Raw genomic sequence first — 144,179 nt, 5'->3', positions numbered from 1 at the left:
CAACTTGCGGGCGACAAAGAGGCGTAAATCTCGTGAACTACCTGTTTGATAGGCAGCCAGAGGCATCCGCCGACCGCTGCCGAGCCAAAGGGAACCGTGGACTCGCCGTAGAGGGGATCGGACCTCAGTCTGGCCCGTAATGAGGTTCAAACGCTCCCCCTCCCCCTGGAAGTGGAGGGGAGGGGGGTGCATAGTTATTGATAAGCCCCAAATCCTTTTCAATTTTCAATGGCTTCAAAATGCAACCTGTTATGTGATATGATTCATAGAGTGTGTTGAGAAAGATCAGCGAGTGTGAAATTCCCCCCGCTTGGCGTTCCCTGCCTTCATATCCAACAAGATGAATGAGCTTGATGAGTTCTTCAGTTTCCATCTCCGCCTCCCTGCGCTTGGCCTTCACGCTTTCCCTCTCGCAGCGCCGCCGCTTTACGGGAGTCATGAGAAACGACGCGCCATCAAAAAATGACTTTGTTAGGATCTTATGAGCTGATGTGAAGTAAGAGGGGAAGGGGGGGGGGTGCGGGGGAGAGAAAGAAAAGAAAGAAAGAAAACATTGGTAATGGATCATAAATTACGCTTTTTACGGAACAATGCGATTTGATCTGGGTGTCAGCTCTTCAAAAGTGATTGGTGAGAGCAGAGCCAATACATTCTCTAAGGCCGTTTTGCTCCAGATGAGGTTAAGAGTTTCCTCAGCGAGAGGAAGGAGGACACTTAGGCAGAAACAATTAGTCTCCGCGGACCAATAGGCCGCACCGTGCCAAAGCCCTGTAGAAATGGGAAAGTCAGATGTTCTCTCAGACCAAACGTCAAATCAGATTGACTCATTTGTGGATCCGGTTCAAATGTGAGCGCGTCTCTATCTGGGCAGAGCTCCGGCTCAATAAAAGACGTCCCTGGTGTCTGCCCAAAACCAATGGGATCTAATGGGGAATTGATTAAAGTGATTCAAAATTGAGTAGAAAGAAGAGAAGAGGTCGAGCCAACCCATTGAGAAACAGTTAGATACAGTCTGGAGTCAGTACCAACATATCCTGCTCTAGTGGAAGTATTGAGATTTAACTTGAGTAAAATTACTGGTGAAAAAAATCTAGATTACGTAACAGTAAAAATCACACATTTAAAAAGTTATTGGGTTCATTTAAAAAAAAAAAAAACAGACATTGTTTCATTATAATCTTTCACATGCAATACAAACATGGATCCAATCTGGTCGCAGTTTGTCAGAAATTATGTGCTTGTTTCTCTAAAAAATAAATCACCAAAACTATTTTAAATGCCCCCTACACAATTTCAAACCCCTACAAATAAACTGACCAGCAGAGAATATATTCATAAAAAGAGCCTGATGTCTTAAGATGCAAATACGTACAAAAATATGTGCACGAAAAGTGAGAGAAATATGTTTTCCCACCATGAAAGGATTATGTGGGCGGAGTGGTGGATGAGCAGATATGTTCACCTTCAACTCCGACCACACAGGTTCAATTCCCAACTCATGCCAAGAAGATTGATGTCAATGAAGTTTTCATTTTTAGCCAAAGTGTTTCTTATTTAACCGTGACCAAAACCTTATCCAACCAAAGTGTTAGTTGCCTAACTTTAACACAAATCCTAACCAAAGTTGGTAACTTGCCTAAACTTAACTGTAAACTAACCTTTTCACGTGACGAACAGATGAAAATGTTGCGTCCAATTCATGTTATTGTCACATAAATCAAATCGTTATGGAGGAATGTAATGTTCACAGAATATGTGTTCGGAACGTAATCTGTGTTTCTGAGTTTGTGCTCATTTAATTTCATTTTCTGAGACTGTGATGTAGCAAAAACCTTAGTGAGGAGGGCAGTGTATCCCCACCACTTACACCACCTACCGTACACAGTTGCAGTGTTAACTTTGTTCATCAGAAGACCCTTGACACCAACACCCCCCCCCCCCCCCCCCCCCCCCCAACACCCCCCAACACCCCCCACCCCCCATCAACCCTCTGCCCCTGAAGCAAGGAACAAAACATCAGACGGCTCAAGAAGACTCTCAGCAAGTGCAGCCGCCACATACCACACTTTAACAAGTATCTTACCACACTCACGCTGTAACCAAGTCAAACCATATGGGCCGAAGAGAGCGGGGGGGGGGGGGGTGGGGGTGGGGGGGGGGGGGGGCACGGCCCAACAGAGGCGTCCCATCCCAGGATCGAGCCATAAGTCACGTTGAAATACCTTGGAGAAACAACATGTGGACAACTATCATCCTGGAGGTGAAAAACAAAAACCAGATAGTCAGCTAACAGAGAGATAACAGCGTTTTGCTTCATTGGAATAACTGGAGTCTTTGGAAACTGGGGCAAATTTTTATTATTGACAAATTGTAGTGTTCTTCAGCCAAGATGCACTTTAACACACTCACCATTTACAGCATCATTAAGTAAACACCAGTGTTAAATTAGTTGCATTTCATCAGTGATCCCAAGGCTATAATTACCAACCTAAATACCTTCCTTTTCACTTCCAAATGCACTAGCTGTAAAGTATAAAGCAGCCACTAAACACTAACAGTTTAAATAGGTTTTTCGCATCATTAGTGCCAACAGGAGTTAGATAGATGTTTCAGCAGGCACACATGGCTTTTTCCCCAAACTTTTGACTCTACTGCATACATTAAACATGGCAGAAAACACATCTACAAGAAAAAATACAGTCTTTATGCTAAGGCATTATTCATTCGATAAATGCTTTTCCATCGCTATTTATCACATGATGTATTTTATTGACGAAAAACATAGGCACAAAAAATAGTAAGTGGAAGAGAGAACATCACATCAAAATGCATGCCAGCATTTTGACATTTAACTATTCTGTGTTCACATACAAACATACAGGCCTACAAATATCATAAAACATGACTGGAGACCCCACATTGTTTGAGTCCACTCCTGATTTCAGCGTTAACCCACCAGGCATCGATCAGAACAAAATTTCAACTTTTATAACCGACTCATTCCTTTGTTAACTTATAATTTAACTGTTTCCAGCACACCAAAAGGCACTGTGTTTGCTATCGCTTTGGAAAAAAGAGAAAGAGCCTATTGAAGGTTTTCTCAAATATTTTGAATTCATTTATTTTAGCATGTTTGGTGAATTTAAGTAACAAAAAGAGAAAGTATCAATCAAGTACACATTCATTCTGCATATTACAGCAACCAGACAGTCTGGCAATATGGACCCAATAAAATCTAGTCAATTTCATTCAACTTCAAATTGCTCAAAAGTTCCATCAACTTAAGTGCTACTTTACTTTAAACCATTATGGAAAGGAGGCTCACATTCCTTTGGTCTTCTAGTGTGATAGCGAGCAAGGCCGGTGAAAAATGGCGGCGCTGTTGACAGGCCCAGTTAAAAGTATCTGTGGCGGAGGATAAAAAATGACCTGCTTTAAAATTGCCCAAACATTCCTCTTCCACAGACATGCAAAACTTTTTAGTTCTACACAGCATGCGCACATAATGGTCAGCCACCTGGCCCCGGACGCTTTTTTATGTGGGAATTTCAGACTAATTCAGCCTGGAATGTCAGATGTGTTCTCAAGATGATGCACCTGATACTAAAAAGCAGTTCACAAGAGCTCCAGTACAAGACAGATCGCTCCCTGGAGGATGTTCCTCTTCTTTCCATCCTATAAGCTACAATCTCGCTCCCCCCCCCCCCCCCCCCCCCTCTTTTTTTCCCCGCAGCGTTGCCTGCTGGCTCGCACTTGACAACCTCCCATCATGTCCTTTTAATTTCAAAGATATCTGCGGTAAAAGGAGACGTGGTCAGAAGAACTCTCACATCACACACACACACATGCATATACACACCTTCTTTGGGCCGTGAAGATGATAGGCTGAGACATCACCGGGCCTGGACTCAGTGGGGGGTGGAGGTGGGGGGGTGGGGGGGTAGGGGGGTGTGGGGGTTTTTTTTGGCAGAGACTTCAGAGAGGATGGGACACCTCGGGATCAGGGCGATTAGGGCTTGCGTGCCCGTGTCCAGGTTTACGGTGGCTTTTCATAGGAACATAACCTCTTTGCTGGACGGAGGAGTGAGGCAGGTGCTCTCTTCTCTCTCTCTTTCTCTCTCTCTCTCTCTCTCTCTCTCTCTTTCTCTCTCTCTCTCTCTCTCTCTCTCTCCTTGTAACTTGATGAGGCTCAGGGACAGATAGATAGACGCACAGACACTCGATCAAGGGTGGAAGTAACTAATTACATTTACTCACGTTACTGTCATTGAGCAGCTTTTTTTTTTTTGGAGTATTTTTTAAAGTCAGTAATTTTAAGTACATTTTTGCTGAAGTATTGTACTTAGCTACATTTTAAATCACATCCATTACAGAAAACAGATTTTGTGGCTCTCCGTCAGCATCAGAAACTGGACCAACGTAAATTTAGCAGCAAACGGTCAATCAGCAAAGAAGAGAAGAGTAATGTGGCTTTACTTTTGGCTTTTATGCTTGTGCACTTTATTTTGTCATTTCCAAATTTTCCAAAATTTTCCTCTCCTTTTAGAATCACATGGGAAAGATCACAGCTAACAACGTTCTCTTTTCTAAAAAAGGAACGCAGTAACTTTTACTCTGAGGACATTTTAAATGAGACACGTTTTACTTTAACTTCAGTAGATTTTCACACCGGTACTTTTACTTCTACTTGAGTAAAATATCAGCAGAGTAACAGTACTTCTACTTGAGTAGTACTCTTTCCACTGGGTCCAGAGGGGGTTCGCTCGTCTCCAATGGAAAGACTTCATAGATTCAGGTGTGAGAACCTCGTTCCTCTGCAGTTCAACCTTTCACACCAATGAAACGGAGCAGCTTAGAGACGGATCTTAACGCCCAACATTACCACTCTGTGATAGGAAGTCCTCTAACAATTATAAGGTTTATAGAAACTATATACACACTTTCTCTGGAGATCAGTAGGACTCCAGCTGATGCCTTTGTCAGCGTCCCTCTCATAAAAATACAGGGGCTGTAGTGTCATCATTCTTTCCTGCAACTTGGAAATATGAAGTTTACTGAGACTGAGAAGCTATTCCTAGTCGTAAAGTACAAGATGCTGTATTGGTTTTTTTTTTATTTCTGCTATTATTCTCCTAGAAAAGAACTGTTGATTTCTTAGAAAGTTTCCTGGAAAGCACCATGATGTTATGTGCTAATTATAGGGAGAATAGAGGAAGAGTTCAGTTGGTAAGTACCTGGTGATTTCTTTTACAGCTTCCAAGGAAGAAGCATGAAATGATGTAGTCTTTAAATAGAAAATGGAAGAGGTCAGTTTGGTGGAGCTGATAAGAAACTCCTTGAAAGAACTGCAAAACTATAAACAAAATAAGAGGCAGAGGTCAATCACGTCATTATTCATATAATTATACATAGGGAATTAGAGGAAGAAGTTATTTTTGGCATTTGTTATGACCCTAATGAACACTGACATCAAGAATAATAAATGTGCCATGTAGCTGTTATGAGGCTCATGTTCCAGTATTTTGAATGTTCATGTATCAAAGTTACAGAGAGAAAATGCTTTATTTTAATCAATTTCCTAATAGTAATTTTCCTAGAAACTAACTGTCAATTTCTTAGAAAGTTTCCGGGAAAGAACCATGACTAATTGTAGGGAAAATAGAGGAAGAGTTTTTTTTTTTTTTTTTTTGTGGTTTGTTTTTCACACATTGCATGCTCTTTGTTATATGCTTATGTAACCTTTTGCATTACCCACATTTCCATGTTCTTCTCTGAATTTATACTTGCAGGTGCTAGCTTGCTATCCACATAGCCTACTGGTTGTTTAGCTGTTAGCTAGCTAGAGCCTGCTACAGTCACTGAAAAAGACATTTGGCTAACGCTAGCTTACATTCATGTATGCTACCACAATAAGTTCATTTCAAGAGTAAAGAAACACAAACCTGACAACAATCTAGTTTACCAGTTACAGCTCTTTTGATAGGGTTTGTATTAGAAAACATAATGCATGAGCGAGCATTGTTAGCCAAACTGAAGCTAAGCTATAAGTGAGCTAATGCTAATACAATTAAACTGTAAATTAAACTGTAATAACCTAACCAAGTAGTTGCTAATAATTTGGCATCAATAGATATTGGTTAAACTTTAACTCTAAGCTCAAGTTAAGAAGATGAAGTAGTAGAGAGGTGAATAGAATAACTGGATGGTGCACACAAGTCATACAGTATCTGGCAAATAGCTTCATAAAACTCATTTTCACAGCTGTAACATCAACAAAAACATCATCAGTTGTTGTGTCCCATAGGATGGATTTGACAAGATACTTTTTAATGGCTAGAAAGTGAAAGGTAACAATACAGTGCACAACATCTTAACAGTTATTTTTACATTTTCCAATACAAGTATGCCTCAGATATCAACATTTCTAAGCAATGCTCCACAGGACAATCTGTAAACCAATAGTGACAAACAGGAGTCATGATCGTTCCTCTTCTATCATTCCCAGTGACAGGAGGGGAAAAACTGACGCAAGCACTTATGCAAAACAGCAGCAGTAGAAGTTAACAGCAGTGTTTATCTGCTGCTGAAGTGAGGCTTTATGCAAAAATAAAGTGTAGTAACGACCTCGGATTTGCTTCTAAGTGACCTTTACATTTGCTTGGCCTTTGCCCTTCTTCAGTTATCCTTCTAATGACCAGATGCACTCTTGGGACACCCACACGCACACACACACACACACACACACACACGCACACTCACACATTTACTACACATGCCACTGCTTGCAGTACCTGGATCATTAAGTACAAATAAGCCTTGATTTAAAAAGAAAAACATTGTTCACTTGAATAGCTGCTGAGTATGCTGTTCTATGTGTATGAAATAAATCAAGATCAACATTATGCTTGTTACAAAAACTCGATCATGCCTCCTGTTTTGTCAGTTTTGTTTTTGTTTTGTTATGGCCCGTCTCCCTCGACCGCTCCGTGCAGAATGAGTTTGGCATTTGACGACGAAAAAAAAAAGAAAAAATCTTTCTAAAAGCGTTTCTTATCCATTTGGGTGGCCATATGGTGAGCGAGGCACTAGCAAACTTACACATGGCACAGTATCCCACTGGCACAGGAGAGCAGAACAGGCCCAGCACATCAATAAAGTGTACATCTTTCACATGTAGAAATACCAAACCATCAGTCACACAGCGGGCAGCGGGGCGAGCGTACCGACTCTTCTACACTCCGTCTCACATCGTTTCTGAACATGTGTTTTCAAAATGTGTGCCGCCTTTTCTCTCATTCAGGCCTCTGATTGGAAAAGCTGCTTGAGGAAACTGTCTACAAAGCATATTTACATAACTGACTCCTTTCTATTCAACCCTCAAAACAAAATTATATGTTTTTCTTTGACATTTGGCAGACTGACCAAAGCCTGTGGACCCAATCCCATCTGATTCAAATTCAATTAATTATATTCCAGTCTCATAGAAGCTTTATAAACATGATGTGAGAAATGTTTGCCAAAAGTCCCTGTGGCAACCAATAATGTAATAACTGCCTGATAATGTAATAATGTCAAAATGTAATAAAATGTCCCTCTAAGTGAGTCAAAAATCAAATAAAAAATTTGAATATAATAAAGTGCAGGATGATGTAATAAAATCTCCTGACCGATATTGTAATAATAATTAATTCATAATAATAATGTAATAATTTATTACATTATCGACTCACTTAGAGGGACATTTTATTACATTTTGACAAGATATTACATTACCTGGCAGTTATTACATCATTGGTTGCTACAGTCCCTTTAAAATAATCTATGCTGATGTATGTCTGTCCTTTGGAACAACTTTGTAGTCCCGTTTATTTCTCTGGGAATCGTTTAAAGATGACATCTTTATTTTGGGTTTCACGCTAGAAGTGTTGCCTCCACAGATAATCTCACCACTTCTCCACGAACCTGATGAACTAACTAAAGGAGTCAGAACTTAAGTCATCTCTGTATACTGTATTCTCCACTACGGGCATGCAGGTATTTGGCTTACGTATGATGGACGATCGTCATAACCCACCACCAAGGCAGATATGATTGAGATGACAAGAAGAATGGCCGACTGTGAGCGGACCGATGTACAAAAGACCCGGCTCTGATAGCAGAGATAGCGGAGATAGTACCATTTTGGGAGATACGATGCTTTATTTTACACGCTTACGCGACTAGAACTATGTTAACATTTTGATGGACGACCGCGATCTTTATCTGACTTACAAACTATCCAAATGCCATCATCCTATCAATTTCAGCGTGAACGATAAACCGGCTCGTTGATTTGCAGATGGGAAAATTCCCCCGGTCAGGGTCTTTGTTTTGATCGAGACCTCAGCACGATCTCAGATGTACAGCAGCAACACCTGCGTCCATGTTGTTTGGCTACGCTCCATTGCTGACTTAAACACAAGTGCTGATAGACTGCCAAGGTCTGCCTTCAAAATAAATGACCAACAAACCGCTGGGAAGGAAGACAGAGGGGAGACACAGGCCGCGTTCAACATGTAAATATAACTTTAGTTTGAGAATAATGAGGAAACCTGGAAGAAATATGTCTGATTAACTGAGTGTATCAAGGCCGATATCTTACCGAAGTCTTTGAAACAGTGATTTTACAGATCTGTATTAAAAACCAAAGATCTGAGGCACTCAGACATGATAGAAAACATTACAAGCCTTAATTTTACATTTGCAGTCTGAAAAGTTCAACCTGTCTGAGGTGTTTCAGCTCCAGTGGGCGTTCATCTCCTCTGTGTCATCTCCAACATCTTTCAAATAAATTACAAAATGACTAAATAAATGATTTTAGACACAGAACTGAAGTTATCATGAACTTAAACAAAAATTGTGGGGTGCAAATAAAATTCTGGCTGCTGGTGTTTGGGACATTGATAAAAAATAAGATAAGATAAGATAAGATGAAATTGATTGATCCCCAAGGGGTAATTGGGTCATTGCAGCAACAAAGAAAAGGATATATATATAGGCTATATATATATATATATATATATATACTGTATAGCTGTATATAGCAAGACAACAAATTAAAAATATACTGAAGATTAGAGTCACAAGAAAACTGCATTTCTATGGTGTCTGATTTTGGTAATTTCATCTATTTCTGGTTGAAACAGGATGTGGTGGTGGGACATGATGCAGGGAGAGACCGTTCAAAAGTGTTCAAAAATTCAATAAAGATTTGTATATAATGTTGAGCTGTCATAAATGTCCGATTTTTGAATAAATTCCAGCCGCAGGGACACAACCGTAGGGAACCATTAGGAAAAGGAAACAGGTTTTTCACTTCGTGTCACTTTGAAATTTGTAGGTTTTTCCAAAGTGAAAGTAATGGGATTTTGATATAAAAATACAAATGTTTGCAAATGTTTCGTCATTTATCATTAAGAAGTTGCATGTCATGATATGGAGGATTAACTAACAAGTTGAAAACACCATTTTTCATCTCATCGTGTCTTTAAAAGAAGACATAATGAAGAAGTGTTCCTCAGAAAGCATCAGAGGAGCGTTTGTCAAGCGAGCGCTGCAGCTGCTGGAACACTTTAATACTTGGCAGTTTATGATCTCCCCCATTCACCAAAGTGGTTCGTCCCCCAGGGGGCCATTACCGGGCTCCTGACTTCATATTGGTACTTAACATTACCAATAAAGGGGGATCCAGTGTCATTAAACAGTCCTGCCGACTCTTAACTGTTGCTGAGCATAGGAGGCTGCTGACGGATCCAAATCAGAGAGGGTTAATCCCCGATATGAACACACACTTTCGCAGCTGAGTTCTTGACCGATACACAACCTTCATTTCCACTGCTGTACGAGCCAATATTTAAATTTCAGACGTGAGTTTGTGTCACGCCTCGGCAGATAATTAACACTTCAAAAAACATAAAGATATATAGACATGTGAAGACGAAACATTTGGAGAGACCCTTCCAGAGGTTCAGCTCTTCAACATGTATCTCTTTGGCTTCATTTGCATCGCTTTTAAAATAACACCTGATCATATTTGCCTTCTGGGTTCGTATGCGTGACTTATTGAAATTGTCACTGGATGTTTGTGCATGTCATGTCAGACAGTTGGGTTTTGCAACTGCCAAGATGTAATCTCCCTCTCTCTCTGCTTGAGTGACGTCTAGCAGGCATAAAGCATGAAGTAAAAGACAAAAACTCAACTAAACTAAACATAACTTTATTGGTTTCCAGTGAAAAATGTATCATACTCTCATGTATCGTACTTGTATCAAATCCCCAACTTGTGTCCAAGTATTTAAAGTATTTGGTTTGGTAATTCCTCTCCTGGCTGATTGTTGCCTCAATATTACCTGTGCTATTATTTTTTCTTTTTTTGTTGAAATAATATATAAGCTTGTTTACTCGTAAAATAAAATCCCCGGAGCGCAGGTTTCACTCGTATTTATACAACAGCTTTTCATAAAGGGTACCGTTTCTTTAATCAGAAATCCCTATTTGACATCAAACAAGTGGCAGTGGTGGCTGTTGTGGTCAAACGCTGCTGGTCTATTATGTAAATATGTATTCAAGCTTTTCAGGAATAATATCTGATGCAGTCACACACGGCTGCACGAAGGTTTACTGCAGGATCACAGCTCGGTGATCAGAGTGAAGACACTTGGTGCTGCTATTTGAGAAATTATAAGAAATCTATAAAAACACAAGTTATAGTAGTGCTGAATATTTGCCTTGGTAATATATTAATTTTAGAAAAACTACAGGGAATCTTGCTGTATAACATTTTATTCTGAGAGTGAAGGGATTCATATCATGTTGGAACACTTATTATGTTATCTTAGTATGTCATGTTATTGTTAATTAATCATATTTATGCACATACATACAGTATAGCAAATATGTTTAAACCTAGGCTACCTATTTATATATACTTGTATATTTGCTTAAATTTATTATATATACTGCACAGATTTAATGTGTATTTGCTGCACTGTTTTTCCTCTGGACATATTTCTGCACATTCTCCCACTACCTAAGTGTTAAAATTGTCAGCAGCATACATTTGCATAATACAGAATAGAACTGTTTATATTCTACTTCATTGCTTTTTTTGTTTTTATTGTTTTATTATTTTGACTTTACTATTCTTATTGTTTCTGCTGTTATTTCACTGCCTAGTTTAGATTCTATCGCATGCATATATTATATTCCCCCCCCCTGCTGAATCCTATTAATTTTGCTAATTTCCCCACAGGGACGAATAAAGTTTCATTTTATCTTAGTTCTGAGGGCATTTAATCACTTTTGAATAAGAGTTTAAAGTCAGTAATGATAAATGTAGCTGTAAAGTCTATGTTACATGACACTGCTTTCATCCTCTTCTTTAATTCTGCAAGTGAAATCACACAAACATCAACTTCAGTCCCTCAAAGTAAAGCTGAATTTCTCCTGAGTACAAGAAGTCCCAGACGGCCTGTGAAGTATGTGAGAGATTACTGTACGGAGCGATCTGTGCCAGTTCATCAGCACAAAAGTTGCCATTGTCAAATGAAAACATTTCACCTATCCAAAATATTGTTGATGCCCCACAGATCCGCAGAGTCCACATGCGGCGTGTGATTGACATGTTGTCTGTACAGTAAAACACACAAAGCCCTCGCACTGATGGATTTATGCTCAATCCCCCTGTAGCAAAATTCTGAGTATGCTGGCGCACGCTCAAAAATAAGATACAATATAGCAGTTTATTAAAGACGGAGATAAAAAAAGACTCCTCAAAGGCACCTCGCCCTGTAAAACAACAATTCCCATTCAGCATCGTTGTTGACATGACAGCTTATTCTGTTGGCAAGCGAGTGAAAAGGGCCTGTTACATGCTTCTCTGACACTTTTCATTATCACCTGCACAAAAGCAATAGTGAAAGACGAGGAGGAGGGGGGGGGGGGGGGGTGAAGGAGGAGGAGGAGGAGGAGAAGGGGGGGGGGGGGGGGGTGAACCTGACAGTATCCCCACGCTCATTCATCATAGGCGAAGGTATCTGCATCATGCATTAGAGTCAATAAAGCCTGGTGAAACTGGAGCTGATTTCTTGCTAAATTCCACCATTAGTCACAGGAACATATTTCAGGATTAGCCAATCCTAAAAGGGGTAATTGTTGCAGGAGGGGGGTGGAGGGGGGGGGGCCCTCTTAAGGCTGTCTGGGCTAGTGCGCTCTTTACTTTTTAAGAGCGTTTGTTTAGGCATAATTTAGAAAGTGGTGTCATGTCTTTGGGATCGGCCCGCTGTCAAATTCCTGGGTTTGTGTCCCTTTGAGGTTTCCATGGAAGCGCATGAGTGATCTTGCTGCCGAGCACAAAGGAGGGGAATTAGAAAAGCTGCCGCATTGGAAAGGTTACTGCGTGTTTTAAAATGTCTAATGGTTACCTCCTGAAAGTGTTCAACTGTCGCACGTATACGCTCGCCTTTTTTTTTTTTGTCTTTCAGCTGTGCTTCAGCGCGGCGCGATCACGTTTCTGCGGCCCGAGGTGAGGAGCGCCGAAGACAATGTGACGCCGCCGGGCCACTTAAGATCCCGGGCTGATATTCGATAGAAGCCTTAATCGCTATTTTGGGGCAAAGCGGGACAACGGCGCCTGCGAGAATATCGTCAAGATTGAGTTGCGTCTTTTTTTTTTTTTGCGCATAAACGTGAATATGTGTCACGCGTGTTAAATCGTTTTCGATTCAGGGGGAAATTTTCAGCACCGGACGTCAACCGCAAGAGAAACCGCTGAGAAATAAGCCGTCGTTTGCAACTCTACACCGTTTGATTTCTCTCTGCAGTGAAAGGAAATAGTTCCCATTGAGCGTTGTGAAACAAGTAAACCATAACATTTGGTCAGTCTCTCTGGTGTGGTTTCAGGGAAAAGCAAAATATCCCGTCCAGAACAGGCTTCCACAGGCTCACGCTGCACGCTGAACTCCCGCTGAACTGGTTGTTAATGATTATAACCCTGATATATGCGGGTATATATGGTAAATGAGGGCACACTTAGGAAACCCCAGGGGCCTTGTTATGCTTTTGCTATTTTCTTACAACTTAAGGAGGTCCACCTGTTCCCCGTTAAGTCACACCATGTTACTGTTCAGGAATACTGGAAAAGCAACATGAAGAAACATGAAATCAACGCTGTCAACAAATCTGTTCCGATCGTCTTTTGGTCAAAGGGTTCATTAAAATCAGATGAAAACATTTGACTTCTCCTTTATACATTATACCGTCTGTGTAAAAGTAGGCCTAGAATACAATGGAACTGAATTGAAGATGTGTTCATTGTGGTTTTCTGATTTCTGTATGTGAAGATCCTGTGATAAGTGACAAACAAATACATGGAAAGGTGGTGAAGAGGTACAGGATAAAAACATTTTCCCTGAGCTTTGACTGTTTTTCAGGGATGAAGGGGCGTTAAGTGCGTGTGTGTGTGTGTGTGTGTGTGTGTGTGTGTGTGTGTGTGTGATGGGGGGGCTGGGAACGTCACATGCACTGTTGCAGTGAAGTGAAAACCTTTCAACGCGTCTGAAAGGGAGAAAATATGGAAACTGAAAACATTGCATTCGGGGTCGCTGGAGCTGTGCTTCCGTGCACTGCGGCTTGTGACAGCTTGTTAGTGCACGTTCACACCAAAAATGCTCTGACCGGTTTATTCGAACTCTGGAGCGTTTACTCCTTCAGTTCGGTTCATTTGTCCAGGTGAGAACGATGACATTCGAACTCTCGGTGGCACCAAATAACATCAACGAGAGTCTCAGTCCTCTAACAAGAGAACTGCGGTGCGATTCGTTAGGAGTGAGAACATAATCCGAACCAACTACAGGAAAACGACCCCAAAACGCAAGGGATTATGGGTATAAGGAGACGGATGTTGACATCTATCTATCTATAACATTGTGCAGTGCAAATGAGGTTATTCTGCAAACAGTGACTAAACCAGAAGAACCAGTAAGAATGACAAGACGCGTCACAGTTGTGATTCACTACAAACAGTTTTTAGCCTCACTGCCTCAACGCCGACAAGGTCAGCCTGCTGTGACGGATGAGTGTGTGAGGAGACCGTCCCAACCACTCAACCTGATGTACAGGAAGCGCCTTACTGTTACCAAAAATAGACCGAGGAAAACTGAAGTCAGAATAGACTTCTTCAACGCCGTGTTTCCACCTCACACTGTACAACGCTCAAAGTGGTGCTCATTTGGGCTAAACATGCTTGGAAGTGATCACTACCAGTCAAACGTTTGGACACACCACATTTTTCTTTACTTTTACTATTTTTCACATTTTAGAATAATAGTTAAGACAATTGAAACTATGAAATAGCACAAATGGAATTATGCAGTGACCAAAAAAGTGTTAAACAAATCAAAACTATCTTATATTTTAGATTCTTTAAAGTAGCCGCCCTTTACCTTGATGGAAAGGCAAAGGCTTTGGAAAGAAATTCATACATAGGATCAACTTCACTATTTATATTTGTCTAAGAAACACATTTCAAGCATTTAAGCAGAAGCCTTTAGATCAAAATGGCTTTAAGAGAATGAAAAACATAGAACATTCAATCAGGTGTGTCCAAACTTTTGACTGGTAGTGTATGTGTGTGTGTGCATGTGTGAGCTTGTATACAAGCGTGTGTGTGTGTGTGTGTGTGTGTGTGTGTGTGAGTGTGTGTGTGTGTGTGGGGGGTATTGCATGCATGAATGTGTGAGTTTGTGTGTCTGAAGGTAGTAATACACAGTTAACTCTGATTCCTCATCACTGATACATTAACCACATAGAAACTTCTTGTTGCCAGGAAACATCAGAATAGATTTTTGTTCTTGTGGTTCACTTTGCTCCGTTCACTCTGAGGCTGAAAGTGTCTCAATCCTGATTTTTCCCTCACATGTAAAACTGATCTGATGTTTTATAATCAGTGTGAACAACAGAAAGCTGCACAGAATCATATTTTTTCAGTTCTAACCTAGGCTACATAGATATGTGGTACAATCCTGAGGCGTGCGACCTACATGCAGCTTGTATTTGAACATTCAGTTCAAAGTTGTTAGTGTTGCCATGACAGTAAAGAAACCTTATGTCATTGACCCAAGATAAATGTCATAATTTTGGCAGCTTGGCAGAGCGTTAGCACGGAGAACAAAGAGACAGAATGTAAATAAAGCCAAATATCGACTTGACTGGCGTTTGGAGAGACGCCTCAGTTCAGTCAAGACTCAGACACTCTGTAACATAACTGTTGGAAACAAGCAGAAGTGCAGGTACAAAATTAGGTGTGACGTCTTTTGTTATCGTTGCTTTGTGTCTTGTCAACATGGCTGTCAGCTCATATTGGTATCAGATAAGTGTTACATCCTATAATAGCTACAAACAGTCATCCTGCGGTGTGAATGTAGTCTTTGTTGCCTGTTGCCGGGAACGTTGCCCATCTACATTGCAGAACAAATTGCCTAGTGTGTCACCACCCTAAGGGCAAATTATGCAAGAACCCATCAACATGACATATCTTCTCCATTAATTAAATAACATTGTGGATTTGAAGTGTTTCTCTAAAGCGTTCAGGTGCAGGTTTCCTTTCTGTCACCAACAGGTTTCTGCTGGTCAGATCATTATTCGCTCTGCGCTGCTTCCACCGCCGAGCGAATTCCTCCTGCTGGCTGCAGCGGGCCGGGCCGGCTCTGCTCTGGCTCTCTGCCAGCTCTGTCTACATTTCACTGATGGACTTGCACAGCAATTTGCCTGAACAAACCCATCCCAGCTGTATTGCTACACCTCTGGAAAATGCATCACTGTGACAATTTCAGGCATGTTTGGCTTTTGAAATGGATTTTCAGAGATGTTCCTTCCTCGGAGATGTGTTATTTGAGCGCGAATAAAAATAGAATCAAATTGACTTATGTCAACAGACCGCTCAAAGACGCCATTCAGTTTGTCTATGAGCTTTTTGTTTTCAGATGAGTAACAGCCTGAAATCAGTGGAGAAGTGTTAGCAGACTAATAGATGAGCATTAAATATATCCCAAATAACACCAAGTTATCCTCCTAAGACAGAACAGAAAGAAGCTTTTGAAATGTTGATAGTTTTTACAACATAAAGAGAACTGAAAATGCATTTGGGAAGTGAAACTTCTTTTGAAGCTGTGACCCTAGTAATTCCGGATATAGAGTCATCCAGTGATACAACAAGTTTAAGTACAAACAGCTTTAATTTGAAGATATTTCCATCCATGTCTGATGAACAATAAAAGAAAATCTACAGCACTCTTTGCACATACTCCAGACATTGCAGGGCATCCACAAATAAAGGTTACATTATGAATATTATCATTTTGTGCTATGGGGCAGTACAAATCTTAGTTACTTCCACTTTAAGAAAATAATTATTAATACTGAGCAGGTATGTAAAGCAGGTAGGGGTTGGGAAATGTGAGCAAACGTAGTCCAACAACTTCAAAGTCACAATGAAATGTCATTTTTAGCATCTTTCTTCCTCAATGTGATGTATTTCCTGTTGAAACAGGATGTTGGGGCGGGACATAACACAGGGGGGGGTCATTCAAAAGTCTAAACCAATGGGATGTCAGTTAGGGAGAGAAAGGCAGTTTGATTTGATAGGGGGGGCAGAGGGGCGGGATTGCTAAAAAATCTGAGACGGTTTTATTGGATTTACGCCTACTGGTACACGATGATGTCACTATTACTGTAAAGATAAACTGTTTCAGGAGGTAAAAGTGATGGAATTTTGATGTAAAAATACAAGAAAACAAAAACTTTATCATTTATTTCATATTTATTGTTATAATAATAGGTGTATGTTATATTAGCAAACAAGGTGAAAGAGTCTTTTTTTTTTTTTTTCGTTTTCATTTCGTGACTTTAAATGTCAGAGACCGTCAGCTTAAACCAAGACCTGACCTGGCGTTGTGGTGTTACAGGGCGAGTGCAGCAGAGTTGTCGGCTGTTTACTTTCTACTTCCTGTAGCAGGGTTAGTTGCACTGAACCAGAAGCAGAGGCTGGGAGTCCAGAAGTCGGAGCGGCAGCCTCATCCACCATCACTTTACCCAGAGAGCTGAGGATTTGTGGTCCGGCTCCAGTCAGGTCGTAAAGGCAGCTGCGGCGGAGCAGCCACTGGATCTGACTGGAGGGAAAGTTCACCAGCTGCGGCCTGATGTACAGAAATCTATCTCATAAATAAAATAGGAACCTTAATTTATCATGATGACATAGCTTTGATAGTAGAATTGAGGAGTTATAGCGTACAAGGTCCAGACCAGATTTTAATGTTTTACATGCTGATACAGTGATACAGTGTCTCTTGACCCTGTGGATGTTGGCTCAGGTTAAAGTGGTGATCTGCCAGGTTCTTTTGCTTTTTTATTTTGTCTCCATCTTTGTTGCTAAGCGCTCACTGCTGCACTTCCCAGAGATCACCTGTCAATCAAGCAGTGTGGGCGGGACTGTGACGTCTTTTTCCTTGGATTTTCTGTTGATGCAGTTTGAGTTTCTGTAGGTGGCGCTCTTTTCGTTGCCTGTTCATCCATGGTGGCTATCGCTGCTCATGCTAACTACCCAGTTCTTCTTCTTTTGTTTGTGTGCCAGAGGATTTTTCCCAGGAAAGAGCTACCAGACACCGGCTGTTTGGAACAGACAATGGAAAAGCTTTCATGAACTGGATATAGGTTGGATCAATATTGTGTTCTATCAATCAGTGATAGAAAGCAGCAAAATTGACATTTATTTATTTATTTGAAAAAATAGATTATTACTGCTGAAAATGGTATTTTCAACTACAAAGGACAGGCATCACATTGCTCTCTCATTGCTGCAGTTTCTGAACTATTGACAGACTGTTTCAAGCCGTCAAGCCATGTAATCAGCTGTTGAGACTGATGTTGAATGTGTAAATTACTGGGTAAGCCGTTGCGGTCTAAGTGTAAACCTAAGTGTTGGTGCTTTGCCAGTGTGGTTTATGTGTGGTGTTGGTAAGAGTGAGTCTGATGGGTGCTGAGTGCATATATGGGGAGTGTTTCTGTTGAGACTCCTGGAGGTTTTATGAACCATTTGTGATTGGATGTGCCTATTTGGTAACTCCAAAAACTCACCCGTTCTCACTCACACCCTCCTTTCCTTCAACATCCAAGCCAGATTTCTTCGTAGGTACTTATACTAGTCAAATACCACAAAGTATAGAGTTAGCTGCTTCTGTATATAGGTAATTTGTTGTCCTGATGGTTTACCTGCGACATCATGAGCTTGAATCTGGCCTGGGACCTTTGTTGCATGTCATCCTCCTTTTTCTCTCTCACCTTTTCTGTGAGTACTGAGAACTGTCAAAATAAAGCAAAAACGGCAAAGAAGTGAAGTATTACACAATTTCAATCAGGAAGACTACTTATCATTCATTCATGCTTTCTCTTTACCCAATCAGAGTTGGGGAACACTTTCCCTCTTTTTCCAGAGAACCAATCAGAGTCAGCCGTCACTTCCCTCTCTTTTTCAAAGAGCCATTCGTCTAAGTGACGGGAGTATATACACGTCACCTACTATGCTATTGTGCTTCTCTCAGATCTATGCCGTATGCTGCTGTCATTCCAGTCGCTGTGCTTACCTTCGTCCCTCCACCACCCCATCACATCATGTCCAGGCTCCAGAGGAACTCCCCAGGGGGACGTCCTAATTCCTACGTCTATCCCGGATGTACTCCTAACTTCAAGAATGGGAGGAGTTCCTCCATGGAGCTTACGCCAAAGTTTCCATCTTGTTTTATGTCATGAATAAAGTTTTTCATTCGAGCATTCATCCTAGTCTCTCCTGATTGAAATAAGGATGAAAATGATTCTACCATCTGGATGTGAAGGCCCCCAAAAAGCACCCAGAAATGTTGCTTTTATCCAAACTATGTATAAATGTCTCATATTGTATGTATCTTTACGTGTGTCATCACTTATTCTAGTTTCAAAACCAACAATCCTACAGGAAATATTTATCCCACACTGCTATAAATGAAATGTAACAGAATGGACATTTAATAATCGTACAAATACTTAAAGACATGTGTCTTTCAACAGTGATACGACGATACGTGCATTTCACATCAGCTCATAGTTGGAAAGGTTACAAAACAAAAAAAAAATAGTTTGGATAGGAACCAACCGCTGAGCATCGATTCCTCTCAGCTTGTTCTGTGAATGTTCTAGCTGGTTAATGCCATAACAAAACACCAGTCTGACAAATATGACAGGCCGGCCTGTTTGTGAGCGACAACAAGTCATCACAGGATTCCAGTCCAGGGTGAAAAAGTTACATACACATCTGCTCAGAGAGGGGAAAAATGCCTGCTGGATCTGTGAATGCGGCCTGGAGAATGGCTGGGGATTTGTCCTGTGAAAGGGCTGAGAGCGGAGAGGTGGGGCACTTTGACATGCTCTTTGTGCACAGAGGAATCGTATATTAATTGCAGCGCAGGGCGGCTGCCGTCGCTGTCAATGGGCTTTCTTCTGCGATGCCAGGTGAAATACCATCGACCTGAATTCAAGAGCTAAATACTTATCTGGGGCATTGTTCTCCCAAAGTAAGTGCTGAGTCTGGAGTCAAAAGATGAGAGCTGGTTGTGCCTCGTCCCGTCTGTCAGAGACAGGTCTGTCAGTACCTGAGTAAATGGTTAAGCCCCGAAACCTGTCAAATCGCTCCAGGTTGACAAAACATACATCATCTTCTTCTTACACACTGCTGACACCGATATCAATGATTCTCGCTGCAGCCAAACCTGTATGATTACTTAATATATAGTACACAGCAACATCGTCAGTGTTAATTTAACTTCAGTTCACAATAAAAACACAATGACAATACAGATACAATACAAATACAGCTAAAAAAAAACAATCCAAATGCAATTAAAAAGGATAAATGGAGGCAGATACAATGGATGTGCAAGAAGACAGCAAAGACATATTTGTGCAAAATATGCAAAAGTGCAAAGTGCAGATTTTTACTTGGAGTGCAAGTTAAGGTGTTTCTATAAGTACACACCCATGAGAGTTAAGTTAACACTTCTAAATAGTTCTGAACAGCTGCCCCAAAGCCATATCAGCTCTATGAGTGGACAGACAACTCTCCAATCAATACTCAACTCCAAATAAGTGTCAGTAAAAAAAATCAACACTTATGAACACTGGACAATTTGCTGTGTAGCCTGGATTCGGTGAAAATCGGTCATGATGAGTCATGTAATCAGCCTAAAAGTTCTGTACACAGAAAATTTCCCTGTGTTCATCATCTAGGCCTCAAGGTAAAACGCCTTATATGTTAAATGAGGATGTTCAGCAGATAGATACTAAATGAGCTTGACTCACACAGTTAGGACAATGAGAGAAAAGGCGTGGATCTCAATCTGGCAGCTCCAGGCTTTCCAACACCTTTTGGTTTCAAGTTGTATACTGGACTAATATAACACCAGATACACAAAAAATAAATAGTAGTAAGTACATAAAAAGTACATATTTCAGAAAGTAATGTGTTTTTTACTGATGACTTTCTTTGGCTTAAATTTCTTTCTGTGGATTGGTGCCTCAAATGCACAGACACTACATGTAAAGTCCATTTTCTTAATTAAAGACCAGCTGTAGTCAAGACCAACTTAGTCGAGTCCAAGACCAGGTCCAGTCGAGTTGGAGTCAAGACCGGGCCCAAAGGGGGTCGAGACCAACTCAAGACCAAGACCAGAGCAAATCAAGTCCCATTCAAGAACAAAATAGGCAATAAACAGTATACATGCATGTCTTTCCAAATGTAAAAATAATACTTAAGGAGTTTCTTAAGGATCAACAGAGATGTAGGTCTATCTGCAGGAGCTCTGGATTAAACCTTTCAACATCCAGCTAATTAATGCATAAAGGTTTGAGGAGCATTATATACTGTGGAAGTTATTTGTAATGCTGGAGAGAAAATAAAGATGGACAAGGTAAAGAAAAATGTATCTTTGAAATATTTTTTAGTCTGAGATAAAACAGACACAAGACAGAGAAAAGTCCAAGACGTTCTGGAGGCAGAGAGTGGACTCGGGCTCTGCAGCTCTGCTACAGATCCACTGGACATGTTGAACTAATGGCTTTCGACATCACACCGCAAAACCACATGTACCACAGGTCAGAGACCAGCAGAAGATTCTGACCTCGCAAGTATCCGTTTTTTTAAAAAAAACAGTGACAGCTGCACCGTAACTTTATCTATTTGGATTGCAATACTATCCACTTGAAAACATCCCATTTTGATAATGAAGTCCCTGCATGAAGCCATTCTGGGTGATTTAGGGATACAAGCAGACTAAATAATAGACTAAAGATGTCAGTGGAACCAAGCTATTAGCCATAACATACCATACATACCATCACTTCTTAAAACCCATTTTTATAGACTTGCTTATATGTGATATGTCTTTTTATCATCTTTTAATCTTTTAATCTTAATTTTTATCTAATTTAATCTAATTTGTAATATTTTTTACTTCATTTATTGTTTATTTTGGTGTTTATCTTACAGTTATTCGTAGTATTTACTTGAATGTTGCTCTTTTTCCACCTCTGTCGTCCTCTCTTAATTTAATTCCTGTTTCACTCGGTTCCATTGCTTTTTAAATACTGCTTTTATTTTGCCTGTCAAAGCACTTTGTAAACTCTGTTTTTAAAGGTGCTATATAAATAAAGTTATTATTATTATATTATCATTATACATGCCATAGTATACCATACCGAAGTACCAAGTATTTTCCTTCTGGACCAATTAAAAAAAAAAAAACCCCACAATATTCACCTTTTCACCTTGAACTCTGGACAGACAAATTGGTATTGTACCTTTCCTCACGCTCCCCGGCACATTAACACCACACAGCCACGGAGCCACAGAGCCACAGAGCCACTCCCTGTGCAGTCTGTGGATGTGGTTTAAGATGAAGTGGCCTTAACCGCTCACAGATGCTCACCATGCGCTGATGGTGGGCAGGTATTCAGCGCTGACTTCATCCCCCCTGAGCCGCAGCGATTCACTGTGACAAGTTCAAAACACATGGTGGCTTAGCACTTCCAGCTTCGCCTCTGCTACAAGTTGAAAGGCTTGGAAACATATTTGGGTAGAAGGAGCCAAACTGCCCGTTCTCCTCCGTTTCATCTGTTTCATCCACTTCCAGAGAGCGGTGATAAGGAGGAACACATCTCAATTACTGACACGATTAACGCCCGTGTAGCAAAAGCGGTTTATATTTTAGTTTTGCGCTTTGTGAACATCAGTAAAAATTGGTGATTGGCGCTGCTGCTGATGTTTAGTGGTTAAAGTGGTAATCCATGAGTTCCTCATCTTTTTGGTTTTGTTGACATCTTTGTTGCTAAGCGCTCATTGCTGTGGTGTTTCTGCACTGCACTTCCCACAGATCACCTGTCAATCAAACAGTGTGGGCGGAGCTTGGATTTTCTGTTGATGCAGTTTGAGTTTCTCTTTTCTTTGTCTGTTCAGCCATGGTGGCTATCGCTGCTCATGCTAACTACCCAGTTCTTCTTCTTCTGTTTATTCCAAACAAACCGGAAATGTAAAAGTTTTCATGAACTGGATATAGGTTGAATCACTATTGCATTATATCAGTTGGCATTAGAGAGTAGCAAAATGGATTATTGCTCTAGTGCTTGGCATGTCAGAATATTAAACAGTAGGTTCTACATATACAAATCTGTTGATAATCTACATCTGTGCGTATGTATCTCCTGTCAGAAGACACGGTGAGATTCTCCCTGATCATCATTCTGCTGCTTTGGTCTGGCTCGGGCCACCAGATGTCAGGCAGGTTGTAATATTGAACAGCGCGCTTTAACAATGACTGGCAGAACACCTGCAACAAAGGCAACTACAAAGAGGTTTTCTCTGACAGCATTTCCTCCCCGCTCAGCCTCCTGCTTGACCCCGGCACCATCTTGGAAAAAGATTTCAGCGGCGTTGCTCTGCAGCAGACGCCGCTCCCTCGAGAGCGCTCAAAGGCGGCTCTTGCAAACGGAGCAGCGGCAGGCAGGAGCGGAGGGCGGAGTGATGGAGGGCACGCCGCACCTGCCCGTAAATCTTGCCGGAGTTTTCCTTTCATGAGAAGCACTTGAAGAGAGAAATAACAAACAGTGGTCAGAGGGCCGGGGGGGGGGGGGGGGGGGGGAAGCAGAGACCAGCCAGTTGGCCGACAGGGAAGTTTAGGAAATCCTTTATTGCGACGACACAGCAGCCAAACTGGACACCTTGGATCCAAAAGTCAGCTACACACACACACACACACACACACACACACACTAAACACACACACTAAACGGCTGGTTTCCCAACACACTGTGTGAACGTGGATTGTTCTTGCAATATAATACCCAATAACTTTTGAGGATGACTAACAGCTACAGTTAAAACATCAATAACATGATAATGAACAATAACAACAATTATACTGTTACTACGGCTACTACTAGTTCTGTTAATAATAATAATAATCGTGATAATAAAAATATTGATAGCAAGAAGAAGAGGCAGAAGAAAGAAGAGGAAGAAGCTGAAGAAGCAGAAAAAGAAGAGAGAAGAAAAAAAGAAGAACAGGAAGAGGAAGAAGTTGAAGAAGCAGAAAAAGAAGAGAAAAGAAAAAAGAACAGGAAGAGGAAGAAGTTGAAGAAGAAGAAAAAGAAGAGACAGAAGAAGAAAAGGAAGAGGAAGAAGCTGAAGAAGCAGAAGAAGAGAAGAGGCAGGAAGATGATGATGAAGAAGAGGGAGAAAGAAAAGAAGAAGCAGCAGAAGAAGAAGAGGAGGAGGAGGAAGATAATGAGGAGGAAGAGGGAGAAGAAGAAGAAGATGAAGAGGCAGGAAGATGATGAAAAGGGAGAAGGAGAAAAAGAGGCAGAAGAAGAATAATAATCCATAATAGTTTGTTTGCAACGTTCAATAAAAATGCTGAAAAACACAGACACACAAAAATGCTGTAAAATACAACACACTTTAAATTAGCCCATTGGGTTGTATTATATCTTTTCATATTAAATCAGCCTGCATTTAGTTTCAGTGCCGTCTGTCTTCTCTGCTCAGAGAAACACTCCATCATCTGACTCACAAAAACATAAATGCACCACAATGTAAGCATTGGTTATTCAAATGGGACTCTCAGATAACACACACCGAGGAAAAGCAAACAGCTCGCTGCCAAATGTGACCCATGGAAAACTAATTATAACACACCTTTTGTTTGCACACACCTGTGGACAACGACAGTGCGTGTGTGTGTGTGTGTGTGTGTGTGTGTGCATGTGTGTGTGTAGGGCCTATGTGTGTGTGTCTGCACCCCCCCCCCCCCCCCCACTGAATTAATTACAAAAACTGAATGACGGAAAAGAAAATTAATATATATTAATCTTTTACAAGACTCCCAAATATAATTCCTAGACATGAAGATAAGAAATAACATACAGTTTTGTTCCACTATGAGATTTCCACCTTTTAAAAAAGAGACACCTACAGTTCTTAAAAAAATGATATAATTCAAAATTAAAACAAATTATTCTACCTTTTAAAGGACAGTGGATGCCTTGACAAAATTCTAGCATGTTTACAGACTGTTTTGTTTATATTTTAGAGATATTGAATGATGGACTTAATGGATATAAAGCACTTTGGGAATTAACTTGTTTGTTTGGATCAGAGCTTAACTATTAATTAATCAATTTGCTGTTTCAAAGTACAAAGTAGCTTGCTGTTGTCCTGAAATATATATCTGAAACAATATGAAACTATATTTCGGAATGAATAATGATAGTTTCAGGCACGTACACAGATAGGATCCAAAGCAATCTCAATGCATTATGCCCTATAGTCCTTAAATTTCATATTTTGTGTGTTTGACTTTTTTTTTTTTTCCAACTTCTTCCCTTCACATACAGCAGGATATTCATGAAAAAACACTTATGCTAACCTGCTATTCCACTGATTGTTTTACTTATTCGGGAGTGCCTCTGTTTTGCAAGGTGGTGGTCACTTTTTTTAGAGGGACAGTGATGTAATTCTCAAGTATTAATAAGGAAAATCATGAAGTGACTCAAATCAACTGCCATGAAATTGAGATATAAAAAAGTATGTAACAACAAAATGCTGAGAAAGACTCACAAGAGAGAGAGATGGACATTTCATCATTGTATTATTCTTTCTTAAGTCATGCACTCAGCATTAAATACCAAGGTTAACATGTTTACAAAGCTTTGATTCAGGCCAGAATCCCTTTCATGTCATATTGCTGCCAAGATACAAACAAAGAAGAATGGAATTTACAAAAAAAAAAATGGGAAAGAGAGATGAATTCAAGGGTTTTTATGGCTTTCTTTCCATCTGTAAATGAGTGTACCTTTGTTTGGCCCATTCATTTAAAAATCTATGGAGTTTGAATAAAATGTCATGCCGGTGATTCTTCCACCGGAGCCTTTTTACGGCGGGTTTCAAGGTGAATGGAAGCCACAACCACTAGTCTTTTCACTGCCAAATGACTGCGGGCGAGCCCTTTCCTGGCCTGCTGGATCTGAGGGGGGCGGCGGCCTCCACCGCAGAGTTAATTGGGTTTGTTTATTTGGGTACATTTACATTCAGGAAACCTTGCGCACATCCTTTTTGGAGACGTATAAGAAAGGGCAGAATTGTTGAGGAGGGGAAGTCCAGATCAAAGTTGAAACGTGCGCTTTGTTTATCGATCTGTGAGGTATTCAAATGAAGAAGTGCTTTGAATGTCTTCAGGGTCAGCAAAGTGTCATTCCTCATGGGGAATAGATAGATAGATAGATAGATAGACTCATGCAGCCAGTGAAATTGATGGAAAGAGTTTCAAAATTATATCTATTCAGAAAAATATTGATACTTGACATTTATTGGTCAAGATTTTAAAAATACAGCTGGCTGGATATGTAATATGTTAGTATTTTAGAAGAAATGCTCTTAAAATAGTCAGTAACTTCAACAGTTTAATGATTCTTACATTCATGCCTGCAAATGTAAGAATAGATATCCTGTTTTACCTCATTTTGAATTTAGCGATGAACTGCACATACATATTATCTCTCCAACACATGGATATTTATTGTAACACTCGATTTAAGCAGAAGGATCCTGAAAGGCCAGTGGGACTTGGGAGTCTAATAGAAGGCCAACAAGCCGGCAATTGAAGTCTATTATACTGAAGGCTTATTACTGTTACTTCCTTGTGTAATTTTTAAAGTCTAACAGCACTGGTTTGATCATAAAGTGAGTCTATAGGAAAAGTCATGGAGGGACATTTTGAATGCCGGGATATTCCAATGCTAAAATTCAAATTCAGGCTTGGCCTTTCTAGTGATAAGAATGCCTTTATTTGGATATAATACACTTTATGTAAATGCAGACAAGTTATGAACTGTGCAGTGTATACAAAAAAAAAGAGAACGTAGAAAAAAATAATAGTCTAATAAAGCAAACAAATGAACAGTGAAAACAGCTTTATCTTTTTACGATGAAAACAAAACAGAGTTTCTGATATCAGCAGGATGCAAATGAAGCTCGACTGAACCTGTACGCTATTTGCATGCCTTGCCTTTGAAACTCCACATCGCTATCATCAGACTTACGAAGTTAGTGCGATGTAAATGGAGCTTTGCACTCCATCACTTTGGACATGGCATGTTTGTTTTGAGCTCAGGTGTCTCTGGTGATTCTCTGCTGCCAGGTGCTTCTGGGCTCCAGCAGCAGAGTCCAGTCTGCCAACAGCTGGACGCTGCTGCCACCCTGTGTTCACCTTACACACTGTGGAGAGGGATCATCCAACCAGCTGGGGCGGAAAGAGTACAAGTATGTCCTACTCCAGTAGAAGTACTGTTACTTTGCTGATATTTTACTTAAGTAGAAGTAAAAGTACTGCTGTAAAAATCTACTGAAGTAAAAAAGTAAAAAGTGTCTCATTGAAAATGTACTCAAGAGTAAAAGTTACTGGAGTTACATTTAGAAAAAGAAATGTGACTAAGAGAGAGGACAGCGTTCAAACTAGATTCTTTTAATTGGGAAATTTGGAAATTACAAAATAAACTTCACAAACAAAGTAAAACCAGATTACTCTTCTCACTGTGAATGGCTCCACAATTTGTCAATTTACATTGGTGCAGTTTCTGATGCTTATGGAGAGACACAAAATTTGTAGTGAAGCACAATTCTTCAGTAAAAATGTACTTAAGTAAAAGAAAAATTTCTGACTTAAAAAAAAATACACAAAAAAGCTACTCAGTTACAGTAACTTAAGTAAATGTAATTAGTTACTTCCACCCTTGGTATCACAGTGTCTCTATATAGTAGCCTACACCCATAATCAATAGCCTACACCTTAGGCTCATCAATAACCTAATCGATGATGATAAACAAACACTTGACACTGCTTCTGTCAAGTGAGAGATTTACATTCCAAGAAATTAAAGTCTGTTGCTTATTTTAATTATCAGGTTAATAACACTGCTAATAACACTAATTTATTTCGTTTTATTGTACTGTCTTTAGCTTAACATCTATCTATCTATCTATCTATCTATCTATCTATCTATCTATCTATCTATCTATCTATTAATAGTCAATTGTGAAAGCATTGAAATAAAGTCTATACTCAGATTAAAAACAAGGAAAAACTTTATCTTTCTTGCAGTGGTGCTCTGTGTTTTCACTTTCACTTTCATTATTTTGATTTACGGGTGGGGCCAGCAGTAATGTCTCCGTAAGGTTTAGGTTAGGCTGAGGTTTGTAGTAAAGTCTTAACTAACTGTAGGTTCTTGCTTGCAGCTATGGCCACTGGGCCAGAAAGTTACAGCCGTGCTTCCAGAGCAGAGGCACGCCCAAGAAAGGAACACGAAAGATTGACGTGTAATTCAGCCAATCACTTTACAGGTAGGTGGGATTTCCTGTGACATTGACAAATCAGTAATGGCATCACAAAAAATAACTTTAACATGTCAGCAAAACAACACCGAGGGGGGAGTGAACTTGTAGATAGCAGTCATATTTCGGAGAAACATTACATTATGTCCAACTAATTACATGCGATTTCAATTCTACCGAAAGGTAAATTGATTTACAGTACTTGGCTTGTGATAAACACTAATATGTAACTACGAAACTTACTGTTAGCTGTCCAAACTTTTTGACGTGGACGGTTCGCTAGCTGGAGAGCCTGGAACTAGAGCCAGCGCCGACCAGACTAGCTAGCTAGTTGCTATGCTAGCTGACGTTAGCTAGCTGTTAGCTAAGTTCGCTAACCCGCAAGCGTAGCAGCAATGTACTGAGTATTTGCTTTGTGGAAGTGTATGTGTCAAATCTCACTGTTAAAGTTTCTCTTTGTTTCGAAAAGCTGTCGCCATGGCCATGTCAGGACCGCGGCTTTCATCTAAACTTTCATTTTGATTTTTGATATCCGCCTGTTAATGATGGCCACCAGTTTTGGGGAAGCCATGATCCAATCAGAGCTGGCTCTCAGAAATGACAGTTAACTAACGTTTGTAAAATTATAGCAGAACTATCATAAAACAACAACTATATACATATATTTATAGTATAGACATATACTATATCTAGGTAGCAGTGTTCTTTTTTGATCCAGATATCTATTTCAGAGCTGCAAAACCTGCATGTTGAGATCAATTGACCGCATCATGATAATCATTATTTATGATGTTAGTGCTAACAGCATTACTGTAGTATAACTGATTTACACCGCCGCTTGACTTTGATAACTCTCTGGGAGTGTGTTAAGTTAAATATCGAGGTTTTCATAAACGGGTGAAGCATTGTTTGCTTGACAGCTAATAGGCCTGTAAAATCAAGGTGAGACAAAGTAGGATCAGCTGCTATTACAACATTTGGGCACTAGCTATGAGCCAGCTCTGAAGTTTGACAACTGAATGAGGCTGGAGACATGACAAGTTTCAGTTTTCACAGGAAAGTTTTGCATTTTTGTTTTGTCAAAGTGCAGACTGATAGTAAAGAGGAGAGATGTGCAGTGACAGCACAGTGTGAGCAACCTCCAGTTAACGCTGTGTACCTTGATAAGCACAGAAGATGCATTTGTTTACATTGAATATTGTAGTCTGCATACTCAAAACAGGTCTAGCGGTTTGAATCTATTTCATTATTCCTGGTGTGTTGTTGGTAACTTCCTCCCCACCACTGATGTTGTAACAGTAAATAGTAAGATGAGATATGTTTTTGTCTTTAAATTTGTTGGAGAGCCAAAGCACCTAACACAGACTTATGAGTATAATGCCTAAAAACCAGATGAAATATACTCATCGAGGCTCAAGAGTATGTCGGTTTTCTTTCCAATCACTCACTACAACAGCAGATTTCACTTATTAGTTCTCCTCTCTGGTTGAAAGTGTGCATATCAGTGAAATCAGATGGCGAAGTGATTGGTTGGGATGAAAAACTGCAGACTCTTGGGCCTTGATGGCACACGGTTGAGAAGTGCAGTATAGTGCAGTTCAATTGTATTGCATGAGGTATGCATTCAGTTACCTCCTTGTTGCAGTTTTCCTTGGTGACTCTGTGACTATCAATGTCAAGAGCCATTAGGTGTTGACAATGAGCCAGGATCTGAACCTATGTAGCTGCTTGCACTTGGGATGAAGATAGAAACCCCCGTGCATCCCGGGGTCCATAAATCATCACTATCTCTTGGATTCTCAGTCACTTTTTACAGCTGTAGTAGTATAACCACTCATCAGATCAAGCCCTACATCTTGTGCTGTGAAGAAAATACCATGCTGGACTTTTTATTATATGCAAACCCTTCTCTCTCTGTCTTTCTTTCTGCAGCTGTGCAGCTTCCTCCTGATAGTCCAGTAGATGTCCACCCCTGCAGACCCATCAGGTGGTATGTCCCATCCTGGCCCCTCCCCCGGGGCAGGTCTGTCTCCAGGGCCCATCTTGGGCCCCAGCCCCGGCCCGGACCCCTCACCAGGCTCCGTTCACAGCATGATGGGTCCCAGCCCGGGGCCTGGCACCCCCAATGCGCCTCATGGCATGCAGGGACAGGGCGATTACTCTCAGGACAGCATGTATCCTATGCACAAGGTACAGCATGCTTGATGATGATAAACAGAACACATGATAAACAATATAAATAAAACAGCGCAAAATTCAGGTGATGCAATACAGTACCAGCTAAAAGGTACTTCCGTGCAGATTAAGTGCAACAAATACAGAGGCAGACCAAACTACAATGGTAAAAGCAATACAGGGAGCAATACAATTAGGATGACCTGTACATTAAAATACATTAGTTGTAACTGTGGAGTTTGATTACATCAGGGTCATGATGGGATACTAATATTGTTAATTTAGAGGAGGCAGATGATGCACAGGGTTTTAACACGCAATTTTAAAGCTATTTTATAAATAATTGTCAGTGTCTTGAGTGAGTGTCTTGAAGAGCAGTATAATTTACTTTACAGCCTTTTATTCAGGAGTCTGTTGACAGCACAAACAGCTAAATATGTCAAAGATGGTTTAGCTAACATCAAAACAGATGAAACGTTTGCTTGCCAACAATCAAAAACACATGGGTTGGATAGGAATCTACAAGTGTCCTTCTGGTTCCCAAACTATTAGCTACATTACCGAAGCAACTTGACAATTTCGGCATAGAGTATGTAAATACTTTAAACACATTTAAACACTTTTTGTCATGTAAGTATTTATTAATTTTCTTTTCAAGCCTTGTAATTATCTTACTTTGCAAATATTATACAATCAGACATTCAAAAACAACACAACAATAACAGAAAGACAGTCATTTAGAACACTTAAATACTGCACCCATATTAATACACTGTACATTTCCAACCGTAATGATATCTAGCCTCTAATTTAAACACTTTTTGACAGATATGACCTGTGATTACATGGAGAAATTTGCTTTGGCTCTGTACAAGAGGCGAGATTAGGCCTAGCTGATTGCCTCGAATATCCTGTTTTGATATCAGAAATATTTAAACTCTTTCAACACTGCCTAATGGCAAAAAGCATGTTATCAAAAGGATGTGGACTGAGCTGCCTAATAGAGCCCACTTCATTACTTCTATTGTTAAAATGCATTACTTTATGCAATCAGCACATTACAATAACAGATATTGCTGCTAGTAACGTTTTGTAAAGTAAAGTCCATTTTGATGGACTGGTTGTCTTGATCGTGATTATTAATTCTGTAGATATTTCTTTCAGGGTTGCAGGCTAGATTATTATAATTTTTTTGTTCATCGTTTCCCGCAGCACTGAGGTGTCACCACAGCTGATGAATTAAGGGGAAACAGTGTCAGATATAAAGTTCCAAATGAATCTCGGATCTTATTGATTTTTCTGTGTCTGTTTTCAGCCCATGGAGGGGATGAATGAGAAGACCATGGCAGACGCGATACACTTTGGTCACATGAAGGGAGTGGGGATGAGATCTCTCCACAGCGGCATGGGGCCTCCACAGAGTCCTATGGACCAGCACAGCCAAGGTACACTTTGGCCATCTTAACCCTCTGATTGTACAACCAAAACACTGGGCTCAGTGAGATGCAAAATGAATTGTAATTCCTTAACTTGTTTCACAGTTTGTAGATTCAGAACCTGTTTATAACCTTGTTATTTTTGATGGTAAAAACCTTGGGTATGTATAAATACTAAAACTCCCTCCCATCCACTGTAGGATACATGTCCCCCCATCCATCCCCCATGGGCGTCCATGAGCACGCCTCCAGCCCCATGTCCGGAGGTGGGGGTGGGGGGGGGCCCACGCCGCCCCAGATGCCTCCCTCCCAGTCAGGCCCCATGATGCCCATGGACCCCCAAGGAGCTATGCCCAACATGTCCAGCATGGGGCAGCAGGGTCGGGGGCCCTCCTCCTTCAGCCCGGTGCAGCTGCAGCAGCTCCGAGCCCAGATCCTGGCCTATAAGATCCTGGGCCGCGGGCAGCCGCTGCCTGAAAACCTCCAGCTGGCTGTTCAGGGCAAGAGGAGCCTTCCCACCATGCAGCAGCAGCAACAACAACAACAACAACAACAACAGCAGCAGCAGCAGCAGCAGCAGCAGCAGCAGCAGGCAGCTAGTGCTAGCCCTTACAACAGGCCTCCAGGTAGGAAGATGCCGTCTGAAAATGGCACAAGGTTAACTTGATGAAGCAGATTGCACAGGATTGTCTTCTTACACACCTTCGAAAGCTTTGCACTCTTAAACTCAGAGGTTAAAGGTAGACTTGGTGAATTCACACCCCCGGAATCCACGTAACTTTCAAGTGTCAGAGGTGTTTTTCAAATCCAAAATATATAGGACTCCTATATAGGACTTTCAATATGATGGAAATTATACAGTTTGCATGATTACATAATTGATCAATATTACACTGTTTGCCTGTGGGAAGACCGTAACCTAACCTGAATTGATTGTAATCCCACATACTCCATGATCGACTTCCCCTCAAGTAGTTTTCATAGTGCTGTTATTATTATTATGCTGGGTTCGATGGAGACTTTTAGTGTCTCATGATCTAAATGCTGTTTCAGAAGCTTTTCCACCCTGACAAGAATACAAGAATACAATTCTGGGGGAAACACTTAATATGTATAATTTTTTTTTTCACGTAAATTATAAAATTTAAAACTGGGACCACTTTTTACCCTGCAACAAGACGAAAACAAAAAGTTAGTTTAGTTAGTTTTTCAAGAAGACAAGATAGTTTTTGCTCAGATTATTTTTTTTTTTTCACAAAGTCTAGTTTTTATGTTTATTTTTTTTTACGACACTGTGTTTACGACACTGTTTTTTAACACCTAGTTTTTGTCTTAGATTTAGTTTACATTAATAATCTAAGAAAATAATCTTTGCACAACCGTATGCATGTGCCAGGTGCGTTGGAGGAGAAAGATATTCTTGTCAGTTTCAGCCTTATTAGCGCCTTATTATTATTATCTTATTATATTGTTATTGATCAAGCTTTAGTTTCTAGGTTGTCATGAGCTAATGCCATTTCTTCAGTTTAAATTGGAAATACGACTGTACTGGTGCTGTTGTGTGTAGAGAGAAAGAAGGATTAATTAAAAAAAACTTGTATTTTGTTGACAGGCATGCCAATGGCAACTATGGGTGGCCCCCAGTCAAGCCCCTGTCCCACCCCAACCATGCAAGCACACAGTCAGAGCTCAGGACCCAAGGCTTGGTCTGATGGTCAGTATGTGATGAGTTGAGCTATAGAATGTATGTTGGGGTTAAATCCACAGTGAGCAAGCTGTCTGTCTTTCCGAACACCTTTTTATGCTACACATCGCTTTCATATATTCAGGATGGAGTAGAAGGGGCACAGAAATGTTTCCTTGGTAAAAGGAATGCAAGACCAAAAAGGTTTGAGAACCACTGGTCTACTCCAAGTGTTTGATGTGCGCTCTTGCATCAGATTCACTTCCAAAACATTAAAATGAATTCTTTGAGGCTGCAATGAAAAGAGTAGATAGTAGGGGTGTAACGGTACACAGAAGTCACGGTTCGGTTCACACCACGGTTTGGACATCACGGTTCGGTACGAGTTCGGTACAACGGGAAAAAAAGCAACAAAAAAACCCAAATGCATAAGGCTAGGTTTCTTTTCATTTATTTTGAACAGACAGTAGTGCAAGTTACAGTTTGTTCCACCTAGTGTCGTATAATCCCCCCTGAGGTAGTTGGTACAGCCTGTAGTGTATTAAGCAGTAAAATGTAAAATGTAAACAGTGAACATACACTCTCACATAGATCATATTTTTAAGTAGGGCTGATAAAAAACAAAAGGCAATAGGTCACGATCAGCTACAAAACTGAAAAGCATCTCTTATGTTATGTTACCACTGCATATGGGCGCATAGCCGATGAAATGTAAATGCCAACTGCTTCGGTAATGTTTTTGGCCCTGTCTGCTTTCGCATCTAGAGGCTGCTTAAAAGCAGCGGGGATAAGTAGTTGGACTCCTGTTTTTTTTTGCCTAGCTCCGGTGATTGGCACATCTGGGTGATGCCGTCGAATATGCATGTTAGCATGTTCGATGTGTTTCCGCACACATACCCTACAACTGTCGAACAACGCCGACACACCGTCCTCGTCCGATCCACCACTCGCTCTCCATTGCTGTCGTAGTTCACTGGGAACCCGAAATTTTCCCACACAGCTGATTTGAAAGAAGCAGGCGGGTCTTCTAGCTCCTGTGTCTCATTTGCACTCGCCATAGTGTGACTGACTCAGTAGTAGATTGAGCTAAGCTTAGCATGGCATGTTGCTAACTGTTGTTGGCTTACAGCTTAAGGTTTCCGGGTGGAACTCGCGCTTGTGAAAGTTGGTTCCGCATTACGTTCGTCAATCTTCGCACATACCGCGTATTCTCCGTACGACTGCATGCACCGAACCCTAACGTCCGTACCGGGACGGTTCGAGACGAATACACGTACCGTTACACCCCTAGAAGATAGTGTGAGGTTGACTTAGAATATAAAGAGACTGGCTTTGAAGGTCATGTGAAATAGTCTGCTGTAAAGGGGGAAATCCACCCTGGAGCAGAATTTGCACAATGTTGCTCCTGTGATCCTAGACAGCTTCATCTAGACTTGTAAACAACAATTCTCTCTCAAAGCTACAAACAAGTGAAAACCAAGACTGTTGGTGATATCATCAAGAGACAAATCCTGGAACTTGATTTCTGCTCCGAAAAAACATTCAGATCATCGGGAGCGTTGAAAAGTATTTTAAAAAAGCTTCCCAGGAAGAGACATCCCAGCAAACATGAGATGTGTGTGTGTGTGTGTGAAAGTAGCCAAAAAAATAAGATGAGCGCACTCGTCAACATCAGACTCACTGTTACATGAACATAACCGCAGAAAATGTACAGCCTAAAGTCAGCATTAATTGCTGAGAGAATGGCTAGTTAGCTAAAATCACTCTAAATGTAATTTCAGTGCAGAACTCGTTGGTGTTAATTTGTGAGGTTGAGGAGAGACGGGCTGAAATTGAGGGAAGAGCAGAGAGAGAAACAGAAGTGTCCAGTGTCCCTGTCACAGCTGTGCCATCTGTCTGAAATGAGCAAGGGATTTGTGGACTGACTGAGTTGTAAATTTGGGGCACATGTTACACAGTCTGTCTGTTATAGATGCGAAGGGCCTTTTATGCAGAAAATAAAGTAGCTTACTGAACAAATGTGGAGCCCCCAAAGTAAAGTTCTGAGGGAAACCCTGCAGGGTGATTTTATGGGGATTTGGGCACAATATTCTGGTTCATAAAGGTTAGTGCTGCAGTGAAGTAAAGCTCAGTTGGTTGTAACGTCTCATTCCATGAGTCTAAAAGGTCTCCAATTATTTGTCAGTGAAGCAGCTCCAGGTTTCCTCTCTTGATGACATCACATAATAAAGTTTTGGTTCTTCTATTTCAAGCTTTAGCGGAGAGTTGTTCTTTTTTTTTTTTTTATAAATATTGATCGGACCATACTCCAGGGGTCAGCAGCCTTTTTGAAATAAAGTTAACTTTTGTCATCAAAATTGAAGGAAAGATCTATCTCTAAAGGATTTTATTTTTTATTAAAAACCCATGGCAACAGACTGTAGCTCTATATTTATATTATTACAAAGTTCAGTGATAAGATGAAAACATGCACATTTGTCTCTCTTGTCTTATTGAAAACAATATTGATCAGTCCTCACCTGAATACATTTTTCATAGCAATAAATCTACAGATTTATAGATGATTTTTAAATGAGCGTTCCTAACTTTCATTATCTACTATGCCATCAAAAGTTGTGTAGGCCACATTGAAGAGGAAAATTAACTTTCCCAATTATCTGAAAGCAATATTATTATTGTTACAGTATTTTGCATTGTGAAAATGTGACTTGATGAATTGTGACTCCTGTGCTGGAGACCTTTGCAGGAGGAGGCAACTTTTGCTGATGTTGTTGCAATTCCTGCTGGTTGCCAGTAGAGGCCGATAGAGGTCTTTGATTAATTAATGCCCCTAAAACAATGGCTTTGAATGTGACTTGGCCAAAGCACTGATTACTGCAACTGTCTGTTTTAAAAATATTCACTGACAATTAGGGCTGGGCAATAATACAATATTATCATTTATCGTCTTTCAGCAGTATCATATCGTGATTAAATTGAGTTATCGTGATACACAATTCTGTTAATCATAAAAAGCAAATCTTAAAATCTCTCACAAAATGGGAAAAATCAGGGACTCTTATTTGAAAATTACAGAATATGTTCATACTTCAATCAGTTCATGCAATGATGATTATTTGAAATGTGATTTTGAATATGTTAGCATATATAGTTACATATCGATATCAAAACGACCGTACTGAGAATTGACCAAACAGACAGAGGCTGTGCTCTCCCAGGACAGGGTGGTGAAACTCCAGTCAGCTCTCAGAAGCACCTCCCCCCGGCTGCCAGCGGCCGCCCCTCCCCCGCGCCTCCTCAGGCCCCCGCGGTGCCGTCCGGACCCGTGCCGGGCGGCGCGGTGACGCCGCAGCCCCCCGGCCAGCAGGCGTCTCCCATGCTCCAGATGCAGCAGAAGCAGAACCGGGTCACTCCGGTCCAGAAGCCCCAGGGACTGGACCCAGTGGGGATCCTGCAGGAGAGAGAGTACAGGTGATTAACCCCCGCTCACTCCACCAGGCTGCCTGTTCGAGGGCTGGGCGATATTGACTCAAATATCACAATATTTTAAACCGAATACCTCGATATCGATAATGTGACGATAGTTAGGGGATGACTATTCGTGCTTTCATAAGATGTTTACAATGATAATGATCATTAGTAATCAGTAATAAGTAATGTAGATGTAGATGAGCAAGTAAATCCAATCATTGTTCATTTCACTCAGCCAGAACAGGCTGATAAGTTCAGAAAATTCTTCTTCTTGTCTCTAAGTCTTTTTGACAACTGCCCCAGACTCTCTTTAAATTGCATTTCATCATCAAATCTCCTTAAATTACATTTTCAAATTAGTTAGATGCCAATAAGGTGATTTTGTCATTTTCAATTCAAATGAAATTACCAATTGACATGTACACACGTACTGTGACTTGACTGTGATAAAGGAAGGACTTTGATGTTGGATTACTTCTCTGTTTTAGCTAAATCCTCCACAGTAGGTGAATTGCCACTTGCCCGTGTATTGGACAGACAGAGGCCAGCCATGATACTTTCAGTTTTGTGAATGTCCAAAGTCAGCAGTTAATCATGCTTTAACCAGCCAAAAAATAATGTGCTTCTTGGCTCATATGTCAACGCAACATGGGCTGTTAGTCTGTCAGAAAATCTTCAGCCAAAAGTTGTTTATCCAGCTCACTGACTTCCTTGTAGTCTGCTGTGAAAATGACAAAACAGTGGCTGGTGTCAGCTGGCCTTACTGACTGGGGCTTCAACTCTCTAAAATGAAACCATACTTAACACAATAAATTTTACTCCATGCATTTTCAGTATGTTCACATGAAATGCCTGTCAGATGTGTTGAGTTTAATCTTGTTAAGGAATATACATAAAATACTCCGTTCACAGCCTTTCTCTGTCAGTCTCCAGAAAGGTCAGCATCCCGCTTTTATGGAGCTCATTAGCAAGTGACAGTTTAAACCCGGTTTTCTATTTTCATCTGGCTCTATGTTCAAAATAAGACTGCAGCAATCTCTGGGAGCAACATATACCACAAACACCACTGGACCTCTCTCTGAATGTTTACACATCAAGCTGGATACAGTCTGTGAAGTGCTACTTTAATTTAAGTTTGATGCGAGGGCCTCTTCAGTGTCTGTCTTCATCTAGCTGCTGAGACAGCAAGAGAGAAAAATGTAAAAGGTGCTCGAGAAACAAATATTCTCTTCCATTGCTGTTGGCACAATCCATATGTCTGGACAGCAGGAGCTTCTTACATCAGCACAGCAGTGTCACACTGGTATATAAAGGTCAAGTCCCTTTGCTTGTGTTTTCATAAACAGCACAGCGCTGTAAATGAGCTGCCTGCAGCATCGTGTCGCAAAAATGTTCTTTTTGATCTTGTATCCGTATACCGTTCCAAAAAAGCATTCATATCCATCATTAATGAGATGGCAGATGTGGTATACGTTGTCAAAGGACATTCAGATTATAATTGCCTTGAGCTGAACATTTTTACTTTTTTCCACTCATTCTGCTATACGAATTAATGAGCAGTTCAATCACCAAAATCAGCTGTTCTCAGGGGCCTTAGTCATCACTGATATTCAGACGTTTTTTTCTGATTCTCCATTTACTTGTGTGTGTTTTGAAAACCTGTTCTAAAATTCGTCCTTGTAATACATCAATTAAATTTGTTTTATTTTCAACAAAATTAACATGTCAAAAGCCTTGAAGTAGGTTGGGATCTACATCAATAAGGGCTGCACAATTAGAAAACATATTGAAATTGCTATATTGTGCAAATTGCATTAAGCTGTAGTTTCTTTTCTTAGAGGGAAAGGTGTTTAAGAACATCCTTGATTTTATTTAAAGAGATCAACACTCTGACTGGTGATCAATACACTGAATTCCTCCAGGCTCTAGGGGAGCTGCTGTTTAGCTGAGAAATTGAGAGGCAAGTGGAAAGAAATTGAAAGAGAAACTTCCCTAGGGGGATGAATAAAGTATCACATTATTTATTATGAAGTCATTAATATTGTAATACTATTGACTAATACAGTGTACTCCACAGGTGCTGAATGCCAATCACTGACTCCTTTCCAGCTGGCTCCTTCTTTAGTGATAATTTCTGTTTTTAATGCGGGCAATTCCCCTGAATCTGATAGTTATATTGATTTTAGGAGCCTGGTAGTTGCACATCACACAGACTTCTCTCCACACTTCAGTTCACTTTGTTTTGGCGCTGTTTCAGGAGAAGGAGAGCTTTGCATCTCAACCAATCCAACAGAGCCTCCCATTGTGAACACAAACATGGAACTTTTGATTTTATGGTACACACTGCTCGCATTTGTTTGTAACTTGATGATACTCACCATTTCAATTCAGCTCTACACACTGCGCTGAAATGAATATAACATTACAAATAGCACCTGAGAGGTAGGAAACATGTACAGAATTGGATATGTGCGTTAATGGTTGTCCACCTTATCAAAAACTCCTGCTGGAGGCACCATATACAAAAAAAAGTGACAATTTGCTCTGATGGTAGTGGATTTCTGACAGAGTGAGAAACAACTGCCACCCCCTGTCATCCAGGTTCAGGTTAAGATGGTGCTGTCCAACAACTACACTTTTATTCAAAATGGGTATTTCATTATGTGGTCCTTCCATGGCAATTGTTTTCATTTGCAAAAAGACATGTTTTGGTAGGAATGCTGGCCTGATAGAAGCTGTGTAAAGGCACACAGCTTGGTTTTAACAAAGTTGACATCGTGACTTGAAACATCCACTACAGTTTGACTGATCGCTTGTCCTTGCCTGTCCTCAGATTGCAGGCTCGGATTGCCCATCGAATCCAGGAACTGGAAAGCCTGCCGGGCTCGCTGCCTCCTGACCTGAGGACCAAGGCCACAGTGGAGCTCAAGGCACTGCGTCTACTCAACTTTCAGAGACAGGTACACAGAAACCACTAAAATGTGACTGCTTCCTCTTTGCTTTTATCTGAAGCTCTTACCCACACCGACTTGTAGTTAGTGAGCAGGGGCTGAGTGCTTTGCTCAAGGACACACTGCCGATTTCTTCATGTTCTCATGCTCCTTACAGCCACACAGCAGTTGCTAGTCTTCTACTCATGGATATCCTCTTTACTGAGTATTTTAGCAGTTGCAGTTGTTGCGGTCAGTCTCTCCAGTTTCATCTCTGTGTGAAATGTATTATAAACTAAATTCATGCATTCATGCATCATATATAATAGTTATCTAATGTCAGTCTGGTCCCATACTCCTTATATCCAATGACTATGACGCTTGTGGCCTATCAGCATCTCCAGAGTCTTCATGTCTTCCTTTGACATTCTCCAGCAAGCCCTAAATGCTGACTCTTTCACCTTGATGCATCTCTTTGTTGTGCAATTTATGTGCAATACACATAAATCGACTCACTCCAGGTCCTGAGGTAGTGTATAAAATTCCTCCCGCTGCCTTTCATCATAGGGTGGGAGATGGGGAGGGGGAGGGGGGAATCTTCACAGCGGCCGCAATTGCAGCATGTTCTTGTTGGAAGACTGGTGTGCAGCTGACAACCAATTTATAACCAAGGCACTGATATGAAGATCATTTTGATGCACTTAGGGCTGCGTGATATTGACAAAATCAAATATCACAACACTTTAGACCGAATACCTTGATATCGATAATGTGACAATATTTTGGGGATGAGTATTTGTGCTTTCATAAGATATTTACACACAAGAAAATTTTGAAAATTAGTAAGGATCATTCGTAATCAGTAATGTGTAATCAATAATAAGTAATGTGGATATGATGAGCAGGTAAAGGCAATCATTGTTCATTTTACTCAGCACACAGAACACGCTGATAAGTTCAAGTAAAGTATCACGTTACTGTAACGCAGCCTTTAAGACCAGGAAGAAGTAACATTTAAGTTATTTCACAATATTACGATCATATTTCACAATATTAAATCCCAGACATCGATATTATACGATATATCGCCCAGCCCTATCTGCACTACACAAGAGCTAGGACCGTTGTCTGGGACATTTGCCATCCAGCAAACCAGCAAGCAAACTGTATAGTCTGTTGCTGAAGTGAGGAGATAGAGGAGCATGAAAGCTTCTCTTCTGGGCTCAAAGGCTAGACTCATATTTTTATCATAGTCCAGAGTGCTTCCTGAACCGAGCCTTGTAAACATTTAATGATGTTCAAACTGATGTCTCGCTTGCTTAACACTTGTTTTCATTATTTGTTGATTATTAAATATTTATTGTTCCAGGCCTATTATTTCGATGTTATTGTTCAAGCATGGCATGCTCCCCCACCCTAAATCCCTATGTATGCATATTTAATACCTACAAATTGAAGTCGATGTTGAATCTGGGCGTACCTCCAGCTGCGGCAGGACGTGGTGGCGTGCATGAGGCGAGACACCACCCTGGAGACCACGCTCAACCCCAAGGCCTACAAACGCAGCAAGCGGCAGACGCTGAGGGAGGCGCGCATGACGGAGAAGCTGGAGAAGCAGCAGAAGATTGAGCAGGAGAAGAAACGCAGACAGAAACACCAGGTGATTTCCCCCTACAGTGTATAATAACACACTGAGGTGGGGATTCTCAGGGGCGGTTTTGGGCTTCCTAAAGCTAGGAGCCCTGGAACACAAATGATCCCCTGTAGCTTTAGCATGGAAACGGTCCAAGGAGGGTTTGTCAGCACTTTGTATTTAATAGCAACACTGTGTTTTCCAACATACTGTGCTGTAAAGTCACTTGAAAGCACTGAAAACTAGTGTTGTCAAGATAACTGAAATTTTGATTCTGCGATACAGCTGCAAATGATTCATTTCAATACTGAATGTTATAAACGTTAAGTACTTTTACCAGATATGTTTTACAAGCTGAGATTGGAATAGCTAAAAGAGGCAGAAGAAGAATTGGAATAGACGACAGCAGTCTGGCTTTTGACAGTGGACTGCCGAGAGCGAAAATCAGAGCAAAATTCGACAGTCAATTTGATAGTCAAACAGCTGAAAACATGGCAGCAGCATCAAACAGTCAGTCCACCACATGTTGAAGTGAATCCCAGTCCGCCCTCAACTGGCTGACAAAACTGGTGACAGGAGCAAAATATTTTGCTTACTAAGCCGACGAAGATGGACACCCAACTGACATCAAAACCCCTGTGCAAAAGTTTCTACAAAGCTGTCAGTGAAGTGTGGTAACATATTGCGTGATGATTTTTCTTGTTGAAATTTTTAAATATTAAACTTAGTATTGGTATTGTGACAACACTACTGTCAACGTTATGAACATGCAGACTTGTACTGTGATAGAAGAAGAGGCAAGCAGTTGTAGATGATGTGGATCGTTCTCCAACTGGCTGTATCACTTGCTTTTCAGGATTACCTGAACAGTATCCTTCAGCACGCTAAGGACTTCAAAGAATACCACAGGTCCATTTCAGGCAAAATGCAGAAACTCACCAAAGCCATTGCCACCTGGCACACCAACACCGAGCGGGAGCAGAAGAAGGAGACGGAGAGGATTGAGAAGGAGAGAATGAGGAGACTTATGGTAAGAGCCTGAAATCAAGATATGTTGTATCAACACTTTGGGAAATAAGTTCCTCAGAAGGGTACACCTGAAGTGTTTCAGGGCTATCTTTGTTTCCTAAAGCTGAAAACCATTATCAGCAGGAATTCATTTTAAACTTTTGATTTTTCATTTTTATTTAATTCATTTACAACTCCTGGATTTCACAACTAACATCAAACTTTGTCACTGGCTTTATTGACCATGTAAAGATGCACACCTAGCAGTTCCTGTTACATTAAAGATGCCCACATCAAACCTTGATGTAACTTACGACATGTAAATATCACTATGTTACAAACATACAAACACTGAAATACGCTGCTTAATATAGTATAGTATAAACTAACTGGCTTTAAACTGACTGGAGAGAATAATATTTCTCAAGCCCAGGGTAATATTTTTCACGTAACAAACCTCTTAGCCGTGTAATCGGTTTTCAGTCGAGTATCATCAGTATTTATCAAGAAACCTTTGTCTCTTTGCACCATTAACTTCCTATCGTCATCCCTCACCCAGGCTGAAGATGAGGAAGGCTACCGCAAGCTGATTGACCAGAAGAAAGACAAGCGCCTGGCCTACCTGCTGCAGCAGACGGACGAGTATGTGGCCAACCTCACCAACCTGGTGTACGAACACAAAGCCGCCCAGGCTGCCAAGGAGAAGAAGAGGAAGAAGAAGAAGAAGAAGGTAGGGAGATAAATGCTTTTCCTGTACAAGTGCGCCTTGAGAAGTGATTTAAACGATGCCACTGATCTGGCTAGCCTGATTCTGAAACGGCCTCTTAGGAAATCATTTCAAAGCCGCTCGCAAACACAGATCATTCATAATCCTGTTATTTGCAATTGCCAGTGGCCTTGCCCTTTAGCGGATGAGTGGAGCAAAACAAAACCACGGCATTAAAATCAACCTGCATCATCACAGAGCCTCCATCACTGACAGATGACTTCATGCTGGTGTTGCCCTTATGCTGGCCATACCATGTACAATATACAATAGTAATAACATTACCTGTGAAATGATATACGATGTCTGATAAATTGGCTTGTATGTTTGTCTAGAAGATGGATGGGGATGGTGAAGGAACCAGCGCCATTGGACCTGATGGAGAAGTAAGTCATTGGCTGTGCAGCTGTTGTGCAGCTGCAACAGGACACATACACACTCTCTGGTGTTATATTTTCCTTTTTGTTGTTGGCCTTTATTCCATTTTGGTAATTTAACAATGTTTACCTCTGTTGTGTCATTGTCTGAGAGGGCTGTTTAAAGGGTAATTCCATTTTCAGTTTCCCCCTCGTGACATTCAGATGGATCTTTGGCCCGGGACGACTGGGGGAAACATGAATGCATGGTTTGGTTCTCGAATAATAACCATACAAACATCAGCAATATTATCCAGCCTCCATAAAGGCCAACATTTTGACATTTGTAGTTTTAAATTTTGGCTAAAATAATGTGTTGTGTTGTGTTTGTTGAAAAAGTTAAATATAAAAATGTGTTTGTAATTTGAAGGATACTTAACTAACCTGTGAAACATGTTGTAGCGACCTTTACAACACCTATTCATTTGGCATTAGCGCTGCCCACATTTTTCTGATGTTTGTGGTGCGGCTGCCAGAGAACCAAACCTGCATTTCTGCGTGTCACATCAGCCTTCAGCTGCACTCAGGCAGAAATAACAAAAAATCATCTGAACATCAGATCAAACAAACAGTAATTACTCTTTCAGAGCTGGACCTTGTCCTAGGTGACCAAGTCAGAACTCTCGTAAATAATGCAGCAAAAACAAATGGAAAGCTGCAGTGTTTGTTTGTTCCCCTTCACAGTTTCCCAGTTCTTTTAACAGCGTTCTCCACCTCTGCCTGCTGTCAGAAATTGATAAGCTAAGGCCTTGATCGCCCATTTTGGCTGGCGCACTTGTTCATGTCCCAGTGGCTCTTTATCTGTAAAGGTGGCCCCGAAAGTCCCAACTGTTGTATAATAAGTGAGGTGATAAATAGGTTTAGAATTGGGTTTGTTTCTCCCTCCGGTATTTACCAGTATCTTATGAATGGTTGAATGAGATAACTTGAGAGAAGTGTATACATTCATCTGAATTATAATACAGCCAGGAATATTATTCTGTGTTCCAGATAATTTTACAGTTTAGTTTTGCTATCAAGCTGGGGCCAGTTTCTGGTAAGGACATGAATGCATATTGACTTTCCCTTGCGGGCTGTGTGTACACATTTATGCCTTTTCATAGTACGTATTGTGAATTCTTGTGCTATCAGGAAAAACTAATTTCCTGCTTGGAAATTTCACATGAACGCCCTCCAAAGTCGGATGATTAAGTCGGAAAGTCAACAGTAAGAAAACAAATTTGCTAACCCAAGTTTGTTGTTGAATGAAGTTCGTCAAATTAGCTTGTTTAGGAGGTCCATGTTTGTTTATTGTATGTCTTCCAGGTTTGGTTTTCTGACAAATTACCACATGAACGCAACTCTGTCTAGCAGCCGACTTGGAAGTCCTGGATGTCGGACGTTCCCACCAGCACATGAACGCACAAGTAGTCATGATCAGGCCAAAAAATCAGTAGCCAATGAATGCTAATGAAATCATCCCAAGTTCACAGTTGAGGTCATACCATCAGAATTGCAAGATGAACCTATTACATGAGGTTTACTGCACTTAAAATGCATGTATCTGACCTTGATGTTCCAAAATACAGTCAATATGCAATCTAGGCACTTTTGTCGTACATTGACGGACACACGCTTGTCCTGATGGTTTCTTTGTCCTGCAGCCCATGGATGAGAGCAGCCAAATGAGTGAGCTGCCAGTCAAGGTCATTCAGACGGAGACTGGGAAAGTCTTGCAGGGAACGGATGCTCCCAAATCCAGCCAGCTGGAGGCCTGGCTAGAGATGAATCCTGGGTAAGAAAGTCCATTAATGTGTTTATTTGCGATTTTGTCTCCATCTTTGTTGCTAAGCACTCATTGCTGTGGTGTTTCTGCACTGCACTTCCCAGAGATCACCTGTCAATCAAACAGGGTGGGCGGGACTGTGACATCTTTTTCCTTGAGTTTTCTGTTGATGAAGTTTGAGTTTCTGTAGGTGGCGCTCTTTTCTTTACCTGTTCAGCCATGGTGGCTATCACTGCTCATGCTAACTACCCAGTTCTTCTTCTTCTGTTTATTCCAAACAAACCGGACATGTAAAACACATCACTTCCTGTACGCTAGAGGAGTTTTCCCAGGAAAGAGCTACCAGACACCGAGTGTTAAGAACAGCAAACGTAAAAGCTTTCATGAACTGTGTGTAGGTTGAATCACTATTTCTTTATAAAAATTGGTGGTGGAGAGTTACGAAACAGACATTCGTTTGATGAAAATGTTGTGGATTATTACTTTAAAAGTCTATGTTGGCAACATAGTCTATGTCTTCCTCTATTACCTTGTTAATACCAGCAGAAATAACTGATGAAAATGAGCTGAAATACTATTTCATCTTTACATAGAGATATGGATTTCTTCTGCACAGCAACCTTCCAGTGTTGTTTTCGTCAGTGACGGTTATTTGGAGTTGACAGCTGTTAATTGGAGTGTTGTCTCCTAGAGCTGATGTGGCTTTGGGGTCAAATGTTCAAAACTAACAACATGATGATGAAAGAGTAAAATTAACTCTGATGCCGGGGGCGTATATAAAACTGCCCAAGTGCCAAAGTGTTGAGTTAATGAAGGCGGATGATTTTGCTGTGACAAGCTGAAAAAGAAACGTTCTAATTGTACGTTGTCCTTTTCTCTTTTTCTTTTTTTCCTCTTACTGACGGCTCTTCCTTTGAAACGCAGGTATGAAGTCGCCCCGAGGTCGGACAGCGAGGAGAGCGGCTCGGAGTTTGAGGAAGAGGTCGGTGTCTTTCTCATTAACGAACTCGAACGAATTTTAGATCAGCCCACTCCTGCTATTTTTCAAATGAAGCAAATGTCAAATTCAGGATTTAGTGTGCTGTACATCAGAGACTGAGTCAGGTCCAAGCCAACACACACAAGCTTCAAGTTTGTTTATTTATATAGCCCTTTATCACATGCATTCTCAAAGGACACACACACACACACACTCTCAGACACACACACACACACACACGCTCAGACACACACATGCCAGAATCCACCAGGGGGCTGTAGCTGCATGCGCTCTCTCAGGATGCCGTTTCCATTATTTATTATTATGTCTATCAGAGCCACTTCTGTGATCTTCCTGTCATGTTCCTCTTAAGTATGCGCTCGGTCATCATGTGTCATCAACCCCTGCCTTTTAAGGAGGAAGAGGAAGCCGTCTCCAAGGCCGAAACAGAGGAGAAGAAGATAGTCGATCCCAGTGGAGGCGAAGAGAATGTGACGGCTGCCAAGCACATCATCGAGTACTGTGTTTCTTCCCAGTATACCAGAGTCTCAGTTTACTTGGCAGGGCACATGTTTTGTTTTTTTGTGCAGGACTGGCATCAGCTGGAAACAAAACAAAGATCATGAATGTAAGGGTTGAGGCTTTTAATAGGCAGTGTACAAATCTTTGAACATTTGCAGGTAATATTGTTTATCAGATGCATTATGAGACAACTATACTTATTATCAAGATATTACTGACTCTTGCACTTAACAATATAGAAGCGTGTAGAGAGAGAGAGTCAAATCCACAGTGAAAAAGATCTGCCACACACTTAGATCCATGCAGTTTATGTTTATTAGGCCAAGCTTTTGGTCTTCATCTCCCTTGTGTCCTCTGATGAAGGTCTTGTAGACTGGAAGCTTGGCCTAATAAATGCAAATTGCATAGATCTAATTGTGCAGAAGATCCTTTTCATTATATGTAGTGCATTCATGTAGAAACAGAGGCAGTAAGTGGCTTACACTACATATACAGGAGAGCAGAAATAAGAACAGAATAAAAACATGAAGGGCATGAAAACATAAAAAAGCAAAAAAGTGAAAGATATGAAACATAGATTAAATAAATAACGATAGGAGCAGTCAAGGAAAAGCAAGTTTTTTGAAGTGTTTCTTTTTAAAGTGAATTAAAAGAACTGTCACTGATTATGCTAGCTGGAACCTCACGGGGGGTAAGTCGATAGAAAAAATAAAAAAAAAGCTAAAACTAAAAAGGCCCTGCCCAAGCAGCTCAGCCTGCGCTCCAGCTGTGCAACCGGCGCCAGACCCAGCTAAGCCTCCAAACTGATCATTAAAATCAATTCTAAAGAGAGCAGCCGAGTCGGAGCAGGGAGACTGAACTGCTTTTCTCTCTTGCTTCACACACACACACACACACACACACACACACACACACACACGCACGCACATGCAGGTCGGCCAAGCAGGATGTGGATGATGAGTACAGTGTTCCTACTGGAGAGACCAGCTCCCAGTCTTATTACGGCGTGGCCCATGCTGTCATCGAGAGGGTGGAGAAGCAGTCCTCGCTGCTGGTCAACGGCATGCTCAAACATTACCAGGTACACACACACAAGCACTGGCACTCCCTCTTCTCATTTCTTAATGTGTATTTATTTCTGCTTTATTGAAGCATAATAAAAAGCAGCCACGGAGCACGCTGCGGATGTTTCTGCATTCAAAAACACAGGAGTGGGCCGAGGCTGATGTTTTTGTTGTTGTTTGAAGGCTATCCCACCACGCCAAGGTCTGTTCAAAAATCATACTTATCGGCAGAAAACACACCTCGGAAAATATAATTTGAGACTTTATTAGTAATCGGTTGGGTGTTCTGGTAAATTCAGCCTGTATAAAATCCTCCAAACAACTTGAATTTTAACGGACCGGCCCATTTATGCGTCGGGGAAGTGGAGTTACTTCACACACAAAATAGAGACTCCTTACCTTCCAAAACTCCACAGACAACAGCAGTCATGGTGATGTCAGGACATGACAAGCGTCCATCGAAAAAAAAAACTAGCTAACTCAGTAAAACATGATAGAATGATTGTTGATTCTGAAACAGTCCAACCTGCCCATCATGCTGAGAGTACAGAAGGTAGAGTGTTGTTGTCATGACAACGCTGAATGATAGAGGCCAGCATTGCATGAGAAATTACACATTAATTGACCCTTTAACACACTTTTCTAGACATCCTTTTATGTAATTCTTTTGTTTTTGAGGTCCTTCTCACAGAAGCATTGAGAAAAATGTGTTCTCTTTCATTTTTTGTTACAGATCCTTTTGTTACAGAGTAGTATATCATGCAGAAGTGCTATACAAACTTGTGTCAAACATTTCATTACATCTTCATCACACAACATTACCGGTAAACCCGTCACAATGTATACATTAGGGATGGGACGATAAATCAAAATTTAGAAAAATGTATTGAGATATTAGCTACATTTTAATCACAAATGAGACGGCTTGACCATCACAATTTCACAGGCTCTCCATCCAAATTATATTATTTACACTTTGTAATGACATTTTTACATTATTGTTTACATTCTAGCAAGCCAACGCCATTTCTAGAAGGATTTGTGTCTCAGAAATAAACATAATTCTGTACAGTCAGACTTTGTTGTCATTGAACTTTTATTTATTACTTCGTATCATGGTTGTATTGAATCGTGAACCCCATATTGTGTATAGGATCTTATCGTGAGATAAGGATATCTTCCCATCCCTAACATACATGGATTTAAGAGCAACCAAACAAAGCTGTTGATAGGCAGCAGAGCCTCTCAGTCAGGCTTTAAAAGCTGTCTGTTAGAATACAGCTGTCCAAATTTTGACAGCTCTCGTAACGTTACAACCTCATCATTTTCTTATGTGACGCTTTAATGCTGTCTGTGCATTATAGTGAGTGGAGATGGTAGTGAGAGATTGTATATTCCAAGAGACAAGGAACTGGCAATTGAATGCTGCTAACAAATTGTTTTTTCTCCAAACAGGTTGCACTCCTAGCACTCCTCTGATTTATGGTGTGCCAGGCTCTAAATGAGATATGGTGGCAGCTCCCCGGGGAAATAGAGAAAGATTTCAGCTGCACAGTAATTGGATCAAGTGTCTGCGATGCCAACAGCAATATGTGCAACAAACCTTAATTGTCAACAATAATTTCCAGAAGCTACGTGTTAACATGGGACAATTTTCAGCTCATTATTTCTTATTTATTTTGCCCAACACCAGCCTTTTTCTCTGGCATTAGCACTCGTTGCAGACATTTAGTTAACTAACACGTTACCCTCAATTGCAGTCGGTAATTGGCCGGATGTCCCCTTCTCTGCCTCCAGTGTCCTGCGTTCCTCCTGCCCTTTCCTATCTCTCCATACTGTCTTTTACTGATTGTTATCCCCAAGGCCCAGGGCAGAGGGCAAGATACAGTCAGCCAGTTGGTGACACATGTTTGATATTTTGGCACCGCGCTCTTTTCACTTAGGATGTGACATGTCACAATAACAATGAGATCAAAGTGCAGATTTTTTGGAAGCTCTGAAAAGCGTGAACTCAGTTCTTCACACCGTCTGAAGGCACCGCTGTGTAGTGTATGTTGTTCAAAGGCTTTTTGCCTCGTATGTGAATCAGACATGGAACAAGAAAACAATTGTATTGCCACAGACTGAAGGTTCATATTATTACAGCTAGTGTTGCAGAGGAACAAATAAGTAAAATTTGCATTTGAATCTCCACCTTTTTTTCCCCCTCAAAGATGATTTGTTTTGGGCATTTTTTACCTGCATTTGACAGTCTCTCAAAGTAGAGAGAGACAGGAAAGATTGGGGGAGAGAGGGAGAGGGGGTTGACATGCAACAAAGGTCCTGGGCCGGATTCAAACCCAGGATGTTGCAGTTACACAGTATGCATGTTAGCCAACTGAGCCACCAGGAGGCCCTGGATCTCCACTTTTTTGATGGAGAGACTGTCATGCCCCTCCCCTGAAATTAAGTAAGCTTTTGCCACCTACAACGTTTAGTCCCTTCTGCATCCACAGCGGAAATGTCACTTTTTCCTTGAAGTGCGTCATCACTGCCCAAAGCAAATTCTCTGCCTTGATCTTTTCGTGTTTGTCTTTATCTTTTATGCAAGGGCTGAAATGACTTACAGAAGTGTTGTTACACCAAGAGCAGAAATGAGTGGAGAGAACAAGTTTTTCTGCAAGCATTTACTTAGGTCTTCCTCTGTTTCTCCATGTTGTCTAGATCCAGGGCCTGGAGTGGATGGTGTCCTTGTATAACAACAACTTAAACGGCATCCTGGCTGATGAGATGGGCCTCGGCAAAACCATCCAAACCATCGCCCTCATCACCTACCTGATGGAGCACAAGAGGCTCAACGGTCCCTATCTCATCATCGTTCCTCTCTCGTCAGTAGTCCTCAGCAGGCATCCATCATAGCTCTAATCGAATCATTTCATGACACACCCCGAAAAAAATGTAGCAAGTGATTGATGCGCACATTACTTACAGCTGCTCTAGGCAAGATTTTTATGTAAAAACACCCATCTTATCAGTTTAAATCAGAAAGTGGGGCTGCAGTAGAGAAGAGTGCCCCATTCCCTCTGATGGAGACACTGTAGATTCACTCAGTTTGCCCAAATGAAGTCCAGGTGTCAGGTGTGGACAGTTCTCTGCCTACAGGGAGTGATGAATCAAAACTTTGGAGCAAAATCCAAACTGTCTCTTAAACAGCAGTGAGCAGCACTGAGTCCAGAGAAAGCTGGACTCACCAACGTTAGATCTTTTCCTCTCTCGTCTCTTTGGTTTCCTTCGGTATAAAGCATCACAGACCGGCCGGTTGGTAAACATGAGCGAGCAGTGTGACGTTTACTGACGTCACCTTACAGGATTTCTGGGTATTGAAATTCAAGCAGTTATCAAACCATTACCTCGCTGCCATTTGAAGCAGACAATATGCAAAGTTGCAGCTTTAATAATTCCCTCTAGGCTGAAAGAAGATGCATAAATTGAAGCACACATTGAAATGTTCCAAACCATACATTTAAATCCAAGTGTTTAATTCCAAAACCTACATCTTCAAATTAAATGCGATAACAACCATCTGCACTACCATCTACAGTGGTCGCCATTTTAGAAGCGCCCCTCTGCGCATTTATCCTGCCTTATTTTTTTTTTAAGACATAAAAAGAAAGTATACGAGAATCTCATCAAAAATCAGTTTCATGAAATGTGCGATTCCCTGGTTGTTTTCGCACCTTAAATCCCATTAGTGCATTCTTCATACAACTTCAAACAGACCGCTCCAGGGTTCAGTTGGCAGCAGCCTGAGATCGCCTCTCTCAGGTGAACCCGGGAGCGGCTGAATTCGTACGCACCTGAGTTTCAGCCTAACCCCAAAAGAACCGATGGAGGGTTAACGCTCCAGGGTTCAGTTCAGTTCCTCCTAACAAGGCAGGTGAAAGCACCTTTAGCACTCATATCTTGACCGTTTGTAGATCCCAAATTCAATGAAAACGCATACCATGTTCTGAGTCCTAATTTTACATTTTCACCTAATTAGTATTTCCTCTTAGTGATAATTTACATCTGCACGGCTTAAAGGATTAGAGTTAATAATAGCTGTTTTTTTTTGTGTTTTTTTTTTTGCAACACCCATTTTTGCCTCATCACTGAAGGCTGCACTACTTTTTATAGACAAATGAGAACTGAAACAGCAGGGGCTTATGTTTTCGCTCAGAGCCCCTGTGTTAGAAAGCTTTTTGATATGCACAATGAACCAGTGTGGAGGAAAGCCCTACATTTGTCCCCCTTTGCTCATAGTTGTGTGTTGGGTAATGAGGGTTAATGGGCGAAGAGATTGATCTGCCCGGGGGGGCCTAGTTCCAAGCAAAGCCTTCTCTGAAAAGTCTCTCATTATTGGCTGCAGTCGAGATGCCGCTTTACAAGCTTTTGTGCTTCTGTGCTGCAAGGTTTTTTTTTTTGCCCACCAAATTATATCTGAATTTTGGTGATAAAGAAATTTGGGTGCAGCCTTACCCTCTTTGTTCATGATTCCTCCAAGTAGAAATTTGAGATTGTTGGTTTCTCTGCTTGAAGTCTTGAAGTTTAGAGTGTGTTTACTATAGTTTCTGTGAATTCTAGACGTGTCATCTCATACATGTAATCTCCTACATATAAATGCATTGATTTCTTTTTTCCAGGACCTTGTCCAACTGGGTCTATGAGCTCGACAAGTGGTCGCCCTCTGTGGTCAAAATTGCCTACAAGGTAAGGTTTTGCCTTTTTCTATCTAAGACTTCATTGTGACTCCTCGTGGCTCCTTTACTTGGGACAGTATTTAACTTTTCTTGTCTCTCCGTGTCTTATGAAAGGGCACCCCTGCCCTGCGGCGCGGCCTGGTGCCTCAGCTGCGCAGCGGGAAGTTCAATGTTTTGCTCACCACCTATGAATACATCATCAAGGACAAGCACATACTGGCCAAGGTGAAAGAGATCAAAGCTCTGTCCTCTCTCTCTCTCTCTCTCTCTCTCTCTCTCTCTCTCTCTCTCTCTCTCTCACTTTCTCACCTGCACTCTCTTGACATCGCTCTCTTTACACACACACACACACACATATTTTGAAATGTGAAATTCACAGAATAAGCTAACAAGTTTTGAAACAACGTGCACATTTTATTAAAGTGGGGGCATGTGCTAATTATTTAGCACAAATTATGAAATTGTGGATCGGAAAAGAAATAACTGTGAGGGAATAAGGTCCTTCCCATTTGCATGCAGTAGTATCCTGTTCCCTCAGTGGAGTACATCGTGGCCTCAACTTTTTTTTCGGTGGCGGCCGCACTGATGCATCAGAAAACAGACAGAATTATTGACAGATTGATTTAGATTGACACAAACGTATGAACGACTCTGATTGGCTAAACAGACTGGATTGACCTTCCTGTCCCTCAAAACGGACGGACGCGTCATCGGTCCTGTCCGGACAACAGACAGCTCTCATTGAAAATGAATTGAAAAGAACGGAGACGGATAAACACAATGGATCAGTGTGGCCACGGCCTTCTTCTTCTTCTGCGACCACTCCCGCGCTCCGTAGTTGTGCAGTCAAACCATTTCAACTGCAAATTTTACTCTACAGTTTTGACACAGTATCTGAGCATTGTTCACCATCCCAAACACATGGAAATATCAATAAATGGGGGCCCATTAAACCCTTCTTTCCACATACAGATTCGTTGGAAGTACATGATTGTGGACGAGGGCCACCGCATGAAGAACCACCACTGTAAGCTGACCCAGGTGCTGAACACCCACTATGTGGCGCCCCGCCGCCTGCTCCTCACCGGTACGCCGCTGCAGAACAAGCTGCCTGAGCTGTGGGCGCTGCTCAACTTCCTGCTGCCCACCATCTTCAAGAGCTGCAGCACCTTCGAGCAGTGGTTCAACGCCCCGTTCGCCATGACGGGGGAGAGGGTACGTACCGCAAAGAATAGCTTGGATTCTTAAATCAGTGTTTCGTTTGGGCAGAACATTTACATTTTTAGGCATACATCAGACATGGGTCAAATACTTTTTCCAAATGTTCTTTATGGTTGGTTTTAGTTTTGTTTTCAATACAGTGAGTGCCAGAACCACATAAGAAGAAAGCATTTGGTACAAGGTCTGAAATTAACACCCACCACTCGTCAGATGTGGGTAAAATGTTGGCTCCGGCGGGTAAAACAGTCAAGTCAGTAGGTAGTAAATAGCTTTTTGGATTATTTTAACAAATCATTCTATTTCTGTGGGCGCAACACTTCGTTAATCATTCTTAATTTGAAAGAGACGGAGCTAAATGTTGTGAGACATTCTCAAATTTTCTATCCAGCCTGCAGTTGCTCCTATCAGTTCTGCAGAACTGATCAGATGTTGCGGCTCCTTAAAAGTAGCCTTCAGTTGTCACTACCAAATTCTGGCAGTGTGTACAAAGCCAATATGTGGTGATATAGATAGGAGTAATTAAATCACCGGAAAAAAGAGCCAAGAAGCTGTGGGCGCAGGGAACGTTAAAAAAAGAAAACTTCAGTGAAAAGTGGAGGGTTTCAGAAAAGGGGGAACGGCGCGACTGGTTTGGTTTTGATGAGGGTTTCAGAAGTTGCAGGTAAAAATTTTGAGCCACAGTGGCTGGTGGAGAAAAGAAGTTCATTTCAGACCCTGATTTGGTCTTCAATTTAGCATACTGTTCTGTGGTTGACGTCTTGTGGTCCTGATGCGGTGAACTCCACCCGCCTGGCATCCCAAGGAGGATCTGGTCTTGTTCACATAACCACTACAGGAGCTCATGAATGGTCAACAAGCATAATTGACTGCTCTGGGGACCCATAGTGTGCACCACTTTAGTTTAAAAATCCTACTTCAGACACACCAAATCAAAGAATCTATGTGGAAGCTACGGCTCTTTGAATGTTTCTGAGGCGAACAACAGGAGTGTTTTTCACCAGAGATGGAGGCACTTACTGGTGATATACTGGGACCCTCCAGTGTTCTGATAGACATGGAGAGAAAGCTGATAATAGGTTTCATCAAACGGCTCCTTCTTCAAACCCGTCTCTTCCATTCCCTTCTTCCCAGAAATCACACCTGCCATTGCTCTTGAGAAGGTTAAGGAAGAAGTTATTTAAATCTTGCAAGGCTTAGTGGAAGGCATAAGAAAAGTTTAATACACACACTACCAGTCAAAAGTTGGGACACACCTGATTTGAATATACTATGTTTTTCATTATCTTAAAGCCATTTTGATCTAAAGGCTTCTGCTTAAATGCTTGAAATTTGTTTTTTAGACAAATATAAATAGTGAAGTTGATGCCTATGTATGAATTTCTTTCCAAAGCCTTTTTGCCTTTCCATCAAGGCAAAGGGCGGCTGCTTTAAAGAATCTAAAATATAAGATAGTTTTGATTTGTTTAACACTTTTTTGGTCGCTGCATAATTCCATTTGTGTTATTTCATAGTTTGGATGTCTTTACTATTATTCTAAAATTTGGAAAATAGTAAAAATGAAGAAAATGTGGTGTGTCCAAACTTTGTCTGGTTGTGTAGATTTGCACTTACGAAATATTGATAATTGCTTAAATGTTTTCCTTGACACAAGAAGTGTGTTGTTAGTCCCGCCCTCCTCCCTCTCAGTTGGCCAAGTTCCCACCTCAGCAGCAGCATCGGCTCCACAGGCGTTGAAGAAGCAGAAGGCAAACAGCCGATCTGCAATAAACAGAAAGAGATCTCTGCTCTTCTTTCATTTCTTGCTGTTTTCATCCATTGTTGTTGTTGCTGTGACTTCCCTGCGCTGTGGCTGCTAGCCTCAACCGTCTCACTGCTGGCCACGCCCACAACAAATGGTATTCACCTCAAAATGTCCTGCACATCATTGAAAAGCCAATTTCAAGCAAACAGGGCGATCAAGGCATGTACACACACTGGGTCACACACACACTGATAATGCTTAATATATCCTATTTATTTATTGATCCTTTTTGACTCGTTTCAGGTGGACCTAAATGAGGAGGAGACCATTCTGATCATTCGCCGTTTGCATAAGGTGCTCCGCCCCTTCCTGCTGCGCAGACTGAAGAAAGAGGTGGAGTCTCAGCTGCCAGAGAAGGTGGGACTGAGCTCTAGTACTGTGACGGATGATGCAGCATGATTGTTTTTGCAGGAAATTTAGTCTTTGCTGTTTTGGTTGATTAGATTTGTTTTCCCCAAGTCAGTATTAGGGAATATAAAAAATGAATTTATTTTTAGGCGCATGTTTTTCATATGAAACAAGGAAGTACAAATGCAAACTCATTATGAACTTAATTTCTGACTTTATGAAGATGAATTGAAATAATAGTATTTGTGGCAAAGTGTTCTTAGTAAGTAAACAAGATTTAATGGGACGGGCTCCCAGACTTTCCATCAGCCCGGTGGGATGGATGATGAGCGCAGCACACGGCACTCAGCCTGTCTGCAGCCATCAGCGCTCCTTAAAACATGCTGTTGACAATCTGAACGGCTCAAGCATGTGGACCGCAGTCTGAAAAGATGCTTCACTTTACACAGTCTGAATTGCACCTCCAGAGATTGTTTTTTTGTATGTATTTCTCTGCCTTTCCTTTCTTTTCCTTTCCTTTCCTTTCCTTTCATTTCCTTTCCTCTTCTTTCCTTTCCTTTCCTCTTTCCATTCCTCTCCTCTTCTTTCCTTTCCTTTCCTCTTCTTTCCTTTCCTTTCCTTTCCTTTCCTTTCCTCTCCTCTTTCCATTCCTCTCCTCTTCTTTCCTTTCCTTTCCTTTCCTTTCCTTTCCTCTTTCCATTCCTCTCCTCTTCTTTCCTTTCCTTTCCTCTTCTTTCCTTTCCTTTCCTTTCCTTTCCTTTCCTTTCCTTTCCTTTCCTTTCCTCTTTCCATTCCTCTCCTCTTCTTTCCTTTCTTTTCCTTTCCTTTCCTTTCCTTTCCTCTCCTCTTTCCATTCCTCTCCTCTTCTTTCCTTTCCTTTCCTTTCCTTTCCTTTCCTCTCCTCTTTCCATTCCTCTCCTCTTCTTTCCTTTCCTTTCCTTTCCTCTCCTCTTTCCATTCCTCTCCTCTTCTTTCCTTTCCTTTCCTCTTCTTTCCTTTCCTTTCCTTTCCTTTCTTTTCCTTTCCTCTCCTCTTTCCATTCCTCTCCTCTTCTTTCCTTTCCTTTCCTTTCCTCTTTCCATTCCTCTCCTCTTCTTTCCTTTCCTTTCCCTTTCTTTTCATTTCTTTTCCTCCGCTTCTTTCCTTTCCTCTCCTCTTCTTTCCTTTCCTTTGTTCTCCTTTCCTCTCCTTTCCTGTTCTTTCCTTATTTTTCCTTTCCTTTCCTCTCCTCTTGTTTCCTTTCCTCTCCTCTTCTTTCCTCTTCTTTCCTTTCCTCTCCTCTCCTCTCCTCTCCTCTCCTCACCTTTCTTTTTTATTTAATTTTATTTCTTTTTTTCTTTTAACAGACGTGTGGTGTCAAAACAGCTCAGTCAGCCTCACCAGTGAAATGGCTCTGCTGTCTTATTGACATGTTTTTTTTGCCATTATCGTTCGTCCAGGTGGAGTATGTCATCAAATGTGACATGTCTGCCATCCAGAAGGTTCTGTACCGCCACATGCAGAAAGGCATCCTGCTCACTGACGGCTCAGAAAAAGACAAGAAGGTAAACACACCAAGGCAGAGCTTAACCCATCATTTGCTTTCAGTATCGTGGCTTTATCTCTGTGGGGCTTTCTTTTATCTCTGTGTGTCATACTGACAAACCTGAACCAGCAGCTCAGATCTGTGTGGCGTTAATATTTACAGTCTGCTGCTGTTTGTTTGGCATCAGAGTCTGCCTGAAGTTTGTTGTACAGTAGGAGCGAGGGTGGCCGTGTCTTTTGCATTTAAAAAGTACTATGAAAGGAAAAAGAAGTCAATGTGTTTTCTAACATTATACGTTTTATTCAGCTTCAGAACCTAGATTTTGGCTTAAAGCCTCAATTCATTTTTCAGTGCAGCAGAAAGTCGATAATCCAAACCACTTGGGGATAGACTGTGCAGACTGTTTATGAAAAGTTGGATTTTTTATATATATATGTGTTTTTGTAGACAGATTACATTTAGGAAATTACTAAAATATAACTTATGTAAACTATCAAATATTAAGGTAGTTTTATAGTGGTTAAAATATGTTTAAATCCCTGTTTCAACAAGGAACTTCAAACAGTTAATAGCATATTGTTACATTATTGTATTCCTGTATTACCTGGCAAGACTCTGTAATAAACCTAAGCTTCTCATAGATTTCTAATCCCATCACAGCTCCAAATAAATGTGCTGTACATTACACTGCAGTATTTACAATCAATAAAAATGTAGACTTAACCATTTACAGCTGTGAAATAAACTTAGAAGCCCAAATCCATATAAGAATGGGGAAAAAAAGTCCCTGCGGCGTGGTTACCATTTTATGTGTGTTTGGATTACGGGTTGGCGTCCTCATTTTGTTTCTTAATGGTTTTCTGTAGGGTAAGGGAGGAGCCAAGACCCTGATGAACACCATCATGCAGCTGAAGAAGATCTGCAACCACCCGTACATGTTCCAGCACATTGAGGTTTGAATACTGACACTGGGTACAACACATGAGATTTGATACTGGTTTCTACTTTTTTCGATACATTTCTATGTTCAATGAAAACTCATTTCATTATGCAAAGTAAATTATTTTCTGTCTAAATCATTTATTTGCTAATTCATTTTTTTCTATGTAGAATCAGACATGGAGTTCATTATCTCCACAGAAATAGACATCATTTTGACACCTTAAAATGCCTTAAAATCTTTTAGAAGCAGTGTGTTATCATTAAGTTATAATTTTTCAATTCCCAGCCTTAAATTCATCCAAACCTTCTAAATCAGCTGTTAGCTCTCAAAACTAGAATTGCCCTATGGGTGAATGCAAACATTTTGCTGTCTTACATTTGTTTTAATTTAGTAAGCAACTAGAATTTCAGCTACAAAGCAAAATTTTTTTAAGCCGTCTGCTGCTTCGTTGAAAGTACTTCAATATTTCATAAACAAAGAGAACATCATCTTCCCGCAGTGTGATATTGACCCTAACAATTCCTTTCTTAAACTCGGGGTAGAGGTGGTTAGCCAGTACAAATATCTGGGGACAATTGTGGATGACAAACTAAGCTTTGAGCCTAATGTGAAGGCAATCTTAAAAAAAGGTCATCAGCGCTTATTCTTTTTAAGGAAGCTTAGCAGTTTTAATGTAGACATATCACTTTTGAAAATGTTTTTCTCATCTTGTATCGAGTCAGTCCTTACCTTTGCTTTTATTTGCTGGTTCGGGAATCTAAACCTGACGAATAAGAATTTGTTAAAGAAAATTGTGAGGATGAGCTCTAAAATCACTGGCTGTGATCTGAATGACCTATGTCTTGTTTATCAGAAGAGGGTCATCAGGAAAGCTCAGGATATTCTTCGGGACCCTCTACACCCTCTTTATTCTGAGTTTTCCCTCCTTCCCTCTGGGCGTAGGTATAGGATGCCTAGTTGTAGCAGGAATAGATATGGTCGCTCTTTTGTCCCAGAGGCTATCCGAAGTTTGAACTTGTAGTACTGAAACTGTATGTCCTTTAAGCTGGATGTGTTTCAGGACCAAATCTTAATGTCTTTTATGTTCCTTTAGCGAATTTTAATCTTCTGTATGCTTTTCTTTAACTGTGTGCTGCAAAATGAATTGCCTCAGCGGGGGATAATAAAGATTTCTCTACTCTCTACTAAGATTATAATTGCTCTCTGTTGTAGGAGTCTTTTGCGGAGCACCTGGGCTATCCAAACAGCATCATCACTGGGTAAGTTCGACAAGGAGTCTCTTCTTCCACATCTTTCACATCTCATTTTATTGCGTTTTTGTCATCCGGTCGCTCCAGAATGCGTTCTAAGTGGCAGGTCTGGATGCACAAAAATCAGATTTTTTTGTCGTATTGGATGCGCAAAAGCAGGCACAGATTAAAATAAATACAGCCTTTAGAGATGTGTTGTGTGTGTTTCCATGCCAACTGTTGCCACACTGTGATTTGATGTCATCTCAAAAATTGTGCTGAAATGACAAGGGCAACCATGGCCTTTGTTGTATTCTACAATTTCGGCATAAAGAGGAACCTAACACCTCGAGGTCGGGCTCACATTTATTTTTGCCTTGTTCTGAATTATTTTGAATTTCCTGTCAAGAGAAGCTGGATTATGTAAACACAGTTTGACTCTCTTATCTATTCACGATGGGAGTTTCTTTGAACAAAACATGCAAAAGTAGAAAACAGTGTTTGTCAAGAAATTCGATGCGTACCCCGTGAATTTACATTTACAGCGGTATGTGCAGCACCTCCAAGGTTTAGGATTAAAAACTATCGGCAAGCAGTATGGAAATAATTTCTCTGGCTTGGTGTAGTTCATTACAGCTCATTAAAACATACAGTGGTGTAAAACGTATAAGAATAAAAAGGCACACATAAAAAAGTTTACATGTGAGGTGCCTTTGTGCCAGATTATTACCAAATCTCTGTTGTCTTTCACCTGTCTGTTGAACTGTGAGACAGCAGTAGTTATAAAACTTTTTTAGTTCATGGATTTTCAAATCAATGCTGCACCAGCAAAGAAACACTGTTCCCACAGTTGCTCCCATACATTGTCAATGTTACTTGCAGAAGTTTGTAATAGTTTTCTTTTTTCCCGTGTTGCCCGGTTGCTCCCACAGCAAGCAGACAAGCTGTGGCGTCAGACCTTAAAATTGATATTGTTTGTCCTGACATTTTTATCTGGATTTATGTCCCATGATGCTCTGTAAAGAACTTTGTAACAAGCCTTTTTGTCTGAGGCATTTTATAAAATAAATTTGACTTGAATACTTTCATGAAAGATATCGAAGAGTGGATGCTTTTGGAAATGCAGGAGGTTTCCAGTAAATTAAATTCTGTCTGTCTGTCTGTCTATCTATCTAGTATTATAAGAAAGTCAGAGAGATTATAATAATCATTATCGGTAATGATCTACTTATGGTACATCATGCTTCATCTCATCCACTCAGGCACGATCTGTATCGGGCCTCGGGGAAATTTGAGCTGCTGGACCGCATCCTGCCCAAGCTGCAGGCGACCAACCACAGAGTGCTGCTCTTCTGCCAGATGACGTCTCTCATGACCATCATGGAGGATTACTTTGGCTACCGCAACTTCCTCTACCTGCGTCTGGACGGTGAGCTCACCTATCCACTACATTTCAGATTAGTAAATCAGATGATGATTGAATTAATCAAAATAAAACTGCTCCGTATTCTGTTTCGGTTTCTACCGCAAGAGCGGGAAATGCCAAAGTAAGTCGAATTGCTGCATCTCACTTCTCTAGTCTAGTTTCTTATCTCAGCACAGATTTTACTGGAAGTAATTAATCCTTTTAATGACAGGATTTGCTTTCAAATCCGGGGTCGGTCAATGACTCAGCATATCTTGAGCCTCTCTGAGGTGTAGAGGATTAAAAGTGGCTTACGATCAGCAGCTTTTAGGCTCAAATAGCGAAGGGTACGATCACACCTACAGTTTGTTTTCCTTGGTCCAAACCATAGTGGAAAGTTGCATTTTTGTATTTGGATCGTTAAGGTTCACACTGCCGAATTTCAAGCGAACCAGGGCTTGTAAACAAAAATGGCATGGACTTACAAGTAGCTTGTTTATTGGACAGTTTTGGTAACCAAAGTCATCCCATCAGGTGGTGGGGGGGGGGGGTTAATCAAATCCAATTCCAGTCTCTGTAACTTTAACTACGTGTGACAGACTTGCCTGCAGTGTTTGTTGTAATTTACCTTCTCTGGTGTTCAGACCAGTTGAAAACACATGAAGTAATAGCTATGCTGAATATGAGCGTCTCCTCTTGCGTTTTGGGGTCGTTTCCTGTAGTTGGTTCTCACTCCTAATGAACCGCACCACACCGTACCACAGTTTACTTGGAAGAAGTATTTTCAGGCTTTCTCACTGCAGAGTTTGAATGGCCTTGTTCTCATCCGCCCGTACAAATCGAAACTGAAGGAGTAAACACTCAAGAGGTCGAATAAACTGCTCCAAACATGCTTGGTGTGAATGTGTAGCGGCCTCAGGCAGAGATTAAGAGGTTTAATCCTCTGTTTCTTAGCAGCTTGTGAAAAGGGCAAGGCATCAAAAATAGGTTATGTTCCATCGCACCCCTGCTTTTTCACAATAGAGGTTCCTTGCTCAACTCTGCTGGGACGTTAGATGAAAGGATTGAGGAAACACATATCATTGGGCCTATCATATATGTGCCTCTCTTCACTGTTATTGTAGTAAAATAAACTGAGTGTAACCCCAGAACCACACAGCATGCGTTCCGTTTGCGTATCCGACCTTGTTGCAATTGCCCAGCAATTGAAGTTAATGGCTGCGTATCTGAGCCGACCCTGCCGACCCAAATGGACAGAACAGAAACGCAACGCAAGCCGTAATAGTAGAATAACCTTAAATTCTTAGATTGTCAACATTATATTTATATGTATATGAACATATATGTAGTCAAGAAATAAGGTCGTTTTTTTTTCCCCCAACGAATTCCTGCACCATGAAAACCGAGCGCTTTTTCAGCCTTGACACTTATCACCTACATTCAAATAATCATCTCAGCATCTCAACCTCTAAGATAGCTGACACTTTCATCTTGGAAAAGCCATTTCAACCCCTCAGAAAGCAAATTGTAACACCAGTTAAGCACTAAAATGATGGCTCACCCAGCCCAGTTAATGGCCCGTCCCGTAGGGGGTGAGGGTGAGATACACAAAGTGACTCTCTATCTTCTGAGGTGAAGACAGTTTTTGAAGTCTTAATATCAATTCACTTTATGGATTTGGTGTCATTGAAAAGATAGTCTTCTCATCTTTAATTTAAGTGTACTTGCATGCTTATCAGATTAAAGGAATCAAATATATCAAATAGTGAGGTCTCTGATAAGGGACAGGCAGTCGTATTATCCACAACTGAGACCCGGTTCCATTGATTTTTTTTTTAAATAGAACAAAATGTGCAATGTGCTATCGAAATTGTCTTGCTCTCCATTTTTCCTTGTCTGCTATGTGTAAGTGACTGTGAGGCTTAATGGGGCTGGAGGAGGAGGTCGGGGTGGGGGGGGCGCTGTAAGTTTCCCCTTCAGCTGAAGCACATAGCAGCATAGTGAGCATGGCAAACACTAGAAAGAAGAGCTTCAAAGTGTGGCTGCACTGCAAGTGTTTGTCCTCTGCTAAGCTCTTCACCCTGTATCACAGAGAACTGTCTGAACTGAGCTGAACACACTCCGCTCCCAACAGACACACTGTGCCTCACTGTCACTCACACAACCTGTTCAGCTGTGGGCCACTACAATTTTTAAGAGTAATTTTGCAGTCGAGGGTATGAGTAACAAAGTAATACAATAATATGACATGAACAGTTCATATTTTTTTTATTCATTCTAATTTGGAATTGGTAGCAGAATTTCAATCAATTCAGTTTCAGAATTAGTATTTTTAGGGTGGTATAAAGGTCTATAATGGCAATATGTATATATATAAAATATATAATATATATGTGTGTATATATGCTAGGGATGGGATGATATGCTTATCTCACGATATGATTAGATGTGGTTCAGGATTCGATACAACCACGATACGATGTGATAAAGGTTTAGTGACAACAAAGTCTGACTGTGCAGAATTATGTTTATTTCTGAGCCACAAATCTTTCTAGCGATGACGTTGGCTTGCTAGAATGTAAACAACAATTTAAAAATGTCATTACAAAGTGCAAATAATATAATTTAGATGGAGAGCTTGTGAAATTGTGATGGTCAAGCGTCTCATTTGTGATTACTGCAGCAGAATAAAATGGAGCTAATATCAAGATTTATTTTTCTTCTCCACTATACGTATTGTCACGTTTTTGTATTGTGATATATTGAATTTCGATATGTCGTCCCATCCCTACTATATACATATAAGATAATAAAGGAATCATTAAGGTACTGACATTAATAAAATCTTTTAATTTCCCAACCCCACTAGCCACACAACATTATCAGAAACAGACTGGATCAAGAGAGAATAGTCTTCTAGAGACTGTAACAGCTATGCGATTATATTTGAACCTCACCTGATGTCCTTTCTTTATAATCAGAGCCACTGGATGCTTTTTTCAGTCACCTCTGAAGCCGTCTCTTCAGTCAGAGACGAGACACAGGATGTGATGACATGATTTTTACTGTCCTCAAAACAATAAGCTTAGGATCTGTAGAACAACAGCAAGTCCAAGCAGACTTTTCAGGGTTAATTTGGGAAGTCTCTACAATTCAAGATTATCTCGTTTGATGTTTTAGGAACCACCAAGTCTGAGGACCGTGCAACACTGCTTAAGAAATTCAACGAGAAGGGATCTCAGTTCTTCATCTTCCTGCTCAGTACCAGAGCCGGTGGCCTGGGCCTCAACCTGCAGGCTGCTGACACTGTTGTCATCTTTGACAGTGACTGGAACCCCCACCAGGTCGGTCAGTCCGTAGATTGTGTAACCATAACCTTAAAGGAGAATACGGGTGTCATTTAGAGTTATAGCCCTATTTTCTATTCATTTCCAGTTTTTAAAATACAAATTTTACAGTGTCAAAACTAGCTTGAAATTAATTTCTGTCCCGGCTAACAAAGATACACCAAATAAAAAGACATAGATGTGACAATAAACTTTGTAAGGCGACTTATATCTGGCGGAAACTTCCATTTCTTCCTGTGGGTGTCAGGTGATTGACAGTAAACACAGTGTAACGTAATGCAGCGCTGATATAAAAACACTCAACTCGGGCACAATGAAATAGTAATAAAACAGAGATACTTGGACAAAAATAAAGTCTTCATATTTACTGTGATGGATTATCTTGCTTGCCATTTTCTAGCAATTTTCAAGAATGTGGAAGTTGTATTTCATACTGTGCAAAAATGAATGGCAGCAAATTGCTTCTTCTGAAGGGAGGAAAATGAGCGCTGATATCTCCAACTCTGCTGACTGTGCAGACACCATCAGGAATAATGTGAAGGAGGGGGGCAACCTAGACTACTGGCACAGACATAAAAAAACCCCACTATGCTTTAAGGGAACAGTTTGATTTCTGTGATTCCTGAGCTGAGTGGAACCTCGACTAAATCCATCCGTAGAATATGTCAGACATTACTGCAGTTTGTGGTGTCGGTAACGCCAAGAGAGTCGAGGGTTTAAACTCATGAAACCTCCACCAGGTCACTCAGTAGAATCTGACAGTAGAAGCCTGTAAACCCTACCAGGTCGATGAAAGGAAACCCTAACAAGTTAGTCACAACTTGAACCTATAGTAGGACATTGTGGCAGCCATAACAGGCCCATGAATAGGGAGTAAGACCAGAATGTTAAACATGGCAGGAGTGTGTAGACCAAGAATAGAGTAGAGAGTGGGGCATCTAACAAGTCCGTCAGTGGAGTGGATCCAATGCTAGGTTCGTTTTTAAAAGGAAAATCATGTAATTTGCTGGTCTCGTATTGCCTGTCATCACATTACATTATTCGAATGAGGTAAAGCATCTAGCTGACAAGCGTTAATTAGATAGCATTAAGCGAAAATAAACAGAAAAAAAAATCAATAAAATTACCTTCAAGCTTGTCATCAACTCCAACGATGGATGCAACCGTTCTCTCCGGTCTTTTATTCCTGCAGTCTTTCAAGTAAAGGTTGTAGAGAACTAACAAGCTTTGAATGGCTGGAATCAACTTCTTGTCCATTTTTCTCTTGCCAGGCAGAACTATTGAAACAAAATCACTTCAGTAGGGAAACAAGTATAGGAATCTGATTGGCTGTTGACGGTCGATGACCGCAAAAAGTTCAGCCTTGGATAACTTTTCTCAGCCAACGAGCTGAGTTGGCCGTCCACACATCGTCCGAGGTCCCATGGTCTCTCAGCTCTATGGACTTCCAGTGACTTTGTGATCATGTTCCTCGCAGTGTGAACAGTTAGAGTATATGTGTGTTGTTAAGAGTATATGTATGTATGTTGTTAACTTGTTGGCTTACCTGCCAAGGGCTGGTGAAATCAAAAAAATTACCTGCCGAGAGTAGTTTTACCGTCAAAATAATTAATATACATCTTTCATAGAAATATGTCACGCTACCTGTTTTCAATGCTATTCACTATACAGAATCAGGAACTGTATGAAACAATCGAAAATGTAAAACTTGCTCACTCACTTCTACAATGTGTCCAGTTTGTAATTCATCATGAAGTCACTTGCCACATGGCAGTAACATTAAGTTTCAACTAATGTTAGGCTAGTTAATCATCCAGACAGAAGTTTAGATGCCAGCGATTTGTGTAGAGCCAGCGTAACGGGCAACCAATCAGGAGCGTATTTGACACAGAGCCATTGTTTTGTTTTGATTTGATTGGCTGACAGTCAGAGATTGTATGGTGGCCAGCAGGGACAAAGTTTGGCAACAGCTAAATACCAGAGACTGTGCATAACTGAGGCATTCAAATGCTATCGTCTCTGCCAAAGACAGATTTTACTGGCATTTGGCGCTTGGTGGGTGTTAATTTCAGACTCTGGTTGTTGGTGATGTTACATAATATAACTTTGTAGATTGAGGCAATAGAAAACAGTCTTCTCATATTTCTCCTTCATTGATTCCAGGACCTTCAGGCTCAGGACCGCGCCCACCGCATCGGTCAGCAGAATGAGGTGCGCGTGCTTCGCCTCTGCACCGTCAACAGCGTGGAGGAGAAGATCCTGGCAGCCGCCAAGTACAAACTCAACGTGGATCAGAAGGTGATCCAGGCCGGCATGTTCGACCAGAAGTCCTCCAGCCACGAGCGCCGCGTCTTCCTCCAGGCCATTCTGGAGCATGAGGAGCAGAATGAGGTGAGGCCAGTTTGTAAGTCGAGTTTTTAGGAAATATTTGATGTTGACAGTAAAAGTAATTCAGGATAAAATAAGTCATCCGGTGCCTGATGAAGTATTTTTATTATATGAGTGTAGGAAGTAGTGGGTAGATGTTTTTTCCGTTGTGGATGCTGACTTTGATTGAATTACTGTAGACAGGAACAGCTCTCTAGATATGATCAGTGAGTTGGCTTTCCTCCAGTCACACTATTAAATGTTTTATGTAATGTAATCCACGCTATTTAATTGGTATTTGATAAAATCTCTGTGCCAAACTTGGCTAAACTGTATTGAACTGAGTTGGTAAGACTACTAATTTGCTGCAGCAGTTTAAACTGAGACATGAAAGATAATGATCAGCACAGTACGGTAGTCAGCATAATGTTGTGAATATTAATAAGGTTGAGAAGACTTTGATATTTTTACAATGTGTGACTCTAGGAGGAAGACGAGGTGCCTGATGATGAAACCCTTAACCAGATGATAGCCCGCAACGAAGATGAATTTGAGCTCTTCATGGTAAGAAAAGCATAAATTGTCTATGTTTTTTAAAATGAGAATTCCTTGACATTTAAATGCCAGATTAAAACACTAAAATGACTAGTTTGAAGGGAGAAATATGCCAAAACAGGCGTGGCTCACAGCTGCTTTTCAGACATTTTCTCCCAGCACAATTATAGGCTACTGGCCGTTCCAGCGTGCCTGGACTACTATTCTGGTTCAATAAATGTCATTAGCTGTTCAAAGTCCTGTCATCATGTCACTCCAAGTTCTACCTGTAGTTGAATTATTTGTTCAGATTGAGCAGAATCACTACAGCATGTTGCATTAAAAGGTTAAGCTGTAACAGCCGTTTGCCTTCTCTAGCATTTTCCACCACAGACACACCAACTTTTCTGAGTTTTGCGTAGCGCAGGTAGAATGGTTGAATATCAGTTTTGGCTTTGCAGAGTCAGCAAAAAAATAGATTTCCATCAAAATTAACCACTGTTTCTCAGTTGAGAGGCAACATTCTTAGTAGCTTACAACTAGGAGCACCGATTTCTTTACTGGCGCAAATCTAAATTGTGATCTTTTTTATTTTACATATTTTACTATTTTTGTATTTTCTACTGTATTGTATGTTTTATTTTGTAACCCCTGCTGCCATTTCTTGGCCAGGTCTCCCATGGAAAAGAGATTTTGAATCTCAGTGGGTCTTCCTGTTAAAATAAAGGCTAAATAAATACATTTTAAAAATCCAGAATGACTGAAATCTGAATTTTACTCCACTAGACGGTCACCTGTCAAGGTGGCACTGATGTATAGTGATGTCTCAGGTGTTTTCCCACCTGTGCAGCTGTTTGCGTCTTAATCTTTTACAAAATATACATGCAGCTGTTGTCTATGATTGATGTCAGTCTCTGTTTAGAACAGCAGGTTTCTATAGAACCTTCCCTGCCAGGTTGGTTGTAGTAGACCTACATTTTGCATGGTTAATGACTTCATTATACCCCTTTTAAATTTGATTAATATTGAATATGTGAATTGAAACTTTTTATTTATTTTAAAATTTTTTTATTTTATTTTAAAAGTTTAAAACATTGCTGTGACCGCCCACAAAAGCCTGGAAACAACTCTCAAAGCACATCATACCTCATCTCCCAAATAGAAATACTGCGTATCCTGTTGTGGATGTTCTCTCCATTTGGTAAAAACAAGACATGGTTCATTTTTGATTGAATTATAGATTGAGCAGCTCCCAATAGAGTGAGTGAATATGCTCGAATGGAAGCAGTTGAAGGCACAATCACGTCTTCATAAAACTAAATTAATTTTTGATATTGCTGTTCCTTTCAAATACGAATTTGGAAAAAAAAACATACCATTAATTAGGCAGTGACATTTTCACTGATTACAGATTCACTAGAACAGTGTCCACCGCGCTCACCACTTACAAACATGAAAACCATTACACGCTGAACTTAATAAACCCAGAACTCTGAATGTGCTTTACGCCCACTTTACCATCTGCGAGTTTGCCCTAATGTGATTTTCCTGCTGGTTCTCCTCTGTAGCGCATGGACATGGACCGACGGCGCGAGGACGCCAGGAACCCGAAGCGTAAGCCGCGTCTGATGGAGGAGGACGAGCTGCCATCTTGGATCATCAAGGACGACGCCGAGGTGGAACGGCTCACATATGAAGAGGAGGAGGAGAAGATGTTCGGCCGCGGCTCGCGCTGCCGCCGGGACGTGGACTACAGCGACGCGCTGACCGAGAAGCAGTGGCTGCGGGTAAAGTCAGGGTGAACTTTATAAACCTCCTGTGAATGGTTCCCACAGTATATAAGGCAAGGCCGAGACCGCCAGTCACCTAAAGTGCTTTTTCACATTTTATCTGCTTCTGGGAAATGAAAGAGCTACAAGTACAGTCATAAAAAAAGTAAATTGCTGTAAAAAGTATCAAATTGCCTCTCCACCTAATATCTGGTCTTTCAACCGAAATCTGTGCTAGGGTGTTATTTTTTATGGCCCCCGGTAGTGCTGGAAGAGCCGGCGTGTCACACACAGATGGACAGGGAAACTGCTCACTGACCAACACATTACCTTTGGCCACATCCGTAGTGACAGGCCAATTAGTAACGCTTCCATTTTTGTCTTCATCAAACAATCCATGTAGTTCGTCATTAGTTTCCTCAGATCAAATCTTTTTTTCTTTCAAAGCCCGAGCTCCACAAATTGCTGCAGAGCTGCTCGAAAAGTGTTGCAGTCTCAACTCAAAACCTACCATTTTTTCCCCCACTTATCCACTCTAAATCACAGCAGCACTGCAGCCATTTACATGAAATTACAGTAATGGATCGACTTATTTGATTTACATGAACATGATTTATGGCTAATTCAAGAGAGAAAAAGTTTGCTGCACTCCTAGACTCAGGAGTTTTCAAACTCCGTACCTGTTTAGTGATTCAGAGTCAGTATGCATCAGAGTCTGCTGTGGATCCCACAAGGACGCCGTCACACGTATAGTTTGTTTTCTTTGGTCTGAGCCATCGTGGAAAACTGACTTTGTTGCATTTTTGTATTTGGTTTGTTTATGTTCACACTGCCAAAGTACAAGTGAACCAGGACTTGTAAACAAAAGTCGCATGGACTCAGAAGCAGCTCATTTATTGGACAGAGTTTTGGTGACCTGTCATCCTGCCAGGTCAGGTTAGAGATTTTTGCAGCGAGGGAGAGTCAAAACAAATCAGACTCCATTCCCTGTAACTTTAGCTAAGCAGGATGGACTTGTCTACGCTCTTTGCTGTAATTTCCCTTCTCTGGTGTTCATACCGGTTAAGAACACCTGCAGAAACAGCTGAATATGAGCATCAGTCCAGACTGCAGTTTGCCCTCATTCATTTTGTTATGCTAGGCTTTCCAAGCATGAGTAACTCTTGGCTGCTATCTTCTTATACCCATAAAACCTTGTGTTTTGGAGTTGTTTCCCGTAGTTTCCCTTAGATTCAGAACACGTTCTCACTCCTAACAAACCACACCTCAGTTTGCTTGGAAAAGCACAGAGACCCACATTTTCAAGCGTCTCTCTGCTGCTATTTAGTGCCACCCAAGTTCGAAAGGCCTCGTTCTCACCTGCTCAAACCAACCAAACTAAAGGAGTAAATGTTCCAGAAATTCAAATAAACCACTCCAAAAACACCCCTGGTGTAAATGCACCCTAAGTATCAATCCATGGCTGATGTAGTGAAGATAATTGCTGTAGATGCTGGTATCACAGTAGCGTGGCTTGTGGGCTGTGGAAATCCCTCTGCTTGTGAATCAACTGCTCAGTCAACAGCAGACCTGTCAAGGAAATTACCAGTTGCATCCATTTGAAACATTGATTCTGTTTGACCTGTGCGGCTGGAGTTATAGTTGGAGGCAGCTGAAGAAATCCTGGTGTCAAGCACCTCTACATGCCCCAGGTTAAAGCTTTTGTAATGACAACAGCCTAACAACCACAGAAGAAATCTTTATTAGCAACAGTTTTGAGCAGACAGAAAAATTTGACTATTTAAGGTGTGCTACAGTTAACACATTTTTATACAACAGGTGAATTGACATCCATGAATCAAATTACCTTCAAGTTAAGTCTCACTCAAATTAGATTTAAATCTAAGCTTTAGCTCGGCTTGATGCAAATGGCATCAGGTCACCCAGTCCAAATTCACTGTGACACACCGCCTGGGGAGACGTCTCACGTCTGGCACATCAATGCTATAGACTGTGACAAAGGTGTTTCAGGAAGGACAAGAATAGAACAGAGATACTGGTGTGTTGGAAGTGTTAGTCGTGATACACAGCAGGTCTAATTAAGAGATAGCCTGGGTCTTGAAAATTGTATAGGGACCTGTAGGGCCGGCCACTTCTGATAAGAAAATCCCATGACATGACTACATGTGTACAAAGGTAATTTCTTGCTGTTGTTTCAGTAAATGGTGTGAAAAAACACCATCAGCCAGAATATTGCTGTTTTTCAAAAGTGTTTCTGTTTGGGAACGATGAGTTTCTCGTCTCTGCTGGTTTAGAAACATCACAAAGCAGAAATGAATTCAAATTTGAGGCGAGTCGGACCTGGAGCCTCTCAAATCTTTACAAATAAAAGTGTTTTTTTGTAACAGTGATCGGTTCTATTGTTAGGATGACAAGCTATCACAATCAGCCCGGTGCAAATTGCCACGTCATATTACAAAAGAAACTTGTTTGCCCCATTCTCTTGCAAATCGCGGTTGTTTGGTTGAGTTGCATGTTTTCAGTGCTGCATTATATCCAGACCAGACCAACACTGGAACATGGTTGTGTAACATGTATTATCAGGGTTGCAAACCTGCCACCTTTTGGTGTTTTTCGCCATTTTAAAGGTTAATAATAATAATAATGATCATAATAATAACCTTTATTTGTATAGCACCTTTCATACACAACATGCAGCTCAAAGTGCTTTACATCAATAAAAGGCAGATACAAGACAGATAAAAAGATAAAATTCATATAAAAGAACAAGCAAGATGCATTGCATTAAAAGAATCAAATCAAGTAAAATCGAAAGATGGAAGAACACAACAAATACTCCCACTTTTAGATGCACATTGTGAGTGCATAATCCTCCAAACAGCTTAAATGTAATATTTTTGCTTTATTTCTGACCAGTAAATATCATCAGAGGTTGCTGAATGGGAGTAAGTGAAACAAAGTGAACAGCCATGACACACACGTTGCAGTAGATTTCTCCTGTGTTTCAAAAACACAGGAGAGGCAGGCCCTCCTACCACGCCAAGGTCCGCTCAGAAATCTGGCAATTTGTTTTTGCCTTGCTTATCAGCAAAAAACACAAATCTGAAAATATAATATGAGACTTTATTACTAATCAGTACATAATCCTCCAAACAGCTTGAATGTTAACAGACCGGCCCATTTATGCGTCGGGGAAGTGGTGTTACTTCACACAAAATAGCGACTCCTTATCTTCGATATGTTCCACAAATCCACAGACGAATGCACAGATCCACAGATGAATCGATGGCGAATCAGAACCATGATCTTTACCAGCTGGACGTCGGCTGATAGACTGGTTTCCCTCTGCCAGGCAGCAGGCAGCTGGAAGGTTTTTTCTCTCTCTCTGCCCTCTTCCCTCCTCTCTCTTATTCTTCCTTGCTCCCTATTTTCACTTCCTCCGTCTCTCCACACTCCATTACTCTCTCTGTCATTCCAGTCATTCATTCTGTAGTGACTATTGGAGCTACTGTGGATGTAACGATTACCTGATTGAAATCGGGGAGAGACCGGGCCAGCTGTGCAAAATATCACTGTCCTGATTCAAACATGCGATAGCAAGTGAAAATGGCATCGGACGTTTTATGGCCAGGCAAACCAATTTTCGAGTGTCAAAATCATGGATAATTAGTTCTCTACTAGTTTCTCTTTCTTTTGGATCTTTCTTTCTCTCTCCATTTCACACTCTGCTGTGACCTTCCCCCTTTCTTTGTGAATGTGGCTGTAGTTTATGCTGTGTTCATGTGATGTGGGAATATTCGTTGGAGCGACTCAGCAACTTGGAAGTATTCATAAAAGTGATGCACTTAATACATATTTTTCTAGCCTCCTCTTTTAAGCTGTTCATACTTTCAACCAAAGTTTCCCTTGGAATGATTTTGTAGTGACATTAACTTGACCTTAAAGACTCATTAAAAACCTACTAGAAACTAATTAAAAAAAAAAATTCTAGCTATAATTGGTCTTTGGGTTTTTGTCATCTTTTTGACCGCTGATGTGTTTGCACCCCTGATTATACATCTGGTAGTTTCATCCAAGCAATCTGATTGGTCAAATATGCATTCCTGCTGTCAGTGGTCTAAGGTGCGTGCCGTGTAACCGCAACATCCTGGGTTTGAATCCGGCCCAGGACCTTTCTCGCACGTCATCCCCGCCTCTCTCTCACCCAATCCTTCCTGTCTATCTCCAGTATCACCTTTCAAATAAAGGCAAAAATGGCCAAAAAATAATCTTAAAAAAAAAAAGCCTTTCAATCATGCTTATAACTGCCATGAAACACAGATTGCCATGACTCATTGTTTACTATGTAAAGTCTTGTGCTAAACAGAGGGTTAGTGAGAGATTTTCTTTCTTTCTTTCTCCTAATGTGTGTTCTTACGTATGTATCCTGCTTCAAAGAGAACTTTTCAGTCAATACAAAGGTGTTGGTAAACATTGCATAAAACCCATAATGCCCTTGAGGATCTTTATCACTGTGATTATGGGCACATTGATGCTGCCAACAGAAGGAGTGAGTCTATCCATTCTTATCCAAGGTTTAGACTGAAAATGAAAGCTACTCAGTCTCAATCGTCCTTGATCTGCAGTTCAAGCACTGAGCTGCTTTTCTCTCCTCCTCAAGCCATCATGAAATTACAATTATAGCAGGGCTTTGCTCTATCAGATATTACTTGTTGCAGTTTTGACAGGATAGGAGAAGTTTGAATGACAGTCGGGAAATATTTTTCATGCCATAACTATCATTTAACCTCTGGGGCAGACCACAAAATATTGGGAATTTCCAACTGGAATTACGTAACTAGAATACAAACTTTATAAGTCTAAAAATATACAACCACATACACATACTTGGGATTTTTGGAAATGGGATCCTTTGTACTCTGTGCAGTGTGCTCAGTTAATGGTTAGGTGTAATATAGTCAAAAATACACCAAACATCGGAGCGAATAAACCGTTTTTGTGCAGATTTTCAAAATAATGTTTGATATCATATGAGGAAACAATATTTTTAATTAACTTCACTTCAGTGAGATCAGGTTCATATACTACATTTTGTACGTTTCCAATTTTAATCATCATCTTAACTGGAGTATTACTGAGCATGCATTAATAATGAGGTTGTAGAGGGTCACATGCAAATATGGAGTACCACACACACACTTAATCTAGTGCAGCACACAATCATCTAACACTTGCATAATGTGTGACACTGCATTACTTTGCAATTAGTTTCAGAATTAAATTATACAAATTAGGCATCTCATATTGGAATTAATTCAAGCCACCAGCCAGTTGCTAGTGTTTTGGTTGTGACTGATAAGTTTGTATATTCTACTCACCTCACTCCTTACCTTGGTATTTAGGCATGATTTTGAGGTCTAATTCTCTTTTAACAATGTAGTTGTAGCTAAATATTGGGAAAGTGGCTAATGAATTTTGAGATTTACCGACCTCTGTGGCCGGCAGACAAAAAAAAGGAAAAGCTAGTTTCCAGCCCATGTGAAATTTGCAGTCAAATTTAAATATGCAAATTACTGAAATTGGGTACACACTTTTGGGTAGACACTTTTAAAAAATGTAAAAACCACCAAACTATAAATAATAAAACCATAACATCCTTTTTTAAGCAGCTTTAGTATTTTCTATATAATCACTTTTTCAAAGCAGCACAGCTACAGTTAAAATGCCATAATCAATGAAAATCCTGTCAATGATTTATTCTTACATGAAAGACACTCTCTAGCTCCATATGCATATTTATTACTGACAATGTTTCAGGATATCCTGAGACTAAGAAGAAGGCTTTATGCTGAAACGTTATTAAAAGATATTATGCATATGGAGTTATAATGTGCGATGCTTTTCTCTTCTTTCATGTGAGATTTTTGGGCCAGTGATCAGCACCTCATGAGCTTCCTTTCGGTGTGTAACTTCCATACAAAATGATTTATCCTTGACACTGGCAGGTTAACTTTAGCTACATTTGAAGGTACCAAGCATACTCAGTTGCTGCTTATGATCTTAGCTGTTGCATCGTAGTCTGGGGGACTATATGACACTAATCATGATGACATGGTTTATGAAAATTGTGCATTAATTTGGCAGTGGTCCTACAATTCCAGATAGTGTGTGAACAAGTCTAAGTGATTGTAGGGTTAACCCTTTCTTTGCTGTGGCCCTGTTCTGCTCCAGGCCATTGAGGATGGCAACCTGGAAGAGATGGAGGAGGAGATCCGTCTGAAAAAGCGCAAACGCAAGCGGCGTCAGGACAAGGACTCGTCGAGCAGAGAGGAAGGAAGCGCCAAGGCCAAGAAGAAACGCGGACGCCCGCCTGCCGAGAAGCTCTCCCCCAACCCCCCCAAACTCACCAAGCAGATGAACACCATTGTGGACACAGTCGTCAATTACAGAGACGGGTAAGGAGAGTTATTTCCCTGCAGGTTCGGGTTTTGTTGAAATGTGCTGTCGCTGTGGGTCACACTGACTTATGTTGTGCTAATGAAGCGTCCCGTGATTCTAAACTGGAAGGATTTTACTTTCTGCAGGATGAGCATTATGCTACACAGTGCGGCTGTAGTTTACCTGGAGGGATAAATGTGTCTCCCGGTAAACTGATAATTGATAGGTTAACAAAGAAGCTATGGATCGTTCCCCTTTATTCTGCCTACCAGAGACACTTTGACTTGACTTTATTGGCCTTTATTTAATCTGAGTACTTTGTTTTCCTGGGCTGACTAGAATCTTTCTTGAGATTGGGAAAAAGTGACATCAGTACTAGTTTCACAGCTGTAAATTGACATATGAATACCAATGAGGATTTGCAGAAGTGATTATATGGAAAATACAAAAGCAATTGGTGCATTGTTAGTTCTGACGCAATAGCTAATTACTAAGACTAATAGCTGTTTGTCATCTCATGCCCACTGGATCAACATCCCAAGTCGGTATAAAAACCCTAATTGACCCAATGGTCAAAAGCAACAAAAGTTAGGAAATTCAGTTGAACGACACCAACTTCATCTGGTGCTCTATCAAGGTGTTCTTTCCAGGGCAATTCTTTGTGCTCTTGCAGGGCAACAGGGTGGCCAAGTGGTTTGTCCTTCAACCAGATGACTTGGGTTCAAACTGTCAGCCCTGCTGAAGTGTCCTTGAGTCACTAAATCTCTACCAGCTGGGTGCAGTTTTGTGGCTGACTCTGCACTCTGACCTGCCTGGAGGGGGGCAAGCAAAGAGAAAGGCTTACTGATCACATGTACAAGCCTCAAGCCACCAGCATACTATAAAGCAAGGAATCTCTGTCTGTCTGTCTGTCCGTCGCATATCTCGAGAATCGTTCGTCCGATCTACTTCACACTTGGCGGGTGTATTGCTGGGCACCCAAGGAAGTGCAGTATCGGATTTGGTGCAATTTGGACATGCGACACGTTCAATATTAATAAACTTTGAATAAACAAGCGAACAGCGCTCTGTGCAGCAGCGGCGCGAACGGGCACTGCACTAGTTGGTATCTAGGGCTCCCCCCGACCAAAGAGTTTTTTTTTCGCACGTTTATGATATTAATTTAATTATTTAAATATATATTTTTTGAAAAAACACACCCAAGTCGCAGCTACTCACGGTCAGAAACACCGGTGAAATACACTCTGGTTCACAGAAAAAAACACACAATAGGCGTAGGCTATTAGTCGCTTGCTTTGAGCCCCGCTGCTGCACAGAGCGCTGTTCGCTTGTTTATTCAAAGTTTATTAATATTGAATGTGTCGCGTGTCCAAATTGCACCAAATCCGACACTGCATGTCCTTGGGTCCCCAGCAATACACCCGCCAAGTGTAAAGTAGATCGGACCAACGGTTGTCGAGATATGTGAAGGACAGACACACACATACATACACACACACATACATACACACACACACACACACACACACACACATACATACATACAGACAGAGATTCCTTGCTTTGTAGTTTGATGGCATCAAAATCTCACTCCAGCCAGGTACCCAAAGTTGGCAACCCTGGTCTAATAACTTTTTAACGACAAGGCGCAGCTCCCGAATGGAGTTTGAGGGTTTGTTTGCACTGACCAATGAAAACTTGGTCGACTAAGACTCTTCTCATCGACTGACGTTTGGTCGACTATTAGGGGGCAGCCCTATTGGTATCAATGCCAAAAATCTAGAATTCGTAAATTTTTATGAACTTAATGTAAATTGTGTGAGAACGTTTTTTAATTGTGCACGTGTAATAAACAAAATGAGAAAATTAGTGTATTCCACGCCCACAAATGAACCAAAACAAGCGAAGAAACTTTGTTGTGTGTACATGCAATAGCATTTCATGCACCAAAGTAAATCTACACAATATTTTCTCTGGCCACAGCCAAGCATCACAAGTCAAAAAGGGTTGAAAATGATTATAGTGAAACTTGTCATGTAATGAGTATGACACCGAGTGGCAGCCTATTGCCACAGACATTTTTCACCAAATTGTCCTCATTTGTTGTCACGCTTTCCCCTCTGCCAAATGGGAGGATTGAGGCTCTGTGCTTTGATTAGCCAGTGGAAAGTACAATTCTTTCATTTCTTCCTGGTCAGCTGACTTGAAATGCAGGGTAAAAATGATGAGTTAATGGAAGTGAAGTCACATCTTAGGAACCTTTGATAAACAACCCTTTGTGCTTTCAGCCCGAAAATCCTATAAAATATGTGTATTTGTGTCTGTGTGTACATGTTTGTTTTGGTGTCTAGGTGTTTTTTTGGGGGGTTTTCTGCCAATGTGCAAGAGCATAAGTGTGCGTGTCTGTAATAGATACGTGTGCATGGAAGAGTATGTGCATTTGTGTTCCTATTGCTCAAATATGCGCTGGCTGCCTGTTATGACAGAGCTTTTCCAGGAAATCTACTACCTGCCTTTCCAGAAGTCAAATTCTTTCCTCTCGCAGTTGATGGTTGTTCTTCCCAGAGCATCTCAATCATAGCGCTGGCGCTCCTTTCACTAACCAGGCTGGGACAGATTTTTTATTTTCCACTCCAGGACTCTTGAAATCCTGGGACGCAGTAGCTCTTCCCCATAACAGGGGCTACAGCTTCGATTGCATAGAGCCAAATATGAATGCGAGGAAAATTCCTATTCAGAGTTAGAGCTATCTACAGTTTGATGAACCTTAATCTTCTCCGTGGAGCCAGGCAGCAGTCTGGGCCCATTGGCTTCCTAAGCACAAATAAGGGACAATTGTCTACAGATCTCAAATAATCAAACATGGCTGTTGAGATTGCTGCGTTTTCAAATGAGTCACGCACAGAGCTGATTGTTTTGAAATCCCCAATTGTTTTACTGTTTTGCCAACGCAAGCCATTAGAAGAAATGCCTCTCCTTCTAAGCCTTCATGATCACATTTCCATTCATCCCAGTGTCTTTCACGGAAGCTACCAATTGGATCTGTTCCCAAAGGTCCCCGTTACTATAACAACGGGCTGAGAGGCATCACACTCCATACATCAAAGATGTAAAAACCCATTTCTTCGTACCAACCACCTCTGTGGTTTCAGCACAGTTTGCCAAGTGGATCCAAGCGTTCAGAACCTGGAGAGACGCTGCACTGGGTGATTGTTCAATATCTAAGTAATTTAATATCAGTAGTCTTGGAAACAAGCTGAACAGCTCTCCTGCTGTAATTCAAACCTTAGATGGTACTGTCTGATGGTAAAACAATCCCAATAGCCCACTGCAAACTCTATTTCTCTCTTTCTGACATTTTGTGTGTCAGTAGCTGTAGTAGTAGGTAGAGCACATAACAGCTGAAGGAACAGAGAAAGTTATTTAAACTAGCCAACACCATTAGCCTTTTAGGTGTTTGTGGAGTTGTTATGGGTTTTCAGGTCATGGTTTGGTTAATGAGGAATTATGGTAAAATGACTTAATTATTATACTTTGTTGCATATTACACCTTCACTCTTTGGGTTCATGGGAAATATGAGTGGAGGCTGGTTTCGGCTGATGCTGCAGTTGATATATTCACTCTTCTACCTTTGTTCAAGGTAGAGAAGTGAATAAAGAAGATCAATTCTCATGTTTATCAAGGCAAAGTGACACGCATGCTCTTTTTCCGCAGCGCTCTGCTTCACATTCATACAGTCACACACATTCACACCTGGGAGCTTCCTGCTGTAACCATAGTCTTTCTTTTTGGCCAATGAATAACTCCACTGGGGCAAGTGAGGGTTAAGGGCACCTCCACATAATTCTTGATATAATTCTCATTCATTTTCCCTGCACAGTTTTTCCCAGCTGGTCAAGGATTTGAACCGGTGTCCTTCCTGTCCAAAGCCTGGTTCTCTAACGTCCAATTTACGTGTTGAGCTGACTGAAAGTCTTTCACTGTCTTAGCAGTTAGGCAAAGAATGGCAAGAGTGTGCTTTAATTATCTCCATCTGGCCTAACAGATGAATTTGAATGTGCTAAAGGAAGACTGGATGTTAATAGTGTCTCAAAACGCAACACTAAGAAGTCCATCTTGGCAGAAATTGACCCCAAATGAAGCAATCAAGCATAAATATTTTGAGGCAAGTGCAACAGGATCGTAGAGACTTTGGTCTTGGCACAAGAAAGCCTTGTGGGAGGAAGCAACACAGATGAGCAGTAGTTGGTAGTGGAGCAGATACACTCACACAACAGGCAGTGGTGAGACTCTTAAGCCAAACAATCAGACTCCTGAGTTTACTAAATTAACGTGATGAACCTGAATGCTCGTTTCCCCTCATTAACCTTTCTATTTCCTATTTTCCTAAACTCTATGGGGAAATTAGTCGGGAGAAAACGGCCAATCAAGGGAGCGCTGTCAGTCTTACATTTCTGCTGCAGGAGCCTGATGATTCAAAGATAGTTTATTCGCTCAGATCCTTGTTAACTTGGGTTCATTTTGCCAACTATGTACTGCATACTGTCTCTCAGGAATTAAGATTAAGAGCTAAAAAGAAACAGTTTAATCCAAATAAAGATGCATTAAAAAAACAAAACGCTAGAAAGGAGACCTGACCATAAGTTACATTTAGAGTCTGGTGATGTTTTTGGGTTAGTTTATGTTAGGCACCCTAAAATGAGGGGACCATTTACAAGTTCTCTGATATCACTTGAAATACCCTCAAATTAAAGCTGGCAATCTGGATTTTATCTCACAGCCACTTTGTCATTTCACGTCTGAAGTATTTAGAGTCTGGAGCCAATACAACCGACTGAGATTGTACCATTTTAGGACTTCACCTATCACAGCTCTGTGCCTTTGCTTTCTCATTCTACCCACGAGAGCTTGTTTGCTGTTGCTGAATTATCTAACAGCATTGTTCCCATATTGCAATTCCTTCCATGTACTCATTTGCTTTTTGTTTGCCTGTCTAACTTTGGAACAGCTCACCTAGCCATGAGCATAAACATTTAATTATTAATAGCGCTGTATTTGCCATCATGACAAAAACAAACATTAAAACCGAACACATGCCAAGATGCCAAATTGCAGTAAATACACCAAGGAAAGCAATCTCTGTCACATGAAACTGACTGACTGTCCATTTCATGTGTGAGTGTTTATGTAACTGCTCTGCTGTTCGGTCCTGCCGTGACAGATGAAGAGGCATATTGCAAGTTTGGAACGTGACACACACACTTGTTGTGAAAATCTGTGTACGACTTTGAGGATTATGCTCTATGTGTGAAGTCCAGCTTGTTAATTAACACGACAGAAGTCTCATTGATGACTCCTGTGTGAATCAAAGTATGAACCACCAATGCACAGAAGCTACGGTTACATGGTTGTTTTAAAGTGTGCTGATGTGATGTGAGAAATACATTACTCTACATGATGGGCATCAGTTATTTGAATGATATGGCAGACAACACCAACCTCGCGCCTGAAATATCATTTTTCAGAAACACTCAGCAATATTGAATATTTTTGATAAGGTGTGTAGTTCTTTACAATACAATCTACAGATCTAGACATTTTCTGTAGATATAGTATATGGCCGCCTGTAGACCTGAATATGAATATGCTGTTTTTCTTCATATTCTCATTTTCCTGTAATTTGTTGTATATGGCATGTATAGTTGATACTCCATATATTTAATATTTCTGGCTATATTCTCACATCATGCTGATATTTCACTCTTTTTCTCTATCTCCGTAAGTTCTACTGCAACTACTGCTGGTATTTTGCACACCCTCTTTATGTATCCATAGTATTTTTTATACTGTCATTCATACATTTGTACTTATGTGAAATTGTTGGTTGTGTAGTTTATATATCCCCCCAAGGTTTTTGTTCAGTTGAACGCATCTTAATAAGCTTTCTGGAGAGGTAAGAGACTTGTGTCGTGTTGATGAACAGGTCAGGAAGACAACTGAGCGAGGTCTTTGTCCAGCTGCCGTCCAGGAAGGAGCTCCCAGAGTATTATGAGCTGATCAGGAAACCTGTGGACTTCAAGAAGATCAAGGTACGTTGACGACGATGACCCAGACTGATGTGAATGAGGAATAGGATGATGGTGATGATGATAGTGGAGACAAGAAGAAGTATGATTAATCTGCAGCGGTGCATAAATTTACTACTTTGATATTGTTAATAAACAAACTGATGTGATATATGCAGACAGTTTCTGATGCAAAAATTGTCTTTTTTGGCAATTAGATGTTGAGAACTTCCTGTAAATGGTTCAAAATAAATGACCTCATTAATTTGAACCGACATAGACAAACCATACATCCTCTGTGTGGCCCAGGTGTCTAGTTTCTGGACATAAAGACTGACGAGGCTGTGATTATTATAGTGGTTTCAGTGTAAAGTACAACTGGTTTTGCCATACTCAAAGGACAGCTAAGACAACTCACATCATTGCACGAGTGCAAATTGAACCACAAGAGTCTCAAGTTGTCAATCATGCCCTATTTCTGATGCTGTAATCACATATCACGCCCAAAGCAAGTACAATTAATTTCACAATGCATCTAGTATTAGTGAAATTCAAAAGTAAAGAATTTTACCCAGTGGCAGCATGTTCACTTTGAGGGATTATAATGAGGAAATATTCGATTTTCAGTCCGCTTAGAGCCATTTTACCCAATTTCCTGGTAAGATAGAATGGGCATGGAGTCAGTAGAATAGGTTCAAACAGATGAAACATAATCCAAAAACCTGTTCTCAATTAACACATACATAAATAAACATTTTGCAGCTTATTAAATATACAATATGTTTTCGAAATGTTTGGAATTGTATTCTGAGAGAGTAAAGGGAAAAAAGTTTGCAGCCTTGAATTTCACAGTAGTTGCAGGCTGAGAGGAACGTGAGGAGAATGAGAGTGATCAGCCTGCTGCTGCACGCTGCTGCTTCTGTGTCAACAGGACCGTGTGAGGAACCATAAGTACAGGAACGTGGGCGACCTGGAGAAGGATGTGATGCTGCTCTGTCACAACGCCCAGACCTTTAACCTGGAGGGATCCCAGGTCAGAAACCCCAGTGGGACTTCTTTTGTCTCCTTCATCCTTCATTTTTCTTTATTTCTGTCCCTGCGGTGCCAAATCATGAGCCATGGAGCGCCGACAGTCTGCAGCTTTTCATTCCAGCTAGGGCTGAAAGATATTGACAAAAAATGTAGTTGCGATTATTTGACAGAATATTGCAATTGCGATTTAAACTGCAAAGTTTTCCTTGTCATAATTTTTGTAGAATGTTCAAATTGTTTAAAGAAACGTCATTTTGTTAAAAAAAAATCTAGATGTCAGTGTGCAGGATTTACTGAGTTTGACTATGATGAAAGGTTTTCACCAATATTGCACTTGATTCATGGACCAAAAATTACCTGGAGGTTTAAAACACCTTGTTCACAAATCCATTTTGGACGCTCCTCTCTCTAAGGCAATTAATTGCAGAAGTTCATATTGCGATTTCGACTACAGCAGCTGATTTAACTGATTGGTTCCTCCTCTCTGGTTGAAGGTCTGCTAATCAGTGGACTCATCTGCTGATTGTTAAAAAAAAAAAAAAGTTTCGATTTGTCACTTGCAGACAAGATTTCCTGCCAGCGTCTGCACATCGAAACCGAAATTACCCCTAAACCTAGATTAGGGGGAATGAGACACTCTTCTCTATAGCAGCCCCCCCCGGCTGATGGGACGGGTGTGTTCTTATGTAAAAACCTTGCCTAGTGCAGTTTTAAGTTCTCATAGTCTTCTGTACTTACCCCTACCCACATCTGTCTTGCATCCCTCCTATCTACCAAACCCATTTCTCTTTATTCCCACCCTATTCCATCTCAGACCAAGCTGTTTCGGGAGCTTTTTGTGCGATCCTGCCTGCCTGTTTCTTTTCCAGATATATGAAGACTCCATTGTGCTTCAGTCTGTGTTCAAGAGCGCCAGGCAGAAGATTGCCAAGGAAGAGGAGAGCGACGAGGACAGTGAGGATGATGACGATGAGGAAGAGTCGGAGGCTGAGGGTAAGAGAAACCCTACCTCTGGGACACGCATACAGATACACAGTCTCTCTCTCACACACACACACACACGTATCACCTCATTTAAATTCTACATTGTAAAACCAGTGAGTGCCTCTCAAGTTTGAGATTCACTGTGCCATCATCCCATTGGGACCAGTGTGGAGTACAGCTGCTGTCAATCAAACTGTAGAGCAAAGAGGGAAATGTGATGGCAACACACATGAATGGATGATGAATAAAATTGTAACTGCACTTCAGCAAAAATAATATTTCTGGCTTCAAACTGAAACTAGTAGGAAACTTCACCAGAAATGTTAAAATTGCTATTTGTGAATCAATATTTTATATTGAATCAATAGCAAAAAAAAAAACTTTTTAAGTAAAAATAAGTAGTCAAAAGTTGCAAAAGACAAGACATTCTGTTGACCACCATAAATGCTAAACCTGTCTGGTTTATAGGATTTTGTTTGCTGAAAAAATTAAATGCATTGTTTTTTAATAATTGGGGTGTTTTATAATAATAGGCATAACAGCCGATAAATTAAATTATAGTAGTTTTTAAGGCAATATTTCAGTTAAACATAAAATCACGATTAAATCCCATGAGCATTGTCAGTCTCCTTAAAAAAAAAATTATAGCAAGTGCCGTGTTGATTTATAGTGATCACAGATGTAGTCACCCAGTCTCCCAAGTCTGCGTCTGGGTGGAAATTTACGCAAGACTAATCATATGTTTTCTGACTGAACAAACAATGAAATAACCAGATATGTAAAACTTCATCTGACTCATCATGAAATATGGCTTTAAACCCCTCTGTCTTTCCCCCCTCTGTGCTTCATGCAGCCAAGTCAGTGCGGGTTAAGATCAAGCTGAGCAAAGAGGAGCGCAGCCACGACAAAGGCAAGAAGAGGCAGAGCCGTGGGAAGGCCAAGCCGGTGGTCAGCGACGACGACAGCGACGACGAGCAGGATGACAATGTAGGTCACTCCGCACCGAGGCGTTTTAGCATGTTGTTACGACATCTTTCAGGAAAAATAACTGTCACACTGCCCCCACCGTCCAGGATAAAGCAAATTCTTCACCTTTGGGCAAAATCCACCGCTTTGAATTTGCAGCAGGTCACCTTTATTTGAATTTAATCCTGAGTGAACACACAGGGAAATGAATACATATGGAAATGACATTGGCATGAATTGTAAATATCTTCTGTCATTCCAATAATGTACGCTACCGCAGCTCGGGGAAACCTCACAGTTGCAGCAACCTATCGCTAATGTTCTTTTCGCAGAGATAAACCTGCAGCCGCTACATGTAGAAATACCATGTCGAGTGCAGTTTGACAGCCTTTATCGACACACAGTGGCTCTCAGTCCTGGTTGTCAGGACCCACAGCTCTGCTTGTTGTCATTCTAGCCGTCTAATCCGGGAGCATTTTACACCTGGGATGCAAGAAGAATGCAGTTAATTGCAGTTAAAGAGGAACTAAACCCCAAACCAAGATCTGTGTAAAGAAATCTGTGAATCTAATGGTGAAAAGTAGGGTGCTGAACCGGCCATCTGCGATTGGCTGATCTTCGGTGCCAGGTGATGTTGCCACCTGTTGTACCCTACAGAAGGTGACATCACCTGGCACCAAAGATCAACCAATAGCAGATGGTGATTTCAGTAGCATGCTTTATACCAATAGATTTCAGGCTTTACACAGATTTGGGTTTGGGATTTAGTTACTCTTTAACTAGCTGGTAGGAGAGAAAACCACCAGTACTTTGGGTCCTGAGCACCAGGATTGAAAACCAGTGATGTAGCACATCATGTCAAAACGTGAAGGTTTACAGGTGCAACACTAAAGTCGGACAAACGAGAGAAACGGCAAGTAATGACCAGAAAGCTTTTGTGTTTTGGCTATGCTCTGTTACAGCTGTTAGTGTAATAACCTTCCATTAACAAAGTAATCCACTAATGTAATAACAAATTGCAGTTAATAGAGTAATAATCTGTTAATGTAATAAATCTGTTAATGTAATAAATGTCCCATACAATACAAGTTACCTACCATTAATGTAACTCTTTTCATGTTAATGTAATACTTATTAATTAATTCATACTTTTTAAATTATTAGGTTTTAACAAGCTGTTTGAAACTTTTTAAAAATAAGCTGTTTACAATGATCACTTAGACCTCTTTCATACATATTTATCCACTTTCAGATGTAGCACCATAGTTAATAACCAAATTTGTGAATGGGTGACAGTTGTGTATTTCTATTATTAGATTATCAATTCAGCTGTTACATTTTTTGAAAACTGAAGATGTCAGCCTTCTCTGTAGTGGAACAATTACTACATTACCAGGAAACAAGTTATTATGTTAATTATTCATGGGATATTGAAAATGTGAATAGATTTAATACACTGCTAACTGCAAATTGTTATTGCAGTAGTAGTTTCTTTGTTACATGAGCAGTTGCGACATGCTCTTGTTCTGATAACCTACTTGTAGACATAATGGCGTCATTGAGCTGAAGAGGACATGGAGAGAAAGAGGGAAGCAGGAGGGGGGGGGGGGGGGAGAGTTGCAAAGTCTCAGTGTAAAAAACAAAGGAATGAGCGGCAGTAAGTAGGTAATGTTTATTTATATAGCACCTTTCACAGAGCAGAGTGTGCTTCACAAGAGTAAAATTTAAAATTGACATTTAAAATAAGACCAGAAAACAGTAAAAAAAAAAAACCAGTAAGACATAAAAACAGTTACAGACACAGAGGCTAAACAAAGGCCGGTCTGAAAAGATGAGTCTTCAGCTTCAGCTGCTTTCTGAAAGTGTCAACAGAGTCTGCAGATCTTAAGTCCAATGGAAGAGCGTCCCACAGGTTAGGAGCCACAGTTTCAAAGGCTTGATCACCTTTAGCTGTAAGTGTAGGGCGAGGGACAACCAGTAAGCCCTGGTCAGAAGACCTAAGTGACCTGCTTGTAATGTAGGGATGGAGCCTGACCATGCAGGTATCTTTATGTGATTACAAGAACTTTAAATTGAATCCTAAATGTGATGGGAAGCCAGTGTAACGAAGCTAGAATGGGTGTGATGTAAATTGTCCTGCTGGACCTGGTCAAAAGCTTGCGGTAACTCATGTAAACATGGCTGGATGGATTTTCACTTCTCTAGGTCACTGTAGGCTTGACACTGACTGGGCAGTTTGGAAATTCTGCTGTAATAGAGGAACAACCTGTTGCTCATTTAGTCTCATACAGACTGTAATGAGATATACATTTACATATGTATTTGTACACGGACTAATCCCAATTTTACCCGAATTCACCCCGCCTGCTTTAACTAACTGGGAAACTGGAAACATCAGGTGCATGTTGTCTCATTACTGCATGGCCATTTTGGCCAGATTTTTTAAAGCAGCTCCTGGAGTGTTCATTTTGTTATTTTCAGTGAGTTTTGAAAGAAGACTAATGGGCCAGACTGCTTAGCGCACAGGGGAGGGAGGGATCCATGGGCGTTCTCCCACAGATCCTTTTTTTTTTAATCTCTTCTCGTGATAATGTCCAGTGTGTTTGGACAAAAGAGGGAAGACTTTTACAATGCTTAGGGGTGCAATTACATGAGTACAGTCGCTCTTAGGGCTATTCATGCCCAGACTACACTCAGTTGTGTGATATAACTCAGCTTGGGTACCATCTGAGCATCATCCTCTTTATTTCTGAACAATAGCTTCACAGCCGTTACATAGCACATACTGATTGGCTGCTTATAGTATGTCAGCTTTCATAAGGTGTTCCTGTAATACTACGTGTTGAACAGTGTGTCAGTTTATTGAGCAAAATTTAAAGGATAATACCAGTGGGGTTTTTTTTTTTTAAGTTTGTGCCAGCGGTCCAGGTTCCTCTCTGGTTTCTGCACACAGTCAGCATAGTCAGAAGAAGCCATTTGCTGCCATTCATTCTTATACAGTATGGAAAACAACACATCACAGTAAACATGAAGCCTCAAACTTTCCGTTTTCTCCTTATTTCATTGTGCTGAGTCGAGCGTTTTCATTATCTCAGCGCTGCGTTACGCTCCGCTCTGCTTCCTGTCAATCAGCTGACACCCACAGGAAGAAATGAAAGTCTCCTCCAGGAAATAATCCCTCAGAAACATGTCGCCTTACAAACTTTACTGTCACGTCCAGGTCTTTTTTTATTTAGGGCGTCTTTGTTAATTTCAAGTGTGTATTTTAAAAGTAAGGAAAAACAAGCACACGACAAGACACAGACAGAAGTAAATGGGCTTTAACTTGACACCAGTATTCTGTTTTAATAAAAAAATAAATAAAATACAAGCACTCCTTGCAGCTACCACTTAATACTGTAAAATATGCCTTGGGGTTAGCCATGAAATCTTGTGGTGTGAAGCTGTTTATCAGCCATTTTATGCTGTTTGTTATATGCACCAGCCCTCCAAGGATTAATATTAGGTTTTACCCACCTTCCTGTGTGTCTTTCCTCCTCTCTGGTCGAACAAGATCAGCTAATTGGCTGCCGGCCCACTATGGAATATGGAATAGGACATTTAGCCTGTATCCACCAGCCCTAATGTACCTATTATTGATGTGATTATCACTAATTAGATGTCTGGTTTCCTCCGCTTCCCGCTCTCTTCTCTCTCCTGTCCTGCCTGCCATACTGTACATGTAAGTGAAACCTTGACCTTATTGATTCATATATTGATCGCCATTTCAGGTCAGAGAGGTTCAAAGCATTTTCGTCTGACAGAAGCATAGTGCACCGAATCGACATTTTCCTGTTCTCCCTCTCCCTGTTTCTCTCGCTCTCGCTCTCGATTCGATTCCAGTTCGGTTCAGTGGGCGCTTTGTTGCCGCGACCTGGGGAGTGAATACGAGCGAGACGAAATGAATGACGTTATTCTTCACCAATCAACACATTTTGCAGCTAAAACTTCACACTTACTCTTCTCACCACATACTGTAAATACTCCAGTGAACTGGGGAGGTTGGTGAACTTGGGGTGATATTTATTTTTATGTCCTGGTTAGTGTTGCCTCAAGACCCGAATTTTGACTTTGATACCAATACTAAGTTTAATAACTAAAAATCTGATACCATTACATGATGTTACATCATCACAGCTCATCACAACTGTGGTTTATTTTAAACAAAAGCACCATGGAGAGCGCCATAAATTCAACATGAATATCAATAGCTTTAAAAAAGAAATAGTTCAATATAGGGCTGAACGATTTTGAAAAAATATCTAATTGCGATTATTTTGACTGATATTGCAATTGCGATATGATTTGCGATATTAGAGGGAATGATAATTTTTACATCATTATTCTCATTTTCATTGAAAAACGTATTAAAATGATTATGGTGTGATTTTTGCGGGGATCTGTACCAAACAAAGATGTTTTCTTAAGTCTGTAGAATATGATGTGCAGGCCAGGACATCTCTGCAGCACGACAATACTTAATTTGTAATGGTATTTTGACACACATTTCGCCTTTAACAAATATTGCACCTCCTGCGATTTGAAAATTGCAGTAGGCCATATTGCGATTTTGATAAAATTTCGATTAATTGTTCAGCCCTAGTTCAATATTGGTGCCAGTTTGTCAACCAGTTTAGGTGGACTGGGATCCACTTCAAGACTTGGTCAGCTGTTTGTCACTGTTGCCACTTTTCAGCTGTTTGACAGCTGCAGTCCGCTGTCAACAGCCAGACTGACGCTCTTCTTCTTCTTCTTCTTCTTTAAACTATTCCAGTCCACCCGTCCTCCACACATATACGCCCTCTGGTGGCTTACAGAGCACATTTGGTCAAAGTATCGAACGTTTTTAAGATTAAATATCAAATGCAACCTCTCACCATGATATCGAAGTAGTATTGAAACTTCGGTTATCGTGACAACACTGGTCGTTTCCACCGACTCTTTACATTGTCACTGGATACATGTATGGAAGTTACTGTTCTTACCATTTTACTCTTCTTTCTGTAGACAGGAATATTCTGTTAACTGGTTTACTCAGAGCAACAGGGAGACTCAATTGCAGGGTGTTAAAGGTTAATGTGAACATCTTAACCCCAATAAGAGCTTAACCAGAGCATGGCCAACAGCCGGGTTATAAACGCGGTGATTTTCTCCGTCGTCTATCAGTCACGGCGGTAAAATACTCTCCGTTTAGTCAAGTAGGAGTCTAGTCTCGCTCGCCCTCTCGCTCACTCCTTCCCACTTCACTGCAGAGGAAGACCTAAGTTCCCCTCCCTGCATATTAAGTTCTTCAAACGCTCCTCAAATGCCCGCTCGCCCCGCCAGCCTCCGCAGAAAGATTTCTCAGGAGCCCAGAAACAGAGTCTAGACAGGAGGTGAGGATGAAAGGAAAGGGCATCGGCTTCACCTTCGGACTTCCTTCCACTTCCACAAGAGCACTGCTCTTTTGCTCATTTCAAGGTGCCGATGTATTCCGCTTGTGACGACCTCTGCCTAGATCCTGTTGATGCTCTCCCTACGGAGGATAAGCCTTCATTACACTGTTGTTGTGTGTTCTCTCTCTCTCTCTCTCTCTCTCTCTCGCTCTCTCTCTCTCTCTCTCTCTCTCTCCCCCTCTCTCTCTCTCTCTGCAGGATCAGTCAGAGAGGAGCAAGAGCGATGATGAATGAGGAAGGGGATGAGAGGATATGAGATGTTTTATAGCACTTATCAAAAAACGACTGTATCTTCTATTACTCTTGTTCAGGTTCATGTTGTTTTTATTTTATTTTATTTTTTCCCTTTGGCTGTCCGTAGTGCATATTGTATGGTCTTCCCCTACCAGCTTGGAAATGTATTAGCAATGAGAGGAGGAAGCTCCAGCAATACCGATCTGTGTATATCCCAGATTGGAAGAATCTATTTTATAGTATATTTTTTAACTCTATGCTAAAAAAAAAAATAAAATAAAAAAAAAAAAAAGATTTCAAACTGTATGGGAAAGATTTGGTCATGGTATACCAGCGGTTGCTTTATTTGTAATTGCTTGCTCGCACTTTTACAAAATGAAAAATGAAAATCCAAATTGAAATAATTTGGATTAGAAACAAAAAATATAACCTAGGGCCTTCCAGATTAATTTGAAGCGCCACTGGCAAAAAGGGTAATTTAGTTGTAAATTGTTTGCAGCTTTTACAAAGCACGTCCAACTCAACTTTACCAGACAGTGCCATATGTTGGAACGTGGAGAAATAACAATGAGACAGTACAATTTCAAGAGAATAAACAGGAATATATATAGTATGTATGTATACATATATCTCTTACAGCCAATAAGACAATCTCAGTCAATGCCTGATGACCTACAAATTAATTTGACATGGCCCTAATCGCTTAATGCTTTTATTTTTATTACTTTTTTAAGAATGTTGTAACCTTGCATTATAGAGGCGGCACATCTTTTAAGTAAGTCCATGTACTTCATGTATCTTATCTTGTCATGCTTTTCAAGTTGTGTATCGGAGCGGACCTTTATTTGAGCTTTGTTGTGATAATCTCTCGATGCAGAAAGGAGCGACCGGTTTGATTGATTTAGAAAACGTTTGGCCTTCTGAGGCTCGTTAGTGAGCGCAGTATGATTTTAACCAACAGATCCGAGGAAAAGCAAACTCTTTATTGAATATCACCAGCATCTAACCGAGCAGTAAATGTAGCTTTTCCAAGAGTCTGAAAACATGTTGCCAGTTGCCAATATATTGCACCATGCACCTATTGTAGCAAACAGATTGTAAAGAACCGAGTCTCAGCTGGATTCTTGCAGCTCATTATAGCTCATCCAGATTAATGACAGCACACTATGGACAACTAGAAATATTGAAAAGAAAGCACAGTATTATGATTTTAAAAATCTAACAAATTTGAATGACATTGAATTTGACAGTATGTGTTATGCAGTATATTGATTTATGCGTATGGATTGAAGTGTTTTTATGTGTTCTTTAGTATTTTTAAGCTCCCATATTATTGGTTTTTATGTTGTTTGTAGCATGAACTTGTTTGGCAATATACTATATGTTCACTTGCAGATATATCCTTTTTGTATGTGTGATCTGTGCTAGCCAACTCTCCATAAGTGTTACTTAATCTTTGCTTTCTTTGCACAGTGTCTTTGTGGTTGTATCTGATACCCCAGGGCAAATAAAATCTCACAGATTTTCAGCACATGATACATTATGTGTGTCTGTTTTTTTTTTGGCAGTAGGTTGATGCCTCTCCTCAGCATTCATAACCTTACAGGATAATTATTTTTCATGCAATATTCAGATGATTCTTTGGTCTGTGAGCCAGATTTGGTGACTGATGACTTGAAGATGCGACAGTGGCACTGGGCCGCAGCCTACATCATGAATACTATAGAAAAACAAAGAAAAACAAAATCCAAGGCACCCTTCATCGAAAAAGGTTTTTCTATGAAGGGTGCCTTGGATTTTGTTTTTGTTGTTTTGCTTTTACTCCATTACATTGGCTTGTTCAAAGAACAGGTTTAAAACATACAGTGCTCCAACAAGTTTCAACATTGGACTTCCTCAGAGACAAAACTTCTAACAATTCCATGTTCATTGGGCTGCTGCCTATCCATAGGTTGTAGGCCTACATAAAGGTGTGGTCAAATAGCCATTGGTCAAGCTTTGCCCCCATAGGGTTAGTCAAAAAGCGAATTACATACAAAACATTTAAAACCCCCAAAAACTTGACATCCACATCAAGCAATGATTCAGAACAACAATCACATAACCTAACTGGACAGCCCAAGAAAATGTGTATATCATTAGTCAGCCAAGTCATATTGTCACCGTGGCAACAGTGATGCTCTTGTACCCAAATGTCTTTTCATGATCGTAGTGGTAGTGATAATGACATTCATTTTTGTGTGGTGTACAGTATTATAGATTCTAAAAGTGAACAAGTATTTTCCATTGAGATGATTTATAACAGGGTTCCCATGGTCCTTGAAAATCTTTGAAAGTTGGTGGATTTGAGCAAAAGCAAATACGCCCTAAAGGTTTTTGAAAATGAATGGATGGCCTTGCTTGATTTGTTATTAAAATACGGCACCCAAATTCATCAATATGCCTCGGCTGTCTGGCCCTGTCTCTGTCCTTGGATCAACCCTTCACATCCTGAGGAAAACCCTGGGACGGAAATTTGCATTGAAATAGCAGCAGCGTTCAGTTTTAAAAGGATTTCACCAGGATTTGACAAGACTTGACAAGATCATGGATAAAAAAAATGAGACCTCTATGATGTTTCATTTTCACCAATGTCAATGTCTTACCCCAAAACAAACAATTTTGAGTCCTTCAATTTGTTGTCCAATTTCGTGTGGTTGGTGCACCAGGGACAAGGCCATGGACCAGCCATGGGTTCGTGCCTGTGGTGTGCTCACTCCTCTGTAGAGCTGAAAATAGACCGAAATACCGAGACCGAAATAACCCAGTACCAAGTAGTATCGAAACTTCTCCAGTCAAACGATACCTGCATTCGATACTTTTTGTACACAGATCTAGAAAAAAATGACTATTAGTATGGTTTTGCTCGCAGCCAATCACCGCAAGTGTTCTTCGATTTAATGCGACGTGTGATTGGCCCACTACCGCAGCAGCTACAACCCATACAGTCTGTGGTGAAGTCGAGCGCGGTGTATGTGACGGAGTTGGCAGTTCAGCGTGCCGAGATGCCACCAAAACGTAAAAAAAAAGGTATCGAATGAAGTACTCTATTGGTATCGGTATCACTTTAAGGGTACTGGTATTGGTACTGGTATCGTACGTAATTTTTTAAACGATACCCAGCCCTACTCCTCTGGGTCATCATTCATTTCTGGTGAGGCGATCAGTCAGACAACTGGCCTTAGATAGCTACGTCCATCTTTCTTCAGAACCTCAACCTTTCTGATCTTCCCATCCAATCTTTTGATCACCGTTCTTATCCGGCCTATTGGCCACAAAGCTCCAGTTTGGTTTGCATCCAAGACCAAGGGCTCGTTCTCAATATGTGTTCTTGTGCGTTCTTGTGTCCTCCATGACGTATTTTTACGTAATATCTACCCAACGAAGCACAATTCCAAGACAAAAGAACAAGAGGACGGAGAACGGGTAAAGATCCCATACGTTTCCTTGCCAGCTGAGGATGCGTCGGATGGTGACTCGACTGACGAGAACGAATGGAAAGCCCCAAGATTCATTGCGAGAACGACGCATCACGTCCGAGCAGCGCTGTGATCTAAAATACAGAGCCAGCTGAAAAAGGTGGGAAAATTAACAGCTGTGCGTCTTAATTGATCACACGCGCAACGTGAAGCACACAGTCCATCTGAAACTCTCTGTGCTTACTTTCATAAGAAGTTCTCTCCACAAGGTCACAAGTATATCGACTTGGCATTCTTGGATTTGATAATCAGCCACGGGTTCATGCCTGTGGTGTGCTCGCTCCTCTGGGTCATCCTTCATTTCTGGCGAGGCGATCAGTCGGACAGCCGGCCTTCGATAGCTACCTCCATCTTTCATCTGAACCTCAGACGTTCTCACCTTCTCTTATCCAGACTGGAATGATTGCAGCATGTTGAGAAACGATGGTTGCCAACATTCTTTTGCGTGTGTTTATGTGTACATTTTATTATTATCCCCATGTACTTTTTCCTATTTATATAAACAAGTATGTAACGTAGCCATTTATCATTCTGTATTTTGTTTTCTGCATTGTGTATGTTTGCTTTGGCAGCATGTACTCTGGTCTTTCATGCCAGTGAAGATAATTTTGAATTTGATTGCCAAGCAACACATACGCATGAGTGGTGAATTTGGTTGGTGCATTAATATTTAATTGTTATGCAGTCAAAGGTGTGCATTTATCGGATATTTTACAATGGCTTTGAACCTTTGATCCGTTTTTCCAGTCAATATTTGGGAACTCGATAAATCAACTGTCTCCCAAAGCTCAAAACCACAGAAACAAAAGATTAATTTGTGATATCACCAAGACACACAACCTGGAGCAGCTCCATTGACTATGAATAGGAAAATGACTCAGTGGACTCAGGAGGGTTTTGGAGCTTTTCCACTCCGCTGAGATTTATTTCATAGCAATGACAACCAATCTGATCCCCCGCTGGGATTTTCCCTCTCATAGCCGTCTTTGTAAGAACATGCCTTACCATGTTCACCTTTTAGCTCACAAATACTCCTGCTGTTCACCATCTGAGTCGATTTGTTTGACAGTGTTTAACTATCACACTGTGTTTCTCTCACTGCTCCCAGCGATTAGAAAACGGTTGAGAAGTGTGTCACACCACCAAGAGTGTTCAGTTTGTGGGGGGATTTGTAATTACGTTCTAAATTGGAGCAGCTAATTGCTTGCAACATGGGAGCTTATTGTTTTGTTTTGTTGGTTTTTTTTTTTTTTTAACCGAAGAGGAGTTACCAGCAGTAACAGCAGATTGGGGATATGCTTCTACTCCTATTCATCATCTAGGTGATTAAATTTCAATTTGTTACTTCCTGTAAGTGGTGAAGTGACCATACCCGACACCAGAATTTAATTTGGGCAAACTGGGAGAATCAGTGGGGCCTCAATTAGGGGGGATGGGATGCTCTCTGCCTAGTGCAGCTTTAAATGGGCATTCAGTAATTTATGACTCTACACCTCAACCTCTATCAGCAACCTTGCAACACTATTGATAAGCCTGTAATTAACAAAAAGAATAGTCACATTTTCACAATAGTAGTAATAGTAATAGTAAGCTAACTAACTAGAGCAGAGATCAGACAGAAACGTCTCAATGAAGAGGTAATATATCACAATGCACAATAATACTGCGTTGTCATTTGCCTTTTGGCTTGATGATGAAATGTATCGCAACACCAGTCGCTCGCTCATTGCACCAGTTGAAAATGCGAGTAAGACCGAGTTTTTGTTCTAAGACAGAGTTCGGGCAGAAAGTGAGTTTTGAAAGACAGAAATCTCAGCGCCTAGTGAAGAAATTGTTGAGTCATTTGTATTGATCAACAACCCTATCAATACCCCGCAGATATACAGTGTTATGGTTGTGTGCTATGGGACAATAAAAGTGTAGTTATTTCACCTGTAAACTGGTGGAAATAAGGTCAGGAGGTAGTAAAATATTGAGAAAGTGCAGGAAGAAGAAGTAAATATAGTCTTTGGCTCATTTTTACACACACACCAGTTGGTCCAGCTTACCACACACACACACACACACACACACACACACACACTGGCCTCACATCCTCACCTTGTGTGACCTGTTGCCTCAAGCAGGTCAAGAAAACAAATTGTCCCAAATGAAATGCTTTTTTTTTTTTTTCCACACTGCCTTCCCTCACTTTGTCAACTTTTGTTTACCAGGCCCTTCTCCCAGGAATAGCCTGGTGTAAGGTAAGTATATAGACTGTGGGAATACACACTGAACAGTCTTGGGTCACAGAAAAATAATAATAGAATTTCATCCCGAAAAATGAGATCTTCACACCTATTCTCCCTAAACTGTTGATTTAAAAATAACATTAACATGCAGTGGAATACTGCTTCAGTTGCATTCTTAATTCACATGCTTGCAAAATGGTAACACTCAAGAGGATATATGTATTTCTAAAATACTGTCTGCTGAATAACAATAACATTTATCTCCAAAATGGACATAAAGCATTTGGCAATAAAACCCTTCATATTTTGTGATGACATTCAGTGATATTCCCCTTAAAGCATTTATTTAAATATAATATCAAGAGGAAATCCTAGAGGAAGCAAGTACAGCGTACATTAACTGGCCTTAAACTAGTATTCCTCCATAGAGAGGTAAGATGCATTTTTAGCCCCTGAAATAAAACCATTTAAATGCAGAGGAATGGATGGCAGCAATTTAAATCTGATGAGTCAATCTCTGTGCCACAACAGCAAACATAGCTCACCAAATCAACCGTCAAGAATCATGACATAAGTATTGGACCTTGGAATGATGGGGTGTGTTCAACATGGCGCCTTGCTTACTGAGTCTGTCATTATGCATTGAATCATAAAACGCTGCTCTGAAAGTGGTTTGAAAAAATAAAAACATCAAGGCACCCAGGATGATTTCACCCTCTTCATTTCACTGTGACAAATGGTGTCAGCATTTTTTTTTTTGGCACAGTGCTAACATGAAGTGTGATCCAAGGGCGTACCTTCAAGGCTGGACTGCTAACACATCAGGGACATCTAGCACATCGGTTGTGATGGTGTTGAAGTTTAATTGGTTCCATTGTGCCAGGATAGAGTTATAAGAAATGGTATCTTCGCCGAAGTCTAGAGCTCAGTATGTTTATAACTGTACTTAATCTCTAGGGTGTGAGTCATTCAAGTTGCTAATTTGCTGAAACTTCGTCACGGAAAGTCAAATTCCCATTTAGCCCAAAAGGATATTTATAGATTTAGAAGCTGGTCTGATATCTCTGGAGCTAACCTGGAAGGTCATCTGTCAAACAGAAAACCTTATATCTGTCTGAAGTTTCTTCTACTTCATTAATTATAAGTGGAATGCCTTAAAGCATAACTCTGGCCTTTTTCACTGTAGAGCTACTTACGTCTAGCTTGCTCTCCAATATAGTTCTGTAGCGTTAATGGACACTCAAAAAATCAATTACATCAATTAATTAATTACACCACATGCATTAATTTTCACTTTATCCGTAACCTGACAAGTTGCATGCCCCTTGCACACGTAGACAGGCAGCTGCAGCCAGCCGGCCAAAGGTGAATGCTAAAGGAACGGGGAGCAAGGCATGACTTTAGATAACTTTCATTTACATCAGAGCAAGCAATCTATATGTTGAAAAAGACATACTTTGGATGCTTTTGGGTTATTTTTGGTGTCCAATGGCCCTATAGGACTGTATTGGAGAGCTGCAGCAAGATTTAGGTAGCTCTATAGTGAAACACTTCTTAATACTTAATACTTTTTGGCCATATAATTAAGCAGCATCTCCTTTCATTGCTATGCTGATGATATTCAGCTGTATCTCTCTGTTAATCCCAGTATGTTGGCTGTATTACATGACTGTTTAACTGACGTGAAAGACTAGATGTCCAAACATTAGCCTTCAGCAAATTCAAACAAAACCAAGACTTGACCCTGAACATATCTCTAGTCAAATTCAGTCCTTTAACTAACTAATTATATATAGGTCCAAAATCGCCAAACTTATCCTTCAAGAACATTGCAAAGATTAGATCATTGTCTTTTAATGAGAGATAACATTTTATACAATATCTCACTGTGACTACTGTCATGGCTTGTTATTAGTTTTGTTCTAGAGACACTTCTACAGACAGTTTCATGTATGATTATGCATTTTTTATGGCCTATTCCTGCTTTATGTGTGCATAGGGTGAAAATGTTTCAAGTTTAGTACTATGTATTCTATGTGTACATACATAATATGCATTCTATATGTAATCTGTATTCTAAGGTTCTTGCCCTATAATCTGGCCCAATAAAATATCCAATGACCCGCTGCTAAAACGTGATCAGAGAAATTAAACACAGCTGTCTAAGATGGCTCGGACATGTGCTCCGAATGCTCCGAGCGGATCACCAAAGTGGCTCTTACATGGACGCCACCTGGGAAAAGGAAACAAGGCTGACCCAAGATCACCTGGCGAAGAACAGTGGAGGCTGAGCTGATGGGGCAAGGCGTAACTAGCAGCTAAAGACCGTGATAGGTGGAGGAAAATTATTGGTGCCAAAGAGCATAAGTACGTAAAAAGTATTCTAAGGTTATCCAGAATCCCCCTTAAAATTGACAACTGACTGTTATTCTTACTTACATTTCAAGAATTTTACAGTCATATAGGCATTAAGTAGCGCTCTGGACTATGACTGGAGTAGCTGGCGTTACCGTAAGGTCCACGCTTCATGGCACCTTACCTGGTTTGTGCGACTCACACAGTGGAGGGCAGAAGAGGGGCCCTCATACAGTACAGCTGGCTGGACCCTCACGCTCCCCAACACATCAAAACAGCTTTCCTTTTTGTATTCCTGCCATTTTAAACAGAGCTTCACTAAGCCGATTCCCATTGAGGAACGACCATCCATCGCCCCCTGTTTATCTAGCTCTTTGAAGTGCCGAGCTGTTACGATAGACTTGAGCCCAAGAAGAGAGGGGCAAATTGGATGTTAATCCTTGTCTGAGCGCCAGAGATGTCAGCTGGAAAAAGTCAGGTGCCAGTGCAATTCCTGCTATTCCTCTGTAGCCTTTGTCAAGGGCTCCACCATCATCACATTCTCCAAGCAGCAAATGCAGGTTCGTCCAATCCCAAACTGATTCAGGGAATTTTGCCGCAAAGCCTTTCTAATGAGTCATGAATGATGATGTGAAAGGGCCAGGTGCTCGCTATTATTAGAGAGCCCGGTTTATCTGGTGTTGTAACCCGTCCACTTTTGAGGCGGGAAACGGCCCTTTCGATTCTAACTCTTGCACAACTTAAAAGGAAGAGCGGGAAAAGGCTTTGTCTCCCTTCGGATTCCGGGGTTCAATACAAGTTTAACGCATGATCGAGAAAAAGGATCGCTTCTCTATGCTGCGCTGAGTCCTGGTAAGCTGCGAAGGCTGCATCACAGACAGGAGGACTCATGCATTAACGTGTACATGGCCATACATGGAGACACATGGCCACCAAATGGTAAATGTAGGTAAAGATTATAGGCTGTACCATTTACCTGTTTACAGTGTCAACTGTAGGCCTACTTATAGTCCTAGAATGCGGGGAAATAAATCAAATGTGTCTTATAAAACACTTGGTGTCAACAAATGTATTTAATTAAAATATATGTAAATTGTATTTTCAAAATACAATGAAGGAACAGTCAATTCTGGCATGTTTTTCAACTTTCAACATTTTATATGAAATTTGTCCAATGTAAGATTACTATTTGCAGATGTTTTGAACATGTTCACAATTAGAGCCTATGGTTTGATGGTAAATGATTAGCTTAGGTATGAAGAACAAATCAGTACAGGTGATGACTCCACAAAGCTAGCCAAGTCGTGAAATATCCAAAAAGTCCAAATAAGTTACGTTACATAATGTAATAGCTGCGTTTAGCTAACTAACTCTTGGCTCCTTTTCCTTGTGTAATGTGTTTGATTTAGAAGTGGCATGAGGTTTTGCTGAGGTGATATATTGCTAGAAAAATGTTGCTCTCATGCTAGCTAGCTAGATGATGCCTCTGTTTAACACTTTGAGGGACGGGGGCCATGTTTTTGTAGCCTACCGAGTACACAAACACACACAGTACAGCATCAGTCATGCTCACCAAACATGAACTAAAACAATCACAGTTAATCAGGTTCGTTCTCACATTCTTAAATTGTCCCATTGCACCCAAAGCATAAAGCTTCAGGGCGTCATGCTGCATTTAGTTCCAGGCATATGGAGCATAAAATCTAAATCCTTCCCAGGTCAGTGGTAACCTGGAGAAACTGGAGCAGCAGCCTTATCAGGGCCGGTCTGACAGACTCCAACTGTCCAGCCAAGCAATGGAAGATATTAAGGTCATTTTTGAAGAAGGCCGTTATAAATAAACAGAAACCAATGCTGATCTCCTCTCACATAAGGAGAGGGCGAACCCACTTCTTTGGGTTAGCCAAAGAAGCCGCCTGCCGCCACTTCCTTATTGGCTTCAAACTCCACCTGTGGTTTTGGCTGCTTGGTTGGTGCACACTGCACATCCACATACCACGAAGTAGCTCAGTGATTTTCTAACTGCAGTGGCTAAGTCAGTGCATCAATTTAAATAGTAATTCAGCAATTCTCTTACCCTGTGTCCAAAATGACTCCCTACTCCCTAAATAAACATTAATTCAAACAACACACAGTTATCTTTTGTCATCATTCAGTGTCTGACGTTAGAATGTCTGTTGCATAAACAAAACCATTTAACGCACCATCCAGCTGGTCTTTAACAAAATGATTTGTGTAGAGATTGTGCTTTTGATATTACGTAATGCTCAAAGACGAGCTACAACTCACACAAATTTCAAAAACATGTAATTAATTTTTATTTTTAGGCTAAAAACTGTAGGAAATGTAAGAATTTTCCATAATTAATAAGTCCACAAGTCCTAATATTCATGACAGTTCTGAAATCACTCATGTCACGGTGCCTTATGCTCGCATGCAGTATATTGCTCGGTACTGTTGGAAGTCAATGACAGACTTTAAAAATGCATTTAGAGAGCTTGGCAATATTCTGGGCCTCGATGGTGATGGAAATCACAGGACAGAATTGACCTTTATCTCTGCCACCAGCACTATTTATCATTTGATGAAGTTTATTTTATTCATAACTCCTCATAACTATTTATGAATGTATAAATAAAGTATCAATCGTCAATATATAATATATCAGTATATATATAATATATACATTTATAAAATGAAGCATAAATAATACTTTTTGAGACTCATGCCTCTTCCAGAATGACCAAGTACACAGTCAGCAGTGCTTTGCTTATTAAAATCTGCTGCTGTGTTTTTGTGTTTTTTTTGTCAGTTTTTTTTTTTCTTAGCAAAACTAAGTGAGTGGAATGAGGAATTAAATGCTAAACGAGTCAACAGGGGGGCATTTTAACAAATATTCATGACTATTGTGGGAGTTGATGGGGTGTGCAGTGTGCACAAATAACCATTATTTATGTTTTATAATAAGAAATATGCATGCAGGTGGCGTACACACTATGTGGCTATTTTCTGCTTTTTGCAGTAGCAGGTTTTCCGAGGTGAGTGTTTAACAAGGTTTTTAACATGAGGCCCCCAGGAGTTTAAGGCATGGAAATGAGAAGAAACCTCTGTGAAGACTGAAGTGTCTGCAGACAGAGATGCTCACAAGTCACTTAATGCAAGTCCAAGTCAAGTCTCAGGCAGTCTGCTTAAACCATAACATTATTTATTATAAATACACCGCCAGCTGGTTATATTATGTCTTATTTAGCTATTCAAATATCAGAAACTGGTTAAGTAAAATGATAATGTAAGCTAAATGAAGCTATAGATAGGAACCACAAGTGTATATCATCACTTAATAAATACATTATACAACCCTACAATAGGGGGGAAAAAACAATGAAAGTTCAGTTCAGAAAGTTAAAAACTGTAATTGGCTTTGTAGCATGAACATTTTATGAATATGTCAAACCAAATAGATTTGGTTTTTGGTTTCATGTCACTCTTTCCTTTTGACCCTCCTGTCTTCCCCTTCTCTCTCTTACTCATCTGGCTCTCAGTCACTGATGACACATGTAAACCCGGACTACAATAAAGCAGGTATTGTTCTAAAACTGACCTGTCCAGGTGTTTGGTAAAGTTTGTTGATCCAGCATCCTTTATTGTGATACTGCAGGCTTTGCAAATTACAGTCTTTTTATTGGGCTCAACAGACTCAGGTTAACTGCAGCTGATGCCATGCTGCTGTTATGTTTGTCTTTTTATCAAAGTGACGTTAAGATACATCATAGTCAACCTAAAAATAAACACATGAATCTTTTTCAAGGGTGGAAGTAACTAATTACATTCAATCACATTACTATAATTGAGTAGCTTTTTTGCATACTTGTACTTTTTGACTATTTGTCAGCAATTTTACTTTTACTTAAGTACATTTTTAAGTATTGTGCTTACAGCTACATTTGAAATCACATCCATTACAGAGGACAGATTTTGTGTCTCTTCATCAGCCATCAGAAACTGGACCAACTTAAATTGGCAAATTGTGGAGCGATTCACAGTGAACGATCAGTCAGCAAAGAAGAGAAGAGTAATCTGGCTTCACCTTGTTTGTGCACTTTATTTTCTATTTCTAATTTTTCAATTAAATAATCTAGTTTGAACTCTGTCCTCTCTGCTTTTAGAGTCACATGGAAAAGATCACAGCTAACAGCGTTCTCTTTTCTAAACGTAACTCCAGTAACTTTTACTCTGAGGACACTTTTTACTTTCACCTAAGTAGATTTTTACACCAGTACTTTCTCTTCTACTTAAGTAAAATATAAGCAAAGTAACAGTCCTTCTACTGGAGTAGGACATCCTAGTTCTCTTTCCAACCACTGATCTTTTTATACAATGAATTAATGCTGTTCTTTTACAGATGCTCATTGTTCACGAGTCTCTAATCTAGAGTCTGAGTCGAGTCTGAAGTCATCTGAGTCCAAGTTGCCTCTGAAATTAACTTCTACACAGCTGTGCGAGTCGCAAACTCGAGTCGCCAATTCTGTCTGTAGAAGCGGAGGCTGCTGTCCGCCTTGAGATGTGTTTGAACTGAAGGAAGCAGACACAGAGCTGCATGTCTGAGCGGTCAGGGCTTCAGCGTGTTGCTCCGGGACACCGGCACCTCGCCGCTAACTCAAAAGACCACATTTCCCTTTAGATTTAAAAGTTGTTGTTGGATAACAACAGGAAGTACATGCACAAAATACAATCAAGCTCTGCAGTTACCTGATAATACGTCAGAACATGATTTTCTCCCGCAAACAAGCCATTACTCCGATGCAACTTTGTGATTACTGCAATCAGGTTACGTGAAGATAATTGCAGTCTGCACATTAACGTCATCACGTCTTTTCATGTCGGTGAGGTGATTTCTGTTCAGTGACAGTTATTGTTCTGTTCAGGCGGCTCTCTTTGCCATTGATCGAGTCTATAGTCTAGTTTATTTATATCGCCCTTTATCACAAGCATGTCTCAAAGGGCTTTGCATAGCATCATATACAGTACATATACATACTACATACATATACACATCATATACGTCCTATACTACGTCATATACATGCTTCATATACATCATTAATTACATCATATGTCCATCATATACATAATGTACCGTCATATACCATACTACACACAGACACACTCGTGCCTATGGGCAATGTAGGGTCTTCAATCCACCTGTGAAACCTGTAGGTGGCACATCAACATGGATTTGCAAGTCAGTTTTAAAGCTAACATAATTTTTTTGGAAAAGACTGCAATTTCATATAGTGGTATATTTCATATACTAATATACATATGTTGAAACTAGCTGTTGACATAACGCATGTTGAGAAAAAAATGTTCATCAATGTATAGGAATCTCAGAGATTGTTAAATGTGAATCCACCTTCACCCTTCACTGTACTGTTATTTCACCTCGGGTTTTACCACACAACAGTCTTTGTACAGGGTTGTGCCTGTAAATGAAGTTTCAGGCAGACAGTCACGTCATCGTCTGTCAGTTATTACATTATCAGTCGGTACAGAGCTCCTGATCATAATTTGCTTGCAAGTTTGCCTTTTTTCTTCCACCTAAATTCTAGCTAGTTTTTGCCTTCGTCCACTGTAACTGGACTTTTTGTCGTTTCCAAACTAAGACAGGTGATCGTGCTGCAAACAATGTTGCTAAATCCACTTCCCACTCTCTCTCAAGGCCTTTCTGCACTGCTGTTAAAAAGTTCTGCTTAATTGTTGTCTGGAGCAGAAAATACCAAATTATAAGTCTGGAGCTCTCACAACATCCAGTCAATATGTCCAAAAAAAGTGTGAATTGGATGCAGCCAAGATTGTAACGTGCAGTTTAAAAACTTGATTTCAAAATACTGTATATATCCTATCAGCATCCATCAGCAGTGTTTCTAGACTGAAGGAATGCTTTCCACAAAATTAGCACAGTCCCATGTTTTCCCCAATTCTCTTGATTGACAGTAGTACACTAAATATTAAAACAAAATCAAATCATTATTGTTGAAGCGAAAAGAAGCCATGCTGCTGAGCTGAAGATCTCTTCTGACAAGTCAGTAGCAGGATACTGGCTGCCAGGACAGAGGTTTAAAGCAGTGACATTCAAACCTCCACAGTGAATTGATTTACCACCAACTGGACATGGCACTAAACTAATAGATGGCAGCTTTGATTGAAAACTTAAAACCAACATTTTGGACAAACTCCAGTATTTCTACTGCTGTGTTCTGACATTTTATGGCTTTGGCTTTTTCTTGCAACTACATTGATTTAAAGTCTCTTTGCATGCCTAGATGTGAGCGTCAATTAGAATAAGCGTAAATTAGAATAACACCCTGGCCTGCAGCGCGGAAAATGTTTTTCGCAAAAACCTCACACAAAGCGATCCGCTGAAATCCGTTTGACTGAAAGGCCGCGGCGCTCTCACACTGCTGATCATGTGGAGGATTTACCAGCGGAAGTGTTTATGTGCATAAAAATGGCAAAAACAATGTCGCTACCCCGGGCGCCGGGTGTTTTGTAGTCTGATGAGCTTTTCATTTGAGCCCGATTCAGTCACACTGGCAGCTGTTATGTAATATGAAGGCTAATTTGCATCAAGCCTTTACAGGGGATGAACAGATTTCAAAACATATTTAAACTGTCACCTCGTAAGAGCCTATGAATAAATCTTCCATCGCAAAGCCTTTCCATCTGGTCACAGTCTACAGTTCCACCTCTGAAATTATGAGTGAAAACAAAACCGTTATTTTAACAATACATCATTTGGGACGGATAGAAACACACAGTTACCCGTGATAATACGGTTGCACAATACATGGTTTATTTCTTTGTTATTTTTGTGAAGTTCACAACCAGCCGCAAACACAAGAAAACAACCAGTTAGGTTTTATTTTGCATTTTATTGCACAGACAGGCAGTGTGTTGTGTAACTTCTGCTGACATCTTGTTGATCTCAAGTGTATAATGTGTGTGGTGTGGAGTGGTGGTGTACTGATGCGTATATACAGTATTCTGCATGCCTGAACTTTAGAGATGTATGTCATGGAAGTGGGCGTACCGCTCGTCTCCACCACAGTCATTTTACATTAACGTGATGTGAGTTTGTGCGGGAAAAAAATCAAACCATTTGAATGCAAAGATAATGGCGGATCTTGGTGCTCGTGCCGTCACTGCATCTGCTTTTTTTTCTGTTTCATGCTAGAAGATTAAAAGCTTTTTTTAAACCTTTATTTTCCCAGGGAATGTTGACTGAGCGCACTTCCTCCTTTTCAGCAACGCCGTGCTTCCTCCTCCTCACACACAGTTACATAAATTCACATGTGGGAGCGTCCTCTTTGTTGGCAGGTGAACATGGAGGGTGGGGGTTACGCACCTTGCTCTGGGGCGCCTCAAAAAGTGTCTGTTGAGGGAAGAGAGAGCATTAGTCGATCACCTCCTCCACTCAGATATTCCACTGTTTTCATCCGGTGGCTTTCTGATCGCAAACATGTTTTTTTTCCCCCCCCCACGGCACAAGATGTGGGCGTCTGGAAACTCAGGTCAGTCAGACAACTTAACCTCTGTGTACAAAGTGACTCGCAGCACCTGAGGAGGCGGGGACTAACAGTACACTTCCTGCTTCAAGGTGAAAAGCTGCATATTGTAACTTAAAGTGATGTTGAACTTTGGTAGTAGCTTGGGTTGTGTGGCCATGATATGACCTCAAAATCGGTGATTCTCTTGTTATCTGTTGCGTTTTTTTTTCCCTCTCCTTTCGCTGCCATTGTATGGAGGAACAGTCTGAAAATCACACTTCTATCACGTAAACGAATGCGAAAAAGCAGATTCTAACAATATATAAAAAAACGAGTCATTCTGCTGAATTGTTTTTAAGTGAATCGCTTTCTTTATGTTTATTAAACCTTTCAGTTTGGACAAGTGTAACGCTGAAATCTGGTCGAAGGAAACTTATGCTGATGGAATGAAGAAAAGAGTATGTTTATTAGTAATTGTAAAGAAGGCAAAAAAAGGTGGGAGACTTTGACAAAGCAGATTCCTGTATAAAAAAACAAGTCTCTCACTTTTTTTCGCCTACTTACGTATTATTTTCTTCGTTCCAGTGTGATTTTCAGACCTGTTTCTCCATACAATGACAGTGAGAGGAAAAAAAACACAACTCTCCAATCATTTCTACCGCAGCAGCAGATAACAGAGAATCCCCAATTTTGGGGTTATATCATGGCCAGGAAGCTACACAACCCAAGGTGCTACCAGAGTTCAACAGCACTTTAATATTTTTGGCAACAGCAGCAATGGAAGGGAGTTACAGGAAATTGGAGTTTAATGTAACTGTGAGAGCTCCAAAATCTGCTTTCAGAGTTCAGTATTCAGTGCAGATTCCTCCCGACTCGTCTTATCGGTCGTCTGCACCTCCAGTCTTAAGTTGACACCTCGGGCTGCAGAGCAATTACCTTGTTTTGTGCTCTTCCTTCATTAAGTGCTAGTTCTAATCAACTCTATCCGATTGTCAGTCTGACCCCGAGTGCAAATCCTCTTTCCTATCTTGAAACAAGATCTGTCCTGAAATAAGCCTCTAATCAAATGAACAGGTAGTGATCAATTCACCCGACCGCAGCTGTCTGTCTCAGAATTGATGAGCTCTAAGCTTCAGCTGGCAGTTTGAAGTTAAAGGTGTAACGAGCTCGCTGTCTTCTTTCAGCTGTGGGACGTTAAAGCCGCCCGACAGTCACAACTCAATATTAGACCTTAACATTAATAAACCTGAACATCAGGGAGTTTATTGATTTCTCACATTCAACCAATAAATCTGGATCAAACAATAGATCAATGAAACAACCCACATATTCTCAAATAAACTAATTAACTGTCCTTTAATAGATTACAGTTTCTCAGTCACTTAGATGCATTTTCCAAAACGATAACCTCATTCTAAAGACTCTAAAGTGCATTTCCCAAAACAGTAAAAGCGTCTCCCAGCACTATACCACCTGTGCAAAAGAACCTAAAACACTCAAAACATGAATCACATACGTCAAAAAAACATGTTTATTACAGTATTCATTCATCACAAAATTCCATACAATGACAAAATGATACAAAGGCAAGCCTGGTTACAGTACTGAAAACAAAACGATACTTTGTCGCTATGCTATGTTGCCGAAATTACAGTCCAGCGACTGTAAGAAGCGCTTGCTGGGGAAGAAACTTGCTGGGGAAGTGACTCACTGGAATCACACGTCGCTCTGGTCTTTGCTTTTGTACAAACACAATGCTCGTTGCTACATGCTATTCTGCTCTGCATGCAATGATTTACACAACGAACAACTCAGCGTCAATGTGAGTGTGAAGCGGTCATAGCCGACTGACAAAAGTACAATCTGTTTTGACCTGCAAGTCGTAGTCGCATGATTTTTTTTTTTTTAGTTGAAATAGTGCCGAGGCCAACCGCGTTGATGCTGTGGGGTTTTGAGGCGCTGTTTTGAGAATGAAGTTTGCGTTTCAGGACATGCAGCTGAGAAAAACTGCAACTCGGTCTGTTTGGATTTTGAACTCAGTGTGTATTTGCTGATTAAATATTTAGGGAAGCAGCCTGCACATTGCTGAGCGAGGCCTTAAAAACAGACAGAGATAAGTAGCACAATTTGGTTCTGCCCAGCAGTCTTACTTATAATTGTATTGCCTCTCGCTCACATTCCCATTGTGCCAAAAGCAGATAAGCTGCTCAAAATAATAATTTTGAGCAATAATAATAATAGATAATAATAATAGATAATAGTCAATTTTCTATTATCACTTATTATTTTGAATGCATTGATTTATCCTGTTGATATTTTGTACACAAGAATGTACAGTAATTCAGGCATGTAATGATACATAGAACCCATCCTGCAGGATCCCATACTGTTTGAGCTGGGTGTCACCCCTACACACACACACACACACACACACACACACACACACACACACACACACACACACACATCTACGAGAAGAAAAGCAGGTGTGATAATTTTGTAGTAAGCCTGGGAACATCCATCAAAACTGTAGGAAAGACTGCTAAAGGTCCTGGACCCCCATCAGAGTTTTAGTTCTACAAACATTTCTCAGAAGCAGAGCTGCTCTGGAGGCAGAAATAATCTGATTGGTTGAGTCAAACCTCAGTGGGCGGAGCCAAAGAACCACAGTTTTTCTGGCCAAGTAACGTCAGACTGAAGCCCAGTGAAAAAGATAAGGGTACTCTGGGTACTAAGTGAAAAATGCAGTCTATCCATACTAAGTTATCTAGGTTAGCTAGTTAGCTAGCTGACCTTCAAGTTCAAACTAGCCATACTAGCCTATAGCTATCAAGGTAAGCTAGTTAGCTAGCTGCTGAGCTTCATCATCTTCTTCGTCATTGTCATTAATATTTTTTTATTTAGATTTTGACCAGAGTTCCTTCTTTGCCATTCAAGTTTGCCAGTTAGCTAACTTGCAAATTTGCCACCTGTAAGTTAGCAAGCAATCAGAAATCATAGAAATGCAAAGTCAGATTTTGTGATCTCCAAGATGATTTCACTTTTCTGTCTAACTGCCATGAGAACAAAAAAAGCACCTGGACACATAAAAAGATTTTTCCAATCATAAACGACAATGAGAAGATTGAGCAGCGCACATTTAACAACTGAAATGAGCAGATTTCCAGTCTCAACAAATCAGAAGACCATAGACCGTCTACGAAGGACTGAGAATAAGCGGCCGCAGTTCTCTCATGAGAATGTGACTTTTCGTGGTACACCTGCACTCGTGACAATGTATTTTTCCTGTATTTTTTTTTTATACCAAAACAAACATGCAGCCCATACGGCTTGCAGTAATTGTTGTTTGTGCTGCAATTTGCATGGAAAAAAGACTGAGAACACATTCAGGTTTCTTTTTCTTTCGCAGCTCAGCCATAGAGCTCAACAGTGACCGCCCACTTTTGAACGGCTCAGGTTCCAGGAAGTGAATTTCCCATTCATTCCTCCATTGACGTTTCAGAAAATCCTTATATAAAGAGTTTTAAGCCTGGAACCAAGCCAACCAACTACGAGATGAATCGTGACCATAAAACATTTGATTCGGAGCAAAAAAAATTGGAAAACAGAAAAAAAGGCAAAGTTTTTTGTTTTTTTTTGTTTTCCAATTTTTTTTTTTTGCTCCGAATCAAATGTTTTATGGTCACGATTCATCTCGTAGTTGAGCTCTATTGCGCACGTTGGATCTTGTGTTTACACTTACGTATGTTTTCCTTCGTCTGTCGCAATCTCCGTTTTCATTGGCTATTGAAAACTGCTGTTAAGATTTGAGTCTTTGACGAGCACAAACCACATGCAAAGACGAGCCCTGATGAAAACAAGCATGTTTGATCTAATCGTGATGTTGCCGATTGGGATCATAGGAGAGAGATTTGAGTCTTTCACTTCCACACACACACACACACGATTACAGGTGCGACTAAACAGCGTGACGACCCTGGACAAGGTCACCAGAAAGCACTCCCTACCTCCCCCCCTCCCCCCTGATAACACATTGCACCAGTAATGTACATACTGGACCTCCACTTTCACAGCGTTGAGCCTTCAGCGAGGGTCTGAGTGCCTGAAAGCTTCCCACCTTCATTCCATCAGCAGGATGGGATGAGGACACGTGCGTAGGAGTTTCCCATGTTGGTTAGATAACTATGTCTGAAGCGCATGTGAGGCCAACTGGACATTTGGCCATGAGGAGGGAACAGTGTGAGGAACCTGCAGCAGGAGAAGTTAGCAGTGTTGTCACCTGTGTATTAAGTGTTTCATCTGTAGAATATGAAAAGTGCGTCATCACAGGGAAAGTCTCAAATGCGTCAACACTTGAGTGTCAATATCAGAATCCCTTTTTAAATATACAGGGATTTGTCTAGGTGGCACTGGTGACATTAACAGTTGAAACAGTGACGCAGTTAATAATAACACCCATGGTCATACATAATCAGTGGTCATAACACACACACACACACACACACACACACACACACACACACACACACAACGCAGATAATTTCCACACCACAGGCAGCAGCTTTCCTCTCTCTAGAGCAGGACCCAAACATTGAAACAATTAGCGCACACACATTATCGACTAATGCATTCATTATTCTTACTGCCGTTTCCGCAGTCAATCTTCTCACAAACAGAACATGAAGCTCTCCTCTACCACTGTGCGTGAAATTAATAAACCTGTCACCAAGCACGCTGCAGCGCATACCTGTCAAATCTCCACTGCTATTCATTTACAGGCCTGTAGCGTATTTCAGAACAATCATACAGAGAAATTCATAAGCGGGTCACAGCATGGACGCCATTCCAAAAATAATCAAATCAAAATAACGACGCGCCCCTCATGTCTTGTTTGTGTCTCGCTGTTGGTGCACGCTCAAGACGGCAATCTTTATTTGAGGCAAACTCATTCTTTATGTCTTTGCAGTCTAATGTGGTGCCGTCACATAGCTCTGATTTTCACCTCTTAACTCTGATTTTGGTGATTCTCATGTTTTAAGTTCAGCTGAAGGATCACATGCTCCTCTGTAGGATGAGAAAATTATACAACGAAAAAAATGCATGGTGGTCAAGCTAAAAATAAGGCGGAGTTTCTTAGTTCCTGAAAAGCTGACATTTAAGATAAAAGATTTTCACCATTTTCACCATATTATGTTGATGTAATGTTGATTTTCTTTTCAGGACGGTAGATTGTGGGAATACTGATATGCTGAATGTTGTGGAAGAGTTGATTGTCTTGTAGAATTTGTTGCTGTATTTTTTTCAGGCTAATTGTGTTATTTTACACAAACATTTTAACCCTAACTCTAACCTGAGAGAAGCTGGGCACATGATTTTATTTCAATTCTAAATAATGTATTGGGAAATATATACAAAATGTTTGTTTCTACAAGCCTATCACAGCGGAATTAGAGGAACTACAAGGTACAGCTACAAATATGTACTGTAAAGTATAATATAGACAATCCACGCTGTATGTCACACAGCAAATACGTTACTCCAAGCACAATCCACAGCGATCTCTATGGCCGTGACCATACCAGCTAACGTTAGTAACTACTAGCTAACAGCTAACTTGTTTACATAGTCAGCAAACTGCAACACCTGAGCACCTTGTTTCTTTCTATTTAACAGCAAAGTTAATAAATTGTGAATGAAATACCTAGAATTAAAAACATTTGTGTTAGCTAACTGACCTCTGTCTTGGCAATGCCAGCTCTGCCCGTCACGGTCCCGCTTGACATTTCAAATTGGCCCGCCTCCTCTCTTTTTTGATTGGTCGCCCGATTGAACCAATCATAACAGTTTCTGCCCTGAGAAGATGTTTCAATAAGCAAAACTCCTATCTGCATCCACATCACTGTAATAGTCTGGTGATTCATTGACTGATGCTGTATTTCTACTGAGCAGCTTTGTCTCCGGATGGTTGAGGCCACTGAGGATCTGCTGCTCTCTCTTGGCTTAAGGAAAGGCCACGATTGATTATGTGATCAATCAAAGTCGATCTTCTATCATTTGAGCCTTTTCATGTTCGGAACGTATTCCTTGCCTCTCTCCTGCTCCATCTCCCCTTTGTCCTCCTCCTGCACCTCTTCTCCTACATCTCATCCTCCTCCATCTCCTCTTCTCCACTCATCTCTTTCTCCCCTTTCCTCTCTCCTCCTCCTCCTCACTCATCTCTTTCTCCCCTCCTCCTCCTCCTCTTTCTCCTACATCTCATCTTCTTCTCCACTCGTCTTTCTCCCCTTTCCTCTCTCCTCCTCTTCTCCTCCACTTATCTTTCTCCCCTTTCCTCTCTCCTCCTCCTCTTCTCCACTCATCTGTCTCCCCTTTCCTCTCTCCTCCTCCTCCTCACTCATCTTTCTCCCCTCCTCCTCTTTCTTCTACATCTCATCTTCTCCACTCATCTCTCCTCCTCCTCCTCTCTTCTTCTCCACTCATGTCTTTATCTCCTTTCATCTCCTCCTCTTCTTCTCCACTTATCTTTCTCCCCTTTCCTCTCTCCTCCTCCTCTTCTCCACTCATCTTTCTCCCCTTTCCTCTCTCCTCCTCTTCTCATCCACTTATCTTTCTCCCCTTTCCTCTCTCCTCCTCCTCTTCTCCACTTATCTTTCTCCCCTTTCCTCTCTCCTCCTCCTCTTCTCATCCACTCATCTTTCTCCCCTTTCCTCTCTCCTCCCCCTCCTCCTTTCTCCTACATCTCGCCTACTTCTTCTTCTTCTTCTCCACTCATCTCTTTCTCCCCAAACTCTTCCATCTCGTCTCCCGTCCAGCTCCTCTTCCTCTCTCACTTCATCTTCCTCTGCTACCCCCTCTCCATCCATCACCTACACCACCTCCTGTCATTCTTGATCATTGTCTTATCACTCTCCTCCTGCACCGCTCCATAGCATTATCCACCTCAGCTGACTCACTACACATTCCTCTGATTGCTGTATGAACAATTAAGCAATCAGCACCGCTTGTGCTGTGTGCTTTACCTCCCGGGTGGCATCAATATGATGGTGAGTGAAAACATTTCATGTGAGTGTGAAATAAAGGTTAAGCTGAATTGAAATTTGAATCGAAAGTACAGTTGCATGTAATGTTTTTGAAACATGTATTTTGTAATATGGGTGACAGCTATGAAAATATGCAAATTCATGAAGAGTTTGTTGTGTGTTAAGTGTTTGGAGAGCAGTGACTATAGTTTGGGCAAATGTGTTAATTGAAAAAACTTTAATAAACAGCATGGACTTAAAGTGAGTCAATATTTTTTTTATTTTGTCTCTATCTTTGCTGCTCAGCGCTCATCACTGTGGTGTTTCTGCACTGCACTTCCCAGAGATCACCTGTCAATCAAACAGTGTGGGCGGAGCTTTGATTTTCTGCTGATGCAGTTTGAGTTTCTCTTCTCTTTGTCTGTTCAGCCATGGTGGCTATCGCTGCTCATGCTAATTACCCAGTTCTTCTTCTTCTGTTTATTCCAAACAAACCGGTAACCTGCGCCAGAGGATTTTCTTTTTTTAGGAAAGAGCTACCAGACACCGGCTGTTTAGAACAGCAAATGTAAAAGCTTTCATGAACTGGATATAGGTTGAATCACTGTTGTGTTATATAAGTCGGCGGTAGAGAGTAGCAAAACAGACATGAATTTATATGAAAATGTTTGGATTGTTACTTGTACCAGCAGCAGGGTGACAGTCAGTTGTATGGAGGGAGGTGGTGAGGAGTTATGACTGTGTGGGTGTGCAGGTGGAGTTGGGTGACAGCTGTTGGGCGAAGCTGGTGAAGAGGTGGCTGTGCCGGGACATGATGGAGCGGAAGGATTTGGGGGTGGGAGCAGACTGTTATGAAACATGTTATGATGCCTTTGATTTCTAACCAGGAGAACTGGATCAGGGTTGGTTATGAAACACTGACCTTCTTCAGTTGCTGCAGGAAAAATCCTATGGGATGTCAGGTGGTTATAAAAGTAATAGTAATAAAGTAAAGCAACTTTTCAAAGTGCTTCATATCAAGATAAAGGTCATTAAAAAACGGATTACATAAAAAATAGTTGATAAAGTTTATAAAAATGGGTCTTAAAAAGTGATTTACTGTAAAAGACTGAACTGAATCAAGCTATGTTTTTTGGTGCCATGATTGATTATCAGGGATATGATTATGGTTGCCATAGAAATATGTTAAGTAACACTTATCACTGTTATTTGTCTGTTTTTATTGATTGTACTATCTTCACAGCTAAAACAACCGTGGTAATTTGTTTTTATTGGCTTGTTGCTGCTGATGTACAGTTCACAGCTCTATCTGACTGTTCCCTCCTGTTAAAAGGTGAAACCACTATGCAGTTTGACCCAGATAATGTCTTCCATGCAGTTCTCAGTGGGGTTATTATGTGAGTTTACCTTACTGATGTGAAGGATGACTGAACTGAATCAGTTTCCTGTCCTTGCAACAGTATAATGTGGAAAATGTCAAACATGTAGGTCACTGTATAATGCAAAGATAGTGGGAGCTAAACACTGAATGAAATTGGGATTCAAATCTGCAATGTTGTGGATTTAACCGTTTAGTGTTTTACATTAAATGAAATTACCGTCAATCAAGCCTTTTCCTGTTTTGCACTGCAGTTTGCTGCAGGCATTTTTTGTCGTCACACACATACATGCTGTCTCTGCATGGATCACTGCCTACACACAGCACTGATAAAATGTCCATTTCAAAGAAAAATTGAGGTAACAAGATGCTCAGATAGAAGATTGCTTTACATTTGTTTTTCATGAATTAACATCACAATCATTTTTGGCATTGATTCAACATAATAAAAAAAATTTCAATCTCTGCGTATGGGCAAATAGCAACACTGTGGTGATTCAGACACTGATTATCAGTCAGGAGAAGCAGGAGAAGTCATTCCAAACACACATGTACACACACACACACACACACACACACACACTTTTAAATTGCTGGTAAAACGTCATTTGTCTCTGGTCCTTTAAATGGGGCAGGAGGTAAAAGAGCCTGGTAACCATGCAGCACTTTAACTCTCATTTTTGTTGGCACAAACCTATTTATAAAAAGTATATGAATGACAAATTACTATTTATGCCAAATATTATTAAATGTTGCAAGATTTCACACTTTGCACAAATTAAGGATTCTGTAAGATCTGTGTGAGTTTCTGCTGAGATAATGAGAAGCTGCCGGTCACATTTTATTTGGATTGTCTATAATGTTGATGCTCAACTTCCTCTCAAGTGACTATAATGTGCCACTAAAAACTCTGAGTTTCAAGTGATACTCAAAATTGTGTGAAAAGCGTATAGATATTCAGTGTCTGGGGTTAATGTTAGAAACAGGGTCATCTTAGGGTTAGGGTTACATTAAGTGACACTTTGTTGAACATCTACTTTTTGCCACCTGTCTGTCCAAATAAAGTGTAACCGTCATGTCTTCATACCTGGGCTAGACCTCAAAACTTTTTTAACTTGTCGAGACTGATGTAGCGATGCATGAGAAGTGAAAAGCTGAGACATCAATCATCGACTCCACTGACATGTCATCTCAGTGTGATGGATGTGAGTAGTTTACAGTGGACTTCAGGTCAGATTATGGACGTTCCTTATAGATCCTAAACACAGCAGGCAGCAGGGTGTTTGGTCAGGTATGAACTCCTCCCTCAGATACTCTTGTACTGTTAGATATCATCAATCTGTGATGTTCAGGGCATTTCATTGTTCATCCTTAGTTTGTGATGAAGTGTTGTCATTCACTTTTTTGGTGTACACACTTTGCCTCAACCTGCCTCGTCTACTTCAACTGTAGTACGTGATTTCCTAAAATTCCCAGAATGAGCGACTTCTGACACAAATGTACAACGGAGTGATCGTTCAAGTCGGACTTCCCAGCCGACATAAACGCACCGGACGTCACAGCTGTGTGGTGCCGCACACGGTGAAAGGTTAACTGAATTCCCTTTGCATCAATTTGTACTTAATAAAACTTGATTTTACATGATATGTAGTTTTTGTGTCATGAAAACGTGTTGTAACAACACTAGATGCACTGCAACACTAGTCAAATTCAGAGACTTTCTGCGGGCGTCCATGTTTTCCTGAGCAGACACGCTGGAACGCATTTTGATCGGAAGTCGGGAATACCAACTTGGAACTATTGACTTGTGACGTCCTATGTGCTGTATACTTTTAGGTGCAGAGAGTGATAGTGAGTGTAGTTTTGAAGTTGAGAAAAAGTGAGAGGAGAGTGAACAGTGCCTTGGTGTGTCGTGCCCGGTTGTTCATATTACAAAAAAGCCATAATAGAGGCCGTTGTTTTTCACACACTAGTGATCTGCAAAGATACAAGCTGCGGCTGTGTTGCATTCTGGTCTTTTGAGGCTGCTGTCAGTGGAGAAACTGGTCTCTCTCCTCTTCTACGATGGATTTCTCCCTGTATGATTGTTGAACGTCTCTTGGTGCAAAATGGCGTCTCTAGACAGAAGCCCTCGCTCTTTGATTCTGAGGGACTGACAGTTCGTCCAGTTGTCTGAAAAACATAAAAAATACACCATCAAACAACAAAAAAGAAATGTAAGGTGCTTCTCCAATAGCTGCTAAGGTGTTTCTGGGTGTATTTTTCCTTTAAGAGAGCAGTGGGTTCACAGAGGAGGAGGACGAGCAGCAGGAGGATTCATGGCGTGTGGACGGTCGCTTCATTCCAGCGCCCGGCCCTGATGTGCTCAGGAGGAATTCAAGGTCTGAAAGCGGAGCGGGATTAAAGATGCCCGGCTAGGCAGGTGGCTGAGATGATCTCAGCCTGTAGCCTGTTGGCTCAGCCGCTCGCCCTTCTGATAACATTTTCCCCACAGCTGCCTCCTCTGGACTTTGATGTATGAAGATGATCTTTTCATTCCAGTTTTTTTCACAACTGCTTGCACTCATTTCTTGAAATGATAGCCCGTATTCCCAAAACTATACAAAACAAAAGCCAACCAAACCCCCAGACAGCTAAGACAAAATACTCAAAACATATTCATTAACCATTAACACTACTGAATGCCTATTAAACACAGGTGAGATAAATTAAAAACACTCTTGTAAGAGCTGTTAATGAATCAGCAACCATATGCTCCTTCAGAACAACCAGCCTCTATTCATAGTTTTCCCATGATGTCACATGCATTTCCTACCAATATGGTGCTTTACCATGTACACAGCTCATTGGCTGTGGCTGTCGTTTGATTATAATCACCTGTTAATTGATTACAATCACCTGTTAACTGATTACAATCACCTGTTATTTTCCTACCAAGATGGCCATGAGGTGATGTAACAGAATATTATGAATACAGCTGCAACAACATGCCACTGTATTTTACATTAATTATCTAGGTGTGCAAACAAACACACTATAAAAATTGAATATACTATCTTCTGAATTTCAGCTGATTTTTCCAGCAGACAAGAAAAGTTGGGGTCATAAAGTTCAAATTCAAGTAAAAGCAAAGTAATTCCAAAGTACTCAACTGCTGTTTTTCTCAGTTGATTTGACACATTTCTCCAAACCAAGGTTCATGCTCTCTGAACAGTAAACAGCCTTCGAAACACTGGTTTTTTTTTTGTTGACACTTTGCAAAACAGCCCAACTCCACTCAGAATGAAGTGCTGCTTTTCCTTTCAGATCACATCTTTATAAAAACCAAATGCGACACGTCATCTACTGATAAGATAATACTTTAAGATATATTCCCATAAGCATACTGGTGGTAAACATGCTTATCAGAAAGTTCCACATTTTCCATAATCTGATTTTATAGAATTTCCATAAATTGTTGATTAAATGTTTTCCTTATAGCAAGCAAAATATCTGTTCCTCACACTTTTGGAAATACTATAATATGTAATATTTCACAGTTTTACATGTAGATGTATTTGTCAGTTTTGGTTTTACATGTTTGTCTGTGAGACAGTCAGGGGGGAGAAGTGGTGATGAACATGATGAATCACAATTTGCTTCAGAAGAAACAACAAACAAGTTTACTGTTGTAACCTGTGACTTTATTCCTCATCAACACTTTTATTTCTAACAGGCCAGAGGATTTATGGTATGTAAATGGTGTGTGTGTGTGTGTGTGTGTGTGTGTGAGACAGAGACAGTGTGTGTTAGGGGTGGGGGGGCAGAACAGTACAAAATACCAGTAGCTCACTTGGAGATGAGGATTAACCTCTAAAGGAAGCTGGTTGCAGATCAATGACTCCATGTTGGCTCAGCTGGATCCAGCATCCCCCTCACATGGCATGACAACATCTCCTGCTCAAAGGGGCATCAAGTCATGTAGGACTTTCATCGACTTCTATCGGCAACCGGGGAATTGCAGCAACATCGACGGGTTTCTGGCACAGCGTATGGCAGCCTGTAATGGACAGAAAAGTCACATTTCCACAATAGAACGAGGGAGCTAGCTAACATGAAATCATGCAGCGTGGAACTGATGATGAACATATTTTGACAAACAAGTTTCTCCTGATCTTTTATCTTATCCTCCCCTCTGCTCTCTCCTGATTTTCCTCCTCTCCCTTTTTCTCCATCTCTCTCTCTCTCTCTCTCTTACACACACACACACACACTTTGACACCGTCTCACTACGCTTTCACGTTAACCTCGACTCGTAAACCAGGAGCTAACTCGGCTTGTCACTGCGGTGGCAGGTAGGCGATACGCTCGTCTTCTCTGCTAACATTAATCTAGTCTAATGAAGAGCAGGTTCTGGCGGCGGACCGTTTGGTCTTTTGTCTTTTCAGGACTTCTTGTGCCGCACTGTCCGCCTTTTGTTTGTGGTGTCCGGCTGACTGCCACAACAACAAAGCTATGGCAAGCGCTGTGGTACTTTTCTGTCTGATTCTGCAGCTTCTTTTTTTTTTTTTTTCCATGATTGGTTCAGTTTTTTGCCAAAAATTCCATAATGACAGAATCATGGATTCCTGCGGGGCCTGATATAGGCTAGTATGGCTAGTTTGAACTGGGAAGGTCAGATAGGCTAACTAACTAACCTAGATAACTTAGATTATATTATTAGATTGTGTTTTTTTCAGTTAGTAGCAGAGCGCTAGGCTTCATAATATCAGCTTCCTCCTCTCTTGCCTCTTGTCTTTTTCACTGAGGTTCAGTCTGATGTTACTTAGCTAGAAAAACGGTGGTTCTTTGGCTCCACCCACTGAGGTTTAACTCAACCAATCAGATTATTTCTGCCTCCAGAGCCGAAATGTTTGTAGAACTGAAACTCCAATCTGCCTAACTGCCTTTGAGCTTGAGTTTGAGCAAACTGCAGCTTCTTTTTTCTTTTTTTGTTGCAGATGCTCAGACCACAGACCAATGATCCAAGTGACACAAAATTTGAACAAGAACAGGTTGTTTTACATAAGAATAACCTTTTCTGGTTATTCATATTCCCTCTCCCATCTTCACAATAGAACATTATTCCAGTGCACAATTCAATTTCCTGCACATTTATTATACTTGACAAATGACACAATCCTAATTGCGATTCAAAAAAAATCCATTGTAATGTGACAAAATGCCCATTTTCTTTTTTTTTTTTTCAGCCTGGCTCTTTCAAGTTTCTGCTCAGCCAAGTGGTTGTCAGCCAGCCAGACTGTCTGTGTGGCAAAAATATCCAGTCTGTCTGCTACGCTGTATCATGAAGTGCAGCACAAAAACCTCCCTGCATTTTTGCTTCCATTAATGTTGATTCCAATGCTGAAGGGAGAAGAGGCAATTTTGCGCCGCATAGCCGAGGCTGAGGCAGAGTTAAGTGTGAGGGACGCAGGCACAAAAGCTAAAATCTTCAAAAAGTGAAAGAAGCAATGAGAGTTTATGAGTGCAGACAGTGGCAAGGTCTCTGCCGCGCTCCTGATTTGTCCCATTACAAAACACTGTGTTGTCAGCAAGAATTCGTAACTCCTTAAGGTCGGACTGTGCTGAATTTGTGCCATTACCGCTTCATAAAACCTCTGCGTGCGTGGGCTATTCAACGGCAAACTTCAAAAGGCCGAGTGTTTTCGGGTAAACCTGCTTATATTTGAAAGGCCTGTGCTGCTATTGAAGTATTTTACCTCATATTTTACCTTCATCAAAGAATTTCACGGCATTTTAACAGACACATATTTTATCACGGTGGCACAGGAGGACGCCAGGGTGAAAAATTAAATGTCAACTATAGAGAAATTGCTGAATGCACTTTCTTAAACGGTGCACAAGAGATGAAGTGACTCCCAACAGAAGACAGAAGTTCATTTCTGCCGGCTGCCCACACACACACACACACACACACACACACACACTCCTGACCAAATAGAAACGCTGCACATTCGCCAGGCGTGTAGGCAAACCATTTATCAACATTCCTCCAATTCTCAGGGGTCCGAAGGGAGAGAAGAGTCTCATGTAGTTCACGAGGACTGCAGAAGAAGAAGAAGAAGAAGAAGAAGAAGAAGAAGAAGAAGAAGACTTCCAGAGGGCGAATCTGCTGCTTCACAAATGAAAATTGACTGACAGCTGTTACAGCTAATCATCAAATGGGTTTCTCCTGAGAGCAAAAGACAGCAGCTATAGGAAAATGGACTGAGCTCTCTGTCCAAAACGTTCTGTGTGCCACTTATGAGTTGTTTTCTAAAGGAAATTTTTTTTTATGTTCTTAGCAAAAGGGCTCAAACTCAGGATGACAGCTGGACTCGCGCTTCACTAAACTGCTTTCCTCAAATGTCATATGGTAGTTTTTCTCTCAGCTGTCTAGGAACAAAAGCTTGTTGCCCGAGGAATCCCGTCGAAACACCGGCTATCGACCACAGAAATAATTTAATCGATGACATAATGATTTATCAATATAGAACTCGTCTATTAATGTCAAACAGAGGTGAGTGTTGTCATGTGTGCCGTCCAGTTAGAAAACATTACATTAAGGCTTCATGACAGGACTTTTTTTTTTTTTTTTTTTTACACTTGCGTTCCTCCGCAGTCTGAGTGAGGATCCTCCCCCCACTTCCACTGTTGTGATGTCCGTAATTTGTGGCCTCAGTGCCTGCGGTTGTGATGTTATTTGTGCTGCTTGTTACAGCTGTGACTGTAATCTGTAGCAGGCCCTGCCAGGTTTCTATGGTTAACTCTCCAAAACTAGACTATACTCTGCTAGAACCTGCTGAAAAACCCATTGGATTTCTCATTAACATAATCCAGAGGTGGGGACTCGAGTCACATGACTTGGAACAATTTTAATTGCTTGAGACTTGACTTGACTTGGGTTCTGGTGACTCGGGACTTGACTCTGACTTGTACTTTGATGACTTGAAAAGGTTTCTAAAGTCTTGACTTGAGATCTTGTGTTTGTGTAAATGACTCAGATTGAAAGTGATGAGATTTGTTCCAGCAGACGACTGAATTTAAATTCTGTTTTCTGAATTTGTATGGAATGATTGAATTTATTGAAGTTGAAACTGATTATAGAAATCAAACTCATGATGCTCTTACCAAGTTTTTATCCTATTAAAACCATATTGCATTGAAAAGTCCTAGATATTTAGTTTTCTATAATAAAATACTGGACTTGATTTGTTCTGACTTGACTTGCTGTTCTACATTTAGACTTGAGACTTGACATTACTTGGACTTCACTTGGTAATCTACATTTAAACTTGTGCCTGAAGACTTGAGACTGACTTGGGACTTGAGTAAGGTTGCCTTTGTCACACCTCTGACATAATCTGATTAATTTCACGTCACGTCACAATATTTTTACCCTCCCAAATCTAAAGAACATAAAACTTTCATCTGAAGAGTGACGTCATCCTCACCTAAAACCATGAGTAACAGTTGTTTCTTTTCCCCCATTGGGCGACAGTGTGGCCTAGCGGTCAGAGAGTCCGTCCTTTAACCCCGTGGTTCTCACACTTTTTGACTCGTGACCCTTTACAACGAAGCGATGCCAGCTGGCGACCCTCCGTCAGACTGAGAGCGGGGAACAGTTCAACCAAAAAAAATGATTTTCCCATTTCAGGTCGTTTCATTTGATTATCAGAGGAGGCCGAGAGGCTAAAAACCCATATATATCACGTATATCACAAGAAAAAAGCAAAAATTAGAGAAAAGTCAGAAAAATTACACATGATAATAAATTTGTATAGTAGAAATGTTTTTTTTCCTACCCCATAAATCATCTCACGACCCCCCAAATTATCTCGCGACCCGCATACTACTACTGCTCATCTAGCTATTTTGAAGGTAAGTAAATGTAGAGTACATTGCCAGATGCAAATTATTTCTTTCTTTGTGCTCTATTAAGGAAGTAATAGCCTAATGTAAAGTAAGTAGCCTAAACATTAAGTCATTACTGCCTTTTCATAGCCAATGTGTCTAGTCAGGAGGATGAAACAACAGGTTGAATAGGCCAAAAAAAGCCTATTCAAGCCTATTTTTTATGTACTTGCTTCAAAAGCTGCCTCAACGTAAAATATTTCAATGAGATAAATTATTAATGATAAGAGAGGCTATGGATATGAATGGGAAATTCAGTCTTTGCCTGTTTAGAAGAGGTTGAGGCATCCTCACATCATCTGTGGGGGTCGAGGGTCGATGTCTGATCAACTGCTTGGTGTTTCTGGCCTGGACATAACTTACATTTCACAGTGATATTCTTATCGTTACGTGACGTAAATTCAAAATAATGAGAGTATTTCCACTTCTCTTCGCATTCTCTGCCATTTTGTTTACATCTCGCTACAGTACAGCAGCTGTTGCAGTCTGTGCACACATGCTCATATCAGCAGAAAGGGGCAAGCCAAAGGTAAAACGATTTTTGTTCAATATTTATTGTTTTAATTCAATGTCTCGTGGCATAATTCTTTTGAAATTCTGTGTGTAACGCAAGTACCAGGCCAGTAACTGTATTGTGATTACTGAAAACTAGACAGGAGTGTGTTACACTACTGAGTTACTGGGAAAAGTAATGTGATTACAGTAACACTTTATCCCCAACACTGTTTATTACTCATACTGGCTCCTGCAGCGCTGCACCCAGGCTGGTCCCTTCACCCTTCACACACTGATCAAGTATTTCCAGAGGGAGGTGCAGCACTGAGAGTGACCTGTCTGACCTTTAGTGTGACTGGCCATTAAAAATGTTCATAAAGGACATTACACATCTTCGATTTCTGCCTCGACTCACACGGGTCTCACAGCAAAAATCTCCTCATTAACTTGCTCTCAAGGTAATGGTAGGAAGTTATAAATACCTCTGTTAAACCGACTCCCTTAGCAATTGGGGAGAAGAGTCCTCGTTCGTTATTCACCGCTTCCCCTGAGAGTCTGTGGACGCCGCTGTGTCCTCTGCTGCACACAAAAACAATGCAGTTGTCTGAAAAGATGGAGATTTTTTCCTCCATCTCTTTAAGTAAACCTGACCAGCTCTGCAGCAAGAAAGCTTTGGCAGATCTGAGTCTGTGCAGCTGATCCCGTCCCTCTGTGTGTTGATGCATCCCGGCATGATGCGGCAACACAAACCTCCCTGAACCAACTGGCTCTCATGTGGCAGACACTTCTCTGTTTTGTTTGCATCATGAACACTGTTGGGCGGTAATGTGATTACTTTTTTCAGTAATTACAGTATCAAATTCAGTAATTACATTACAGTTACTGATCCCAGTAACACTCTGTTTCTGCGTTACTTAAACCTGAACCTCCTTCAACCTTTTCTGTTCTCTCCTTTGAAATTTTTTTTTTTTTTGAAAGTTTTTTCCTCATATGTCTCTTAAGGACATGCAGCAGGTTTACGTCGGCTGTTTGCTAAAAAAGCAAAACAGAAGATGGAGGGTGAGGGAGAGACGCAGACTTTCCGCAGCTTTGGAAGTTTTGCCATTACTTTGAATTGATTTGAGTCAAGGATGCAAAGAACATTCTGGTCCGTTGTAAACTTTGTGTGGCAGCAGAACTTTTTCCACAGAGAAAAACAACAACATCCAGTTTATTAAAGCATCTGATACAGAAACACAGCGATGAGGAAAAAAAGCACTGCCAACGAAACAGAAAGTAGGCTAATGGAACTAATTACTGCTGCTGTTGAGGAATTAGTAAATTAGTAATGTGATTACTTTTTAAATAAGTAATGAGTAAAGAGTAATTGATTCCATTTTCTTAGTAACTTCTTAGTAACACTGCTCATGAACTTATTTTCCAGCAGTGAGGAAATTAATTCTTATTTTCTCATTGACACTGATGCACTTGTGAAATTATACAATGGATTTTTAACAGCTTTCGAGGGCGCACAGGTCATGAAACCCTCTCAACACATGAATAGTGATGACTTTCACCTGAGGTAAGAGACGGAACAAAAACAAAATTGCAGTCACATGCTTTTTTTATTTTTTATATTTTTTCCCGCAGCAGCTGTTTTCTTGTTTTCACCAGTGAGCATCACTTTCAGATGGTAGAAAAATCTCCCACTCCTGTCAGAACAGCGGTCTCTCCTCATCTTCCGACAGACTTTTCAAGAAGTGTTACTTTCTCCCCTGTGAATCAAATCCCCCTCTCCTCTCCTCTCCTCTCCCCCTCTGCTCTCCTCTCCTCTCCTTCCTCATCTCCTCTCCTCTGCTCTCCTCTCCTTTCTCATCTCCTCTGCTCTCCTCTCCTTCCTCATCTCCTCTCCTCTGCTCTCCTCTCCTTCCTCATCTCCTCTCCTCTGCTCTCCTCTCCCCCTCTGCTCTCATCTCCTCTCCTTTCTCATCTCCTCTGCTCTCCTCTCCTTCCTCATCTCCTCTCCTCTGCTCTCCTCTCCTTCCTCATCTCCTCTCCTCTGCTCTCCTCTCCTTCCTCATCTCCTCTCCTCTGCTCTCATCTCCTCTCCTTTCTCATCTCCTCTGCTCTCCTCTCCTTCCTCATCTCCTCTCCTCTGCTCTCCTCTCCTTCCTCATCTCCTCTGCTCTCCTCTCCTTCCTCATCTCCTCTCCTCTGCTCTCCTCTCCCCCTCTGCTCTCCTCTCCTCTCCTTCCTCATCTCCTCTCCTCTGCTCTCCTCTCCTTCCTCATCTCCTCTCCTCTCCCCCTCTGCTCTCCTCTCCTTCCTCATCTCCTCTCCTCTGCTCTCCTTCCTCATCTCCTCTCCTCTGCTCTCCTCTCCTTCCTCATCTCCTCTCCTCTGCTCTCCTCTCCTTCCTCATCTCCTCTCCTCTCCCCCTCTCCTCTCCTCTCTTCTCTCTACTTGCTCTCCAAACTCCCTGCTCTCTCTCTCCTTAGCTCTCATGTTATTTCCTCTCCTATAGCGTCTCTCACAGCAAGCATCTGATGGACGGCGATGTGCAGGAGGAGGCCGAGTTCAAGCACAACATTTTCACAATGTGATACTATGACTCGGTACTCAGCTCAACTCTCATTTTGTTTTTTTTATTTTTACACGGTTTTCAACTTGCATCAACATCTATTCAACATCAAAATCACCCCGGTTTCAGCATCTTTACATGGGCCACCTGTTAGTTCGATAAAGCTGATTTTAAGATTTTATCAGAATCAGAATCAGATTATTGATCACTTTTAAGGAACGGATGAGTCTGGCATCAAGGTCTGTGTACTTTTTGCTCATTCTATTTTCTTTTCCGAAACCGAAAATCAAATTACCATACGTTTTTCATTTTTTAATTTCGGTTTCGGAAAAGAAAATAGAATGACCAAAAAGTACACACATCAAGCTTTATCACAGACCTTTTAACCCCATATGAACCAGATCATAGCGATCGGTTCTTCGCCATCAGAGCTCCTAGACTTTGGATCGACTAAATCAGTATCATGTTAAAAAATAACTTGTTAAAACTCACTTTTATAGACTTGCTTTTATGCAATGACCTTTTGTTATTTGTTTTTGAGCTCCTTTTATGACTCTGTCTTCTGCCTGGCTGTTGATTGTGTTTTTATCCTTTGTAAAGTGCTTTGTAACAGTTTTTTGAAAAGCGCTATACAAATAATAATGATGATGGTAATGATTATTCTTATTAGCTCTGACCCTTGACCTCCTTACTGTTTGTTGCTTTTTGATTTCGGTGATCTACGAATTGAAGCTGTTGCACTCTTTGTGAGTCGCTTTTGAAAAGAAAGAGTGTCGGCCAAATGCCTGCAATAGAAAAATGGAAATGTAAAATAAAAAAGATGTATGAAAATATCAAGGGAAGGGAATGCTACAGGCTGTCTCCAAACTCTTATACACTTTATGAATCACAATGGCCGTAACCTGAGGTGCTGCATACAGAATACGCTGAATTTATCTTCTGGAGGCTGTGGAAGAGTTTAAAATGGAGGCGGCCGCGCTCCGACGGGCAAAATGGCTTCATGAACGTCTGTATTTATGTTTAAAGTCAGTTTTATTCACACTGTAGCTCTTGTGGAGATAAAGGGATGCGAAGAGTCTGCTGTGCTCGCGGGAACAGATGAAACGACGTTCACTGGTTTGTTTGGGACAATCATACATACTGTTAGATTAAAATTAGATGTGGAAAAGTCACTCTGCGGTTGCCTTGATGACGAAGCTGGTGCATCTGTTATTACAGGAGCTTGTTCTGATGAGACAGAATGATCTGCCTAATGATATCTCCACAGCATCCGCAGCACTTGGCAACAAAAGGAGACGGAGAGACTCATCACTCACCAATCACAGGTAGGAAGGGCTTCTTCTTCTGCATGCTCTGTAAGTGCATTGAGATTAAAGGGGGAAGAAAGAAGAGGAACCTTCTGCTTTTTTCTTTTCTTTTTTGTCTTATTCTGAATCAAAAGCATGCTTTGTATTTAATTTTACACAGATTCATTTTGTGATATGACAAATAACGGGCTGCTTTCACATGCAGGATTTTAGGTGCTGACATGAGCTGAAAATAAATGTTATTTATGTTTATATGGACCACAAAGTTCATGTTAATCTAATTTGCCCTCTCGTACAATTTGCATACTATCTTGGCTGTCTTCAATAATTGTTCATTGAGCAATTTTTTTAGGGTTTTGGATGGATTATAGGTGACAATGTACAGGGTCACTACTGGTCGTATGTGTGTGTGTGTGTGTGTGTGTGTGTGTGTGTGGAGGCGAGGGGGGGGGGTTCCTAGCATATAATAATCCGGCCAATCTATGCACAAAAAGGTCACTGTATGTTGATGCTGCTTCTATATTTATACGGCAATTGGCTAATTTCCACACAACCTTTTGCATTTGGCATTCAGTTTCTGTAGAATACCAAACATCGTCTAGGATCCGGTTTCCAAAATCATCTTTTTCCAAGATATGCAAATGTGCTTCACAACACTGAAATCCACCGCAGCATGGCGGCAGCAGGAAGATGGCGTTACAGCATGGGTGCGACTTCTCTCCTTCATCGTTCGGTGCGAGGAGGGAGGTAATCATTAGGGAGTCAAAATAGATTGTCAGTGGGGAAAGGCTCCAAGGAGGGATTAGTCTGATGTGACATGATATGACAACTACAGTATGATGACAGCAGCCTGCAGAAGAAAAGGCTGCTTTCCAACAAGAATCATAATCTAAAAGCAGGCCAGGATGACAGTAAAGCAAATCGAGAGGCGTTTCTATTGTTGAGGGGGATTTGTCAGACAGCCGATTCGTGAATTCGACGTGAATATTTCATAAATGTGACCGACAATATTGCAGCAGTATCGGAGAAGGCTGTCGAACACTGAGGAGGACGGTGTGACACAAAGCTTACAGAGAGAGAGAGAGCAGGTTCAGCAGTTTGGAAGAGATAAGAGCGTCGATGTCAACAGGTAAGGAGCTAAAGTTATATCTACACTTTGACGATGGCTTCAACTCTGAAATGTCTGCACCCTTTTTCTCTTTGCAATTAAAGTAATTACTGTTGTGTTGCTTTTTAGATATCTGAGGGTATTGATCGATACCAATGAGATCAGCGATTACTTCACCAGGTGCTGAGATTTAGGACTTTCAACTCCCCACCCACTGGAATTTGAAGACACTCCTCCATCACACCCCCACCCACCCACCCCCTCACAGACACACACACACACACACACTTGCATTTTTACCTGCTCAACAATGGAGCACCATGCTAAGACGAGTGAGCAACTGGCATCACAAAACGCTTCAAAGGCTAAAAAGCTTCGTTCTTAAGCTAAAAAAAAAAAACCAAAAAACAAATGACAAAGCAGTTTTATTATTACTGTATTTGCCTAGTGATATATTACCTCTTTCTGTTGGATCTTTTTCTCTAATTAGCTAATTAGCTTACTTGTCTTTATTGTGAACATGCACCTTTATTGTTTGTATCAATTACAGTCACTCAAGGGGATGGGAGGGTTGCATTTAACCAATAGAGTTCAATAAAGGTCATAGATCACTTAATGCTCCTTTAGGTCTGTTGTTCACTCGCCTTTTGAGGCCGGCAGGCTCGGCCGTCCCTTTGGACTCCAGCTGTTGGTACAATACAGTCTCTGCTGCTGACCCAGTCGTTTAAGACAGGGTCAGCAGCCACACTAGCTTGTTATTGTTGAGATTGATGGTGAGGTTGGAAATTATTGGGTGAGGTGCTATGGGCGAAGTGTAAGCTATAAGTGTAGATGAAGTGTCAGTATTAGTGTCTGAGTGCTGACAGCCAGTGCAGAAGTGGGGTGGCAGTGGGACCCCAGAGCTTGAGATTGGAGTTTTAGTTCGACAAACACTTCTTGGAGGCAGAAATAGTCTGACTGGTTGAGTTAAACCTCAGTGAGCGGAGTAAAAGAACCACAGTTTTTCAGAGTTAGCTAACTGAATGGTAAAGAAGGAACTCTGATCAAAATAAAAATAAGAAAATAGCAACAACTTCTTCTTTCCCATTCATTCATGACCATGACATCATGATGTTGAAGGTCAGCAGCTAGCTATCTTACCTAGATAGCTGTAGGCTAGTATGGCTAGTTTGAACTTGAAGGTCAGCTAGCTAACTAGCCAACCTAGATAACTTAGTATGGATAGATTGTGTTTTTTTTTTTTTTTCAGTTAGCAGCAGAGCGCTAGGCTTCATAATATTAGCTTCCTCCTCTCTTACCTCTTGTCTTTTTCACTGGGCTTCAGTCTAACGTTACTTAGCTAGAAAAACTGTGGTTCTTTGGCTCCGCCCACTGAGGTTTAACTCAACCAATGAGATTATTTCTGCCTCTAGAGTAGCTCTGCCTTTGAGAAATGTTCTGGATATGTCACTCAGTGAAATTTCTATGATGGGAGATGATCACAACTCGGATGATATTGTGTCTTACTGATGTGTGTTTTCTCTAACACCCAAACCAGGTTTCTACATGGGCATTCATCCAAGTAATCTAAAAACACAAGGGACAGTTACAGATGCTATGTATTGATAAATGTCATTGATAATGGATACAACAATACCGTTTTGCTCCTTATTATGTAACTTTCTGCCCCCATATCCACAGCAGTACAGTGTGTAATCCTGCAGCAGTGTCAGGTTGGTCAGTGTGTTTCTTCTGTCTGTATTTGTCTGGCAGGCGGCCTCTCCCTGACTTCAGCTCCGCTCAGGCAGAGCACATTGCAGTGAGGTAAGAGGGAAACGTTCAAATATTGGATTTTCCTGTGGAGCTGGTTTTGTGACGACTGCCTTGTGCCAACATCAGCACAACAGGATGGTGGCAGTCTGTGGTGAGCAGCTGAGATGGCATGTGTTTGAGATGGAGGCGCACATGACTTTTAAAAAAATATTATTTAAATAGTGAGGCAATGATACTGTTTGCAGTCAAACAAAGATGAATTCACAATCCAATGTCCTCATTTCAAGAAAAATGTTGGCCTACTTTTGATGAAATCTCAATTCAGCCAACAAAATATATTATTATTATTATTATACCACATCACAGCTAAATGTCAGCTTTTATTTTATATTCATATTGAAAAGCCATGTCAAAGCAACATGGCTTTTAGAGTGAAAATATATATATATTTTGCATTGTGTTGGGATTCTGGCCCCACCTGGGATTTGTTTCTTCATCCTCTTCTCACACACACACACACACACACACACTTATATATACAGTACATGTCCCTTCTCGCTAGTCCCGAAGAACTTGAGAGACTTGAGAAAAGTGAGAATTGCCGCTGGAGACTTGCTGACGAAGTTGCCGCTGTGCAGCTCTACACACACTTGTGATATCGCTGGATTCAATTAACAACAAAAGGTACCAGAGGTATAAGTGTTTGAGTTGGTTTTTTTTAAAGATGCAGATGGCACAAAGGGGAAGTGGGAGAAGGATGTGTGGTGTGGGCCGCATTAATACCAAATAATCAGACTCCAAGCTTTGATAATGATTGACTTCTGCAGGGAAATAAGTGGCTTTTCAGTGAGCTGAGCTGAGTCACCGGGCCGAGCGGAGCGGGACGGGGCGGGGCCGTGCGTCATCATCAAGTGACTCATGTCCCGACTTCATCAAACCTTTCCTCCACTTCTGACAGGGGACTTTTTCCTGGTCGTTTCTTTTTTTTTTTTTTGTCTTTATCATCTTAATAACTTGTATTATAATTAGAATAGGAAAAATGTCGCTGTGCAGATAGCAGGACAAAACATTCTGAAATGTCATTATAACATGACTAATGGAGTGAAATTATCTTTTTAGCGTCGTCTTTCTTTGTCCTCTCGATATCATTTTATAAATAATATGAATCCTTGATGTTTTCAGAAATGAGTGTCACATACATCTTTAACTGTTACAATAATAATAATAATATAATAATAAACTTTATTTGTATAGCACTTATCTGAACAAAGTGACAAAGTGCTTCACACAGAATACACTAAAAGTTAAAACAAAGTAAAACAATTTAAAACAAAATATCATTACACAAAAACAAAACACCATTCAAATCTAAAATAAATCATTAAATACAAACAAAAGCAATAAGACGTTGCCCACTTCCCACGAGTCTCAGGATGATTTATCTTTTTCTTTAAGGTTTTTTGAGCCGTGCAGAGACGCACAGAAAAGCGAATTTCCCTACGAGGATCAATAATGTATTACATTATTATCACATTATTATAGTTCATGAGGCGAGGATTTGGCAGGAAAGGCATAATGAGGTGTTGCAGTGGTTCAGTGAACAGCCAGTCCTCTGCGCTTTATAAAGCTCAGCGTGCTGCTGCTTCATTCTTCCCTGTCAAATAAACAAAGTTATCAGATATATCGTATATGTAACATGATCCAGTAATCAATAACAAGGTCTCAAAGAGGCGTGAAGTAATCTATGATCTCTATTGACGACCAGTAAGAACTGCAACACTGATTTAATTATATTTAATTAATCTCCTCCTACACTCTGGAAAGGTGGTTCCACATAGAACTTAAAAAGGTCCCATCCTTTCATATAAGGCCCCTCAAAAGGTTCCATATGGAACCATTTTATAAGGTTCCTTCTGAAGAAACATATAGGAGCTATTTTTACTCCTAAAATGGTTCCACATGACACCATAAAATCAATTTTACTTATTTTAGATTGAATTATCTACAGCTATGTTTTCAACTTAATTGTTTAAGATATCGAATAGGCTGACACAGATTTACTGTTGTGTCAATATCAACATTTATTTAATCAAAGAATAGTCATTGAAAAATAATGTGCTATTGAAAAAGTCTGCCAAAGGTAATATCATCATGAAAGGAGAAAACAGTATAAAGAAATCTCCATATACATATATTGTTATTATTATTATTATTAAGCAAAACGGTGGCCTGTAATAGACACAAAGAATAAAGTCACATTTTCACAGTAGAGAGGAGTAAGCTAGCTAATTAGAGCAGAGATCCAACAGAACTGTCTAGTGAAGAGGTGATACTGTAATATCACCATGCTGAACACTGGAACAATAATAATACTGCTTTGTTATTTGCAGTTTCAGCCTTTGTAAGTTTCTGTCCTTCATCGTTCCTTCAGCAGTTTCATTCAACCTTCATTTAGTTCTCAGGAGACACTCTGAGGGTTGGAACTCTCTTTTTCAGTGGTGCTGAGATTATAAAAAAGGGGAAATAAATAAATAAAAAAGACTACTGTAAAAGAATCACAGATTTCACATTGAGCCGTCCTCCCAAGGGAACAAAATGAAAAGATGAAGAGTGCATCAGTTGTAGCAGGTGCAGCTGAAGGTAACCAGCGCTGATGTCCTCGACTGAAAGTGTCCCAAGGGAACGAGTCAAATCAAATTTCACTAAAAGCCCTGAAAAACAACCCATGTCTGCGGAGCACGACATTTAAAAGCGGTCTCTCCAAGGTCCGCGCTGGCAGGTGGAACCGTGTTGAAAATGTGAGTAGGAAGGAGAGTTTTGATTTTTGAAAGCCGGAAATCTCAGCTCCTGGTGAAGTAATCGCTGAGTCACTGATCAACAACCCTATTACGACATTAAAGATGATACTTACTGCTCCATTAAAGTGCTAGGTGCCTGTTTCTATGAAGATAAATATGTTGCAGAATGCGAGACCTCAGTGGTGAGTATTACAAGTACTGCTACTGAGTTATATTCTAAGTATTAGGCAGCAAAAGCACATAAACAGGAAACATGTGAAGGTAAATATGTTGCAAAATGCGAGAGCTTGTAGACTTGATGTGAGAACTTGTAAAATACGATGTGAGAACTTGAAGAACAATGACAATACAATGACAGCTGCAAACTTGTAATCCAACATTTACTCATATTTATTTATTTTACCTGAGTCCATTTTCCAGTACAACCACAACTCCGTGATTACAACCTCTCGAATCGGTCACTGCAACTTCAAAAATGTGCTCTCTCTCTCACAGCTACAAGTGAGTTTTGCAACACATTTATCGTAAGAAGTGTTGCAAAAGTCAAGGCGTGCAGATTCGTCACTTTGTGATGCAAGAGAGCACATTTGTGAAGTTGCAGTGACCGATTCGAGAGGTTGTAATCACGGAGTTGTGGTTGTACTGGAAAATGGACTCAAGTAAAATAAATAAATATGAGTAAATGTTGGATTACAAGTTTGCAGCTGTCATTGTATTCATGCAAATATCAATCTACACATTTGTGAATATTTTTTCCGTGACTTCACATTCATTTTTGTTCTTCAAGTTCTCACATCGTATTTTACAAGTTCTCACATCAAGTCTACAAGCTCTCGCATTTTGCAACATATTTACCTTCATATGTTTCCTGTTTATGTGCCTTTGCTGCCTAATACTTACAATATAACTCAGTAGCAGTACTTGTAATACTCACCACTGAGGGTTTTTTGTGTCAATCCCCAGCCGGGTCGAAGCTCAAAACTGAACGACTTACACTGGAGGTAAAGCCCTTGAAGCAATGATATTCTGAATATTTGATAGATATTTCACTCAGCATCCAGTTGTCTGGCAGTCAGAGAGGGAGAGAGATTTGGCTAGAAAGTGTAATTAGTGTAATTAAAGTGGTAATCCGTGAGATCTGTGGTAATTTTGCATTGCTGTGGTGTTTTTGCACCTGCGCATAATGTTACCTTTTCTACCATGTGAGAAGCTAGTCATATTAAAGTAATGATGGACAACATTTTCATCTAAATGAATGTCCATTTTGCTACTCTTTCTCGTCGATTGAGATAATGCAATAGTGATTCAAAAGCTTTTTACATTAGCTGTTCTAACCACTCTGTCTCTGGCAGCAGCAACAGCGGTTTGTTTGGAATAAACAGAAGAAGAAGAACTGGGTAGTTAGCATGAGCAGCGATAGAAAAGAGCGCCACCTACAGAAACTCAAAATCCAAGCTCCGCCCACACTGTTTGATTGACAGGTGATCTCTGGGAGGTGCAGTGCAGCAATGACAGCAATGAGCGCTAAGCAACAAAGATGGAGACAAAATAAAGACAAAAAAAAAACACAGATCTTGAGGATTACCACTTAAATAGTATGCAAATCTGCCAAAAAGAGTCCATTTGACAGAATACAGTTTCTCCAATTTTAAAAGAGTTCACCTATAATATTGACAGAGTGACATGGTTGTGTAACATTAGAAAATGGTTCTGGTTTAGATGGTTTAGAAAATGGTTTAGAAAATGTGCATGTGTGTATTTTTCTTATTGCACATTCACAGATGTAGGTTTGTAGGCATTTACTTGTGTGTTTGTGTTTCTGTGTATGTAAAACACTGAGCAGCACCCGGTGGCTCGCAGCATCACACAGCATGATGCTGCGCTCACACTGCAAGGCGGCGGCACTGCAGCCCTCTGGAGGCTGGTGGTTAAGTGGGGTGACGGCTCCGGAGGATCTGCCGAAGTGACGGGCGGTCGGAGCGCTTTGGGGTTTTTAGTGGTTTTGGCGTGGGGGGGGGGGGGGGTGATGATGTTGGAACAGACGGCTGCCTGTGTGTGCACAGTCGGTGGCGAGGATATCATCGTAAACTAAAACTAAGATGAAAACTAGGTGTTAAGAAATGAATGTTTATATTTTTATTTCAGTCATGAACCGAAATAAAAATGTAAAGTTTGTGAATAAACTAAAACTGAACTAAAACTATCTTTTCTACTTGTAAAACAAACTAAAATGAAATAAAAATATACGTAAAATGTTTTTAGTTTTCATCTTTTTGTTGAAAAGCAGGGAAAAAAGAGAAAGGGCAAAGAATTTTTGTCTATTTATACTAACTGGAATATTCATGTATCATGCATATATGTCAATTTTAAAAAATTGTTTAGGATTTATTGTTTGTATCACACAATACCTGTACTTTTATCATTATACCTTTTAAAAAAATACTATTCCTACCAAAAATACAAAAAAATACTAAAAACTAAGACTAAAACTACCAAACCCACACTGAAAACTAACCAAAAAATGAATAAAAATTGAAAATACAAATAAAAAGTAATGAAAAAAAAAAACCCTGTTTGGTGGAGATCCCTCCTGCCCTTTTCTTCAAATCGGTGCCATGCGTTTCCTATGTTACGCAGTTTATGTAGTAAAGCTGCACCCCGTACTCATTTTTAGCCTTTCATGATAGGAACCTTGTTTTGAGGTTGCACTGTCTTCAAATTTAGGAATGAATAATGCCCTTGTATTAATGTATGCGTAAACATAAGTCTAAACACACTGCCCTGGGATGGTTATATGTAAAAATGTTCCAGGCTTCTGGTAAATATGCTGCTTGGGGTGGAAAGTGGGCAGAGCCGCTCGAGGTGGTTGTTTCTAAAAGGTTAACTGTGTGGGAAGTCTCGCTGACTCTGTAAATAAGCCCAGCATGGCTTTGTGAGGCAGCAGGCTGGACAATATGAGAGGGACAGATACTGTATGAGCGGCACACAAACAAACACATGAAACACAATCAATCCTACCATGATGGAACAGAAATGACATACTGAAACGTTTTAGTTCCCTTATCAACTAGGAATATATACTTGCACCCTGGTAGCTCCTACACACAGAAAAATAAAGGTGCGAGCTGGAACCGAAAATGGTTCTTCAGGACTTCACTCGGAAAATGTTGAAGTGAAGTAGAGGATCAATGCTGTTAAACTCAGTAGGTTTCTGATGCAATGTAAATGCAAATGTATTTTGCATGATCTTTGTTCAGAAAAGAAAAGAGAAAAGAATATAAAAGGAAATAAAGAAAAGAAACCTGTAATGGAGCGACTCAAGGCCTGCATAAGGCCTTGAGTCGCTCCATTACAGGTTTACGGTTTCTTTTCTTTTTTCTTTTCTGAACAAAGATCATGCAAATACCATTCTTTGTATCAGAAACCTACTGAGTTTAAATAGTGAATCAGCACTAAATCACATTGTTTGAGCTGTAAACATTGGTTCTATATGGCTTCTATACAGTGGACAGCATTAATCCTCTACTTCACTGCTCTCTATGGCCTGAAACCTCTGGCCACGCCTCCATCAGTGATGTCACAATAGGTATTTTGCCTTTAGCAGCGTCAAATGCTTTTCAATCAGAAAATTGTTACTGGCCCAAAGTACAGATGCATGCTCCATTATCACAGACACCCTATTCACTCTTGCTCCCCACCCCACTTCTTTGCATTTTTCATAATTATGTACAGTACTAGGTGGAGACTGGCTGAAAACAGTGCGTTTACGCCACAGAACTTGAATGGACAGAACGGTTCTTCTACTGTTATCCATGGTAATTTGGCTCGTATTGCTACATTGCTATGGTGACAACACAAGTCTGGACATTAAGGCTGCAAACTCTGTCACACTTGCTTGAGAACTGTGCAAATGTGTCTGTTAGCAAACTGTCTAAACTCAACTGAAAGCTAACATTAGCGATGAAGCTAATGTACTTCTCTCTCTAGCTCTTCTAGTCAACATTAGCATGTTAGCAATCCATGGCAGCAAGGTGATGGAGAAGCTCCTTTTTTGGTTCTTGCTCACCTCAGTGACTCGCTGTTAGTCGGTTCATGCAGAAGCTAGCCCAACAGTTCACATAAAAATGGCCGCCACTCTTGCCACTCTGAAATTCGATGACTTCAGCAACTCCTCTTAGCGGTAATGTTTTACATCACTGTCGCAAAGACAACTCGCCACTTGATTGTATTAGTGTGAATATAAAGTTTAATTTTTATTATCTTGGACATCTGCCAGCATCGGTGGATTCGCTGCAGTGTTTGCCGCCTGTGTTGACACACTTCCGCCAAGTGGGAGAAATCAGAGGCCCCAAAAACATTCCCACGTCTTACTTGTAATAGCGACTAGGAGGCTGACGTGAACGGATTTTCCCAGTCGGCAAGTCGTATTTATGGTAAATTCGACATGTTGTGAACGCGGCATGAGGCTCTTCATTTGTGCCGTAAGTCAATCCAATTGTACCCAGGGACACAGAGTAAACACATAAAAAACAACATATCAAATAAACCAATTTTCTCATCAAAGGTCTTCTTTTTCTACAGCTATTATACTATGCTATCAAAATGTAATTTGAATCATATATTGAGGTAATATTCTACACATCGCAGCTTTAAAAAAAAGGGATGAAAAACAATCACCTAGCTGGTGGTTTTTCCTAGTAAGAGTATCGGTGTCTGCACATTTAGCTTTTCCACTCAAGTGCTTTTCTATTTCGCTTAAGCAACACTGAACCATAAATCTTTGCTTAGCAGCCAATTGTGCTTAAGTGACGAATTGATTGTTTGCATAAATACACCATGAAAGTTTCCAAGGGAGTTATTGAGGACACAGCGGTGTGTATTACAGGCCACGTGTGCAGGAGCTCAGTCAGCAGGAACACTTGTAGTGATATTTTATTTAGCACAGAATAAAGAGGTAATTACACACACACACACACACACACACAAGTAGACGCCTCTGCCATTTTCATGAGGCTGACGCAAACAAACTGATTTGCCTTGTTAAGGTCATCTGGAAACGTGTTGCACAGTAAGTGAGAGTACGTGCTACACAACAGCGAAAGGAGATGACTAATGCCTGGGTGGCAATCGTCTTTTTCATCTTCTGTTTACAAGGTAAAGTGTAAAACCATCAGACAGAGCAACGTGACCTACTTCTAACTCTGTATGGGGGCCACTAGCTCACTTCATTCACAGTTTCGGTCCGGTTTATGGCTGTTTCCACTGGGGTTCCTCCTGGTGAAGCGAGACTGAAGCATTGTTTCAGTGGCTTCTGGTCTGCATCAACACGTGGAGAGACCTGATGATGAAAGGGACACATAAGAGAGCAAAAAGAGGGATGTGTGCACTTGTAGAAAAAGGCCTCTGATTTAGGTTTGTCTCAGGTGCATGTGTTCAAAAATCATCGCCAAAAAGACAACAAGAATTCACATACTGATAAAAAAAAAAAAAGCAATAAATCCAAAAGGACTCACTTGTATTTACAGGTGCAAAGTGACATAAAAGTGCAAAAACTAAACTAGTGCACAACAGAAAACGTTTTGGTTAAAACTGATAATGGTCTATATCCAACACGGTCTCACGGCAGTCCGTGAAATAGTCACGAAAATGTAATCTATTGATTCGTGCACATGGACGCGATTTTTCAATTTTTTGTGTGAAATGAACACGACCTAAAAACATCCTTTTTTCGTGAAATGAACACGACGTAAAAAAAGGTGCCTCCACCACGACCTGAATTACGTTCCTCCACCACGAATTTGAAAACGTAAGTTTAGGCAAATAAAACAACTTGTGTTATGGTTAGGCAACTAAAACAACTTGGTTAAGGTTAGAGAAATGGTTTGGTCATGGTTAAATAAGAAAAATGTTCGTTAAAAATTTAAATTTGGCTTACGGTCGAAATGTACTTTGAACACGCTGGGAATTGAACCCCGGTCGTCGGCATCCAAGACAAACGTATACGCCCATCCACCACCGTTTCATTTCAATCTCACACTACTTCCTGAGTCCCGACTGACAGAAAAAAAAAACGTGCTGCAGGCACGAAAGATACTTCCAATTAAAATACATTAGTTTGAAAGTCGTTCTGAGTGTCACGAAAAAAATGGAAAAATCGTGTCCATGTACACAAATCAATAGATTAAATTTCGGGACTATTTCACGAACTGCCGTGAGACCGTGTTGCTATATCCCCAAATGTTTTCTGTTGTGCACTTTTTTTTGTTTTGATTTTGCACTTTTTTTTGTCACAGTTACTCAACAAAAGTGTATAAGTTCTTATTGGATTTTTTAAGGTACACCTAAGAATATACACAGATAAATACACACAATATTAATCTTTTTTTTGCCTGCTCTCTTACTGTGGATCCTCTCTGAGTTTCCCTGCCCAAGGTTTCTTCCATTTTTTTTCTCCTAATGAGGTTTTTGGTGGAGTTTTGGCATTTTTCCTTGTTTTCATTGAGGGTTTAAGGTTGGTGGGTGTCGTTTTCATTTATTGTTTCCTTAATTTGGGTGTTGTGTAACCCTTTGAGACTGTAACTGTGATTTAGGGCTGTGCAAATAAACTTCACATGACTTGACACATATTCTTGGGTGTGCACACACACACACACACACACACACACACACACACACACACACACACAAACTGTGGGATGCCTGGCCTTTTTATGGGGGTTCAGACGGACGCTGGCTGAAGGTAGTTGAAATTCAGAGATTGTCGGAGGCTCTGCTGGTGTCTCCTCCTCAGACACAGCTGGACGATGGTGGAAATCGGGGAATGCAGGACAGCAGCGCTTGCATTCCCATGTGCAGATAGATAATTGGGTAATATCTGCCATCAGGTGTCGTTCCCCTGTGGCCTAAACTGGGAGAGTGGAGTGAAGCCGCTCCCATCAGCCCAGTGGCACAAAACTGGGGCATTTAGGGGCCTCAAAACATGTAAAAATAGAGCGAGGAAAAGCAAAATGCAGACACAGATCTAGGTTTGCAAACTGAAGCACGAGACAAAAGTTTCTGGGGCGCCTCCTTGGCCTGGATTTTTACAGGATTTTACAGGATGACGATAGAGAGTGGTAAAACAGACATTTATTCATATGAAAATGTTGTGGATAATTACTTTAAAGGAATAGTTCACCCAAAAAATCTACTCACCCTATCTCAAATAAGCAAACTCGCTGTGTGTTACATTGACACAAACTTTACCCATGTTTCAACTGAGGATGAGTAGATGACGACAACATTTTCATTTTTGGGTGAACTATTCCTTTAAGGAACACTCCATTTTTGGATTAGTTTTCTGCACATGCAAAAATCATGAATTACCAAACCATATGAACCATGTTGTGATTTCAAAGCAAGAACTGTCCCTGCAAAATTTAGAAGTCTTGGCATTTTAAATGATCTTTCCCATTTACTGTGTGTAACTTGGAATGAAACTTGATATGCTGCTTAACCTGGATCACTTAAAAAGTCTAATTTTCACTCTTACCGTGATTGAATGTAAATGTTTTTGATGAATGTTTTTGTATATTTCTACTGGTGATCGTTTTGTGACTGTGACCTCTTGCTGTGTAACTCGGCTCAGTTGAAAATGAGGTTCTGCCTCAGTGTGACTCTAAGGTGAAATAAAGGTTAAATAAAATAAACATTGAACATGAAGAATGTGAAAATATCCATGTCTTTGTGTGTGTCCCTTTCCTTCCAAACCTGTACTTGTCATGTTTTAGGCTGATCGGCCATTTTTTTTCTGCTCAAAAATGGACCTAAAATCTGCAGAATCATCATCCTACGGGCCTAAACTTGGTTCCCTGGATAGGTGAGCAGGTTTGATCCTTGCAGCTTCTGCAGCTAATCGCTTCCCATCCATTCATATGCATATTAAAACACACTACAGCGCCCCTTGTGCCCCCAACCTAATTATCCTCTGTTCCCAAATCAGACTATTTAGGAGCGCTCATGCTTACGTAAGAAGACAAAACAGCCAAAAAAAATAAATTGTCTTCCCTCAGGAGGAGGAGGAGGCGGGGGGCTCCCATTCAGAATATGACAACGATGTTTTAAATTATGTCAGATCCCGGCGCTCCCTCCCCGCGCTGGAATGTCTCCCTTTTTGCGCCGAGGAATTTTATTGCCGTACCTTCCCTCTGTTGCGGTGACACCCGGGGACAAAACCCCCGCTGACCCCGCGGGGGATCGCCACCTAGACGCACATTGTGACTCTGGCACGACTTCGCTGTTAGACGTCACAAGTCATTGTGCCGGGACGTTTTTTTTGTCTCGGGACAAAGCGTGAAAGAGAGAAAAGAAAACAATCCAGATGCCTTCTCTGAAACGGCTCGGCTCGCCCCCTTTATAATGCAAGTGGGGGTCAGCTTTGTTCGGACGCGGTGATGGTTGTCGTTTTAGAGAAACCGACTTTCAAAGCGCATACCTACGTCTTGTAATTAGGTTAGCCGTTCCCTCCGTCTGGACTCCCTGATGGCTCTATCCTCCCATGGGGATTATTTTCACTCCCTAAAATTATACAAATTAAGATCACATGTAAGAGCTATGTATTCATTATCCTCAACTGAATACCACTTACCCAAACACAAGGCAAGCACAGACTGTGATTAAAGACTTTTGAAACAATGGGTTTTCACCATGAATATACATTTACCCTCCCCCCTTGTCTAGTCTTTATAAATGTCTGGCAAAATCATTTAACTGCTGAAGAACCTGAACGTCCGAGCAGGACCTCCACATCTTCCAAGAAATCCCTCCGAGAGAAAGGTGTGACGTTGACGGGCGTCTTTTGGTCAAAAAGCAGACGCCGGTTTTTATTCTTTCACGCGGCACTTTTGCGGTCTCGTTATACGCTTAATATTTAGAACATGAATGACAAACGAAGAAGATAATGAGGGGTTGGAGTGGGAGCTTTACAGGAACAGCGTGAAAAACAGGAAATAAAGGGGGTTTTTGACATTGGGGTTTTTTACGCCCATATAAAATTGTAAGGGCACTGGGATCTTGTGAAACAGACTTTTTTTTTTGTACAGGGAAACAATACAGGAGGAATTTCATTCGGCCCTCTCAGAAGAAGAATCAGAAGAGCTTACATTTTGAACGAATCACAGATAATAAGCAGCAAGGGAAGTTGCTGCCACACCTGTGTGCGCAGCAAACATCTGTTCTCTCCAGCGAGATACTCCAAAAAACTTCTCAAAGCAAAGCAAACAGCCACAAACAAAAGAAACTGAAACTCTATCCTCGGGGGTGTAATTTCTTCACACTATCTGCATAGAAATCCAATTTTGCTGCGCAGGCCTGCTTTCAATTTGCTTCAAGTGATTCGTTGCCAATTATAACAGCAACTTATTTGTCTGGATCCGCGGTTGCGAGGAAGACCAGATGTTGGGCTCCCAGGCCAGATGAAGGAAGTCAGAGGGTCTTTCTCTGTAACGGGTCAAGGATGAACAGGATGTTGATAAACTAACAAACCAGCAAACCTTGACTCTTAAAAAAAATTCCCTCTCCCCCCCCCTCCTCTCTTCCCATCTCCTTATTCCTCCCTCAGTTTTCCCCTTATCCCTCATTTCTTCTTCTCTATCTCCCTCTTTCCCCTCATTCCTTGACTCTTAATTAAATCTCTATTCCTCCCTCGTCCCATCTCCTTATACCTCCTTCAGTTTTCCCCCTTTTCCCTCATTTCTCCTTCTCTACCTCCCTCTTTCCCCTTATTCCTTGACTCTTAAATACATCCCTATTCCTCCCTCGTCCCATCTCCTTATTCCTCCCTCAGTTTTCCCCTTATCCCTCATTTCTTCTTCTCTATCACCCTCTTCCCCCTCATTCCTTGACTCTTAATTAAATCTTTATTCCTCCCTTGTCCCATATACCTCCTTCAGTTTTCCCCCTTTTCCCTCATTTCTTCATCTCTTCCTCCCTCTTTCCCCTCATCCTTGACTCTTAAAAAAATCCCTCTTCCTCCTCTCTTCCCATCTCCTTATTCCTCCCTCAGTTTTCCCCTTTATCCCTCATTTCTCCTTCTCTGCCTCCCTCTTTCCCCTCATTCCATGACTCTTAATTAAACCTCTATTCCTCCCTCGTCCCATCTCCTTCTTATTCCTCCCTCAGTTTTCCCCTTTATCTCTCATTTCTTCATCTCTTCCTCCCTTTCCCCTCATCCTTGACTCTTAAAAAAATCCCTATTCCTCCTCTCTTCCCATCTCCTTCTTATTCCTCTCTCAGTTGTTCCCCTTGTACCTCATTTCTTCGTCTCTACCTCATTCCTTGACTCTTAAAAAATCCCTCTTCCCATCTCCTTATACCTCCTTCAGTTTCCCCCCTTTTCCCTCATTTCTTCATCTCTTCCTCCCTCTTTCCCCTCATCCTTGACTCTTAAAAAAATCCCTATTCCTCCCTCTTCCCATCTCCTTATACCTCCTTCAGTTTTCCCCCTTTCCCCTCATTTCTTCATCTCTTCCTCATTCCTTGACTCTTAAAAAAATCCCTCTTCACCCCTCTCTTCCCATCTCTTTATTCCTCCGTTTCCCCCCTTTTCTCTCATTTCTTCATCTCTACCTCCCTCTTTCCCCTCATTCCTTGACTCTTAATTAAATCTCTATTCCTCTCTCTTCCCATCTCCTTATATCTCCTTCAGTTTTCCCCCTTTTCCCTCATTTCTTCATCTCTTTCCCCTCATCCTTGACTCTTAAAAAAATCCCTCTTCCTCCTCTCCAGATCTCCTTATTCCTCTCTCAGTTTTTCCCCTTGTACCTCATTTCTTCATCTCTACCTCATTCCTTGACTCTTAAAAAATCCCTATTCCTCCCTCTTCCCATCTCCTTATATCTCCTTCAGTTTTCCCCCTTTTCCCTCATTTCTTCATCTCTTTCTCCCTCTTTCCCCTCATCCTTGACTCTTAAAAAAATCCCTATTCCTCCTCTCTTCCCATCTCCTCCTTATTCCTCCCTCAGTTTTCGCCTTATCCCTCATTTCTCCTTCTCTACCTCCCTCTTTCCCCTCATTCCTTGACTCTTAAAAAATCCCTCTTCCTCCTCTCTTCCCATCTCCTTATTCCTCTGTTTTTCCCCTTGTACCTCATTTCTTCATCTCTACCTCATTCCTTGACTCTTAAAAAATCCCTCTTCACCCCTCTCTTCCCATCTCTTTATTCCTCCCTCAGTTTCCCCCCTTTTCTCTCATTTCTTCATCTCTTCCTCCCTCTTTCCCCTCATCCTTGACTCTTAAAAAAATCCCTATTCCTCCTCTCTTCCCGTCTCCTTCTTATTCCTCTCTGTTTTTCCCCTTGTACCTAATTTCTTCATCTCTACCTCATTCCTTGATTCTTAAAAAACCCCTCTTCACCCCTCTCTTCCCATCTCTTTATTCCTCCGTTTCCCCCCTTTTCTCTCATTTCTTCATCTCTACCTCCCTCTTTCCCCTCATTCCCTGACTCTTAAAAAATCCCTCTTCCCCCCTCTCTTCCCATCTCCTTATTCCTCCCCAAATTTTTCCCAGTTTCCCCTAATTTCTTTGTCTCTACCATCCCCTTGCCCCTCATTTCTTTTTGCCTCTCCCATCCCCCATCACCTAGTTTCTCTCACCTTCCTCTCTCCTCTCTCTCTCTGTGTCTGTCTATCTGTTTCTCTCCCATGGCAGTGAAGCCATGAGGCGTGCAGATGTGCCAGTTAATCAGGTTTCCTTATCTGCGGGCAGCTAGCTCACCTATAGTCCAGCCTCGCCGGGCCGGAAACCCCGGGAAGCCGACTCAATCACAGACACAACAACAAGCAACAGAATCATATATGTGTTCTTTGCAGCAAGTAATTTATTGAATTCTTCAGGCATCATAGGAGAGTGAGAGGGCAGCTTCATGTCATCAGGCTGTGTGTGTGTGTGTGTG

General features: G+C 40.8%; 1 protein-coding gene across 3 annotated transcripts; it reads left to right on the top strand.

Moving 5' to 3' along the window:
• The first annotated feature begins 28,078 nt into the window (after window positions 1-28,078).
• On the top strand, window positions 28,079-91,779 carry smarca2 (SWI/SNF related BAF chromatin remodeling complex subunit ATPase 2). Of its 3 annotated transcripts, none has more exons than XM_071917803.2 (34): window positions 28,079-28,183; window positions 29,933-30,190; window positions 31,491-31,620; window positions 31,812-32,237; window positions 33,224-33,325; window positions 36,514-36,766; window positions 39,600-39,726; window positions 41,183-41,356; window positions 42,186-42,359; window positions 42,897-43,067; window positions 43,442-43,489; window positions 45,163-45,293; window positions 46,209-46,266; window positions 46,680-46,780; window positions 47,719-47,866; window positions 50,553-50,716; window positions 52,511-52,577; window positions 52,682-52,792; window positions 53,540-53,782; window positions 55,833-55,946; window positions 57,377-57,481; window positions 58,329-58,415; window positions 59,618-59,664; window positions 60,897-61,063; window positions 64,220-64,383; window positions 66,550-66,777; window positions 67,240-67,317; window positions 68,856-69,074; window positions 75,288-75,511; window positions 81,479-81,584; window positions 82,492-82,593; window positions 83,462-83,585; window positions 84,430-84,563; window positions 90,215-91,779. In XM_071917803.2, exons 2-34 carry the CDS (start codon window positions 29,963-29,965, stop codon window positions 90,248-90,250), a joined length of 4,791 nt encoding a protein of 1,596 aa, XP_071773904.2. In that variant the 5' UTR covers window positions 28,079-28,183; window positions 29,933-29,962; the 3' UTR covers window positions 90,251-91,779. The 3 variants fall into 3 exon arrangements, with proteins under 3 accessions (XP_071773904.2, XP_071773903.2, XP_078141177.1); XM_071917802.2 differs by having other exon boundaries at window positions 43,439-43,489; XM_078285051.1 differs by lacking the exons at window positions 28,079-28,183; window positions 29,933-30,190; window positions 31,491-31,620; ... (9 more) ...; window positions 46,209-46,266; window positions 46,680-46,780 and adding an exon at window positions 47,042-47,480 and having other exon boundaries at window positions 47,540-47,866.
• Window positions 91,780-144,179: the final 52,400 nt, after the last annotated feature.

The sequence above is a fragment of the Centroberyx gerrardi genome, chromosome 8 (genome assembly GCF_048128805.1).
Source record: "Centroberyx gerrardi isolate f3 chromosome 8, fCenGer3.hap1.cur.20231027, whole genome shotgun sequence".
Lineage (NCBI taxonomy): Eukaryota > Metazoa > Chordata > Actinopteri > Beryciformes > Berycidae > Centroberyx > Centroberyx gerrardi.
This window is presented reverse-complemented; position numbering and strand designations above follow the sequence as displayed.

Excerpts from the sequence above, each read along its gene's own strand:
- smarca2 (XM_071917802.2), top strand. The coding sequence starts at position 29,963 with ATGTCCACCCCTGCAGACCCATCAGGTGGTATGTCCCATCCTGGCCCC. Across the intron at positions 47,867-50,552 it reads GCATGCTCAAACATTACCAG|ATCCAGGGCCTGGAGTGGAT; the intron begins GTACACACACAC and ends CATGTTGTCTAG. Across the intron at positions 59,665-60,896 it reads CCAAACAGCATCATCACTGG|GCACGATCTGTATCGGGCCT; the intron begins GTAAGTTCGACA and ends TCATCCACTCAG.